Source organism: Archocentrus centrarchus, chromosome 17, assembly GCF_007364275.1.
Source record: "Archocentrus centrarchus isolate MPI-CPG fArcCen1 chromosome 17, fArcCen1, whole genome shotgun sequence".
Taxonomy (NCBI): Eukaryota; Metazoa; Chordata; class Actinopteri; order Cichliformes; family Cichlidae; genus Archocentrus; species Archocentrus centrarchus.
Window position 1 is genome coordinate 7,099,131 of NC_044362.1, and position 144,179 is coordinate 7,243,309.

The 144,179-nt window shown below is 41.1% G+C and overlaps 3 protein-coding genes across 7 annotated transcripts in view; all 3 read left to right on the forward strand.

Annotated features, from left to right (window-relative positions):
* Window positions 1–17,543: 17,543 nt before the first annotated feature.
* Window positions 17,544–20,150, forward strand: klf17 (Kruppel like factor 17). The gene is made up of 3 exons (XM_030752188.1): window positions 17,544–17,693; window positions 17,837–18,941; window positions 19,060–20,150. The coding sequence occupies exons 1-3, from the start codon at window positions 17,628–17,630 to the stop codon at window positions 19,233–19,235; spliced, it is 1,347 nt and encodes a 448-aa protein (XP_030608048.1). The 5' UTR covers window positions 17,544–17,627; the 3' UTR covers window positions 19,236–20,150.
* Window positions 20,151–35,459: 15,309 nt separating this feature from the next.
* Window positions 35,460–115,894, forward strand: slc6a9 (solute carrier family 6 member 9). Of its 3 annotated transcripts, XM_030752570.1 has the most exons (14): window positions 35,460–35,534; window positions 52,317–52,620; window positions 96,087–96,243; window positions 99,332–99,463; window positions 99,695–99,971; window positions 101,827–101,959; window positions 102,107–102,241; window positions 102,360–102,463; window positions 104,095–104,332; window positions 105,380–105,514; window positions 105,606–105,705; window positions 107,279–107,379; window positions 108,002–108,172; window positions 110,606–115,894. In XM_030752570.1, exons 2-14 carry the CDS (start codon window positions 52,591–52,593, stop codon window positions 110,858–110,860), a joined length of 1,968 nt encoding a protein of 655 aa, XP_030608430.1. In that variant the 5' UTR covers window positions 35,460–35,534; window positions 52,317–52,590; the 3' UTR covers window positions 110,861–115,894. The 3 variants fall into 3 exon arrangements, with proteins under 3 accessions (XP_030608430.1, XP_030608429.1, XP_030608431.1); XM_030752569.1 differs by lacking the exons at window positions 35,460–35,534; window positions 52,317–52,620 and adding an exon at window positions 69,833–69,986; XM_030752571.1 differs by lacking the exons at window positions 35,460–35,534; window positions 52,317–52,620 and adding an exon at window positions 83,994–84,113.
* Window positions 115,895–131,990: 16,096 nt separating this feature from the next.
* The window catches only part of lrrc24 (leucine rich repeat containing 24), a 20,205-nt gene continuing 8,016 nt past the window's right edge, over window positions 131,991–144,179 (forward strand). The window contains exons 1-2 of one of the 3 annotated variants that reach the window (XM_030752057.1): window positions 131,991–132,143; window positions 132,243–132,302. The gene's annotated coding sequence lies outside the window, so the exon portion shown is untranslated. Of the gene's footprint in view, window positions 132,372–132,469; window positions 132,549–144,179 lie in introns of all 3 variants that reach the window. The other 2 variants (XM_030752055.1, XM_030752056.1) reach the window with 2 other exon arrangements.

Here is a 144,179-nt window from a genome sequence, read left to right on the forward strand (position 1 = left end):
TAAACCAAGCCAGAACAGATAGACCTCGATTTGAATAAAAGAATTAAGCGGCCCGTATGCCTCAGCAGGAAGCTCTGTAACACATTTTTCCCTCAGGTCTCTGCAAAGTCAGTAAAGAAACTGACTTTGCAGTCAGTTTCACATTCAGAATGAGGCTGCCAGTTACTGAGGGCATGCTGTTTCTCTTGCCATTGCACTGCCTCCCTGTAGGGCAAAGGCATACCTGAAAAACATCACTGCTGCTTTATGACAAGTCAAAGTCATGGCATCATCCAACGTAGCCAGTGTTTCACTAGCTGCTCCAACTCAGCAGTTGATGTAAAAAAAAAAAAAACTGAAAATTTTGGTAATTTAAAAAGTTTAAACAGGCACCTGTAAACAGTGGTGGAAAATTATTATTATTATTTTTTTTTTTTTGCATCAGGCAACAGTTAATGAGAGTGCAATTAGTGTTTTTTTTTTAATGCACAGATACATTTTAAAGCTTTTAGATCAGACACATGATGCAAAACTCCAGCTTTAGTGTCACTCTTGATCGCAGGTGTTTCTACAGTGCATGATGTGGTTGATTAAAAACCAGACAAAATCTTAAAGTCATCAAGGCACAATTCCAAAACCCAGACTCTCACCAAATGTCCAAAGATTTTCACCATAGCCTAAAGATTGGTTATATAACATTGCTTCATTACATCCATCACTGAGCAGGGACACCGATGAACACAGATAGGCAGCATAATTACACTGAGACACGCTGAACATTAAGAATTATATTGAATTTTGATAAATAGCCTACATGAGTAGCCAAAACAATTAGACTTGCCCAAGCAGATACTGTATTACATAATTATTCCACAGGTTCCATCAAAGTGACAGATACACATACAATAGAACTTCAGTGTGTTTAATTGGGTTTAGCAACTTGGCAAAGTAAGAAAGTAGACAAGAGGAAGTAACTAACAAAGCGCACAAAGCACAATAACCACCGTTCTAGCTACTCTGAAGTATCAGCACAGCACTTGCAATGACAACAGTGTTTGCATACATGCAGTTATGTTAACCACATTATTGAAAAGATAAGCAAAAAAACCACACCTGGGATTACAAAAGCAAAAACCATAATCACAGGTCAAACAGTTGCTCATAGGAGGAAGACAAGTCAGACAATACAGTATGATAATATTTCCAGAAAATTCAGTGAAAAAAAGCTTTCACAGAGTTCCTTCATATGACAGGAAGCACCGGGTGAAGCAAAACACTGAGCCGTGGAAGGCTAAAGAAAAACAGAATAGAACTGAAACAAACAGCACATAAAAAAAAAAAACCAAACAAACTAGAATCTCAACATCCAAAAGGGCAACTGAATACAGGCGAACGTGTGCAAAGTGGAGTACAGTCCTTTGAAAGTTATCTCCACTAATCTGTGGTGGACAGAATAGAGGGCTAGGTGAGATAGTGCCTTCTCTCTAACGGACACACAAGAGGTCAGAGTGTGATAAGAGCTGTGAGGAACTGTCCAGCCCTCTACGTGCCCCTGATGGATGGGCAACAGCACACCAACACATGTGATTCTTAGAAAACATGACATGTGCTGACAAGCAGATACTTTCTAACTTACAGGATCCCCAGAAAAAATTGTTTCCAGTCATACTGTGAATAACAGTTTCCTACTGAAATATGATGCTGATCAGCTGCATTCAGGCCCTGCTACAGGAGGAAGAAAAATCTGTAATTTCACAGTGCTGGCTGAAAGAGGTGTGGTTATGGGAAAATTGGACCAGGAATAAAACAACAATAACAATAATAATAAAGCAAATTAAAAAAGAGAAAAAAGGACATTTTAATCTCAGGCAAACTTTGTGTAGTGTCTTAATAATAATAATTAAACAGAATAAACTCGTAAAAATAAATGGAATAAAAATATACCACACAACTACACTAAAAGTAAGATAAGGAAGATAAAAATAGATCATTTTTAGAGGGAAAATTATGCAATTATACAAAAATCAAATGTACCACACATACTCTAAATAACTAAACAGAAGTAAGATGGTTAATGTCTCAATTCCATACTTAAGCTGACCTGCAATAATCATTTCCAGAGTCAGAGCCATCATTTGATTTATTAAGTGAACATTCCAGTTACAAAAGACAATAAATTGTCTTGGTTAATACATACATTTATAGAACAGGTGAATATGCCTTTCATCAACAGATTAAAAACATCATATGGAAAACATCAGAGAAAAATGAAGGCGAGCTCAGACCCAGAAGGATTTCTACAGCCATATTCATTTCCCACATTGAAAGATCAGTGTAAAATGTGCTATAATAGAAAAGATGTGGAAATATCACCAATAATTAATCATGTATATGTGTTTGTTTCTGGGAAGTATTGTGCAGGCATGTAATCGTGCTGTGGAGGTAACCCCTTTGTTCAAATTTGTTTTGAGTGCTCTGCTTGTTAAAACAGAGGAATGAGACAGACCTTGTCAAACAACAGTTATCTCAAGTGGACCCCATTAGCCCTCTACATGTGACAGGAGAGCAGGGGTGAGTGATTTAGCAAAGTCAATGGGTGCATATGATGATAAATTGGAGGGGGAGAAAAGTTGTCAGCCTCATTTGAAAAGCCAAAAGATGGATGAATGGCAACTAAGCCTGGTGGAAAACATCCAAAGACCACCTGAGGGTTCTCAGGGAAGTTCACAGAGGCAGAGAGGATTTACCCTGTCTGCAGAAAATTACACCATTAACCATATATAATGACAAATTAAGACTAAACAGCTGGCTTTTCTGAGAAAAACAAACAGATAAATTAGCTCAGATGCCTGAAGATGATTCCACAGAGCAGATCTCTTTTTTCACAGAGCACAGCTACATGGTTTCTCTCGATGACAGTGCAGATAAAAGTCTTAATTTTCAATTTCCTTCTGGCAAACACAAAGACGAGAGGTATACTGCTTTCCTTAAAAGAGAAAAATAGCTTTCAATACAATCAAAAAGCTATCCCCAAATTCATTATTCTCCCTAAAAACAGTCTAGACTTGGAGGGAACAAACACTGTTTCTATAAAGGCCTAAGTATGCTTCACGTGAGTTTGTTCATTGTATGATGTGAAATACAGGGGTGGCCCCGGAGGGTCAAACACACCGCAAACTCCAGCAAACAGAAAAGTGCTGCAGAAGTGTTTTGTGAATTTTCTTTTTTCTTCTTTTATGAGCTTTTGTGTTTTGTTTTTTCTATTGTGTTTTATTGAGCTTTATTGTGTTTTTTTGTGCTTTTGCAGTGTTTTTATATTTGCTGGTGCTTTCTTAAGTTGCAGTGCATTTGACCTCTCTGGGACACCGTAGAAACGTCCTTTCTAATGATAGAAGTGGTTGGTTGACATTGCATCCAATAATTTTTTACCTGTTTTTCTCCAGTACTGTCTGTATTTATTATTCATACAAATACCTCCACAGATTTTTGTGTATGCTCTTGAGTGCAACATATTGAATGTCTGAGAAGGCATTTTTGAGGGGACAGTAAAAAAAAAAAAACAGTGTGCATCTCCAAAAAATGCTCAAGAGATGGCTCAGTGATAAACACTGAGGCTTTGAGCCAGCAGCTGGTCCTGTTCTTCTGCTCACGGCCTCCTCCTCCCCACATACAATATAGAGATACAAGTGCAGGCAGGTTACAAATGAGAGGAAAAACCTGAATAAAGGTTAATAAAGGCCAACTGTCACCAAAACACCAAACGGTGAGGGTTTTGCGGTGGACCAAAACCTGTGCCAGGTTCTTTATAATGGCTCTTTATTTATTTATTTTTTAAGTATGCATAATATTGTGTATAAATACAGCATATTATAAAATCCACATTGCTTGAGCCATGACACATACAGGACTTTCCCCCAGGACACTGGGGTTCTTGTACCATGTAGCACTTGGAATTTTTTAAAATTATTTTTAGTTTTTGATTATTGGATTGAGACTTACCTCAATTTTTCTTGAGATTTTACAAGAATTGGGCAAGACTTGTCAACACACACAGAGATGTATACCTTTGTGCCTTACTCTGAATTTAGGTATCTAGATTTGCGTGTGTGACAGGGTGTGTGTCTTGCAGGATCCTTGCTTGTGAGAAGGTAGAACCACTTTGCTTAGAAGGCGGCCCTGCAGCTGCTCGGTTCTTTAATCTTATAATGGCTTCAATAACTGCAACCATATCTTCGTGACAGTGACTTCAAAGGCCCTGTAGGTTTAGTGCACTGTACATAACAATGTACACTGACTGCACGACAGACACAAGAGAACAGATAACGAAACACTTATTAAAGAAAAAAAAGTGATCATAAACTGATTGGGAGTTTCCCATAAAAGGTGTTTTCATGAAGGCAGGTTTGGGAGAGTGATAAAGGTAATAAGATAATATTAATGTTTTAGATATGCGAGCACCTACATTTTGCCATATAAACAATACTAGCAGTAGTACCACTTTACCATAGTGTGTTACTGAAACAGTGATTTTGTAACTGATACACTGGATATACTTTAATGCTTTATGTGTTTATGTGAAACCTTTTGACTATTTTTATTTTTGCTGTGTGAAAACAAACAAACTATAGTTGTTGTAGTGCTGTTTCTCTCAGTAGATTATGCAATGACAACAAAGTTCCTTAAGTTCATCCTTAAGGTGATGTTTCAGACACAGCCTTAAAAGCTTTTGACAGGGAACAAGAAGATACTGAAATGAAAGTGATATGTGTTGGTGGCCATTTTTAGGTGGATATATAGTAAATCCCTCTTGCCACAGGGAATTATACCCTGTATACTGGCATCAATACACTACTATGCCTCAGGAGTGCACTCTTCAACCCCTGGTTGACTAATGTGGATTCCTGTCTTGCGATCTCAGGAGAAATGAAATGAAATAATTTGGGAGTAATTGCATAAATTGCTGCTTAACACAGTGTTCCCTGCCACTTGTAATTTGGCTCAGTCACTGTTTGATTAAATTGTTTGTTTGTTTTTTATTTGATCTCTAATTTGACAGTTTATTGGCACGTTTGCACAAATAAATGCTGCGCTCATCGACTGATGCTGCCGAAGTCTTTCACAATGTTTTTGTTGCATAGAAACCATAACAATGTTGGCACTGACTAGAGGACAGTTTGTATCAGCTTTCAAGGATCACAAAAGGAGAGACCGACATCAGATAAAAGACTAAAAAAAAAAAAAATGACTGCACCAATTTTTCTTTCAAAATGTATATTTTTATTTGTGTACAAGGAAAAATGTGTGTGTGTGCATGCGCGTGTGCACTGTGCGTGTGTGTGCGTGTGCATGTGTGCATGCGTATGTGTGCGCGTGTGTGCATGTGTGTGTATTGTCCATATAAATGCTTGCGTGAGATTAAAAGAATTAGATGTATTGCCAGTTTCAGGGTTAGGTCCTAGAGTATTCACATGCTTTCACAATCTCAATAACGCACGCCACTGAGGAGGGATCTGGATTCTCTGCCCGAATTTGGTATGAAATCGCATGTGATCTGAAGCCAGCTGACACCTGCAACAATGCCAGGCCTTTGCGTAAACCCTTTCAGTGTGACTGCTTGAGGCCGTGCCTGAACATGTTCACACACCTGAAGGCACAGAGGAATGTCATTGAGAGCTCGGGTGCTTTGTTATTGATAATTATATGAAAAAAAATGATTAGGCAAGTCAATTTTTTTTAAGGTCTTTAAACTTTCAGCCCTTTCCTCCCTCTCTGTACTCACAAAGGTACCCACCTGACCCCTCCTCCACTAATGAAGAGGCTCCTGGCCTGGTTCTGGTCACTCATCCTCGGCTCCCCTCTGTCTCTGTTGGGGAGGGGGATGTAATTGGCGGAGCCTGCTCAGGTGAAAGCAGACCTCTTGTCTGGGGACACAAAACCGTCTCTCTGTGTGTGTCTGCAGTGCTGCAAGGTCAAAAGGACATGCCGTGTTCGGACACACACACACACAGATCTCTTCACTCATCCACTAGCCCCTAACAATCAGTGAGCTACCTGGGAAAGGTAATTATTTGCTCTTGTGTCTGTCTTCTGGTTTTCAGAGCACTCAGCTGCCAGCTCTGAGAGGCAACAGAGACAGTGGAAAGTTTGTCCCTCGCTCTCACTTCCATGCTGGATTCATTTTTACCTTTTTTCAAAAAAAAAAAAAAAAAGGTTGTGCTCAGCTTTCACTTCATTTTTTTTTATATATATATTTGCCATTTTTACAAGGTTTCACAGTAATATTACATCATCACAAAATATGAGGCTTCCCGATTCCACTCCCTCTGGGAATAACATATTTTTGAACATTCCAGCTGATTGATATAGATCAGGTTTGGTAAATGGAGTTGGCTCCGGTCACAGAAAACATTTTTTTTTTCAAAATTAAAACCTAACCTACAATCAAAGCACAAGCGATACTCACTAGTTGTCACTCACTAGCCTTTCTGCTAAGTTATGCAAATCCCCTTTGTCTAATTCCACTCAAGTCATCTCAATCATGATCACAGAAGGCATCTGGAAAGATAAAGATATGAGCAAACAGCTGTTGCTCTTTTGAGACCTCACATCTCCATTCAGGTGAAGAATCTCTGTTTCTCAATCCAGCAGCATCTGTTCTTTTTCCCCTTGTAGCTGCCAAATCAAAACCACTGTCACCTCAAGACATTAAAGACTCAGTGCACTTTACATTGTAGACTCCACAATATTAGAGAGAAACCCCAACAATCAGACAACTCACTATGAGCAAGGACGTTGGCAACAGTAGGAAGGAAAAAAATCCTTTTTAACAGGAAGAAACCTCCAGTAGCACAGGCTCAGGAGGGGCAGCCATCTGCCATGACTGGTTGGGGATGAGGGGAAAAGACAAGACAATAAAGGGAGACAGGACAAAAGACACCCATGGGAGAGAGCCAGAGCTTAAAATTAATAACTAATGATTAAATGCAACAGTGATGTGTAAACACATAGAGAGTGAAAAAGAGGTGAGTGAAGAAGAAAGACTCAGAGCATTGTGGGAACCCTCCAGCAGCCTAGGCCCATTGCACGACAAGTAAGCCTGCAGTCTGAGAGTGAAGTGCTCTACTGGGGCAATATGAGAACTTTAAGATATGATGGAGCCTGATTATTCAAGAACTTGTAAGTTAGAAGAAAGATTTTAAATTAAATTCTGAATATAACAGGTAGTCAGTAAAGAGAAGCTAATACGGAAGAAATAAGGTCTCTCTTTCTAGTCCCTGCCGGTACCCTGGCTGCTGCATTCTGGATCAACTGAAGGCTTTTAAGGAACTTTTAGAACAACCGGATAACAATGAATTACAGCAGTCCAAACTGGAAATAAAATGCATGAACTAGTTTTTCAGCATGATTCAGACATAAAATGGTCTATGAAGCAGATCATATACTAGCAGATCATTAGCACTGGTGCTTGGCTGTGTTTATAGCTTTATAAACATATGTCAATCACTATTTAGCAGTTAGAAGGTTCTGTGTTCATCCTCATAATTTAAAGTGCATCCTAACATGGCCCACGCCTGTTTAGAACTCATTGCAATCAATGTGAAGACATTTTAGCTAAAATATCAATTATCATTCTTGCTAGGATAAAAAAAAAAAAAAAAAACTCAATAATGTCACTTGGATTCATTCTCAGGGTATCTTGAATGTTGGTCCAAAAGTCAATGCCTATCTGTATGGACAGTTTTGAAATCCTGGTTGTGCTACATGTAGTCAGGGGAGCACCAAAGTCATTAGCTCTCTCTTCTCCCTCCCCTCCCCTCACATCGTGTGATTGTTGGGATTTCTTTCTAATATTGTTGGGTCTTTGTCTTACAATATAAAGTGCCTGAGATGACTTGAGATGAATTGTGCTATATAAGTAAAATTGAATTGAATTTTAGAGAGAACATGCTTGCCTTATCAGCCTTATAATGCCACAAGAAGAATAGTTTGAAGAACTCCATAATTAAATTTTATCCACTTAAGACTGTGAATATCTGAAATAATCATAAACCAAACAGAACTGACATACACGATATGGACAAAAGTATTGGGCCACCTACACATTGTAACTACAGGAGCTGTTCAGCCAAGCCACGAAGCTCCTAGCGCACCGTTTTTGTGCTGAAGTTAATCCCAGAGGAAGTTTTGAACTGTGCAGTTACTGAGTCAGCAGAGCATTGGCAACTTTTACACACTGTGTGCTTCAGCACTTGGCAACTCCACTAACATTACAGTATGTGGTCTTCATGGCTGAGTTTCTATGGTTCCTTAATTTTGCAATAATACAATTTAGAGTTGATCTTGGAATATCTAGGAGGGAGAAATTTCACAAACTGACTTCCTGCAGTGCCATCCTATTACAGTACCACACTTGAACCTATCTTTCACAAATGTTCATAAAGGCAGATTGCATGGCTAGGTGCTTGATGTTATACACCTGTGGCAAGTGTAAACACCTGAATTCCAAGATTAAGATACTTTTGTCAATAGAGTGCATTTTAGTATGAACTGTAGAGGTGGACTAATAGACCTATTTTTCTAAGAGCATAGCTATACTGCTAGTATATCTAATAACATGCACAGCATTGTTTATTTTTTGTCACAATTCTACAACAGCAACCAGCGGCAACCCGCCAACCTTGCAGTGACAAAATTCTTTCCTCATAGATTTATGGTCTGCATGGGTGGCGCCACTAGGGAAAAAAATCAGCATGGTACCATACCATCGCTGAATACACAGCGTTACACACAATGTATCACCCTTTGGCCTCTCACTCACCCTTGTTGAGTACTAGCTTTATTTAGCTTCTACATGGCCCATGACAAAAGGCAAAGACCTTAGTTTTTCACTATTCACTACATCATTTGGCATCCATCACACTGGCTGCGACTTGTATGAAGTTGAACAGGTTGAATAAATCATTTCTAGTGAAATCACAGGTACACAAATTTGGTGTCTAAGCACAACACAAACTGGTCTAAGGGTGAAGTTATTACACAAATGATAGATCAGCATCTTGTAATCTGATACTTTCACACACAGAAATCAACACCATGATGTGTCAAATAATAACCAGGAAAAATCAAGCATCATATGTTTTCCTTTTGCCTCTTTCAAGAGCACAACAATGGGTGTAATTTTTGTCCCTTTGTCGTGTCTCTGGATAGAGTATCATTGCTGGACAGGAAAGTTAGCTGTGGAAAGTGGAGCCAAGTGGGACAAGCAAAATGGATAAACTATCACTTATTGCCCAAGAGCACAATGATTGTGCTTAAACATATCACATATGCAGCAGCAGCAACACTATACCAACTTCTCGTTTTGCACATCATTTTTTTCATATTACTATCTTTAATGGCACACTAATTGTCAGCCACTTTTACCTACAGCAATAATGTGGCTGCTATTATTTTCACCTTGTGAGTGTGTATGTCATGTTGGTAGAAAGTGAACCTGGAGGATTCAGCTGACACGTGTTTATACACCTGTGTGAACTGATTTTGTTAACACTGTAGTGTTAAAATATGCAGAAATAATACAGGTGTGCTGTAGAGGCCAAAATAATCATTCCTTTTTCCAACATTTCCTGAAATCTTTCACACAAAACCGAGTTTTCAAACTGCATTCAGCTATTTTGCATATGCTTAAAACCATATTGTGTTTTCAGATCGTGCAGTGAAAATAATAACACTAATGAGCACTGCTGCGGTTCTTTTAAATTGCAGGAATGATTTAAAGACATAAAGGCCTGGATGACCTCTAATTTCCTGCTTCTAAATTCAGATAAAACTGAGGTTATTGAGTTTATGTGCCTTACAAATCTTAGAAACATGGTGTTTAGCCAGATACTTACTCTGGATGGCATTGCCTTGGCCTAAAGTAACACCGTGAGTGAGTCATTTTTGACCAGGATATGTCCTTCAATGCATGTATTAAACAAATATGTAGGACTGCTTTCTTGGATTAGAAACATCCTAAGTGATGTTGAAAAACCAGTTTAGGAATTTATTAGTTCTAGACTGGACTACTGTAATTTATTACTCTCAGGTTGTCCTAAAAGCTCCCTGAAAAGCCTTCAGCTGATCCAAAATGCTGCAGCTATAGTCCTGACAGGGACTAGAAAGAGAGAGCAGAGTTCTCCCATATTGGCTTCTCTTCATTGGCTCCCTGTTAAATTCAGAATTAAATTTAAAATCCTTCTCCTCACATATAAGGTGAGGAGCAGGCCCCATCTTGTCTTAAAGACTTCATAATACTGTATCACCCCAATAGAGCACTTCACTCTCAGACTGCTGGCTTACTTGTGGTTCCTGGGATACTTAAGAGTAGAATGGGAGGCAGAGCCTTCAGCTTTCAGGCCCCTCTTCTGTGGAACCAGCTCCCAGCTTGGATTCAGGAGACAGACACCCTCTCTGTTTTTAAGATTAGGCTTAAAACTTTCCCTTTTGATCAAGCTTATAGTTTGGGCTGGATCAGGTGACCCTGAACCCTCCCTTAGTTGTGCTGCAATAGGCCTAGGCTGCTGGGGATTCCTATGATAGTATTTTCACTCTTTATGTGTTTATGCATCAATCTGCATTTAATCATTAGTTATTTTTAATCTCTGGCTCTCTTCCACAGCATGTCTTTTGTCCTGTATCTCTCCCCTCACCCTCAAACAGTTGCTACAGATGGCTGCCCCTCCCTGAGCCTGGTTTTGCTGGAGGTTTCATCCTGTTTAAAGGGAGTTTTTCCTTCCCACTGTCTCCAAGTTCTTGCTTATAAGCAGTCATTTTGATTGTTGGGATTTTATTTTTGTATGTTTTTTATCTTAAAATATAAAGCACCTTGAGGCAACAGTTTATTGTGATTTGGCACTATATAAATTAAATTTTATTGAATTTTAGCTAGCATAACAAAGGTTTAAATATTATTAACTTGGAATAATAACTAGAATTAAAAAATTAAAACAAAAAACCTCATAATACTGAAGTAATTATGGAAATGAAATCAAAATCAATCAGACATAAATCATAAAACTAAGGAAACCCCAGAAGCCAGTACTGAGAAATCTAAGCTAAACTGGCTCAAAACAAAACCCACAGATCGTGCTACTCACCTTTGTTGAGTGAGTACTCTGAACTGGCTCATATCAGTTTCAATATCAGTTTCATTACATCATTAGCAACAAGCGTGAACAGTTTTGAGATGCTCCGTTTATGGGATGGGCTCCAGCCTGCCTGTGACACTGTTAAATTAAATAAGCAGTTAAGAAAATGGATGGATGAACCCGTGGAGTTTAGGAAATGACATCTGTGATCTGGTTGCATTTACCTTACTGTGGAACCTGTATTTTAATGACTGAGAATATGTTAAGTGAGATCTACAAACTGTGTCTAACTAGGTGGAAACTGCCAAAATAGTGATTGATAGACTAAAGTGGTTAGAATTTGGGTCAGAGGATGGAAGTTCTACCTACTTATTTACCCATTTACTCGAGAGTCATGAAACAAAAGTGTTGAAGAGTGCAGGAAATGGTGTGATCCTACTGCAGGGTGGCCTCTGGTTTTTAAAAGCAATCCAATTGCAGCCATACTGTATGAGCTGTTTATTTTTGGCAAGAAAGGACAAGCTTTTTTCTAAAAGCTCTATAAAAAGCTAATGTGCAAAACAAACAAGTTATCATTTTAAATGAAGTTATGAACCACGTGACCTTACAGAGACCAAACTTAGAATATCATAGGACTAGTTTTATATTCAAATCTAAGCACAAAAGGAAATAAACCTGAAATGGTCACAAAATCTATAAAAAAAATCAATATGAACATAAATTGAGCCCAAGAAAGGCTGTTCATAACAGCTTTGTAAATATAAACATATTGATTACCACATTCATTTTCAGTTTAAAACTCATCATTTTCACTACAAGGCAAGTCAAGACATGTAGCAAGAAAGTAAATCTCGCAGTTTGCAGAACGTTGATGTTATAACAGGGTTTAATGGGCATATAAATAACAAGTTTCTGATTTGGTTTTTGATATGTTGTATCAAAGCCGGCAGACAATCTGTTTGGAGGCCTGGCTCGTTTCTTATCTTACATACTAGGAAGATGCTTGAGGCAGATACACATATCAGGAGCAAAAACATTGAAGAAAAACTATTCAAAGTCTGGAAAATGTGTGTTTTTTTAGCTTTTTGTCATTGACTTTTACAACATAATTCCCTATTTACACATTTGCTGAGTTTCTTCAATGTGTTGGGTTGTGTTTTAGTAAAGTTAGTTTGCCAAATGTTTTGACGGCGGTTTTCATAATTTTGTCTCTGTATGCCACCATGGTAGATTTGAAATGAAACAATTAAATAACATAGTCATCTTATTCAGATCTTATTAAATACCACAAACTCAGTTTTTTTAACAAATCATAAAGTCTGTTGATTCTGATTGGCATGAGTACACTGCCCTGGCAGTACGCACACAAAAGAAAAGTGTTTGTGTATGTGTTAGTGTCTTTTATAAAGTAGATAAAACCTTCTTTGGCACTATTAAACCTTTTCTGAATTTTATCCTTTTATTGTGTCCAAGACATTTAAACAGCACATCAACAAGTGTCGTTAATCTACAAGTGCTCCATAGAAATGAAAAGCTTTCAAATACTACCAAGTAAAATCAGTTTATCAAGGGACTGATCACCAAATTTTACTATGATTAATGCAAATAAAACATTAACAGTAACATTACGGATCAGTGGATCATCATTACTATTTAAGTTCCTCATTACATGTGACTCTGGACACACACAAAAGATATGTAATCAGTCAATAATCTACTTTAGAACAGCCACACGTGGAGCACCCTGATCTCATTAGGCTTTCACCTTGATGCAAATGGTCTCATTAGTCCTGAATGCTACTAAGCCATTTAGCCAAAAAGAGTGTGAGTAAACCTTTTAGCACCGTTGGTAGCTAAATACAGTATATAGCTGTGACACAATCTTTTGTTTGATTTAAATGGGTGCCTTAATTAGCATGTGAACAAGAAATGTAGGTTTTCAGTTAAAGTTTGTATCTTCTTAGAATTGCTGTGTTTCTGGATGTGTAAGGCTTCAGTGCTGCGGTACTTTCTAAAGTCCCAGTCTAGCCAGGTCAGAGGTAAAGAGTTTTCTACCCTTGCAATCAGACTGTTTAAGCCAACAGGCGTCAGTGTCTGGCCTCAGGAAGAGCAGAATTAAAGATTAGAGGGTCTCGGGGTAATGTTATTGCCATACCTCTTTCCCATGATTCTCCTTGTTGGTTTGCGTTTGTTCTAATTTCCTCTCCTCCCCAACTCCTTTAGATATCTTTCTAGAATGTAACTAGCCGGTCTCCGTGCTGTCGTTATACTTTCTTTTTCTCTCTAACCACTTTGTTGCTTATTCATGCCATGCATGGCAGCGTATTTATCCAAGATAACAGCTGGGTTTCCCCTCACTTTGTGGGTGATGGAGGATAATTGCTGTTAGTGTGTGTGTGTGTGTGTGTGTGTGTGTGTGTGTGTGTGTGTGTGTGTGTGTGTGTGTGTGTGTGTGTGTGCGCCCATAGACTGCAAAGTAAATTGTTCCTGGCTGCTCTCAACGCAGCTACTGTTTGGACAGGAACAGAAAAACAGTGTGTTTGTATGGACTTGTGTGGCTCTAAGTGAAAGAGTGACAGTAATTGTGAAACACATTTTGTCCCAAGCATGACAGCACACATTTGCATAAAAGAAATGTTTTCAATGGATCAGACTTTGATATGCTCTTGAAAGATTCCTTTAAAAAAAAAAAAAAAAAAATGCAATATGCCTGGCATATCCTCCACAGGCTGCCAGTCAAAGAGTATTCTGTGTTCTTTCTTCGACACATCTTTCTCCAAACAATATGTTCTTTTGAACTGATTTTAAACTGGATTTTATTTGACAGGGTTTTTTTTTTTTGTGACGACACATGTATACATGTACATTCAGCAAAGTATTGATCCAATATATTTAGTTGTTCCAATGACTTAGCTTTTAACCACATTTATAAATGATTTAGCTAGCTGTTCGCAAAGACTTTTGGGAAGATGTTTACTACTTCATCTACTTTAACCATTTGGCCTTTACTTTATAACTTACTGTTGAACATTTTTCCTCTTCAACTATTAACTATCAACTAAAACAATATTATTATTGTTATATCCTTTGCTGGTAGCATTAAATGACTGTCATTTGTAGCTAATCACAGACTCTATTACAGACTCTGAACAACGGAGACAACTACTTCATTAACCATGAAGCTACTTTTAGTGAGTTACTTACTGTCAATTTAGCTAAACTACTTTCAGCAAGAACTGCTGTTTCTTCACTCTTAGCGAACTATGTTAACAATTTGTGATTTTCTTTAAAGCTAATTGTGTCAACATCATAACTGTTAGCCAAAACAGACCTTGTGTCCATGGCTTTTGCATACTAAGTGCAGTTAAGCTAACAGCTGCTATTTTACTCTGTTGTAGTCCCTTGTTTGTTAACTAATTTTAAAATACTCTTATTATTTTTAGTATTTGGTAGTCTCCCAGCCAACTGTTATTAGTAGCAGGAACTGTCACTACTTTAAAAATTAAGCTAAAAACTTTCTTTTATAAAAGTGTTTCTACTCAGGGCTGGATCAGGTTGACCCTGAACCAGCTGCAATAGGCTTAGGCTATTTGGGGAGTGTACTGAGCACTTTTCCTTCATTTACCGCTTTTCATTCCACATGTGCTTATACACCACCACTGCATTAATCATAGTAAGTATGTAACTGTGGCTCGCTCTCCTACAATGTGTTTTTTGTCCCATCTCCCTTTGCCCCCCCAAGCTGGCAACGGCAGATGACTGCCCCCCGAGCCTGGTTCCACCAAAGGTTTCTTCCTGTTAAAAGGGAGTTTTTCCTCCCCATTGTCACCTAGTGCTTGCTCATAGGAAATTATGTGGTTGGGGGGGGGGGTGTCTGTCTAGCATTGCATGATCTTTATTTTACAATGCAAAGCATCTTGAGATGGCTGTTGTGGTGAATTGGTGCTATGCAGACAAAACTGAACTGAATTAAAGTATTAAGTGAACATCTGCTGTGTGTATTTGAATGCAACACACCTACAGCACCCCGCCACAACACAATAAAACTCTTTAAAACACGAAATTTACAAAATATACCTTTGGACTTAATTAGACCCTCAAACAACTGAAGATGAAACAGCTTTTTTGTGTTTACAGTGTTAACATTTTTTGTGCATCCAGGGTAAGATCTTGGTTTTCTGTCTGTCTGTTGAACTGTAATCTTAAGTAACTGTGTTTAGAAAACACTCAAAGCAAAAGACTTCCTCCCTTTTAAAAACAGGGACAAAAGAGAAACCTGAGCCCAGGGCAATTCTTTATCTGTATCTGTCTCTCTAGTCTCTGCTACTTGTTTTTTACATGATCTGACAGTGACAAGGTAAATCAGTGATTTTTGGACAGTGAAGCAGGCGGTATGGTTTTATTTTTATTTCTCCTAAATACAATTTAGTGTGTTAGTTTTATGGACAGATTCTGTCTTATAAGACAGCTATAAACTTGCCATATTACACAAAACACAAATGCAAGCAGATGTTTTGAGCTTTTCTAACATGGGAACATAGTAATTGGTTTCAAATGCAACAGGCCTAGAACAACTCAACATGTCTGTATGCCTTCGAGCCTCTGAAGGTGACTGAGAGTGAAAGTCAGGGAAGCAAGTGTGAAGTTTTTCCTCAGGAAACAGAGTCCATTTCCACTTGGCTCGCAGACAGAACCGGAATTTGTTTTGCGTAAGCTCAGCAGGTTAAAAATAACAGAGTATAAAAGCAGAGTGCTGCAGGACGCTGCCTGTGACAACACCTGCAGGAGCAGGCAGAGATGGAGCCAAAGTAAAGCTAGTTTGTCTGACTTTGTTGTAGTTTGGGAATTTACTGTAGAAAACATAAAATGACTGTAACTGAAGAAGAAACAGCCTTTATTGAAGAGGAAACAGCCAGAAGAAGAAACTGATGCACAAAGCTGCTTCTTTCTCTTTTCTTTTTTTGATGCTAACTGCATTTCATTGACTTTGTGCCTGTTCTCTGCACAGTGATGATAACGTTGAATCAAATCTAAAAAAAATAAAATAAATAATAATAAAAAATAAATATATTTTTTTTATAATCTAATATATCAGAGCAGAGCAACAAAAGAAAAAAAATGTTATGCATCTGAATTTAGCCCAAATTCCAGAGAAAAATAAATAAAATGTGTGTGTGCTGTGGTAATCTGTGTCTCTAAATTGTTTTTTAGAAAGTATAAAACTAGTAGCTTGCCTTGGAATATTATTCTAAGGTGGTGATAATATACGTGCAAAGGACAGGACAGTGTGTGTGTGTGTGTGTGTGTGTGTGTGTTGGGGGCTGTTGGAGAATTAGGGCATTATTCAGCATTATTCATGAATCTGTTTTTCTTCCTTTACTTCCAGTCTTCAGTTTTTCTCCCTCCTTTCGCCACGAAACCCGCGAACATTACCATACGAATGACTGCAGGGTGCGTTATGAGGGCCTTTGAAAGGGAAGATCATTGCGAAACACGTAGCCCTTTGTTGACTATCAGATTAACCGGTTGTTCGGATGGGCCTCGGGAATGAGCAGCTTCACACCAAGGTGACTGCTGAAAGCGCAGGGATCAATTTAGGCTAAACAAGAGTGTCAGAGATTGTAAAGAAACTATTAAGTTGCAAATCTTGGTCTGAGTTTCAAAGCACTCAATTTTCTTTTTTCCTGCATTTGTATTTTCAGAGTATTTTTTTTTTAAAGTTCCTATTTATCATAAGACATAAACATATCACTTTGATCATATTATTGCACTTCAAGGGCACTTCATAAAAGCATAAATATATCTTGGTATATTTGGTACAGAGTCAGAATTTCATTTAAAAACTTAATGACGTTTGCCAGGTTTTATGTCGCCTTCTGTACCTCCCCAAGTGAAATGTTTGTTTTCCCATGGGAGGGAAACTGGAATTGCTGCTGTAGAGATGAAATCAGTGCTTTTCCACACGTTTATGTCTTGTTCGGGGATGAAAGTCATCGCAGAAAGCTGTAGAGTTTATAAGTAACCTTCAGGCACAGTGTAAACAATTAGAATAAGAAAGGTTTGATTGATGTGTTCTCAAGATGTATTTTTATTTACCAGCAGATCAGAAGTGAAAAGTGGAAACAAATCTTCATACTCATCAAAAATATTTGATTGATTTTTAATGCAGTTATAGCAGTGGTTACCTGATATGAACCGTGTGTGGTGTAACCTGTGTTTGTACTATTTGCTGTGAGTAAGCTGTGTGAATGTGCCGCGCACGTGTGTATGGGTGCAAGTGGTGGAGGTGGTGGTGGTGGTGGTGTGCGTTTGTGTGTGTGTGTGTGTGTGTGTGTGTGCGTGTACCGGGGGAGGGGTTGAAAGCCACACCTCCCAGTATGCTTAGAGAACCTATAAAAGCACCATCAGTACTGCTGTTACTCATATCCTGAATCCTGGTTACGCCTAGAGAACACAGGGACACCGAGGACAGCGTCTGCGGGAGTTTGGTGGTTTCAGTTCTTTTTTAAAACGGTCAGCATGGCTGTGGCTGAAGCAGTGATGCCTGCATTAATCTCTTTCCCGAGCGTCAAAGGAATGGAGAATGTAAGTATATTTCAATACAGTGGAAACTGTAGCCTAAAATATTTGTAGATTTATTTCGGTTTATTGACACTGCAGCTTGGCTTTGTTCTAACTTCAATTATTTATTTATTTTTTTAATTTGCGCTCCTTTACATCTGTGCAAGGTGGATGATGGTGTGCAGAACAGCGCAACAGGTGATGCAAACAACCCACACTGGGAAGTGGAGTACAGCATGGTGCGATCTCCTGCTTTACCTTCCAAGGATGACGACGAGCTGGGAAATTTTTTGGACCTCGATTTTATTTTGTCCAACACCATCATCCGCGATGCTGTAAGCAACAACGACGGCAATGGAAACATTCCACCTTCGCAGCAGAACTGCATGTATTCCCTCCCGGACTCGCCGGAAAGCTGCAGTGGTGGTTCTGCGCCAGAGTGCAGCGATCATCCTCCCTCTCACCTGGGCTGCCATGGGACTGTAAACATCACAAAGTCAAGCCCGGCGCACAGTCTTATGGTGGAGCTTCTCAGGCCTGAGGTGGGTTATCCGGCTACAGGTTCACCGGATTGCACAGCAAAGGGGCGAGACGATCGGGAATTCACCGAATTGCGAGTTTTGAATCCAGTTTCAATTCCATCAGCTCCCGCTCACCGTCCAGCTGCCACTGCACCTATCCCGCTTGGATATAAACTCAAAACCGAGTCTGGGGGTCCATCTTGCATGATGGCTGCTAACGGTGGGAACTTTATGGAACATATGCACGGTAAAAACCACATGCAACCAGCAGCCTTTACGCACCATCAGGCGGCATTTCCTGGTGGGTTGCAGAATCATGGTGCGCATCCCATGCAGCACGCTGCATCCCACGGACATACAGCACACTACCACATGGCGCAAATGAGCTCTCACCATCCCAATAATGAAAGCCTTCTGCAAGCCCAATACATGAACGCGCCATATCACTCAATTTACGCACACCAGGTTGCGCCACCGTTTCAGGGGCACTACAACACACAGAGAGAACCGGCCCACGTTCACCAGCAGCAGCATCCACTAGCAGTGCAAGGGATGGTGCTCACTCCCCCCTCGTCTCCTCCGGTTCTGCTCGAGTTTTACTCGCAGGATGAGGTCGGGTGCATCAAACAGAAACGAGCCCGCAGGTCGTGGGCTAGAAAACGCGCTGCCACGCACAACTGTGAGTTCCCCGGCTGTGGAAAAACCTACACGAAGAGCTCCCATCTAAAAGCGCACATGAGGACACACACAGGTGAGATACGCAACTTTGCCAGTTTGGATTTTGCTGTTTTTTGTGTGTGTGTTTTGTGTGTGTGTTTTGTGAGTGTGCTGTAAATGAAGTAAAACGCGTTTCCGTTTTTATCTTTCAGGTGAAAAGCCCTATCACTGTAACTGGGAAGGCTGCGGCTGGAAGTTTGCCAGGTCAGACGAACTGACCCGCCACTTCAGAAAGCACACCGGACACAGACCGTTCCAGTGTCACCTCTGCGAACGTGCGTTCTCCCGCTCTGACCACCTGGCTCTCCACATGAAGAGGCACATTTAGGCCACAGTTTTCTCACGGACTCTTGCATCCATAAGAAACCACCTCCACCACCACCCCACGAGAGGAACGACTTGGTCACTTCCTGTTGGAATGTCCAAAGATCAATGTAGCACGAACTGTTTCGAATCTGAAACTGACATTTTTGTTTCAACTGCTGACTTAAGTGCCTCTGTTGGTTATTGTACATACAGAATCTGTTCATACAACTATAACACTGCCTAAATTATAGTTCAGTAGTATTTAAGACATTTCCTCACACTGTCTCTAAAGTAAGTTATTGAATTGAAGTGAGTGCCTTACTTATTTGCCGCCACTTATTTGCTCATCGTGAGCAGTTTTTGTATTTTTGTAACGTTTACATCTTACATATTTAATACAATAATCAGGTCAGGGTGTTTTTTTTTTTTGTTTGTTTTGTTTTTGTTTTTAATTCTGTTTTCTTATCATAGATATCATAGATATGTTAAAAAAACGCTAAGAGTTGTAGACTGCTGCGGATCTTATCTTTTTTTCTCTATTTTATTTCAGCAAAGACTTTGTTCTGCAATGTCAACACATTCAGGTACTAAAAGTCATTTTCGGGATCCCAAGCAGCAGCTGCAGTGTGACATGTATTATTTTTTTATGAGAGTTTTTGTCAAACTGACTTCCTACTTTTCTTTTTTTTTACTGGTTGCTTTGAGGAAAGAAATCCAATGCAACTGATGGTCTGTTCGCTGTACTTGAAATGAAATTGCAACGTTAACCGTGTCATTCTCAAATGCAGTTGTTTTAAATTGCGCTCAAGGGCTAAAAAATAAACTTTTTTTGTTTACAAATGCAGCACGTCTGTCATATATTTCCCATTCACACGTGACACTGGTCTTTGAAACTACTATGACTTTGTGCAGGTTTTATTTGGTGATGGTGTTTTCTCTCTGCGTACTGTGTGATCAAATCCCATAATCCCAACACTAAGAAGGAAAAAAAGAAAAGGTTTAGTGTGTACATGTACCTGTACGTGTTCGTGGTTTCGCATGCCCAATTCCAGAAATCAAAACGTTTATGCTTGGCATCCCATCAATCATTAAAAAAAGAATTAAATTTATCCTTGAAATTGTTCCTTCATGTTATCTCATATAACTCATTTAACTTGAGCTTCACTCCCTGTTATTTCCGGGTTTCGTGCTCCTGCAGCAGGCCTGCTCCACAGTTTGAGAACCACTGCACTAGTTTATCCTTTAGTTCATGTAATTAAACAACATCCACGCTTTCTGGTGAGAGAGTTTTAATACCAAGTGAATGCTTTAATTTACAGGAAAATATCGCTTTGTGAAAAACTGCAGTGTGCTGCCATCTGAAAGCAAAAAATCTGTAATTACAATAAAGTCACTTTTCTTGGAGGTCGGTATGACTCTATTAGGTTTATGAGTCGATCACTTCTTATGCAAGACTGCCCTCTAATGTCCTTTCATATAATAGCATTACCTTTAGCTTCTTGCATGTAGTGCTTCATTTTCTAATATTGATTCAGTAACACCAGGAATACGCTAAAGGCATCACATTAACACTGCTTTGTGATACGTGCATCTTTTTTTTTTCTGTATGATCACTGTTATGGCTTAGATGCAGTTCAAAAGATGTGAAGAATAAACCAAAGTAAAAGGAGAGAGAAATTCAACGATGGCAATCACAGCACTGCCGCGTACACAGAAGCATGCAGTGCTCATTTAAAGTGAGTGCGATTTAGCTCGGGAGCAAAACTGTAACAAAAGGTAAGAGAGGGCTGATTTTCAGCTGTGTTGTTCCTCAGTTTCTTATTAGGGTTTCTACTTCTGTCTCAAACATATAGAGAAACCTGTCCTGTACTGTACCGGTATGCAAATGTTAATTTTCCTCACAAGCGCTCGTGCTTTACAGCTTTAATGCGAGTTAGGAAGGATGATTATCATAACAGTACCCCTGAATTGGGGGTCCATTGACAAGTAATTCCTTGACTATAAACTTGCATTCCCGTCCCACTGTCTGACACCACTCCTGGCAACGCTGCCCTCTAATTTTAATGATTATAATAGAATTAATTTGAGATAAAAGGCTGTTCACTTGCCCCTCGACAGACTGGCGACCTGTCCAGGGTGTACCCTCCCTCTCACCCACCCTGTGGCAGCTGGGACGGGCTCCAGCCCCCCTCATCATGTGTGTAGTGCTTCACTGTTTAACACTTTATTCATTTAGGATTGCGTAAATGAGGAATAAATTCACGGAAGTTACAGTAAACTGAGTGGTTTCTCACTCATTAGATTGTATTGTATGGCAGATGGACTTTAATTCAGTCAAGTAGAAACTGAATGTAGCGTGTGGTGTGCCACTAATATTTTGCCGTGCACGGCCAAAGGTTAAATACAAGTCATTATAGCTGTTAGTCCTCCCCTCTTTTGACACATTTTTAGTAAAGATGTTATTATCAAGATTACTTATTTGCTCATTGTGGGCAGTATTTGCATTCGTGTAATGTTTAAATCTTGTATCTTAGATACTACTCAGATCAGGACAGGGTGGTAATGAAATTTTTTACTCTGTTCTCTTATCATACACTGTGTAAATTTGCTAAGCCTTATATACTGGGCCTGTGGATCTACGTGGGCTGTTTCTGGTTTGGCAAAAGTTTTCTTGCGCAATGCAAATAGATTCTGGTGCTAAAAATAATTTTCAGGATCTCAAGCAAGAGGTGCAGAGTGAAACAGAAACTGTCTTTCTTCTAACTTCTTAAAAATGTTTTTTAAGAAGGAAGAAATCCAGTGTCACTGGTCTATTTGCTGTGCTTGAAACTGAAATGTGTCAGCTGGTTAAATTGAGCTCAGTGTATCTGCAGGACAAAGGGAAAACTGAGTGGTATTTGTTGTGCACTTTTAAGCCAACAAAGTGATGAATTCAGCACCCACCCCAGAGGAAAAAAGCATAATATGTACACTAGTACTCTATATTTCTGAATCCTTTTAGAAAATACATAACTAGCAATTTGCTTGGCTAGATGGTGATACTAGATAGGCAGAAGGACAGAGCCAAAGGGGCCTGGGGCAGACATTAGGTAATCTGTTTTTGTTTTTTTCTTTACTTGCAGTCTTCAGTTTCTCTCCCTCATTTTGGGCATGAGGCTTATCCACCTGAGCACTACTATAAGAATGACTGCGTGGTGCATTTGGGGGCCGTTAAAGGGGAAGATCATTTCCAAACATGAAATGCTTTATTCACTATCACATTAATCAGTTGTTCCAGTGAACAGCTCCACTTTGCTTTGTTTGTGCTGGGGTTGCCAAACAGGTTATATTTATTGGATTTACAGGTACCCAGTTGGATTTTTGTTTGCATTTACAGTTGCAGAACATTTAAAAAATATTTATGTATAAAATGCATACACATTAGGGTCACTTTAATAATTTTATTGCAGTGAAGGCCACCCATCCATAATTGTTTTCCCCACAAAAGCATATATATCTTAGAATATTTGGTTGGCCCTGCAGTTCAAGGCTTTTCCCAGGTTTTATGTTGCTCCCTGTGCCTTCCTCAAGCGAAATGTTTCCCATGAGAAAGAAACCAGAATTGCTGCTTTGGAGGTGATGTCAATATGGTGACAGGTTTATTTCTTATTTGGGAATGAAAGTCATTGCAGAAAGCTGGACATTTTATAAATAACCTCCACGCACAGTTTGAAAAGTTTGATGTGTTGTGAAGATGTGGTTTTTACAAGCAGCCTGGTTGTGCAAATGTTCGTACTCGTTGATTCAGAACACCACAGAGTGATTGATTGATTGGCATTTAATATACCTACAGCAATGGTTACCTGATACTAACCCCTGCATGTTTTATCTTGTGTTTGCACAATTTGTGAGTACGCTTTGTGTATATGCGTGGGCTGGTGGTAGAAGAGGTGGAGGAGCTACGCCTCCCGTTATGTTTAAAGGAAAGCTCCATCAGTACTGCTGTTACTCATATCCTGAACCCATGTTACACCTAGAAAACACACAGGACAGCATCTATTTTGTTGCTTTAAATTCTTTTAAAAACAGCCAGCATAGCTGTGGCTGAAGCAGTGATGCCTGCCTCTGTGCTGTTTCCGAGTGTCAAAGGCATGGAGACTGTAAGAAGAGATCATTTAACTATATTATGGAAGTGCGATGTGGAAATTGCAGGCTGTTATCCTAATATATTTATAGATTTATTTCTGAATCTTGATTAACACTGCAGCTTGGCTTTCTTTTAAATTCAAGTTTTCAATTTGCGCTCCTTGACAGTTGTGAAAGAAGACCAGGGTGTGCAGAGCAGTGCAACACACGGGACAAACAACCCAGCTTTGGAAGTGCAGTTTAGCTTGGTGCTGTCTCGCTTTCCAAAGACAACGAGGTGGAAGACCTTCTGGATCTTGTCCAGCAGTGGTGATGAACACACACACCAGCAGCTTTTACACACCACCAGCATGCAGACCTATGGTTCACATCCCACGCAGTACACTGCACCTCAGGAACATGTAGAAAACTACCATTTGGCTCAAATGATCTCTCACCATCCCACTAATTAAAACCATCTCCAAGGCCAGTACATGAATCTGCTATCCAACCTGATTCACCCACTCTAGGGTGTGCCACAAGTTCACGGACGTTGCAACACACATATAGCCAGTCTATGTCAACAACAGTAGCATCCACTATCAATGCAGGTAATGCAGGTTGTGGGCTAGAAAACCTGCTGCTATGCACAACTGAGTTCCCCAGCTGTGGAAAATCCTACACCTAGAGCTCCCATCTTAAGGCACACATGAGGACATACTACTTATGTAAGACTGCCCACTAATGTCCTTTTACACAGTAGCATTATCTTTATGTAATAGGGTGTTCAGTGTTCTGATTAGTGATTGTTATCCTCTTGTATGTAGTGTTTCATTGTCTAATATTTATTCAAGCATGGTAAAACCAGGAATATGCTCAAGATAATACAGTAAGCAGTGTGTTCCTATACTGATAACATTGCACTGCTTTGCGATAACTTCTCTCTCCTATATGATCATTTTTATTATTTAGAGTCAGATCAGAAAACGAGCCCACACAAATGCAGAACACAAGGCGCAAATGCTGCACAAAACAGATCGTTTGCCCACAGATGAGAGAAAGCAGTACGGTATGAAGTAACTAAAGTCAAACAAGAGTTACAAGTGTGACCGTGACAATCACTGTCCATTTCGTGAACTGTCACAAGACTTTGCTGCAGCATGTATTCAAAGTGATCACCATTTAGCATGAGAGGAACAGTTGTTAAAGGCTTTAAAAAGAACAAAAGGTAACTTTTTTTTTTTGCTCTGTTAACAAGAGACCTTGGGAAAACATCTTAGAATTCAGGTCCTACTTCCATCTTAAGCCCTGAAACATGTAGAGAAACCTGTACTGCACTGTATAGGTATGCATGTGCTAATTCTCTCCATAAGCCCCCATGCTTTACAGCTTTAAGGAGAATGAGGAAGTATGTATATGTATGCATCAGTTAAGGATTGCCTGAACTGAGGGTCTGTTGTTGCTGTCTATCACTGCTGCATCAGTCTGGCTTTGCTGGCTTTGTTTGGAGGATTTACTGTCACGTCTAATCTAGTGAGATACAGGCCTAAGAAAATGTTGTTACACAAAGTTGTAGGCTTCATTTACACATGAACGAGGCAGGCTGCATCAATTGAAGCATCAAGTGAGGTCAAGGACCATTTGCCTGAAAATTTATCACTATACAGTACATAACTCAGTTCACTGGTCGAGGGAAACCACTCACCAAGTGCTCAGGTAAAACCAGTATATCATCAGTATAAATGGTAAATGGTAAATTGACCAGTTTTTATATAGTGCTTTTCTACTCCACTTGAGCATTCATAGCACTTTATACAACATGCCTCATTCAGTCATTCACACAAGCGCCTTTTTCTATGCCTAAGTGCTTTCTGTCTAACATTCACGCTCCAATGAACACATTGGAGAGCAGCTTGGAGTCAGTATCTTTCCCAAGGACACTTTGGCATGTAATCTGGAGCAGCCAGGGATCAAACCACCAACTTTCCGATTAGCAGATGACCTGCTCTTCCTCCTGAGCTACAGCCACCCCTCAAGTCATATAGATCACAGTCACTCTTTGTGAGAGTCGTCCATAATTGCTTTGGGATTACTGATTGATCGGCTGCACTGTCTAGCAAGAGCAGAGGCAGTTGCCTTGGGATCATTTGTAATGCATTCATGCTAACTGCATACTTTCAGTTCATGAAACAATCATTCCACTACTCCTAATAAAGCTCCCGCTCTAGGTCTCAGGGGCAGAACGAGTTTGTTCTAGATTTCTAAAAAGCTCCATTTCAGCTGCCAGATAAATTGACTCCAGGGTTGTAGGTTGCAGCATGAAGGCTAATATGAAAATCCCCCGAAGAAGAGTATATAGCAATTGGTAAACACAGATTGACCAATCAATCACAGCCCAGACACCTCAGACAATCAATCAATCAGTCAGTCAGTCAGTAAATCAATCAATCAATCACTCAGTCAGTAAATCAATCAATCAGTTACACAAAAAAATTACTGCACAGTCAGAGGTGCAGTAACAAAAATCAAAGCGAACAGGCAGGATGGTTCAAATCTGTAGGTGGTTGCAACCATTTTTTAAGGGACGAGGAGGTCCCCACAATTAGGTACGAGCTGCTACACGTAGCCGCTCAGGCAGATCAATAATGTTAAAATTCACAGTTTCAAAATAAAAACGGATTTAAAATAAAATTATAAAATGTCTAAACTAGCCCGGCCGTTGATGTTCCCTCTCACAGTGGTAAAGTTTTTCTCACTTTCTTGGTATGCTGAAAAAAGGAGTAGGATAGTGAAAATGTATTTAGTTGTCATCATGGGGATAGTTTTAATACTTTTAAAAAAGGTGGTACACCAGGTAGCAGCATGGCTCTAGTGTCTTAGTGTCTTACCTAAGACACTAGTCTTTATAAAAATAAAGCTAAACAGCTCTAATTCCAGGAGTATCAGTACTAATCAAACAAAATATACACAAAAATCTGGGTTAGAAATCATTGATTTTGCAATTTCACGTATAAGGTCAGGGAGGAAATCGCCATACATGGAACTGATTACATGAGTCTTAGAGTATCCCACCTTAGTGAAAGTGATCTCTGCTGATAGCAGCTGATAACAGCAGTGCTTCTTACTGTACTCATTGTCAAATGTGAAAAAGAGAGTTCCCATCCACCTTTTTTAAAACAGCCACAGAGCTTTAGTAAAGAAACAGAAGTTCTGCCAACTGCTAGCTTAGTTTGAAATGATCTTTAAATTTGGCAGACAGTAGTTATCTTCTCCCTGTCATATTGATACCTGCATAATGCAGAGGGGTGTCTAAAGGTAAGTATGGGTGGTACACTGGAAGCAATCAAAATGTTCAGGAAATTAACCCATAAAACCCTAAAAGCTTACCTTTGAATCATATCATTTCTGACACATAGAGAAGTCCTGGTTTGATTACTTCCACTGTGCACTTTGCAAATTTTATCACTGACCACGAACTTGCACAGAGAGCAAACATCAGCTTCTGTTTCAAACTGACCTGATTTCATGTGAACGACTCCGGTCATCACTGCTGACCAGAGCTTTGCCTCCACTTTTGACAGCTAATCAGTGGAATTCAGTCCACTTCAGTTCTGTTTATATAATGCCAGTTAACAATAATTGTCTTTTCGAGATATTTTACATCGCAATTTAAAGGCACGCAGCGTGGTCTAAAAATTGGAGCCATGTTCAGCATGATATTATTGTAAATTTTATCCATAAATATAAGTCATCAGCCAATGTAGAGTTATGGTCAAAAGTTTATGTATGCTCATTATGGGCATGAATATCATGGTAACTTTGGGATTTCTTTGAACTGTTCTTTTTCCAGGGCGGAATGACGGAATGACTGTACAGCATAAATCTTTATTGACTTTAAAAAACATTTAATTTCAGCCTCTAATCCACACAGGGTCAAAACTATACATCCGCTCACTTAAATCTTTTAATATGTGGTGCTAAAGATCTACAGTGTCTTTTAACTCGATGAGTTAAAAGACACTGTAACATCAACTTTCTGTTGATCCCAGAAAGTTGATGTTAATTATCTGGATGCAGCGTTTTCAGTGGCAGAAAAGTTTCCTCACTCTTCCTCAGTCTCAGCTGGCTGCAGGTTTCCCCAACCTTATAAATAGCACATTTGCATAATACCCTAAACTAGCACCACTGCCTAACAATAAGCCACTAGGTCAGTTTCATGATCATTAATATGCAAATTGTCGTGACTACTGATCAGTGGCCATGAGAACCACTCACAGACAGTGGGGGAGTGGCTGCAATTACAGCCTTGTAAAATGGTGAAAGATGTACCCTTAGGCCCCCTCCTCAGTTCAGAGATGGTCGTTCAGTTTTTCTTTAAATTGCCCTCTTTGACTTCCTGCTCAAACCCATCACTGAAAGACAGGCCACTGGAGTTGAACTTTGCAGTTTATTTACACCTACAGTCACACACCACATCGTTCATCATCTTACTTATTAATTACATATTATTCACCATATTACTCATTTACTGGACTGCTTTTAGATGGATGTGTCAGGACATGTCTGTGAAGTCACTCTAAAGAGAAGGTTTGTCCTTCTGCAAGACAAAGACCATCAGCCCGCGAGGTGTTCTACCAAAGAACGGTTCAATGTAAAAGGTCAACTTTTCTCACAACGGTGTGTTCAGATCATGATTCTGCAAAAGCTGCCAGACAGGACAGGTTAGTCCTGACCTTAATCCAACTGAATGTCACATATGACCTGAAGTGAATAGTTCATGTGACAAACCCCACCAGCATCCCAGAGTTAAAGCTCTTCTGTACAGAGGACTGGGCTCAAATTCCTCCAAACTGATGTGAAGCACTGATGGACAGTTACTGTGAATGTTTAACTGAATTTATCACTGCCGGTTACACAAGATACTCAAAGCAAAGGTTCACATGCTGCAACCTCTCACAGATGTGCAATATTGGATCATTTTCCTCAATTCATAAATGACTGAATCTAAATTTTTGTGTTGTTTGTTGAATTGAACTTCTGTTGAAATTTGCCCTCTAATATTACTTTATTTAATGTTAAGTCTAATGTAAATGAAGCCTGTCCTCTAATGTTGATTTTTATATACCAACAGAAGCTTCTGATTGCTTCTTTTTTTTCTCAACAGGCATCACCTGGAGTCCACCTAGATATTACCGAGGTAATGACAGCAGGGTGCATAATGGGACCGTTGAAGAAGATGACTTCCAGTCCTGTTTTTATGGGCATTTCTATTTGTGCTAAATATGCAGCAATCAGTTGGGGAGTAATTAATGATGTGTGACCGGGCGTGCAAACATGGATGTTTCATAAATAACTTACATGGAGCGGGGAAAGAAGAAAAGTTATTTTTGTGTGTTTCAAAGATGTTTCCTTGATTTCCATCAGCTGACATATTCATGAAAGTAATCATCAGAAATCCATGTCACTAATACTTTAAAATAAAAAACAAAAGAAACAAATGAAAGTGATCTCGATCCAGACTATATTTCAGTTTCAAGGTTTATCTCTGCATATCTCACTGCGCAGACCAGGCAGTGTCTTTGTATGCAGGGAGCAGAGGTCTGGTTTCTTGTGGGGGAAAAAATGACCATAGATGTCTTTACCCGACTGACGATGTGGGAGAATACTGAAAGTTACCCCAGTGTAAAGGTCTGGGCATGGTACTCGTGTTGTTGCAGTCTACTGCCAGTTGGGGGCAGTGTCAAACAACCATAATATGAGCTACTCCTCTTCATGTTTTTAGTGTTGATGGTTCTTCAGCTTTTCCCATGCTACCAAGAAGACAAATGTTCTGGCTATGCAGAGAGAAGAAATATGGAAATTCAACTAATGCAGAAGGCTGGGAAGATGCACTTATGTGCAATCACCCAAAAAGCCATAACATGCAGCTCATCAACTGCACGCCAGCCTGGCGTCGCCAGTTTTATGTTCATATGGAAGGCTGAAACACTCATTTTGACTGCAGTCTTACACCCTGCATTCATCTTCTTTAGGTAATGAAGTGCCATCATATCAGGCTTATGTAGAAAATCCAGAGCTTCTGTTGTATTGTGAAGCTCTTTGTAATTCCTGAGGTTCCCCACCAGGTGTCCTTCTTGGTTGTAGATTACAGGTAGCCTACCACTACAAGCTTCAGTATTTAAAAATGAGGTTTGCTGGTTGTATAAACCTGCTTAAATTCATAATGCACCTTATTTGTGTTCATGCATTTTAAATCCTACAGTTCTCTTATTGATTTTGTTTTGTTTTTTTTATAAAAACATACACAGAGTTGAAAATAATAAAGAATTTTGTCATTGCTTTAGGAGTCCACTGTATTAGCTGAAATCACTAAAGACTCCATGTGATGCTTTGCTTGAATGTATTTCAAATTAAAGCATTAATGCATTCAATTTATTTGATATTGTTTGTTTGTTTGTTTTGTTCATTTAAAAGGGACAGTGCAACATTAATGAACATCAAAATGTAAATATGCCAGAATTAGCCAAAAAGGCTACTTTTAATCTGTAGTCCCGGCCAGGTCAGACAAAAAATATCAGACAATAGACAACAAATCTAAATCTAGATAACAGAAGCATTAAATTGCACATATAAAAAAACACATAAAGACACCCAATACAAAACACAAAAACAGATATAAAACATACACCATTAATTACAGCACATTAAAAACAAATTAATGATCACAGATCTGATTCCTCTTTAGCCGTTGTTTAAGATAAGTTTGAAATCTGTCAAAGGTGGTGCATTATTATTATTATTACAGTCGGAATATCATTCCAAATCTCCCCTCCCCTGACTGATAACAGCTGTTTGCTAAATGTAGTCTTTTAAGATAAAGTGATATATCTGTAGCATGGCAAAAGAAAAGTGAAGTCCTAATATTTCATCCACACATTTATTTGTATATGTTCTTGGCTCTGCAATAAAGTCAGTACACCCTTAAATATATATAAAAAAATAAATTCTTAAAACAGATTAGTTGCCTTAGCCCCCTGAAGACAACACAGTTGAAAGACATTAAATAGAATTTTAGCAGCAACAAGGTGATTCTCAAAGAGCTATTAGCTGAAAATGTGGCATACAGTGTACAGTGTTACCTTAAAAACTGAGGAAACTAGACAAGTGGGAAAAAAGATTTTGATCCGTCACGCATTTGATTGAAAACGGCAGCATTTTTCAGGGTGACAATGCTCCTCAGCACATCATCATTCATGGATTGGCCTCCCCAGAGCCCGGATTGCTCAACATCACTGAAGCTGTGTGGGATCATCTTGATAGAGAACAGAACAAACAGCAGCCAACATCCAAAGAGAGTTGTCAAAGGCATTTATGGTCCCATTTCAATAAATTGCTGCACCTATTTCACATTTTTCTAGCAAAATAAGGGTTTGGGTAACACAAGTGAGGAGTGAAGATACACTGGAGCAAGACAGGAAGAAGTGCGGTGTCATAGTCAGTTGAGGTTGAGATTATCTGTGTGTCTAGTTGTATCATTTATTGAAAGAAGTTGGATATTGCAAAATGTGTGAAGCAAGTTATGGAGGTAGCTGGAAACCAACTTCAAAAGGGTGCTGAACTAACCTTAAAGGCAGCACAACCACTTACTGGATTGAGGGAATGTATTAGATAAGGGGATGCAGCAAAGTTATATGCTAGTAGAGTGTTAGGTTCAGACCACCGTTAAATAAAAGAAGACACAGAAACCCGTAGTGATCTTTTTACCTGCAGGGAGAGTCTCCGTCAGCCAGCACACGTGTGTGTCTGAGACAGAGTCTGACTTCCTTCTTCCTTTTGGTGTGTGTGACGTCAGGAAACAGGCGTTACCTGCTTTCCTCACCTGGAGGGATTGGGTATGTACAAGTATGTTTTGTCCTTACAATCTGATTGTCATGTGCATGTTTATGATGAACACTTCCAACACATTGTGATATACAGAAAAACAGTTAAAAGTTTATCTATTCTTACATGGAGTTTATTGGAAAGCTCAAAAAACCTCACACAGTAATGGTAACAAAATGCAGCTGTCATACTGGGTTCAGATGTAACAAATAGGATATAAAACATCCCTTTGTCTTACAGTCTAAACATGAGAGAACTCAAGACATGTCAAATGACATGGAATCTATTTTGCACAAATATGAATACAACTGAATCTTAAAACTTCAGTATCTGCTTTGGTGAGCCTTGGGTAACCAAATTTTGATCTACAGAAGGTTCAAAGTTACTTTAACTTTGGGTCATGAGCTTTGAGCAGTGACCAAAACAATGAGTTTGCAGTGCACCCCATACAGAGACAAAAGGAGCTCCGAGTAGCTGAGTGTGGGAATCTGTCTCAAATCCCTGATGGAAAACTTCCATTGGTGCTTTTTAGGCATGTCGAACTCGTTGGCGACTGATTGGTAAACCTGTTGGGAATCCACAGAAAAAGCTGAAAATATTCCTTGTGTGTTTGTTATTTAGCCTGCTGCCACCATGAACCAACACTGGATAAGGGGAAGAAAATTATAATCACCTACAGCAAAAAGGACTTGACCATTTTTTTTAATTGATATTCATCTTGCAAGTTTGCTCAGTGTGTTTGGACTGTAAAAATGTAGTAAAGAAAAATATTCTCAAAGGGGAGCATTCGCAGTGTTGAAAGACCTCCTGTTTTGGGACAAATAATCATGCATTTAAAGTCAATCTCACAAAATGTAAAGAACAATTGTGATGAGCATTTTTTAAAAAAATGTTACTTTTAGGATCATGAGGCAGTAATATTATGTACTGAGCCACTCTGTAACATGAACCTCTTGCTAGTTCACTTCTGTGGAATATTAGCATTCTGTGTGAGTGTTGTCAAGGAGGTGAAGCTATGTAAGCCTCTGTGGCTTTGTTTACCTAACCCGAGGGATTCTGGGTCCTGTCAACTGTCACTAGGTCAGAAGTCACTGCCCATGTGCAGTGTTCCTAGGCAGGAAATGGCTGATAATGATAATGAATTTTAATTTTTGACTACTTACTCTTTAAACTTTAGTTACTGTAACTTTGACTATAATTATGTAAACAGTGAAAACGTTATGGGTCACATATTATAGTCTTCTGGAAACAGCCTTTTTGACAGGGTTTCCTTTCAGACATGCCACTCCTTAAACACTCAGATGCTATCCTTTTGGGTCAAAGAAAAAGCAGAAGAAGACTCCGCCTTCTGCACCATTCACTTAGAATAACTTTCAGCTGCCTCAGTCACAACTACTTGAAAATCAGCCTAGTTTTACCATTACCTTTTCACACTGACACTTAGTAGAACATAACAGTCATCTTCCAAAAATACAAAAAAACCCAAAAAAACAATACCAGCTTTTCAAGAATACCTCTGAAAATTGTCTTCTTGACATTCTTAGACTATGACATATGTCTGACTTTCAGTTATGTAACAATCATCTATGAATAAACCATATTTCTTTACAGCACAGTAATAACCTTATCATGCACATGAAACTAAAGGAAACTGAGCAACCAGACAGACAGCAAAGGGAACAGAAACATCTTGTAAAGTTGTAAGGAAGTTCATCTACAGTAACTACGCCCACTTGCTATTGTAGGAAAGTACAATAATGCCGTTAAAGAAAGGCACAAAAGCATTCTCTCTCTCTTCTGGTGTGAGTGATGTCATCCATGCCTTTACCTCTACAGGCTCCTGCATTTTAGATTCATGTTTTTGTGGACTTTTTAAGTCGACAGACAAAATGAAGTTTCTAATGCATGATTAAAATACGTCATGAGAAGCTTTGCTGTGTGTTCTAGGCACAAAGTCCAAAGTCATTTTCATGGTATAGATTTTAAAATATTTAAACCTCGAGGCTAAAGGCATAGAAAAGGCTAATTGAAGTGAGGTGTTAGCAAGCCTTAAGTCTGTTCAATAAAGCAAGATTATGTTTGGAAAAGAATACTATGCTTAAATGCATAGTGTGTGATTCACAAGAGACACCTGCAGGTTGAACCTGCCTAGAATTGGTAATACAGACTCAAATCATCATACTGAGTGTTCAGTGAAGGCCGGCAGAACAGCTCCCAAAGAAACTTTAAAGGGATCTTTGGAGCCGGTTCAAAAACCAGCTCCAAAAGTTTCCAGGTTTCCAGGACATGGATTAAGCCCAAGAAAAATTCAATGAAGACCTCCACTGGAAAAGGGTTATGGTTTATTTATGCCTGGAAAACTGAACAATAAGAGGATAGGAGCCCAGACCAAATCTGTAAATGTATCAGATCACATTTTATGAATTGAGAAAATCAATAATTTCATAAACATTACTGTGCAAAATACCTATCATTATTTATACTTTGCTAGGAAAGTGGGAGATAAGTGCAGCAATTTATTGCAATTAAAAAACACACACACACAGTAATACAGTATGTAAGGTAAAAACAGTTTGTACAGTTTAACCAGCTTGAAAGTTAATATTTGGTATGACCACCTTTATTCCTCGACACAGCCTGAACTCTCTCAGGAAGCTTTCTCGTCATTTCTTTAAGTAGCCTTCAGAAATACTCCCTGTGAATGATTCACAGGCTAGCGTTGTGTAGCTTCCTCTAAAAAAAATGGTCAGGTACAAGGACTGGCCTGGAAATGAGCGAGAAAGCAGCCAGCATCCAAAGAAAAACTTTGAAAGATGTTCAGAAAGCTGGAGAACTAAGACTAACTTTAAAAAATGACAACCGTCTGACTCCTTAGAAGCAAAATATAAAGACTGTGGCCCAAGAATTCTGCACAGTACTTGACTTTTTCTTGATATTGTAAGACTTTGCCTTCTGTAAAAAAAAAAAGAAAAAGAAAGAAATTGTTACATAAAGAGCAATTTTTTATTAAGATTCATCAGTACAAAGGTTGACACATACTAACAGTCATTGTTGATGTGCAATATAGGTATATTTTCATAACTGTTACGTGATGTGCAATATTATATATTTAGTATATTTAGTATTTCTAGTATTTATGTGGGTTGTCTTTTTAATGGGTTTAAGTCCAATGTAAAGATCCAAATTTGTGGATTCAATAGTTTTCATACTTTTATTGGTTTAGGCATTATAGATTATTATTAGCCGTTGAAAAATGAATAGCTTCACCAAAATGCTGTCTACCACCCCAACTGCAGAAAAGCCTCACCTCCCTCCTCTCACTCCACCTCTGACCAGCACCGCGCCGGCATGCCTGTTTTCTCCTCCGCGTTAACCCAACCAACCTTCCAATCTGATCGCTCCAGAAGCAAGGTAGAAGGTAAAGCCCACATCTGCATGCGATAAAAAAAAAAAACAAAAACAAACAAACAAACAAAAAAAACCCACTCCGGAGTGTTATCATCCATTCCTCGGCTGCATCTTATCATCCTCCACACACCCATCGTGTTTTCTGTGGACGCCCAGAAGCCTCCTTCTGTGAGTAGGGGCTTACTGCACTCGCAGCCTGGGCTACCACACCTGTCTGGGGCATCGCATTGACTCATTACCTCTGCTTGTATTGGGCTGAATTCGCGTTCACATCAAAATCACAACCTGCTTACGAAATGCCAGAAAACACTCACGGTGAGCGAAAACCACAAGGCTCTGCGAGAGCCTTAACAAAAGAAGCAGCATTCATCCCTCCGCTGAACACGTGTAGCTTCACTAATTACACATTATGTGTGTGTGTGTGTGTGTGGGGGGGGGGGGTTACAGGCATCGCGGTGCCGGCGAGACACCTGCATCATATCACAGCAGCATAAATACTCCCATAGTAAGCCACAATGTTTCCATGACACCCAAGTATGGTTTTATGTATGTATATATCGATCATGGATAGCACATTCTTTAAAGAATGTGCTATCCATGATCGACACCTAAATACTTAAACGTGTAATTGGGGAGTATCTGAAGCTGGCCACGCACTACAGTGACAAATAGAGAGCAGGTAGGAACAGGTAGGACCGTCGGGCTGGCTGGCTGTGTGAGTGTCCTCACATGTAGCTGCTCTCCTCGCCTATTTCGGAGTAAAGAAAAAAAAGGAGGAGCTGTCGGCCGGCAAATGACGAGGGGGGCCGGCAAAGTAAGGTGATGCAACTTCCAAAAACCTCAAATTGGCGGAAAAAGAACTTGTACACAAAGAGAGAGCAACTCATCCACACGGCAGGACAGAGTCTTCTATTAAGAGCCAAAGAAAGTATGTTGTGTTTCAATTCTATGTGTGTGGTTTTCACCTCTGTAGTCTCAGCTTTGTGTTTTATCTTGTTACATGTTGAGAGTCGGGGTTAATGAGTGAGTGGCAAAGCGCACAGCAGGTCATGTCTTTTAAAGGTGAGCTCAGTATTTTTCAAAGTGATGGGAAATGTTAAGGAGCAGAAAGAAACACGTGGCGCCTCCTCGCTATTAGGAGGAGGAAAAAGAGCTTTTTGGTGGTCTGAAGGGAAGGTGGTGACTTAGGAAGGGATGGGGGGGTGTTTCCGTAGTGTAATGTTCTGGTTACTTCTTCTCCTGTCGACCACCTTCTTTCATAGTGGAAAGGCTTCATATCACTAACAGTATCTATATTCATATTTTTTTTAAAACGAATAATGTAAAAAACAACAAAAAAAACAAACAAACAGAAAGAAAAGAAAAGAAAGCAAAGGAACTGTTGCTGCTTCTTTCTTTCTTTTTAATCACAGATGTGTCTTCTTGATTTTGTCTACCGTCACATATGAAACTTGCTTGTGATCATAGTGAACTGCTTGAAAACAGAGCTTTTAGGTTCATAATGTGTTTACAAATCTTAAATGTATTTAATTAAAGTAATAGTTTTCTTAAAATAATCACTATTTGGATCAGTGATAATTATTCAGGGATCCTTTAATTTTCCATTGTAGTCTAAAACCCCCAATCAGTAAAGAATGAACATGTGCTGTGTGCTTCAGATGTAACTTGTAACTTATTCAAATTATTTTTGGGGGGGCTGAATAGTAAATGTATAGTATGTCAACAGAGACTGTGCTTTGGTCAGTGGCAGTAATTCATACTGTTCATACAGCCCAGCATACTGTAAATGGACACACACCACCCTTTCCCACCGTATCCCTTTATTCCTTTACTATGATCACACCTTTGAGTGTTTCAAAAGCAGAAAATGAAGATTTACATCCAAGTTATATCTCCTATTCAGCCTCGTGCCTAAATAACAGAACAAGTTCATATCCAGTGACTCCTGAAAATTTTTTTTATGAACTTTGGAAAACATCGACAATTAGGCCTGTTATTGTCTATCTATAGTTGCCCTTTCTCTTATGGTTTGTATTGCACGTGGCAGGAGAGTCTGTGACTCACTGTCAGGAAGTGCTCCCCAAACGCACTGCCTGACGTCGAGTGTCAAACTGTGCAGGTCGAGAACAAAGCCTGCGTGCAACTGATGAAACCGGGCCACGGAGAGCTCTGAAACAATCAGGTGGAAGAAAATCTGCAGTAGCCAGACAGTCTGAAAAATCTAGTTTGATGACTTTATTAGAATATTTGAACTTTGAAATGAATAATTTGAGTAATAAGCTATGGTCCACCGGTTTATTACCTGATATCAAGTTTCTTGCCAGGCAGCGAAGGGGAAGTGATGATGTAAGAGGAAGCTCTAACATTTGGCAAGTGGTAAAGTTGCTTACAGTAGTTAATACGATCCGTCACCTTGGCTGCTTTACCAGATAGCCAATAATGTTTTGTTTATATGTGATAACCCGTTTTCCCCATTGCGAGTCCTGTAAAGTTAGACCCTCACTGCAAGTTGTCACATTGGTTCTTTATTTTCTTCACATATGATATTCTACCTGTTCTACCTGTTTTTAGGCTGTCTGAGGTTAAAGTGTCCATCAGTAACATCAACTGTTTTTTTTTACTGTTATATTGTTTTCCAGCATATAAAAAGCACCATAGGATCACATTAACAAAGGTGTGGTTCTCTAAGATCTGTGTCAGCTGCAAATAGAAATAGTTACAGTACCAGTCAAACGTTTGGAGCGTGTCCAAACTTTTCACACATATACCATAAAAAGCTTATGAGGAGATATTACGTTGGTGCTGTGTTAAAGACATTTTAGAGATTTCGAGTTTAAATAAATGGTAACCTCTGGGGTTAAAAATGTTGCTGAGGAAATGGATTGCAATAAGTAAAAAAAAGAAAAGCAGCCCCGAGGCTTCAAAAAACCGGTCAGCCCTCTTGTGGTGTTGGTGCATTTTAGCTGTGGTTCACGGACAAACTGTGTAACTGAGAAGTCAGTGATCAGGTTTTATTCATCCCTGTCGGCATTGCATTGTGTCTATACCTCCAATGTGTTTCACCTTAGATCTCAATCATGTGTCACAGAATAGTTTCGTGTGTTTCTATCTTCAGCATATTTGTCTATAGCTTTGAATGCCTGTAACTGTGGAATTTTCCCATGGCTTGCATCAGACAGTTTTCACAGAATGCTCTGAGATATTTCAGTGTTGTTTTTGTGAGGCATTGGTTCGGATATCTGGAATGACCAAACAAGTAGAGCAGAAGAGGGGGTTTACACACTGAAAGACATCAAGACAAACAAAAGAAAAATGAGGAAAAGATGTGCATAGTAGTAGCAACACAACAACAAGGCAACGCCACCAGGTTAGCAGCGGTGTCACAGTTCTCTGTGAGTAATAAGCACACAGATTTAAAGTGGAATAAAAGTGTATTAAAATGAAATAATTGATGGTGCTGTTAAGTTATGCATGAAATCTCTGTGTGTAATGGTTAAAAAGGCTGGACTGGATTCTATGCACAGTAAGTTACCACCACTAGGGGGCACCAAAGTACCTCTTTCCTCTCACTGTGTGATATTTATTCTGGGGTGAAATGCCTCAAAGAAGAAAAACATCAGGTGTGTGTTGTACCCAGCCTCAGTGGATTTGGAGCAAAACTAATCTGTGGGCCAATCAAGAGCAGCGCAAAGTGGGAAAATTACTAATTTCAGCAACCTCGCTTTTGTCCTGCATCTTTTTGCTGCACTGACATATTTTTTACAAAGGCACTTGTAAAATGAATTCCAGTCCAGCAAAAAGTGGCACATTTTATGCAGATTGTGGTATAATTGAATTGACTTTTAATTTGAAAGAAAACATTGCTTCTGAAATAACTGAAACTGGAAATATTCAAAGAGATGGACTCCTACGAGTCAAGTGAGAAACACTGGCAGATCATATTCAGTGTACATGGAGCTGCATCACAACACATTTAGCTTTGTCCAGCATTAAAACTAAAAACACAAAGAAAAATACTACAGTAGCATGCTGCTGGCCAAAGGAAAACATACCTGCAGTTCTCTATGTCATTTACTTGTTTAGACAGAGTAAATTGTGAGTTAATTGCTTAAACAGAAATATGAAAATAAGAGTTTATGAATGCAGCACAATTTAAATTGCTGGAGTTATTTTGTAGCAGAGGACTTGGTATATAACCTACGTGAGAATGATTTTAGTCTGAGATACATGAGAGAAAGTAAACAAATAGTATATTTCCCTAAATATTAGACTATTCACTCACATTTAAAGTCAAGTTAAATTTTAAGGGAGGAGTTGTTAGTCATAACTTAGTAAGCAGCATCAAGCCAATGAGTTTTTTTTTTTAATTTAACCATTCCCAAACTGTTCCCACAAAGTTAGGAGTATCAAACTGTAAATGGACTAGTTCTTATATAGCGCTTTTCTACTCTGAGCACTCATACAACACGTTTACATTCAGCCGTTCACACCAGCACTTCCATGTGTAACTGAGCTAAGCGCTCTTACACATTCATACTCAACACTTGCATCGGAGAGCATCTTGGGGTTCAGTATCTTGTCCAAGGATACTTTTACATGCAGCCCAGAATTGAACCACCAACCTTCCAATTAGTAGGTGACCTGCTCTACCTCCTTAGCTCTTGATATGCTGAAGCATTAACAGTTCCTTTCAGTGGGAGTAAGTGGCAGAGCCCAGCTCCTGAAAAACTGTTTATATATTTAATTCAATTCAATTTAACTCATCAATTTTATTTATATAGTGCCAAATCACAATAAACAGTCACCTTAAGGCGCTTTATATTGTAAGGTAAAGACCATACAATTAGAAACCCAACAGTCAAAACAAGCCTTGGCAACTGTGGGAAGGAAAAACTCCCTTTTAACAGGAAGAAACCTCCGACAGAACCAGGCTCAGGGAGGGGCAGCCATCTGCTGCAACCGGCTGGGGCTGAGGGGAGAAAGACAGGACAAAATACATGCTGTGGAAGAGAGCCAGAGATTAATAATTTTATATATATATATATATATATATATATATATATATATATATTAATTTATGTATGGGGATATAGCCCCGTGGGTGGTCTTTGTTTGTCCTCCAAGCTCAGGTCCTCTTCCACTGGCTTGAGGGACTATTCTGGACAGAGATCTCAGATGTCGTTCCTGGAATCTGCTGGAACCACTGCCCCAGTTTGGGGGTCACTGCCCTGAGTGTTCTGATTACCCCAGGGACCACTGTTACGTCCACCTTCCACACCCTCTCTAGCTCTTCTCTCCCCCCTTGGTATTTATCGAGCTTCTTGTGTTTCTTCTTCCTGATGTTGCCATCACTTGGTGTTGCTACATATATCACTACAGCCGTCTTCCTCTGCTTGTCCACAACTACTATGGTTAGCCATCATCAGTTTGTCTGACTGTATCTGGAAGTCCCACAGGACACACACACACACACACACACACACAGTGATGTGAAAAAATGATTTTGCCCTCTTTTTGATTTCCTATATTTTCACATATTTGTCACACTTACGTTTCAGATCATGAAACTGATTTTAATATTAGACTAAGATAACCTGAGTAAGTACAGAAAGCAGTTTTAAAATCATGATTTCATTTATTAAGGGAAAAAAAACACCCAACCCTACCTGGCCCTGTGTAACCTAATAACTGGTTGTTCCATCCTTGGCAGCAAGAACTGCAGTCTAGTGCTTGCAGTAACTGGCAGTGAGTTTTTCACCTCGCTGTGAAGGAATTTTGGCCCACTCAGAATTGTTTTAAATTAGGATGGTTTCCGACCATGAACAGGCTGTTTATGCCAAATCATATCAATTGGATTAAAGTCTGGACTTTGACAAACCCACTCCAAAAACCTTCATTTTGGTTTCCATCTGGCGCAGGGACCAATTGTTTAATCATCATTTGTGGGGACCACTCTTTCTAAGGGCTTTAAGGCATGAAAAAAAAAAATCAGGTACACTAAAGATGTTTATGTTAGCTTATACACACCTTCAAACACCTGAAATAATGAAGTCATGTCTTTACCACCCTTAATGGGGACTTTTGAAAAGTCAAGTGAACTTGGCTGATGGAGATCTCAGTTATTATAGTAATTGCATAATTCACACTGATTTCCTTTTGATTTGTGGGGACCTTGTAACAACAGTAAGTATTAGAAATTATATTAAAGTGTATTAGTTCAATCCTTGGATTACTTCATTAGTTTAAAAAAGTTTAATCTATAACTGAGTAGAATTAACACTTTAAAGTAGTCGTACACCAACAAGTGTTCAAATTATGAAACTTAGCTGTGCTTAGCTGTTCGTAGAAAATGAGGAAATGTGAAGTCTGGAAATGGTTCTAGTGATACAAAGTATCACTCTTGCCTAGAACATTTATGTGTGATTGATATTCCCAATTGTAAGTGGTTTAAGTGAATATTGATAGATGAAGGGGTGTACAGTTACTATAATTTACTTGTAAAGGAATGAAAAAGAAGTTAATAATTATCTAGATATTTCCCAGCCCATGTTAAACCTACAAGTCAGACCTTTAAGCCCCTCTGCTTTTCATTGTTAGGTTATTCTTCCTTTAATTCTCACCAGTTCGCATTTTTTCTATATTTTTAACAGTAAAGCATACAATAATTTCTACTACCTAACTACTACTAACTGTGAAAGTTTTCATTTTCTTTTTGACACTTAATATGACATAATATGGTATAAATGCCCCCTACTGTTTACTTTTTGTTCATTTCATCTGGTATGAAAATCTTATTTTCATTTGGGAACTTATGAAATGGTGGCACTCCCCAGTCGGACCAGGAGCGACATGTTAGGCTGCACGTTCTCCTTACATTGCTGGCTGTCTGAGTGGTGTCTGAAAAATGATGTGGGCTTTAGAGAAACTTTCTGGGGAAAGCCTGGTCTTTTAGTAGAGACGACATCCACTCCACACTGGATGGAGCAGTTCTCGTTTCTAGAAATCTGACCAAATTTATTAAATCCCCCAAAACGTGACCTCCCAGGGTTGCGACAGGAAGCAGAGTTTCAGTCTTACACGCCTCTGTGCAGCTTCTCTTCTCCTGCAGTCCTCCCAAAACCCCATCCCCACAGAGACGGTGCCTGCTCTCAGACCACCAAAAAACAAACCAAAAATCAGCAAAAAACTATTTAAGCATAAAAATTCACAAAGAAAGAACAACATAGCAACCAAAGAGTAAAACAGTTAAATGTGGATTATTAAACATTAGGTCTCGCTCTTCTAAAATCCCTGTTGGCATATTTAATCATTGATCAACATATTGATTTATTCTGCCTTGCAGAGACCTGGTTACAACAGGACGAATATGTTAGTTTAAATTGATCAACACCCCCGAGTCACACTACCTGTCAGAATGCACGAAGCACAGGTCGAGGAGGAGGAGTAGCAGCAATCTTCCACTTCAGCTTATTGATCAACCAGAGACCCAGACAGAGTTTTGATTCATTTGAAAGCCTGATTCTTATTCTTGTATACCTTAATTGGAAAACTCGACAACCATTTTTTTTTGTTGTTGTCTGCCTGGCTCTTACGCAGAGTTTCTGTCTGATTCCTCAGACCTTTTATCTGATTTAGTGCTCAGTTCAGATAAAATAATTTTAGTGGGTGATTTTAATATTCATGTATATGCAGAAAGTGACAGTCTCAACATTGCATTTAATCTATTATTAGACTCAGTTGGCTTCTTACAAAATCTAAATGAGCCCACCCACCACTTTATTTTTTTTTTTTAAAGATACAGTACCAGTCAAAAGTTTGGACACACTGACTGGTACTGTACATAACTTTGTTCTCAGTAAAATACAACCAGCAGCTAGAGTAATATAGAGTATTGTGGGTCTGCAGAAATAATTCTAAATATAGCTACGTAGTTTTAAAGCCCTGAATGGTGCAGTACTTAACTGGTCTGCTAACTCCTTATTCTGCTGCCAGGTTACTATATCAACAACTTCTTTCAGTTCTCCATTTTATCTACTGCTGCACTCAGGATGTGGTATAGTCTCCTTACCCACATTAAGGCCTGCCCTGCCACTGACAGTTTGAAATCAGTCCCATCTTTCTTTCTTGCTTTTAGTTCAGCGTATGATTACCCCTGTGGTCATGTACACTTCTAATTTTAATGGCTTCTTAATTTCTCTGTTGAGCTGGTATGATTAAAATTTTTCCTATCCCTTTTATATGATAAGTTTTAAATCATGTTTCCATGTGTAACATTTTTCTTATGCATTCGTGTGCATTTTTTATTCCATCATGAAATATTTCTGACTGACTAGTCAGAAATGTTTTTAGTTGGTGAAAGTTCTGGACTGCTGGCAGGCACCAGGACTCTTCTACTTGGTAGCCATACTGTTATAATAGGTGCAGTATGTGGTTTAGCGTTGTCTGGCTGAAATATTTAAGGCCTTCCCTGAAAAAAACTATGTCTGGATGGGAGCGTGTGTTGTTCTAAAACCTGTATATACCTTTCAGCACTGATGGTGCCTTTCCAGATGTGCAGCCTGCCAATTCCACAGGCACCAACGCACCACCATACCATCAGAGATGCAGACTTTTGAGCTGCGTGCTGATAACAAACCAGATGGCCCCTATCCTCTTTAGTCCACAGGATGTAGTTTCTGTTTTCCAAAAAGAATTTCAAATTTCAATTCTTCTGACCATAGAACAGTTTCTCACTTTGCCTCAGTCCATTTTAAAACAGCTTTGGCCCAGAGAAGACGGCAGTATTTCTTGATCATGCTCACATATGGCTTCTTCTTCTTTGCATGATAGAGCTTTACCCTGCATTTGTGGATGGCATGTTGAACCGTGTTCACAAGCGGAAGTGTTTCTGAGTTCACGCAGTGATTACCATGACAGAATCATGCCTTAAAATGAGCTAGTATTTTTCATAAAATAGTAAATTTCTGAGTTGAGACATATGATATGTTTTCTATGTTTTATTACGAATACAATATAGCTGTATGAGATTTGCATTCTGTTTTTTTATTGACATTTTATACAGTGTCCTAACTGTTTTTGGAATTGGGGTTGTAATAAAGAAGAGACCGGAGAAACATCCTTTAACAACGTTATAAGTATTGACGTTGCATGATTTTTTCCACCAGAGGGCACTCTGCAGCTTCCCTGTTGCCAACACAGTTTAGCGTGCCACAAACACGACAACCTGCTGATCCGAGCAGAGTCGGGCAGAGCATGACCAAGTAAATTGATAACTTCACATGACAAATGTGAGACAAATTTGTATATGGTCTCGTACAAAAAAAATATTGGCCAGTATATTGGAATATCAGATTTTTAAAACCACCAAATATCAGTCTTAAAAATCCTAGATTGGTCCTGTATTGGTCAGGCTTTATTGTATAAGGAGAAAGGGGCAAAAAAATGGCAATAAAAATGTCTCGGTAAAGACATACTTAAATTTTATACTTTATTACAGTACTTGAATAAATCTAATTAGTTACATTTGCCTGCTTTACCTTAACAATGCAAACACTTCAACACGCTGATCATCATGATTAGAGTGATGTTTAATTACCTGCTGATACAGTCTTTCTCATTTGAAACAAGATTGTGTGAGCCATGCTGTTTTATAATTTTGTATACAAAGTCATGCTGTTGTGATATACCTTTTGTAATCTGATGTGTGGTACACCTTTGTAATGTGTTGTGTATTTATGGTGCATTAGATTGGTAATGTCTCTGGACCAAAGTCTCAATTCCATGTAAATATAAGAGAGGCCAACCCCGTTTCAGGTATAATGTGCTTGTGCGTTTTTATTGTAGCAGCTGCTACAGACTGATTATTATAAGAAAAGGTTTTCTGTATTTCTGTATGCAGCACTAATTTTACCTGTTGTCTTGGCAGGGGTTTCGGAAAAGGCAGATTTACTGCTATAGATAGTATGTTTCTGTATTTTTGTAGCATTCTCCTTGCACTCGAACTAGTTTACAAAAGCAGACGCTATAATTTGAATGCCACAATACAAAAATAATAAATGATGATTTGTGTGCTTCACAAATCCCATATCTTCTCATTCCCAATGCCATTTCCTTATTGTAAGAATTCTTTTTTTTCCTGCAGTCCGCAAGTGACGCATAGTCTGCTGGCTCTATTTATTGGATGTTGAACAAAGGCCCAAGCACAGTTACCGCTGCTTTGAGTACATCACAATTTTCTTAGTCGTATTTAGACACATTTCTGTGCACAGTGTGAGGAATAGTCTGTTATGACAAAACAGAGCTTGTGGAGCCCCAATCGTACTGCTGCATATTGACTTCATTGAAAGTAGACACATCTGATTTGCAGAAAATATGGTGCATTGTAAACATGGCTAGAAATAATGGATGCTGTTTTGTTTTAAATCCACTGTGTTGTGCTTCATGTCTCTCAGTGCTACAGTGTAAATGCAGTGTGCAAATCAAGAACAGGTTGTATGATTATGTTAGTACAGGAGGCTGGTGTTGCATCTGTCTGGTACATAAAGTAATTAATGAATTGCATGTCTCCACCTTAGTTCTATAATTTGCTCCAACGATGGCTCAGCAAAAATATAACAAAGTGTCAGTTGTGTACCCCAGAAAATGGGGGCCCCCAACAAAAAAAACATATGTGTTGTGTTTAATGTATAACTATTCAAGGCACCCCTCCCCCAACAGCATAATTCTAATGTAGCATTTATAATAGGAGAGCTAACTTTAAAATACTTACACTACATTTTCTTTTGCTTTGTGAGTCTGCGATAGAATTAACTTCACTCTTTTTTTGTTAATGTCAGGCTTTGAGAAATGACCTTCATTTCAGCCAGCCATATAAAAAAACCCCAAAAATAACAAATAAAAACAAACCTTGAACCTTGACTTTTGAACCCTCTACATTTTTACTGACTTGTTTGCTCACCATAACCTCTGTCATAATTCATCCGTCACCTTTTTCAACTCATTTAACTTTTAGGACACGGAAAGCCAAGCGGTTATGAATCAAAGCAAGGAGATGCCATATGCAAAAAAGGATAAGTGTTGGGTTTTGTTCTGAGAACTAGTTCATCCTAAGCTGCCACTAAAAAAGTGAACTTTGCATGACACATTTTCAGTCAGCCTCCTCATCTGCACCTGGATATTCACATGAAATGCAAATTCTTTATCTTATACTGTGAATCGTGTAATTTCATGTACTAGCATACAAACATTTACAAATTTATGCAAAACGCAATGTAACGTAGCAAAAGTGATGCATGTACTTAGTTCCAAGTCTAAAAATCTGTGATTTTTCTCAAATGTTTGCAAGAAAACGGCTTATCTTCTGGCATCAATGTCTTCACATCACTTCATCTTATCAATGCTGAGATATTTTATTCTGGAGCAGAGGTGAACTGACTGCAGATCACTGGGGCCTTGTGGCTGCCATGGCTGGGAAAAAAGTAAATTTTCATCTTCTGCCTCCATTAACTGTTTATTAATTTCCTCATATTTTCACTGATTAAAGAACCAATCAGAAGAAGGCTGCTGTATGCATAGTTCCTTAATTATCCCCATTACAATGTACTCACACGAGAATATCCAAAGGGAGAAAAAAAAATAAATTACACTTGAAACTGAGCCTCGTAAAAATGTAATTAGACCTCCAATTTTGTAAGAAGTTTACTGAGACATATTCTACTTTGTGGAACAGGCACACCGTGCTGTTGTTAGACAGACAATGGACTAGATTTCAGCACATAGCTGTGAAATAAGTTTCCTAACCTTGTGTTTTGGTATTCATCAGGTTTGACCCAAGGATTATGTGGATTAAACGTTAAAAAAAAAAAAAAAGATAATGCCAAGGCCAATAATCAACTGAACACAGAGACCAACTGTACTGGAAAGCCCTACTCTTAGTGTGTCAACGTGATTGTGCTGATTAAACTGAAAAATATATTTGGAAATATAAAGTACAGTTAATATTTTAACAGTAACACAATTTTCATTATTTTGGCTCTTCACTTTAGTTTAAGGGGCTGAAACATTTAGAATTTTTACTTTTTATACACAGTCTACTATTTTCAGAAGCTCAAATGTAACTGGACAAATGAATATAACCATGAAGGCTGAAACTGCAAGTCCTCGAAGGTGAAGGCTGGTGTTAGCAGAGATAAGGGGACACCTTGGGACTGGGAGACTTGGCTGGAGGCTAGTAACAACGGACACGGTGGAACTCCTCTGGAGGCTTGGCAGGTGGCCAGTAGTGGAGACGGAGACCCACTGGAGGCTGAATTCATGGCCAGTAACAAAGATAGAGACCTTCAGGTGGCTGGCAACGGAGGAGACCTTCAAGTGGATGATGAGCGGCCACCAACAAAGGAGATGGAGTTCTCCTGAAGGCTGACCTAGTGGATTATGCTTAGGCAGCTCTGACTCAGGCAGTGTCAGACCCTTGGGCTCAGGTGGCGTGGGGGTCTCAGCCTCAGGTGACTGGTGCTATGTGGCAGGGCATGCAGTCTCCTTGGGCGGGGGCTACTCATAAAGGTACACAGGCTTGGGTTCAGGCTTGGTCTGTGCAGAACCCAGAGAAGACTCTGGTGATGAGGGCTGCACAGGGCATGCAGGCTCCTCTGGCTGGGGCCCTGCAGGGTACAGTCTCCTCTGGCTCAAGATCTGGCAGCGCCCACTCTGGCTTGGGATACACAGGAGGCAGGGGTCTCCAGCTGAGGCAGAGTCTCAGAAGCGGCCTACACAGGTTCACATAGTGCTAAGACAGTCTCTGGGGAGGCCCCGGGAGGAGCAGACTCATGGAAAACTAACTTAAGAAGCCCAGCCACAGGTGCTGCCTGCTCTAGCCCAGGGAACACAGAAAGTCTAGCTCCCTGTATAGACTCAGGAAATGGTACAGGTCCTGGGAACAAAGGCTCATGGATTGTCTGAGCAGCTATAAACCCCAATTCATCCGCCTGGACCCTTGTTTCTTAATGTGGACAGCAGGCAACAGTGATAATGAGGAGCTGGCCAGCTGCAGTGGGATCGAGGAACTGGCTGGCTGCAGTGGCAGCAAAGATTCAGGTGAAGGAGCGACAAGTGAGTAGGTGCCCAGCGTAAACCTGAGCCATCCTACCCTCATCACTTGAGTCGCTAGGAGGAGAGAAGTAGCTACAAGAAGTCATCTGGGTGAAGCAGCAGCTAAGTGCTAGCCAGCTACAGTGAGGATGTGGACACCACAAAGTCTTTAAAGAAGTCAGGCAGATTTTTCCCATAACTAGAGTAAGCAGAAACTGCCCAGTTAATCTGGATCTGAATGGCTTGTTTCTTCTGGGTGGTGAAAACAGCAAACCACTGTCCATGAAGCCCGACTACCTGGTTAAAAAAAACTCCTCAAAATCTAAACAGACTGTATCTGCTGGGTCCACATCTGAGCGTACTGTCACAATCTGTAGATTACACTGGTCAACAAAAAACCCCTTTTTGTCTGCTACCTGAGGAAAAACAACTGATTTTTACAAATTTGGGTATGCTGATTCCAAATATGCGAACAGAATTTCTCTAGCACATCAGGATCTTGAGTTACGTAACTATGCCAATAAAAAGCCAATTGCCAAACTCGACGTCAATGATTTTATTAGAAAAGTTCACCATGAACATACAAATGGTGAAAAAAAGACACAGATGGGGCACCAGGATAGCTCAGGGCATGAGCAGGCGACCATGTATGCCGCCTGGCTGTCCAGCCAGTGCAGGTTCAAGTCCTGGCCTGTCCCCATTTGCCGTGTGTCTTCCCCCAATTCTCCACTGGAAAACAGTTAAGTAAAGCTGAAAACGCCAAAAAAATATCTTTAAAACAAAGGACCAACAAAGGAGATGGAGTTCTCCTGAAGGCTGACCTAGTGGATCATGCTTAGGCAGCTCTGACTCAGGCAGTTAAAAAAAAAAGACACAGATACCAAAATCAGTCATATCAGGAATCTCAAACTAATACAGTCCACAATAAGTCTGCCTAAACAGTTCAAAACACTTGCTCTTGCTCTCGTGCTTCACAGAAGTTTCACGCTGTAGAAACCAGCCAGTAGTCACCTATCATGTTTGCGTTATAGCGCCCCTAGTACCTGGTCTCCATTTCAGAGATCTCTTGATGGAACCTTTTGCTCACTTCACCCAAATTGGGTGGAAAGAAGTCAAGATGAGAGTGAAGGAAGTGAATCTTAAGTGACATTCTGCAACCCATGCGTTTGAATGACATGAGCATGTCGTCAACTAGTTCCTCATAGGTTGTGGCTTTGTGGTTGTCCAAGAAAATCTGTACCACCTGAACAAATTATTCCCGTGCTCTTAGTTCAAGGGGTCTGAGCTTAGATGGAAAGTCTTTCTCTCTAATAAGCTCACGGACTTGGGGTCCATCAAAGATCCCAGCTTTAAGCTTGGCATCACTTGGGACTGCCCCAGAAACACTATTCTATCACTTGTTGTAGCATTAAAACTTTGTTTTTATCTATTGACAGATCAAAGCAGTCACTATAAGAAATTGCAAATTTTTGAGATTGTTGATCCTCAATATTGGCAGTTAAACTTTGGTTGATTGAATTTTAATGACCATATTTGGATTCAGCACCCCAAATCACCCAAATTATTGCTAAATTCTGTTCAATTTGAAAATTAGAAAATCTTAGCAAAATCTTAGCAAACCTGACGTGCTAGAGAAATTCTGATTATAAATTTGGAATCAGCATACCTGAAATGCCTTATATCAGGTATTTTTCTCCAGGTAGCAAACTCATTGTTGACCAGTGTTATGCAGACTGTATGGATTGGGAAGTTGACCCAAAATGCGACAGAGAATGGTTTCATAGCCATTTATTTAGGTTATTTGCCTTCCAAAAAGGCAAAACATAAAGCCAAACACAGAGTCCAAAGGGGACCTGAAAGCTTTAGCTATTAGAACGTGGAACTTGGAAAAACATTGGGGCCAGAAAAAGGGTGAAGGCAGCACTATATACAGTACCAGTCAAAAGTTTGGACACACCCATTCATAGGAATTGGTAAGTGTGTCCAAACTTTTGACTGATAATGTATACACACAGAAGAGCAATCAGAGGAAGTGAAGACAGCTGGGGAAAACAAGACACAGCTGAACTAATCACAGAGGAAAGACAAGAAAAGTAAAACTAAAAACAAGGCACGAAGACCCATAACTCAATACACTGAGACCCCGGACCAAGAAAATTTGACTCAATCTGAGCAACCAGAACATTCGTATAGATGTCATATATTCTGTTGCTTCTGTCTTCTGCCCCTTTTAAATAATCACCTGTCATACTGGTTCAGGATGATCTGTATGGGACAGTACTGAAACAGTTTTTACAGAATATTTTGTGCAGGAAATGCTCTGGCTTTTTAACACATTTTGTAAAGTTTGGTCTTTTTGTTCTTGAGGCTTGTGAATGGTTTCCTCTTTTCAGTAACTCCCTTTGTATTTCTTTATGTGAAGTCTTCTCATTATGGTAGCTTTGGAAGATGATACTGTATGTCTAACTCCTGGAGTATGTTCTTTAATTTGACTTGATGTTGTGAAGCATCCTGTGATCAACTCCTGACCTTTTAGCTGTTTAAGAAGAAATAATGAAGAAACCCTCACCTGCCCATGAAACAGCTTTTCAGTCAACTTTCCAATTTCTTTTGGAGTACATTAATTCACAAACCCTTCGTCTAATTTGGTTGTGAATAACCTTAAATTAAAAATAACAGTCTGCCCAATAAGTGCATATTCATCATCATAATTGAAAGTGCCTTAAATCAAATTTTCTAAGTGTCCAAGTAATTTTACATAGAGCTGAAGCACATTTTCAACTGACACTTTAAGGGGTGGAAGAAATGAGTGGTAACTAGGGGCTGAGGAGCTAAGTCTTACCAAAGATGATGAATGATTACTACAAGATAGGATGTTTATCATTAATACTGCATAAGCAGGCAGCTGTGATCCTACTTTACGTCATCCTTGGCTTTTTGCACTGGCGTCAGGGCAAGTATTAATGTTCAATCTGCAGTCTCTCTTTTTACTGAGGGAAATGTTTTGGTTTTTCTAAAGAGTCTACATCCTCTTTTTTTTGCAAGCAACTTAGTGGTAAATGGGTCTGGAAATAACATAATTCTCATTCTCAGTTAATCCATTAATCCTCTACTCTGTGGAAAGTAAAATAAAGTTCAAAACCGAACGTTTAATTTAAAATGATATGAAACAGAAAATCTCCTCAAGTTCTCGCATTCACAATGCTGGAACCAGCATTTTTGGATGATGAAATGACTAAAACCGTTAATTACTAACATGTGACCTAACATCACAACTCTCAACTCACCGTTATCTGAACTTTCATGTCACTGGTTGCTCCATGGGACATTAAACAGTCTGTGCTTGGAAGCTACTTACCTCACGCTTACAGACACGTCAGATATCAGGGTAAGTTGGATGCAACCTTTTGCTGCCTCTCCTCCCTGGATTGCCCAATAGGGTTGGCTTAACTCTTACCTTATGTATATACATTAGTCAGCCAATGAGATGGAGCCAGAGCGCGGTGATTTGATCAAAGACTTCAGCCTTTGTGCCAGTTAGTTTCTCACGGCCGAGCTGCTACCGCTTTTCCAATGTAGAAGTTGGTGTTGTGGTTGTGTGTGTGTGTGTGTGTGTGTTTTTTTTCTCCATTCAGACATCATATTGTGGATGGTAAGGTTCAGTTTTTAACCTAGTTTTGTTTCTTGCCATCTTTTTATCAGTGTGCAGCATGGTGTGTATGATGGATGACAGCTCGGGGCATTTTTGAGTCCCTGTAGGCTCCCGTATATGTAACAGGCAGAATGTGTACATGTGTGTTTTTATGTGTGTAACGCTGAATGGTAGCTATATTTGGCCACCTTTTCTCTCTTTTTTCACGAGTGCTTTTAGTACACTGTCTGAAGTTTTTTTTTCTTATTCACTGAGCCAAATGAAGGGAGACATGCTTCAGATTTGCTGCTTTTCTCTGTTTGTGTTTTGGACTTTTGGAGCAGCATCGGGCACTGGGAAGACAGACTTTTTCAGGTTTTGACAGATATTTTCTAGACTAAAGTGCTGCAGATTTATCTGTAACAGTAATATAGTAGACCGCTAATATCTATGAAAACCTATGATGCTGTTTACTCGTAACATGTGTGCACGGATGCTGCAAAAGGTGAGTGCCCAGATGAGCATTTTGAAAACTTTTCCCTCAACCCAAAGTATTTTCTGCCACTTTCTTCAAAATCCAGGCTGAGTGTTCTTTTCCCAGTTTGGCTTTCATACAGCAGCAGTCAGTGGGCAGTCTAAACGTTTCCCTAACAGTTAATCTCTTTACACAAAAGGGCACTTTGTTATGGCAGCTGCTTTGCTAAAAAATGCAAATCTGTCACTACATTTTCTAAATTGTTCCCCTGCATCTTCTCTAACTGATGTCTTACAAGTTGTGCTTCTACCTTTCATTTAACTCGGAGCATAAACAGTTGATTTATTTTCATTTTGACCTCGAACCAGGTCATGCACTGAGACTGAAGAGCTGTTTTGAACATGGCCAAGGGGACAAGAAACTAAAAAGTGTTGCCCCCCCCCACTACCCTACCCCTTTTTCCCCCAACTCCTGTCCTCCCTCCACCCCTCTCTGCCTGTCACGTGTTCTTTTCACAGCATAGAAAAGTTTCTGGATTAGGGCAGAATTAGCACAAAGCAGCGACGCCACTTCAGCTACACTTGCAAACAACACAGAAGAGGGGGGACAGAGACGCCGAGAGCGACGCGACGGGGGTGAAGACGTTCCAGCAAACCTCAGCCACCTCAGAAAACTCCAAACTTTGCTAAGCAAGAGGAAGACGAGTCCATCCCAGACACAGAGACAGAGAGAGAGAGAGAGCGAGAGAGGCAGCAGAGAGGCAGGGGATCTTTGCCGACAAGGTCCTGAAGGATGGAAGAGAAGCAGTTTGCTGGGATCCTGGTGAGTTTTACTCTTGTTCATTAAACATGTGTATACACACTCTTTTAAAAGCAGGAACATGTGGATACAGACACATCTCAGCTGTGTGGCGCTGGTGGGATGCAGCTGCTGGACCACAAGTTGAATCACCCTTTGCCTTCCCTTTTGAGGCCAGGTGGTTTGGTTTCATTGCGCCAGGGGATCATTCACAGGACTCTAACCTGTTTTTTTTTTTTATTCAAAAGTAGGGTGTTACACTCATAATTTTCTAATTTAGTCTCATTTTTATGTTGAAATTCTTAACCTGGAATGAAGATTTGCAGTTTTTAATGAATAAAAAGCTTGCAGTTTCCCACAGAGTAATTATCCTGCTGGTGTTTATGTGCAGGAGACAGAGCTGTCATCCCCTGCTGTTCACAATGGCACTGCTAAACTACACATTAGCAACTAAACACTGTCCCAAAAGCCCCCAAAGTTCATTTGCAGGCACAGAAGCTCTCCTCTCAGCACACTCTCACCACCTATCTGATCTTTGCAAGAGCTGAAAACAGTAAAAGTGTATTCAGTGTTTTTTGGGCTGCTGATAAGACATGAGGCCAAGAGGTAAATGTGTCAGTGTCAGGCCTACAATGTTGGTGAAGCTTTAAATAGAGGTTTGGCGTCATTGGCAGTCAGGTCACCTCTCCCTCCGTCTCTCTCTCTCTCCCTTTAGTCCGTCTTGAGACGGTGATAAACACAAACACTGAGCTCCAACTCTCATCTGACATTCTTGCTTGTTTGAAGCCTTGCTTTCCTCCCCGCTGACATTTTTTTTTCCTCTGCCGCATTCTTTAAAGATGTATATCCCTGTTAAAATGCAAACACGCCGTCTGAAGTTAAGAGGGTGCCGTTATCAGCGTCTTTCTCGCACAAACATTTGAAGGTGCTTGGAGGATGGAGATATAATTTTTGCTTTCAAAAAAATCCTGTTTGTTTGTGCTGGAGAGTTTTCAGCGCAGTGACAGATAGCCAGTTAGTCGTTTGATTACTTTGGCACGACTGGATATTTGAAAAAATAAAAATAAAAGTTGTGTGTTTGGCTGTAGCTCATCACAAGGTTTTAGATGATCGTGTCAAGAGGTAGATGTGAATAGTTTTGGCTGCATATGCCTGCATTTAACTAAGATGTAAGTGGTACTCTGTGGCCACTATGAAGTTGTAGGCCTCACACACTCAGTAGTGTTTCTAAGGAAAGTCTAGAGGAAAGGACCAAAGTATCAATAAAGTGTATCTCTAGTGGCTGGTATTACTCCTCACAGCCAACAGGGGTTTATAGGCTAATAATAATTGAGCATTGTGGTGTTTTAATATGTGCTTCAGCTTCATCATACCTAAGAAAAGTTGAAATTGTATCATTAGTCATCTTTAGAGTGAATGCTGTCAACTCAAAGGTGGGCAAGCAACATAAATGGGTGTAAAATGTAGCAATCTGTGTCACTAGAAGCAATTCTGCTGTGCACAGTAAGTACTTTACTTCAAATGCTGATTTCATTCATTTAAAAGGATAATCAAGGCACAGAGCGCCATCACGCCTCCTGCAGCGGTGATGGCAGACAGCTGCTTATACACACACTCATGCACTTCTCTCCTGATTGGTCATTTCTTGTGGCTGGGGCTGTTGTCTTCAGTGTTTGTGGACAGTGATGTCAATTGTGTCTTAGAGATGTCAACAACGGATAAAAGAAAGTGTGTGTGTGTGTGTGTGTGTGTGTGTGTGTGTGTGTGTGTGTGTGTGAGTGAGAGAATTACAGACAGACTCTCGCTCTCCCATCGCCAACTGTCACTTCGCTTTTTTCCCTCCTTTTCGCTCCTTGAACTCTTTAATCATCCATTTCTGTCTCTCCCTGTTCGCCCTTGTTCTCAGAGTGAAGATGAACATGAATTTATGAACAATATGTATGTATTTATCATTTGAAATTGAATCCATTCATCTTTACCTCTATTCAGAGGGTGGAAGTGGACTGTTTCCTATTGCTTGATTAAACGCAGCAATACTTTTTGAAAGTCCTTGCCCCGTTTTTGAATTGTCTGGTTACATTTATTTATGCTGGTCCAGATGGTTGGTGGATGGACCAGTCACTGTAAATCTCAGGACACACAAGGCGCTCGCTTCCTGCTACTGCTTGGCTCGGCTGGTAGCCTTCTGCCGGGACTCTTTCTGTCCAAACTTAACTCCCGTACTCATTCACAGCGGTCAAAAGGGAGCCCCATCCCCTCAATCTTCCTGCGTTGTCTTTGACTGCCCTGGAAGCCACCACTTCCACTTCCACTGAGCGGATGAGCAGATGGTGCCCTGGCACAAGCTTTTACCGGACGGATAGCTGTCTCTTTGTTGTTACTCCTTAGTTACCTCTTTTACGCTCGCAGTCCTTAAAACGTCTGCTGTTAAGATGTATGTATGTGGATGTGAGAGCAGGAGGAGGAGTTGGACTGAGGTTTTGCTTATATTTCTGCCGAGCACTGTATTCATATGTCTGGCTGTACAGGGCCACAGCTGGCCCTCCATCACCATCAACGCCAAATGGAGGAAAAGGTCAGTGACGACTGGCTTCTGATCAGAGGTTAATGTTGGCAAGCCTTTAAATGTTTGCTTGTTACTTTTCATCCATAATCTTTGAGACAGTTTGACTTGGGAAGGATTACCAGTAATTCCAATTAGAGTCCAGCAATGGAATTACAGTTTCTTGAACCCTAATATTCTTACACAAAATTGGGATTTTTGTGGCACGTGTGAGAAGATCATTTTAATTCCCTATTCTCAAATTGTTGGTTGCAGCACATTCTTGAAGCTACACTGTGTTGTCAATGCAATTTTCAGAAAATTGACGACCATTTTTCATCCATGTTTAGTTGTCGCTGCTGGCCCAGCTAAGTTCTGCTTCTGCTTCTATTCTAGTTCTGGTCAGTTTTTTTTTAATGAAGTAACCAAGAACTACAGAGACCTAAGGGTGCACATGCACAGGTACAAGCAAAGGGTTTTACATTCTACTTATAATGGATGTAACTGTGCACAGAGACACATGTTAAGAGAAAAGCTCCAATATGATGTGATTCTTTTCTATTATTGATAAAATCTACCTGTTATCTATTTGTGTGGTCTGTCAATTGTACCAAAATAGAGAAAAAGGGTAAGTTGCAGTTTAGCAAGACAAACGTGAGCAAGACAAGCCACAGTCTAAAAATGCTCTCTGTAACAAGTTATATTAGATGCACAGTACTGTGCAGAAATCTTAATCCACCCTCATTTCTTTAGATTTTGCGAGGAAAATTGGAAATAGGTGCAGCAAATTGTTGAAAAATGTGCAAACATGAATGGAAATACAGCATATAAGGCAAAAACAGGATTTGTACAGTTCTAGTGAGCTGAAAGTTAACAGTTGGTATGAGCACCTTTATTCTTCAACACAGTCTGAACTCTCTTAGGCAGCTTTCATGTAATTTGTTGAGGCAGTCTTCAAAAGTATTTCTCCAGGCTTCTTGATAAACACAAAGCTCTTCTTTGGATGCTGGCTGCTGTTTGTTCCATTCTCTGTCAAGATGATTCTGCACTGCTTCAGTAATATTAGGTCTGGGGTCTGAGGAGGCCAATCCACTGTGTGTTTGTCTACTTAGTTGCACATTTACTACATTGACAGAATGTTTGGGATGCTTGTCATGCTGAAAAAAATGAAATTATTGCCAATCAGATGCTTTGCAGATGGTGTTGCATGGTGGATCGAACTTTTCTGCATTCATAATTCCATCAGTTTTGGGAGGATCTCCAACACCACTGACTGAAATGCAGCCCCAAACCATGACAGAGCCTCCGCTGTGTTTTACAGATGACTGTAGACACTCACTGTTGTACCTCTCTCCTGACCTCCTCCATACATATTAATGACAGTTTGAATAAAAATGTTCACATTTGGATTCATCACTCCATAAAACCCACTGATATTCAGTCCAGTTCCTTTTTTAGATTCAACTAAAGAAATGGGAGCAAATTATGTGTTTTAGCAACAGGCTGCTGGTAACAAAGTGCCTAAAGATACAGTTTAAAAATGGTTCTTTGCTAAGTTGTCTGGTATGTATAGACACAACACTGGTTCCTCCCTTTTAATGCTTGAATGATTCACAGGTCAGTGTTAAGTTGCTTAACAAACAACAACAAAACAACATTTCTCTGAAAATGATCAGGTGCAAGGATTTGACTGAAAATGAGTGAAAAAGTAGACAATGTCTAAAGAAAAACTTTGAAACACCTTCACAAAGCCTGGAGAACTATTGCTTAAGATCATTTTTTAACATTACAAGAATGGCTGGTGGCTCAAGACTTTTGCACAGTACTGTAAAACAGAAAAGTAAGGCAAAGAAAAACTGCAGGCAATGATAAATGAGGCTACCCATAATAATACAAAAATATTTATTTGTGTATGGAATTCTTCCCATGTATTAGGTCAGTATTTTGCAGTTACTGTATTTGAATCCATTGCTACTACCAATTTGCAATATTATATAGACTGTAATTGTTATTAGTATGTAGACAGTAGCTAGTTCCTTAGTTAAAGTTCATGCTCGCTTGTGGCTGAATCATTCTAACAGTGCATAATCTTTAGGAATTTATGCTGCCAATATGTGTCCTATTGCAAATGTAAACAGCTGGCCTATCCAGTTATACACACACATATATACATTTGGCTCTTACAGTCAGTCATGCAATAAAAGTTATGTCACTTTATTATACAGGAATGTGTTTTTCTAAATTCTCCCCCTGAGTGGTAGTGTGTGTGTGTGTGTGTGTGTGCACGCGCGCGCATGCATGTGTGAGTAGATGTGTGAGAGAAAATGAGTCTGTTTCTCACTGTGTTTGTGCGCGCGCCATTTCCCAGGGGTTGTGGGGCTAATGTGTGCTGTAGGCTGTGAAGTGGAAACTAAATGGAAGGAAATAGTGGAACCCACAGCCACAACCTCCCTGAGGTCAGGATACACGCACTCACTCACACACACACACACACACACACACACACACACACACACACACACACACACACACAAATGCAAATGACGGGGTATTAACACAGTTTAGAATACTACAGATATATATTTCATATTTCAAGCACTCAGATATGTAACTCCCCCTCATCACCACCACCACCACCTGGATAAATACAGATGCACACCCACAGACAATCACGATATTTGACACAGGCAGAACAAAACTGGATCACACATCCGCTCTTTACGGCTCTCCTCTGTGTAAGGAATTAAGGCTGCGAGGCTGTGATGTTTGGTCTGAAAGTTGTAGCCCAGAGGATATATTTGGGACTTTGTAGGGATGTGCTGAGCCTTTTAAAGAAGTGATTCTTTTTTTTTCATGGCCCCTCCGTTTGTTAATAGTCCTGCTCCATGTTTGGGTCTGTGAAAGTTGATAAAGGTTTTTGTAGGGTATGTCCTGTGGAGCTGCTGTTGTCAGTCCAATGTTGGCCATGCGCACCACATTCTCCTCATACACTTATTACAGGTGAAACAGTTTCTCTCCCTCTCTTTCTCCACTTACGTAAGAAACATATTAAGTTGCCAGTCAGCCAGTTTAGTTAACAGCAGTGCTCAGCAACCGTGTTGACTGCCTTTGGGGCGAAGGGCCAACAAACAGATGTGAACTGAGAGAGAGACTGATCTCTGAAGGCAGGTGGGGGGAGAAGTCAGACATAATTCCTGTTTTTGATTTCACTCCACCCTCCGACTGATCAGCTGAATGAGGAGGGAAAAAAAGCGTACAGGCATATGCGCGGGACACAGGCAGCACCCAGAATCAGCCACTGTGGCGAACGTACAATTGAGCGACAAGGGCCACAAATGCCAAACACGTCCACTGCTGGGCACTCTTGAAAAGGTAACCCACCACCAACCAACCTCCCATGTATGTTCACACACACAGCAAAAAGGGACTCCATTGTGTTTCAGACCTTTTAGATTTCATTTGGAGAAACCACTCAGGCTGAAAATTTTCTGATTTTCTTCCTCTACACTTCTTTTTTCCTCGTTCAGTGGATCCCTCCAACTCCACAAAAAAGACAAGTTAGAAAGAGGGAACTTAACATTTTTCCATTTTCATCCTCTGTAGTCAGTGAAATTATGGACAGGACTCTGATATTGTGTCTACACAGCAGGACTCCTAAATCTCCTGTCGTTTCTTTTAGTATTGTTATCATTTTCAACAGTTTCCAATAAAACTTTTTGTCTAAGGCCTTTTCAGAGCCATATTTAGGTAATTGGTTGCGCTTGAACCAAACATGCCCTCTAGATGTGTGGATGTTGAAAGACATCTACACAGCCAGGGATTGGGGGTCTGCTTTTCTCAGACCTGGACAGCCCTCCAGTGCTTGGTTACACACCTCCAGAGTGTCATAGATAGATAGATAGATAGATAGATAGATAAAAGTATCACTTCCAATCACTTCCCTGGCCACAGGTGTATAAACCAAGCGCCTAGGCATGCAGACTGTTTCTATAGACCTCCAGACTTTATATGGCCTTCAGATGAGCTCAAGAACAGTGGACAGAGAGCTTCATGGAATGGGTTTCCATGGCCGAGCAGCTGCATCCAAGTCTTACATCACCAAGTGCAATGCAAAGCGTTGGATGCAGTGGTGTAAAGCACGCCACCACTGGATTCTAGAGCAGTGGAGACGTGTTGTCTGGAGTGACGAATCACACTCCATCTGGCAATCTGATGGAGGAGTCTGGGTTTGGTGGTTGCCAGGAGAACAGTACTTGTCTGACTGCATTGTACCAAGTGTAAAGTTTGGTGGGGGGATTATGGTGTGAGGTTCTCTTTCAGGAGTTGGGCTCGGCCCCTTAGATCCAGTGAAAGGAACTCTTAATGCTTCAGCATACCAAGACATTTGGGACAATTTCATGCTCCCAACTTTGTGGGAGACAGTTTGGGGATGGCCCCTTCCTGTTCCAACATGACTGCACACCAGTGCACAAAGCAGGTCCATAAAGACATGAATGAGCGAGTTTGGTGTGGAAGAACTTGACTGGCCTCATCCTGATGGAACACCTTTGGGATGAATTAGAGAGGAAACTGTGAGCCAGACCGTCTCATCCAACATCAGTGTCCTAAACTTCCTAAACCTAATTCCTAAACCTTGTGTAAAGCCTTCCCAGAAAAGTTGAAGCTGTTATAGCTGTAAAGGATGGGCCGACATCATGTTAAAGCCTATGGATTAAGAATGGGACGTCACTCAAGTTCATGTGCATGTGAAGGCAGACGAGCGAATACTTTTGGTTTTTCTTATTGGCTCTCTGTTAAATCAAGAATTAAATTTAAATTCATTTTCCTTGCATATGAAGTCCTGAATGAACAGCTCCCACTTTGGCTTTAGGAGGCAGACACCCTCTTTTCTTTTAAGATTAAGCTCAAACCTTCCTTTTTGGAGAAGCTTTTAGTTGACGTTCGATCACATGACCTTAAACCATCTCTAAATTCTGCTGCTGTAGGCTCTGTGGGAACAGCCTATGAAGCTGTTCTTCTCCACTCCCCTCTTTTCCCACCAAATACGTTTATGTCCCACTACTACGTGTCATTAACTCAGCATGTGCTTTCACCTGTTTGTTAGTTCTCTCTAGATCCCTTTTCTCTCTTTCCTTTCACCTAACCCCCAGAACAATCATGGCAGATGAACCCTGCCTGAACCTGGTTCTGCCGCCAGTCTCTTCCCATTAAAAGGAAATTTTTCATCTCTGCTGTTGTTCATAGGGGACTGTCAGACCAGTGTGTTTTTCTCTCTCTAATATTTCTTAACAGTCTTAACAGTCTGTTAGCAAACAAGAAATTATTAATTAGTGCTGAATACAGAAACAGAGCAAGTGAACAAAAAACAAATGACCAACTGCTAAAAGGCCATTAAAAAAAAAGAATTCAGCTTATTTTAAAGTATAATGAAATAAGAGGAGAGCTACTTTTATTCCTCAAACCACCGGTGCTCATGGAAGGGAGCAATAACCCAAAGGCTCAAATTAGCAAACTTTTTTCTTAAATGAATCTATCATAAATAATACAAGGAAGGCTATTTTAATTATTGAAATTGTTGTTCATCCATAATTGTCAGTTGATCAATTTTTTGACCAACCCTTTAAGTTGGGTAGCATGTAATATTTTTTATGGGCATTATATTTCTGTTACAACAACATGAACAGAGAGTAAAATAGTCTTTGCTTTCAAACAGCCTGCGCTCACCCTGAAGAGGGAAAAAAGTCACCTGTCATTCTCTGGTGTATGACTTGACTTTGAGAAAGATGTTTTGTGTACTAGACTTACAGTAAAGTGTGTGTAACTTAAGAAATAGGTAGGCCTGTTTGTTTCAGTGTCTGTCAGTGAAGCAGGAACACCTTAGAAGGGCTTTTGCCTTTTTAACAGGTGAAGATTTCACATCTCTTCCTGTCTGTCTCTCAGTCTTCCTCTCTTGCCACATTTTAAGCGCAACAGTGACTTTTGCCACGTGAGGCCAACTTCACTCACATGTTCCACACTTTCATCCCCAGCAATGGTCCCATATGTTTGTCAAAATGTGTATGTTGTGTGCTTTTTCCGGCCCGATTTGTTCCCATGCCTTCTCTCCGATGAGTCCCGCTCTCCCCCCGGGGTCCGAGCTGAAGCCTCACGCTATTTATACAGACCGAACAGCTGGGGCCCTCCCAGCCAAAGCAGTGAGGGATGAGGGGTCGGGGGATGGGTGGAGAATTTATCATGGAAACTTCAGGTTAAACCAAGCGTTGTAAATCTCTCTCTCTCTCTGTTCCCTCTTTTTTTTACTCTCTGTCTTCCTCTCCTTCATTTGTCTTTCTCCCCTGGGTTCTCAGATGCTGGCTGGGCCAGTTTGTGTTAAGTTCAGGTCAGCTGGACTGCTGGACAAACATCATTCACTAATTTAAATCTTCTTCATTCCATTTCCCATCTCCCTTTTGTGTCTTCTTTATCTCTCTGTTTCACTTTTTTCAGTTTTTTTTTTTTTTTGTCCACAGCTGATGTTTTTCACTCTTTTTTTTCCCCTCTTTGAAACACGCTTTCTTTCCCCCCCTCCAATTAAAGAGCTAGCTGTTTTGGACTGAATAAAGAAGGTTGATTTTCCCTCCGACTGCGCTTCAACACATTTTGTCCTTTTGTTGTGCCAGACAAAGCCAAAGTGCTGTTGCAAAACTGATCTTTTTGTGTTTTCCTTCTTTTTTTGTGTGTGTGCTCTGTGGCTCCTGTGGCGCTTGTCCTATTGTGAACCTCAACCCTGCGAAATTCTCTCATCACTGCTCTTCTGTGCACTTGCGTCATCCCGTCCTCTCTCACAACTGCACAGGCCTATACTCTGTCAACTTTTCAGCACACGAAGCGCTCAGGAGGGAAGAGAAAGTCAGGTTTATCGATGCTTCATTTCGAGGTCTCTTTTACATCCAGACGTCCCATCACAGGCATGCTGAGCTAATGAGAGGTGAAGAGATATTAACCTAATTGCTGTAAGGGACAGATATATAGATTGTGGAGGATGTAATAAGCCCTGACATGATGTTGGCTCCCTGTGAGATTAGTGGTTCAGTGTGAATCCATGTTGATCTATGAACGCTAAAGGAGAAGAAGATACGCTCTGAGGCAGTCAAGAAAAAGACATTTATGCACTTTGCTAAAGCCCAAATCACCTGCAACACACATTTACACTGCACAGTTACAAGTTTGATTTTTTAAAGCTTATTTAATGGCTTATAATGATGTCATGGATAGATTACTGGTAAATTAGGATTGCAAACATTACACAAAAATCACAGTTAATATGAAGCTTGGTTTTTAAAGTCATGGTTCACTACATTTCAGCACTCCAGAGGAAACAATAAATAAATGACCATAATTCTTAGCTCCTGAGTACACTGGGTGCAGGTCTGTGACCAAAAGTCTCTAATGTGGTTTTGTTTCCTTGTTCACATGGCTTTCAAAGCACAGGGAGCATTTTGGAGGTGGATCTTTTAGTATGCACAGGGCCCTTTTTTGAAAAATGATTGGCTGGTCTGCGCTGTTCCTTTGTGTAGCTTGCTGCCCCTTCGCATCTTCTCTGTGGAGCTTCAGACAATATGGACCAGAGAGCCCCGTCTGGGGTGCTCCCAAAGCGTGCTGTGGTGTATCTGGTAGACTCATAAATGCTGGCTTGAGCAGGCACAGTAAATGACCAGTGCAGTGCGAACAGAGAAGTCACAGTTTGTGGCTGCAGGAAGCCAGATTAAAACTTAAAGTCTAGCAGTGTGAGTTACCTGAATGCATGTTTAATAAAAATGGCACAGTGTCAGACCCTGCTAGCATGCTACAGCCAAGAGACGATGACTGTTTTCATTCCTGGAGCATTTCATTCCATCAGTTTTCTCCCAGTAATTGTGTAGCTCAAAGGGTGTAAACGAACTAAGAACCAAATGCTGTGCATCAAACTGTTACTCCCCTATTTTACACCTCTGAAAAATGTATTCTACTGATGCTTCTTAGTGCATTTTTGATGACAACAAATATTTGAAGTCCATTGTGGCTTTTCCACAACACCCCTCATGCATTATTTATGGATGTTCTATTTACTTTGCCTTCATCAGGATGCGATGCTCTTCCCCCTACAGTGTGTTCATTCTCAAACTTACTAGTTTAGTGTTAAGATGGCACCACTCTGTGAGTTTGACCATTGACCACCAACTGTGTTTGCTTGACCTCACATTTGGAGTTTGCTCTTTTTGCCTTGCTCTTTTCATTCTTTTCTTGTGTCCGACAGTTTTGGTTGGGTGTGTGTATTCAATTCAAAGTTGGTAAGTTGCGCAATCTTCATGTTCAACTGATTTAGGACATTTTCAGAAAAACACATGGCATTTCCCAAAGTTGGTGACTTGATTGCAGTATAAATATCACATGAAAGATGGATCTTTATCAAGGAAAAAACAGTCCTCACAGACTCTACACAGACAGACTGACAGTGCCAGTACACCTATGGGCACCACCTTTGGACTGTAGGAGGAAACTCATACTGACTCACTTGATTGAAAGAAGATTGTGTGTAATTGTACCACTTAGAAACTTTTAGCTGAATATTAATTGTGTTGATTGGCCTTTAGGATTACAAAGCTTTTTTTCAACCAACAAAAGAAAGGCACGGGGAGAGATGTATTTGTCATGATTATGCAGTGATATTTGAATTTATTTGCCAGTGCAGATAAGGGTGCTTTCAAAAAGGAGAGACAAACGTGGCAGCTGAGATGAAATGGGAAAAAAAATCAAATGGAAGGAGATCATTTCTTTCTTCACGAGTTTTCATGTCTAAGTGGTGCATCTTTTTGTAGACATTTTCTAGAGGGTTAACTGGCTTTTATTCCCTTATTCCCTCATGCTTAACTATTCACTTCTCTATAGAATCACCACTGATGAATTATAAAAACTTGACTGGTGGTCATAAATGTTACACTGATGTCTCTTTTTACTCACAGTACAGTATCTACTGACACTGACAGTGTTATTGGACTTGCTATAAATGAGCAGAATGCTAATAGCACCTTTGAATGTCTCCACCTTGATCACTGCTAATTCAATTCAATTCAGTTTTATTTATATAATGCCAAATCACAACAATCACCCTTATATTGTAAGGTAAAGATCTTAGAATAATACAAATAATGAGGACTGAAGGTTTGCTAGGGGCACCATACCTGCATGTGATAAACTGGCTATCTGAAACTAAGCCTGAGTGTAGGGTGTATGGCACCTGAGGCCTTGTACTAGCTAAGTATTTTTCTCCTGATATGGCGTGATAGTCTTTGATGATTAATTTTTTACCGGTGGCCAATACAAATCAAAATTCTCCTGCTGCTTTAGCTTATAAGCTTTCATCTCAGAAACCAGTTGGAGGCTGCAGCTGCAAGAAATAAAAAGTGTCAGTCAGGGAGCTGAACTTATTTGCTGCACGACTGTAGAATAAAAATCGGTCTGATTGCAGAGTAAATTATGCTATCACAATACATTGCCCACAGTATATCATGATATAAACTCTGCATGGAATCATCTGCAGTTCATCACAATACCCCCTCCCCCCATGATTTTCTTCTTCTTTTTTTTTTTTTTAACTACAGTTTATTTCATTTTTATTCACTTATTATCACATTTATTGATGCTACCACAAAAAGTCTCATAAAAATATATTCTATTAAGTCAAACTGGCAAAGGAAGAAATTTAGTGCCTTTATCTTTGAAAAGAATTAGTAACATATCGCAGCAGAAGCTGATACAATGTATCACCATCTTGATATTCTGTCCAAACCATAATATGGACACGTTCTGTTGTTTGGTCAGTGGACTTATGTTAAATGTTATCATGGGAAATAGCACGAGCAAACCACAGTGAGCTGGTAGATGAAGGGTTGCAGATTCCTGCTGCAGACTGTGCAAATCAGCAGACCTTGAACATTAAGGTAACATTTTTTACCGTATGATTATGACATGTGGACAGTTGTGAACAGTTGAATGCTTTCTATGGACATCAAGGCAAAACCATATTCAACAATTCCACCGTTGGTCTGCTTTTCATCTTATATAGCCTGCTCTCATAGTATAATCTGTAATGTTAATTCATTGCAATCTGCCAAACTGTTTGGAGCAGCATACAAACAGACAGCGGTAACAAGACACAGCGTGTTTCTTTTTAGTGCTGATAATAGCGTTACAGTTAGACATATGCCACCTTAAGCCCACATTATTCTCTCTGCTAACCTATAATGAATCAAATAGTGCATGAAAATTGATGAATAATTTCTAAAATCTTCCCCACTTCTCCCCATCTCTTTGTATGCCCCAACATCAACCTGCCTTCTAATTACAGCTGGATGTGCTTAAAATAAGGCTGAAAGCACATTTTATTACCTGCTTTGAAAGTCTGCTTAGTAAGCCTCCTAAAGAAATGTAAGACCCAGGGTACACTAATCTTCACATTACTGCATATTTGTTGAGTTGAGATTCAGTGAGAAGCTTGGTTTCCCAGAGTTGGAGCTTCAAGTGAAAATGAAAAAGGAAGACTTTTATTTCTCTATTTTTTTTTTTTTAAATCACTGTTAGAAGTTAATTTCTGTTGTTTGTGTTAACGGACTTACGATGGAGTCTAGGATCAGCGTCAGTGTTAAAGCATGAGCCGTACCTGTAATAGAAGTTGGCATGTGTTTGGAAGTTAAATAGACAGCCTTGAGGAAAAAGGAAATCCATTCTGACCTTATCAGCATTCTGCTGCCTGCCCTCTTCACTGTTCGTCTTTCTGCTCTTGTCCATTGATGTTTCCTTGTTTATATCTGGAAGCTACCAGAACCCATGCCAGAGGTTTCTAGCCAGACTTCTCTTAATTTTGAATCAGTTAATCTACTAGGTGGTAGACTGAGCAGCTATTTTAATATTTTTGGCAGCTGCTTCCATGTGAGGTTCAAATGCAGTGCTCTTGTTTCTCCTCCCTCTGCTGGTATCTCAGGGTTCATTCCCTTTGATATGCAGTAAAAACTGTCTCCTCTCTCTGGACTTTCACAACTGAAGCAAGCAAACATTAAATGTGGGGTTTAACAAGTCTGCTTTATTTTCAGATGCAGCATCTGTGCTTCCCCAATTAGAGTTAAATTACCTAACATAATGGGGCAATTAGTTAATGAAACAAGCACCCCCTCCCCTCCACACGCTGCAGCCACAACAAGCAATTGTTTTAAGATGCGTTTGACCCACCAGATTGATACTGAGTTTTCACTGATTGCCCTAATACTTACTGCTGGCATGATTTATGTTCAGTTGAGTCTAAGTATGTGTGTGGGTGGGGGCACTTGTGAAACTTTTCATTTTCTTTGACTTAATCTGGGGCCAACAGACCCTCTGGAGGCAAAGCTAGTAAGAAGTTGCTGGATCCCTGTGGAGGAACTAATGATCTACCATAGTTTTGGCCTCAAATGCATGTTTGCTTACACAATGCTCACACACACACACACACACACACACACACACGAATACATCCATAATGATATAATAATTTGTTATAACCTTAAAATAGCCCCATAAAAAAATACCAGGACTAGCTCCAGTAATCCGACATTGCAACATTGCAAAAATATTGCATTTAACAAAAATGGTCTCTGAAATGCACTGACAGAGCACTGGCTCCAACACCAAAAAAAGGAAATAAATAATTATAATAATAAAGAAATGCATTTAAACTTCCTCCTGGAAAAACAGAGCCACTGCCTGCTCCACTAGTACATACAGCCTGTTGTAGAAAAAAAAAAAAAAGCCTCTTTACATAAAAGCAGAAAGGCATTATGTATGCAAATGTGATTCTCACAACCAGCAGTGCACCCTACATGTTGTAGAAAGCCCAAATTAATACCACACTGTAGAGCAGACCCACTGTAGGTGCCTGAGATGTAGAGCTGTGATTATATATCAGATTTTACCCAGTGGTCGCACCACCCCAGCAGCAGAGGAGTGGGTCGCACTGACAGGCTGTATTGTGCTTTAATTATATACTCTCCAGCTTGTCTAGATAACTGCTGCAAAGAAATCCGGAGCCTTTATAATCATTAACAGCAGAAATAATTGTCTTACCATTTCTCTTTCCCCTTTCTGAGGATGTAGAGATTGCATTGAGCAGGCTTGCCAGACCACCGAGCTTTTCACCAACTAAGCTGGTGTTGTCTTCACCCTCACTGGCCTGTTCTTACAGAGAACACAAGGAGCCCAAGCTGAATAATCACAGCTCCTGTGATGTTATGTAATATTTCCAACCTGTAGTAAGACTTGACACATTTTATGAGTTTGTGTTTAGTGTTGGGGTAGCTACTGTGAATCCATGCTGATGCTACATGCGAATTATCCACGGAAGTAGTTACAAAAGTAGCAAGCCGCTCTACAAGGTGCTCAAAAACTGCTCTAAATAGCAACCTGTGAGCAACCTCTGGGCTGAGAAATTAAGCTTAAAACTCCAACTAGACACTTGAGGCTAATTCCAAACATTTTAGAGCATTTTTAGTGGAATTTATTGTTGTAGCCAAAACATGCTGTGTGTTAGAGCCCATCCAAGAAGTCTGTGACTGAAATTCTAGCATTTCTTCATCTTTTACTATGACATGTTGGCAGGTATCTGTCTCTGTACAGTGTATCTGTACAATTTATCGATGTAGCTTGCAGTACCAGTCGAAAGTTTGTGTCCAAGCTTTTGACTGGTACTGTATACAAAGTATATCAGTATTTTCTGGCCAGAGTGTCTGGTTGGTCTCCGGTGGCTCTTCAAGACAAGCAAATTGACATTCCTCTCTGTTCCATACCATCCAGACCCACTTCCTGGCTTTTCTCCTAAGCTTTGTTACTTTTGAGAAAGTAAAACTGTAAAATGTAGGGATCTTGTATTTGCTCACGATTTGTTTTAACACATCTTGGTGATTTAAAATAAATAATTTCAAAACATATATAGAATATAATGTTTAATTGTGTTGCATAAAGCATTTCTCGAGCAAAGCTGTGCTAGTTTTTGCAACTCGCCGGAAACCTAACATCAATTTTTTAAAACAGTTTCTACAACAGGAAGTCATTGTAATGTCAAGTATCCTGTCCACTTGCAGTTTGTCTATAGCAAATATTTGTTAGCGGCACTTGTTCCCATCGCCCTTAGCACTTCCTCTCAGCACACTGAAAAGGGCGGGTATATGCTAATGATTCTTTTATCGCTTTTATTCTTTTTATTCTAAGGGAGATTCTAATGCTGTGAACTGATCGATGAATGAATAGCATCCTGTCTGCTTGTCCAGTGTTAAACATAACTGGAGGGCTTCCACTCAAGCGGCAGTGGCCTTCCATTGTACTCGGCTATCAAACACCCATTAGGCCGGGGGCCAGTTGCCCGTCAACTTTTGACATTACTCCACATTTTGACACTAAACCACATCCGGACTTAGAATTGACACGGAGTGACTCGTTGAAAGACGTCGCCTCATTCTGCCACGTGAGTGATGTTTTCTTCGATCTCTCAATCACGCCCCCATTGTGGATGCACTTTTACCATTTCCCCCCCCCCGCCTGTATTTCTCCTTTTTCTTTTTGTTGTGGGTAGCCATTTGCCATATGGTGCAACAATGCGTGCATCAAAACAGAGGCTCAGGAGGGAAGCGCTTAAAACTGAAAGGGTGTTACTCTGTGAACATGTCGCGGGCGAAGCAGAGGAGGAGGGCTTTGGCTCAGCCGGCCTCTCGGTGTGACCTGGCGGGGGGTGGAGGGTGGGTGGGCATTGGCAGTGTCACGGTGTAGAGACGGACGAGGATTTGGAAGAGTCAAGTACTGCTGAAAGAGAAGTTGTTGGTGGTCTGCAGAGTTGCAGCAGCTGCCTCTGAAAACAAACGGAAGAAATAAGGGAGACAGAGAGGGTGGGGGTGGGGGGGGGGGGGGGGGGGGGTTGGGGAGCAGGGGAGTCCGGTGGAAGCCGTGTGGGCGCTTCACTTGTGGGCTCCTCACTTTTTTTTTTTTGTTTCCTTGCTTTAATCTGTTCGGAGAAAGAGTGAGGGAGAGAGGGAGAGTTTGGCCGAAGCCCATGGGTCCTCCAGACCTCCCCCCCACTTTACTCCGGCCAGCTAAACTAGAAGTTCAACACCCCCCTGTCCTTTCCACCACCACCACCATCACCATGGGTCCTCCTCTCTCCCACTTACTTGCTCTGTATTCAGTCTAGGTGCTGGAGTGACAACGAGCCATTCATTGTGGAGGTAGAGGGAAAAGACTGTGGATCTCTCCTGTCTTTTTTTTTTTTTTGGGGGGGGGGGTGATGGTGGGAGTTGGGGGATAAAGAGGAGGTAGGGAGGTGGATGGATGATGAAGGAGAAAGTGGGAGGGGGCATATTCCTGAAATGGTGAAATACGACAGAAAAAGGGAAGAGAGAAAGTAAAAGAGTGAGAGGAGAAAGAGAGGGAGGGGTGAATTAAAGTAAGAGCGCAAAAACGAAGGAGGGAGGGAGGGAGGGATGGATGGAGGGGATGCAGAGCTGGAATCACAGAAGGAAGGGAGGGGGGGAGAGAGAGAAGGGAGAGAGAGTGGGCTACCATGCCGAATGAGCAAGAGAGGCGGAGAGGAAGCGGAGCTCCATCAGATGAAATGAGGTGAAAGTAATTCAGGCATTAATCAAGCCAGGGCAAAAGGGAGGGTATACTGTGATTTCTCCCCCCCTTTCGCTGCGGAACTGAAAGCCAAGGTGTGAATGAAGGAGCCCACAGTGGCCAGCAGACAAGCACCACTGGGTCACAACATCAAATCATGTCCGAGTCAAACACCACTGCTGCTTCCACTGCGGACCAGGTCAGTTCAAGCTGTCATTGTTCTTTTTTTTTTTTTTTTTAAATCTTTCTTTTCTTTTCCTTTTTTTTTTTTTTTAATTTAACTTGAAACGGAAGCGAGCATGCTGATGTTTCCTCTGTGTCAGGTGCACCTGACACTGGCTTAAGCAGAAGGAGACCACTAGGGATGCAAAAGCGGAACAAAATCGCAAGTTCAGGTCAGATGTATATTATCTTTAGATCCTAATTCGGAAGTAGTTAGAGGGAGTTTCTAAGAGCAACTGAGCGAGTGTGTGTTTCTTGGACTATCAAAGCAACGATTGTTTTGCCCGGAGCTGCCTGGACAACGGTACAGGGTCCTGAAAGAATTGAATTCATCAAGACGAGCTATTGTCTGCGCCGCCTTATTTTTCGGTGATCATTCAGGGGGTCTGTGACGACTCAATACCCCCCGCACCACGTGAGGAGGGGGACGCAGCTCTTTAAAAACCCGACCACGTGTGGCGGCCCTGAAAAGTTTTATAAGTAATTGCAGTGGGAAGTCCGGGCAGCACTGTGAGAGATGGGGTTGGTAAGGAAGTGGGCTGGTCCGCCGTGTGTGTGAAAGAGAGTGACAGAGTAGAAAAGCAGTAGTGTCCAGAAAAGGCCGATATTTATGCCCCCCTTCCTCCTCCACAAGCGGCTTTAATTGCACACTTTGGCACATACATCCTTTGCTCCGCTTCCTTTTATTAACTCTCGGCTGACTTTGAAACACTTTGAAACAATTAAATCCTCTGATCTGCTTAAGATAAGATATACAGTTATTTCTATTACAGCAGGTAGAGACAAAAAAAGCGATGTGTGTGTCTGTGTGTGTTTTTGTCTGTCTGTGTGTGAGCGTTTGACCTTGCTGCTGGCTTGTGTTGTTAGCCAAGTCCTTGTCTCCTGTTTCCGATTGCTGCTGTCAAGGCTGACTCAGCCGGCTATAGCTGTGTATGCAAACGCACACGCTGAAAACACACACGCACACCTACAGGGATATGCACAAATGTTTCAAGTTTTATGTACTTTCATTCAAAGAACACAACCACACAACAGATGCTCCACAAAAATCCTGGAGTGTAAGGTTCTAGGTGGAGTCCTGAAGATGTGTGTGTGTGTGTGTGTGTGTGTGTGTGTGTGTGTGTGTGTGTGTGTGTGTGTGTGTGTGTGTGTGTGTGTGTGTGTGTGTGTGTGTGTGTGTGTGTGTGTGTGTGTGTGTGTGTCTGTGTGTGTGCGCAGGTGGAGGCTACATAGGTGAATGTGTGCGTTTGTGTGTGTAGACTGAGAACAATTCCCTAAAGCAGTATTCACAGCTGACAGCAGTCCACATGCTAATCCGCGGATTCTGGGCAGTTTAGATTTGTTAACACAAACGCCATATTTCTCCCAAAGCTTTGACTGACAGGACTTACTGGATTCTTCCGGGCTTACAAGTGCGGCTGCCTGTGCGCATAAACAAGTGTTTCGGTCCATATAATTACTCACTCGTCCTCCTGATCGCCTGTCAAATTAAATGTTTGCTTCAGTGCCGGTGGAGTGCCAACTGAAGTCTTAGTTTTCTAATTTGTGCGTTTGCAGTTGTACCTGCTCACATTAGACTGAAATTCTAGGTGTTCTTTCAGTTTTTAACGTGGCAGAATCGCTGTCCTTCATACGTTTTATTACAAGTATAGAGTTTGTAGATGCTCCAGTTAATTCTTTTTCTTTAATTCTGAAGTGACTTTGTAACTCGGTTTCAGCATTGCTTCTTCTTTCAGGCATGGCCTCAGAGAAGCCAAATAAATAAATCATACCTGTTCACCACACCTGTTTTTTCCATTCAGTGATTAACCGTACTAATGAAACAAGTGTTACTGAAATAAACAAACGATTCTCATTAGAAGCTTGATTTGTTTTTGTCTTGCATTTTTAGGTCCGCCTGAAGTCGAGGGTGCCCGTCAGTCTGATTTTTTTTGTATTATTTCTATTGATCAGTGTTAATTTTGACAGCAAATTTTGATTTAGTTTTAGTCATAGTCTTTTGATGAAAATGTAATTTAGTTTTAGTCATAATTTAGTCATCTGAATAGCTTTAGTTTTAGTCGACTAATTAGTGTAAGAATATAGAGTGTAAAATGTAAATGCTTTTTCTTCAGTTCCCTTGAATTAGTCATTATACACACTTACACGGAATTAAACATTTATTAAAAGTTATGGAATATTATTAATATTATTAACATTAGTGTTTCACCTGCTTCCCGCACACCTGATCAGTAACACCACCTTACTGAGATAATACGAGCGTTTTACAGCAGGACACGCTCTGAAAGGTACAGGGCAGTGTTCAGGACTAAGATTAGGAAAGGCTAATCCACCACAGTATGGAGATTTTCTCTAAACACAAACACTAAACTGGGAAAAACACTTTACCCTGCATGACATTAAAATGCTGACCTTTGTATGGAGATCTGGGTGACTGGTTTGCAGATGTCATTTAAGATTTGTCTGTTTTTACCCGAAATAGTCGCCCCACATGGTTTACCCATCAATTTGTTTGTCACAACGTCAAAGGACAAATGTGTCCATACATCGGCTCTTCTCTTTCTCCCTGCTGACACTGTTTACATAACTTAGTTCTATCGGAAGTAACGAACATTCACAGACTAGTGTGGCCTTCCTGGGTTTAGATCAAATTTGTGCAACTGTGCGTTTGATTGGATGTTTTCCTAACTTGTCCCGCCCTGTCACAAAATTAAATCAGTTCTGATTGGATGTCATCCCCGCCAAGCATTTTCGTCTCGTTTTCATTCGTTTACGAAAGTGTCAGTTAATCTCTTCATTGTTTTTATCCTTTTAGGTAGTTTTTATTTAGTTATCGTCTCGTTTTCATCATGAAAAAAAGGGTCGTTGACGAAAACTATGACGAAAATAGTTTGTCAATGAAATTAATACTGGGATTGATAACCTTTGAATTGGACAGTTAAATTTAACCATACACCACAGACATGAACAAAAGCCTGTTTGCAGTGGCTTATTAACAGTGTTCAGGTGAATAGTTCAGCTGCATTCATAGTTGTGTAGCATAGTGTGTTTCAAGCAGTTCAGTGACTTTTTTTCCCTTTTTTTTATTATTAGTTTAAGTTATAAGTTATTTTATTAACTTATTTTCAGTCATAAAAGTTTAGGAATATTTTTTTATTAATATTATTTTTTATTTAACCATTGCTTATCTATCATAATTGAACTGTCTTTGACAAGCCCCCCACCCCCCTTTTTTATTCCTAACCACTGTGAAGGTGTGCAAAGGCCCCCTCCACCACCAAACATCTGTATAGCTCTCTGCATGTGCAGAAAGGCAGCTGTCGTTCAGTGCTTACACAGTGACAATGTCATCATGGACAGATCTCCCAAACATATTTAACACATGTTCAGGGAAACTGCTGTTTTACACATCGACTGAGCGAGTACCCTCACCTGGACCTTCTGTTTGTGAAGGCAACTTTACCATGTGTGGTGGGGTATTTGTGGAGCCTGTGAACATGTGGGCTATTTTTGTAATTAAAACTTAAAAGTGTGATTTCTTTGTCTTGTCTGTAACTTCCATTTTCTTCCGCTTATCCAATTCGTGGTGGTGGTGGTGGGGGGGGGGGGGGGGGGGGGGGGGGGGTGGAGCCTATCCCAGCTGTCATAGGACGACAGGCAGGGCACTCCCTGGACTGGTCGCCAGTCTGTCGCAGGGCTAGTATGTAACTTTTTTTAAATCATTATTATTATTATATCCTGTTTTAACATTTTATGGCGTAATCTGCTATGCCCTCCTTAATGTTGTTCAGTAAAATATAGCCTCCATGAATTATGCACAAGCCATTAATTTCTGTAAAATGTTCATCACAACCTGAGGTTGTGTTATCAGCCTCTAAACGCTCGTGTTTACTGAGCAGGAGCCTCTTTTTTCTGCTAAAACACAAATTGCTTTGAGAAATTGGTTGTGTGAGTCCTTCTCTAATTTAACTAAAATCTTTTCACGGATGCACCTCAGGACTTGTAAGCCTCTGTATTACAGAAAATTGAGCTGATATAAGTTACATAATAATAATAATAAAAACAGTAATAATAATTTCAGCCAAGAAAGTGTGGGTAATATTATTTGCCACTGAAATAACCTTAAAAGTTAGAGTACCGGGTCAGATAAATTTGTCATGTTTTGCCAGCCCTTGCGCTACTTCATGTCTGTCAAAAGTGTATTGGCTTTAAGCGGTGCTACACTGTGCCATAACTGTCGATCATATACTGCTCAAAAAATTAAGGAAACCTTTGAATATTTTTTGGGAAGCTTTGAGCAATTTGCAACTTAGATTTTTTTTACACAGGCTCATTTTGTTCTCAGTGATTACACAATGTATGTCAGTCAAGATTTTCAGCCTGAATATTTCACTCACCGAGATCTCGTTGCATGATTTAAGTGTTCTCTTAATTTTTTTTAGGCAGTATATAAAATCTGACCCTGTACATTATGTGCCAGTTTTCCACTAGTCATTGCTTTTTTTTCTTCTAGAGGTGAATAATTTAATCAGGAGGTTCTGGGAAATCTCTCTGTGTGTCGGTACACACACACACACACACACACACACACTAAAACCAGTTAAACAAACCCAGTTCACAACAGGGGACTAAACGTGACCCCTCCCGAAATGAGCCAATCCTACCTGTCTGGGTAGCTTCAGCATGCTGTCGTATGTCTTAAAACAAACTGAAAACTGTCATTAAATCAAATCCTACATAGGACCGGGGAACAAAAAGCATCTGAGCAGGTTGTTCAACAGCTCAACAACAGTTGCCAAGATTAATTTAGGCTAAATTGAAGTGAAGTGACTTAAGTTTGCACGCCAACCAAGTAATGCTGTACCACCACATCTACTCTCTTTGAACCTCAAGAGGTGCTGGTCAGTCACAATATAACCCAATGTTCCTCTCACCTCCGTCCAATCTGAGAGGAAGAAGAAGTATTATTATTATTAAATCATAAATACAAAGAGTGCTGAAGCATTTGGTCAATGAAGCAACTTTAATAACACCAGTGAGATCACGTAGAGCATTAAATGATTTAACCTTCTGTAATCTCTTAATCAGTGGACTTTAAGAGCAGAAATATGAGAAGATGTGAGCTGTTCTTCCATGTGTACAAACAGGAAAGTGGAACAGCAGGCTGATAAAATAGTAAAAAACAAACAAAAACAGGTTACAAACCTGTGCCAGTGAATTTTCTGCTTTCCAGACAGTCTTTGTGGGGGTGAACAAATTGAACTGACAAAGTTCTGTGTGTCGCACAGCCCGAGCCATTTTCCTTATCGCTATCGCTGTCGTCAAATACTTCTCCATTTTCGAAAATCACCCATCCAATATCCTGTCTCAAAAGTAGCTTGGCTGCCCAGCGCCGCTCAAAACCTGGTTCCTTCATTTCCTCTGTCATTACATGGGTCACGTCCTTCCTCACAGCGGTAGACTATACTTGCCGTGTTGGGACAATAGTCTGAGGTCTTGTGTGATTTCAAGGCATGCTTGACTAATAATTGGAATAATAAGAAGTTCAGATGGATCTGGTAATTGCTAAGTGAGTGCTGGTGATTGGTCTTGACATCCTTTTAGTGAAAGAAAAGATCAGATAGATCTGAAACTATTTCCAGCTCTGAGTGCCGGAGCTTTGAGTTCATATTGTTTCAAAAAATTATTCAGCATGTCATTACTTTATTGCTCCTTTCCTTTAGTATTGCTTCTTGTGTTCACACTACCTGCATATTTATGTACATATACACAATGGAAATTACACTATTAGGCTTTTGAATCTCTTTTAATTTTATAGTTTGAGATGGTCATTGTATATGAGGAGTTTTTCTAGATCACACAGTGCTTTGACAAGAAGGTAATGAGGCCTGCTGTGTAGAAAAGTACAAATTCTTCCACTGTAGAGGCATCCATCCATCCATCCAGTGCTGCCGCACTCCAACACCTACCTTTTCTGTTTATGTCTGTCTGTACGGGCGTAGGTAGACATATTTAGCCCGTCTGCCCTGCAGGCGGTCACGGTTTTAGTGCCAGTTGATGTTCTAAAACAACCCTTTTAAGTTAAACATCACAAACAGAGCATGTTTTGGCAGGAATATTGGAAAAGCAAACATTATCAGGAAAGTGTTAAGAAGCATATTGAAATGGAATCAACTGTGAAACATCTTTGGATGACATATATAATGTTTTGGTTGCAGATATTATACAGTTCAGTACATTACATCTAGTGTAGGAAGCCAGCAGGGGCCCACACACGAACACACACACACACACACACACACACACAGAGAGAGAGAGAGAAAGAGAAAGAAACTCTGCCCATCTGGGGGCAGGTGTTGCAGTTTATGGAGCGTAAGTGCAAAGTAGCCGCGTTTAGTCACTGCACCAAGGCTTAGCAAGCAAAGGCACAGACACACGGAAAAGAGAAACGCGAGAGGCTGAAACAAATACAGGGGGAAAAAAGTGTGTGTGTCTGTATGTGTGTGCTTGCGCCCCTTGTCCATCTCCCTGTGGTGGCTCTAACCTTCGGTCTCCCTCTGACTTCACTAAGTTAGGCTTCCGGGCTCACAGCTGCTTTGCAGAAGCACAGCCTCATGCTACATACTAACACACAGCAAACTGATGATACGTGCATGGTTGGGCAGATGAATAGAAGAATTAATGATGGATAGTAAATGACTGGAGAGTTGAATGAAAAGCTGACTGGCTGATTGGCTTTCTGAAAGGAGAGGCGTGTGGCTGATGGGAGGGATGGAGGACTGGGGGGAAATGCTATCGCCCAGCTGTGTGAATGTGCAAGCCCAGTGTTTTCATACTGAGATATATCAGTACACATAATACTGTTTGTTGTTGTTTTTGTTGCGTTTGGGGGGGGGGGTCTTTAATTTACTACAAGTTTGTGCTTTGATTTCATTTTGACTCATGAATGTAAGACTAAGTGTTACTGCGTCTCCTCAGTGCCACAATTTCAAACTTTGTGACCAAATTTTTTTTAAAATCATACTCGACTCCTCTTATTAAAGTATTTGATATTATAATTTCAGCTAAAGTCAAACCCTTCCTTTCCTTTAACAGTCTTGAGAAGGTGATCCATGCTTTTATCATCCATACTGGATTACTCCAAACCGGCGTGGGTAAGCCACTATTATCTTAATTGCTGTTAGTCCAAACTGCTGCTGCTGGGCTCTGATGGGTAAACAAAAATCTAAACATATTTCACTGATTCTGGCATTGTCACAGTGGCTACCTGTGCAGTTTAGGATTCATTTTAAAATCCTTTTGTTCACTTTTAATGTTTACATTGATTTGCCCCTAAGTATCTGTCAGAGATGTTACTGGCGTCAGTCCTCTGCAGTCACAGCTCCGAAACTCTGGATTACCTTTCCCCTCCGGATCAGGTTGTCTGCTTCACTAAAAGATTTCAAACCTAAACTAAAAATTCATTCTAAACCTTTCATTTTTTTCAGTGTAGTTTTAATCGTTAAAGGTGTCATTCTGTGAACATTATTGGTTATGATCTTTAATTTGTATCCGTAATTTCGTTTTTCCTAATTGTTTTATTGATTTTTGTACAGCACTTTGGTCAGCGTTTGTTGTGCTTAAATGTGCTATAAAAATCAACCTGACTGTTATTTCTCACCGGAAGCACATCACTTTGAAGCTGATGGGCAGTTGCTTCAACGTTTCAGTTGCCTAAGTAACCCTCTAATATATTTATTACCAGGTAATATGTCAGTCAACAGTATTCTTCACTCTCATTGGTTGTTGCTTCAGTTGCTCACCTGGAAGGTGCACCATGTTACTGTGAATCACTTCCAGTGTAGATGTAGGTGAAAGCTCACTAATTACCCACAGTGCTCTTTTTTTTTTTTTTTTTTGGGTGTTTGCTTTTTTAATTTATTTATTTATTTATTTTTACTTTTGAATCTACTGTAAGTATTATAACATGCTCCCTTATTCCCTGTGGGGTTGCCACCTCAGACAGCTTCATACATTTGATTGGGCACAGATTTGGCACCGGATGCTCTTCCTGACACCAGTAGGGACACCCGTCACTAGGGGTACACAAGCTTGTGCCCCATTGAGTTTACAGTAAAATACTTTACCCCCAAATGCAACTCCCGTGGTGCAAATTATATGGCAATTTGGGAATTCTTTCAGAAAATATGATGAATAGAGGAAAAAAGTATGTTGGACATACATCAGCATGTCTCAGTATATCAGATTTGTTCTCCTTCTTATGCACCTTACTAAATATTTATAAAGCTTGAGCATTACAAGATGTATTTGCAATGATTATATTTTATAAAACCAAAAGGATTTGCTCAAAGTAATAACTACACTGAAACAGGAAACTGTGGGATCATTTTTTAGGATGTGTTTCACATGCTGGAGGTGCTAAAAATGACTGGGAGGGGCAGACTTTGACCTAGAGTTATCTTATCATCTCTCTCAAAGCAGTCAGTCCCCCCCCCCCCCCATTTTGTGAAAACTTTTCATTCCTGTCTCACATGATGGTATAAAACAGAAGTGATATGAGGATTGACACAAAACAGTAATAAAGCAATATTTATACAGGAGCCTAGTCATACGTCGCTCGAATGCCATGTCCCATTACTTACTCTCAGTTCCACCTACTCTTTTATTATCACCCTTAAGCTCTTATAAATGTTGAAAATGTTGTATTTGATGAAGTGTCATGGATGCATGAAAGAGGCCACCATTCACCATTTTTAGTCTGTAATAAAGGATAGGGAGTGAAATACATGTGTAGGTAGGTCACACTCAAGTTAGTAACCCTGCTAGAGTTACTGTCTTCTTCCAAAAACACCCTATTCAGGAATGTTGGGGTCATGGTAAGGGTGAAAAGTCTGAAGCTTTTAGTGTCACTGGGCAGCACTTTCCAGCCTGCGCTATTTGGCCATTGGTATTAACACGAAGCAACTTTTTTCCAATATGAGTACCTATAAATAGGCTTCAGTTTCAGAACAAAAAAATAAAAGCAAACTCAGACAGGTAGTCCGAAACTAAAAGATTTTTGGGTTTGGATCCACTGGATTTTGGTCCACATGCCCACATTTTCAGGAAGATAATCCCAGTGATGAGTTGCCTTGAATTTGGACTGTACCACACTGCTATGGCCACCCATTTATTCAGGTTCATTGATCTCTTCAATGCAAACTAGAATTAACTGAACCATTGTGGCAAAACCTGCCTTTTCTGTGAATGTCAGATTCAGGCTAGTGAGGTACTATAGTTCAAATTGGCATATTAATTTTACTTTAGGAAATTATCATGGAAGCTCATTTTCACCTCACCTATCTTGATATTAACTCTTTTCACTGAAATTATTTAATAGTGATGGATGCTTTTAAATTTTCTCAGACTTATAGTGAGACTTATTCAGTATAGTTATCACTTTTACTGCTACACAAGCAGCCGAGTAAAAAATGCTGTGTAAAATACTGCATAGACAGCATGGTAGAGGCAGAAGTTTATATTTATTTAGCATTTACTGCCAGTATTTCTCTCCAAGAAAAGCTTTGTTACTGTAAGTAACTGGATGTCCAATTTAATATAGTGGGAGAAATAATTATTTGCTCCACTACTGAATTTGTAAGATTGCTCTCTTACAAAGAAATGAAGAGTTTCAGATTTTTTATGGTAGTTTCATTTTAATGGAGAGAGACAGAACCAAAAATCTGGAGTAAAACGTTTCTTGCAGAAACAACTGCAGCTTCATTGCAGAAACTCTCTAAATCCTTTAGGTTTCTTGGCTGTTGCTTGGAAAGCCAAAGCTTCAGGTCCCTCCACAGGATTGAGGTCTGGAGACTGGCTAGGCCACTCCATGACCTTTAATGTGCTTCTTCTTTAGCCACTCCCTTGTTTCGTTGGTGGTATGTTTTGGGTCATTGTCATGCTGGAAGACCCATTCACGACTCATCTTCAGTGTTCTGGCTCAGGGAAGGAGGTTCCCCTCCAAGATTCTCCTGCACATGGCCCCATCCACTAACTCCTCAATGCGGTGAAGTCACCCTGTACCCTTAGCAGAAAAATAGCCCCCAACCATTTCCACCTCCGTGGTTGATGCTCCTTGGGTCATACTCAGCATTTCTCTTCCTCCAAAACACAGCGGGTCGAGTTGGTTTCATCTGACTGCAGCAATTTCTCCCAAGCCTTCACTGAGTCATTTATATGTTCACTGGCAAACTTTAGACGGGCCTGTACATCTGCCTTCTTGAGTAGGGGGACCTTGCGAGTGCTGCAAGATTTCAATTGGTTACAGCATAATGTGCTACCAATGGTGTTTTTGGTGAATGTGGTCCCAACTGCTTTCAGATCATTAACCAGCTCCTCCTGTGTCATTCTGGGCTGAGCCACCAAATTTCTCATGATCATCTCCACTCCATGAAGCAAGATCTTGCATGGAGCTCCAGACTGAGAGCAAATGATAGTCATTTTGTATGTCTTCAATTTCCAAATAATAGCAACAACAGTTACCTTCTCATGAAGCTTCTTGCTGATGGTCTTGTAGCCCATTCCAGCCCTGAGCTGGTCTACAGTCTTGCCCCTGACATCCTTTGACAGGTCTTTGGTGTTGTCCATGATGGTGGAGAGGTTGGAATGGAAGTAACTGATTCTGTGGACAGGTGTGCTTTATACACATAACAAGTTGAGATCATGAGTATCAGCAATTTACTGATTGATTGTAAATCTGTCTGCAACATGGACACACATCCAATCTATGGGAGCCAGAATTCTGGCTGGGTTGTAGGAGATCAAATACTTATTTCACTCAATGACATGCAAATCAGTTTCTAACTTTTATGTAATCTGTTTTTTTGTTCATATTCTCGCTCCATTAAAATGAAACTACCATAAAAACTAGAGCCCGTTTATTTCTTTGTAAGTGAGCAAACTTAGAAATTCAGCAGGGGATCAAATAACTATCATTCGGTCATGATAAGTTTATCGTTATTCATAAATTCATCCAAGTAACCACTTTATTTCTATTCTATTTCTAAAGTAATAATCTAAAGTACTTTGCACCAATCTAAGCAACAAAAAAGCACCGTAAACAACTCAAAGCAATTGTGAATTGTTCATTACTGACACTCCAACATGAGTTCCTCTTTTTTGTGTTGCATCATTTTGTGTTGTCTAGAGATTCATTGTTCTTTTTTTTTTTCAAGATTTTCAGCAAGTAATTTAATCATATTCAGACCACATGCTACTCCCTCCTTTGCTGTGGTGACTCATGTCTCCGTAGATTGAAAAAAATCATTTGGATTGTTAAAGCTAAAATTCAAAAAAATTTATAGGAACAATCACCAGTATATAAGTATATAAGTATTTATCTAAGTCACCTCATTTCTTTAATGTTGTAATGTTGCTATAGGCATTTTGCAAATGTGTAAATGCTCAGTATACTGGCTTATTAATTCTTAATATTGCCAAATCTAACTTTATAAAAAAGGCATGAATGTGGAAATGATCTGGCTTGAGTATGATGATAAAAATATTTGTTGAGGATCCTCAACAGAGTATATTGTTTTTGTGTGCCTGATTGTACCAGGGACATTTTATAATACTAATGTCCTGCATATAAAACTACACGTGCAATGCTGTGAAATTAATGAATAATTATTTGATCAGATAAGTTTTAAATGTGCTTTGCATGCTGTAGCGGACCTAAATTATTTCTAAGTATTTTCTGCAAAAGCCCCCATTCTTCAGCAGTTAAAAGTGCAGCGCTGTAACCTACATGCTTCACATTTACATTGTGTTGCACTGCAACTTTTCCAAAGAAGAACAAGTTTTAAGCAAAACTCTGAAATGGGGTGAGGAGAAAAGGCTGATGAGGCTTATTCATCAGCTTTGTCATGGATTTGTAGGAAGCAAAAACCAGGGGAGAAAAGAGCTGATGATGGGGCTCGTTGAGGCAGCATGTTCACCGTGTTAGCAAGGAAACACAGGAGGGTTTGGGGCTGATAATGCTTGTTGAGGCTGCATGAGTGTGTGCGTGCGTGATTTTTGTCCATGCGCACTCTTGTTGAAGCAGCATACTTGCTGTGCAGTGCGAGGATTGAGGGCGACTCCGTTGAGATGATGCCCGTTAATGCTGCCTCAAGTGAGGAGGGCTAAAACAATGATGGAAAACAAGAGAGATGGAAAAAGATTGGCTCAGGCATTTTTGATGTGTGTTTGCTTTTGAAAAGGAGGAAGAAAAGCAGATAATTGTCAACAGTGCGTCCATCACAGTGATGGCTGCAATACTATAAATGATGAGTACCATATCAAAATGAGAAGTCCCCAAAAATCAACTAGGCATGAAGCTGTCTGTCATTTTCTTCACTAATTAATTAATTGTTTGGTCTTAAATATGTCAGAAATACACTTTGAGTAGGATAATGGAAAATTAAACTGGCATAAAATCTTGACTAGCAATAACTGACAGCTTTTTTCCATTAGCCTTCATAATTTTATTATTTATCTCTTCAGTTTATTAGAATTTTAGGTGAAACCTGAGATTTCTTACATGCAGTCTACAGTATAACAGATCATCTCACAATAAAGCTCTTACTGAATGTGTGGCATCAAATTGGTAAGAACTCAACTTTGTTATAAAGCCCCAAACCAAACCATGAGAACTTCCAGCTGACTGAATGTGTCTTTTACTGGACTCCGTAAAGAAGAATGCCTGTCACAACCTGTCAAAACCCACAGATAATCAAACCCTGTAGCAACATTGTAGCTGGAACCAATGGGCCATGCATGAGTCTTCTGTATATGAATCCATCAGATGATCAGTTAATCATTTTAGTTCTACAATCAGCAGTGCAAGAGAAAAACACAATTTCAATCACTGCTCCGCAACTGATGGAAAAAAATGCTGCATCTCGAACTCTGTGCTCACACACCATTTACTCGCACTACTGGCATCACTGGATGCCATATCTATGCTCTTGCATAAGGGTATGTGCACTTGAATGTCCCTACATGTGTGTGGGTGAGTGCGGGGGTGTGCGGGGGTGAGATGGATGCAGGTGAACAGCTTGCGAGGGCCAACAGTTCCGCAGGCCAGTCTCGCGCATCACTTGACAGCCATGCCCGATGAAGTCCTACGCACAAATGAACTTGTTAAGCAAATGAGTGAACAAGCAAGGGAGGGTGGAGGGGTATGGGTGAAGGGTAGTGGTAGGAGTGGGTAGGTGCACAAGGCTGCAGCAGCTCCTGCTAGACCTGCCTTGCCTGTCTGCGCACATCAGCCATCACCGCCCCTCGGCCCTCTGTCTTCAACTCTTTTCCTTCTCCCTTTCTGTCATCCTATCCTCTCAGAGAGCTCTCACAATGCGACTCTATTTCAGTCTGCCTCTTCCCATCGCTCTCCTTCACTCATGCTCATGTAATACTATTGTTTTATTAGAGAACAGCCTATTTCTGATTTGGATTGGAAGATTATCCTCACAATGCCTTGACAAGGTACTGTCATGCCATGTTCACAAATAATGGACTGTAAAAGAGACTGTTGCAACAGATTGGTTGAGATGGTGATGGTTACCAAAAATATGATGACATTTTCATGGTATTTACATGCATCTTGCATATGGCTGAGATACCCAAACGGGATTGAAAATGTGGCGACAACTGGAGAGTTGTTGATTATTTCCTCCCTCCTTCCTGAAATAAAACTCTCAGATCACACCACCTTAAAATAAATGAAATATAAATGAAAACATAAGCATGCCGACGCTTATATGCATGTGTAGAAACTGCAATGTAAATGTAACATTTGATTTATCACCTATAATGCCGGTCCCCTAACGTTTGTCCTGACCACACCCGCCTTCCTTAACCCTTCTTAGCCCCAGCCCCCACCTTACTTTTAAAGATGTATACACAGCCATCTAGCCTTCCCCTCCTCCCTTTCCCCAGGGAAGGCATTTGAGGATTCCAGTCTGGTAAGTTTAGTGCTATAAGTATCACAGAGATAGAGAAGCTGGTCATTCACAAGACTGTTAGGAGTATCTGAGGGGCTCATGCTGCTTTTCCAAGTTCCCCCATCATGAAAAAATATCTCAAGGTAAGGAGGTGAATGACATAGTCGGGACTTTTAAATGTGGAAGTAATTTTCAGATTTCATTACACATGAGCAGTTGTTTAATACAACCGCTGGCACCTTATGCAAAGCCTGGTGTTTCAATTCCATCCATAAGAAAAGATGATCTTCTAATCAGTATGTGGTTTTGCTCGGGTAAACAGCTGAAAGGTTTTAGGTAGGTTCCAAAAAAGATTCTCTTTAGTATGATGTATTTTCCATCAGGATTTCACTTTGATGGACTAAACATTGTTAACGTTTGTGATTTTTTATAACCTGCTTTGTGGTTGTCCATCTGAATTAGTTGCTGGTCTGTTTTTACAGCCACATGGTTCTACTTTGTGGTTCTACTCACTCATTTGACTAGATATCATTTTACCAATCCCCAAGTGGCTGACTAGCTGGTTGCATGCTTCAGCAAGCAAACCATTTCACAAACGCCTTTCAGAGTAACCTGTAGACTTTATGTCTCTTTTCTTTGACGGATAGCGGACTGCATTTCGTGTCCGCTATCAGAATTGATCACCAAATACCATTACCTGTGGTTAAACAGAGAGAAACTGATGGTTTTTGCATAGTAACTAAAACTACCAAATAAATAAAGAAATTTTAAAAAGGGCACTGCAGCTCTAAACAGATGCACGTGAGAATACGAATGTTTGATACAGCTAAATGGCATTAGGTGGTCTTTAAACTGCCACCTCCTTAGTAAAACAGTTACTGTCATATTATATCGTGCCAGTGTGCAACTAGTGCATCTTATATTCTAGTGCATTGACTGCTAGTGAGTAGATGCCAAGTGTACTGCCTCCTATAAAGGCAGCTTCCTTACTGAAACAACACAGAGCACATGAGCAGACTGTTTCTGTGCTCTACACATGAGAGTGGAATGCTGCAGACAATCTCCCAGCCTGATTCTCCAGAATTTGTGTTGTCAGTGCATCCTGGGGATGTATGTACATTTGCTGTTCACTTGTCCCGTGCTCACCAAGAATATACAAGGCAGCACTTACAAAGGTACCTTTGTCACATATATTTGACATAAGGGCACAGATTTGTACAAAAACCTGTCCCAAATGGCTACATTCTTTGGGTAGAAAGACCTAGTGGGAGATCATGGCACATACTTTTGGGCAGTATAACAACAGATTTATGGTGTTAGACGTGTTTGTACATGCAAAAATGACAAAACTAGATGTGTGACAAATGTTGCAGGGCTTTAAAAGTCCCCGTGGACTCTTCCTTCCTCATTTTTTTTGTTGGAAACTTGAAAAGGTAAACGAGTGAGAGGCTTATTTTGCCTCAGTTGTGATGCTAAAAAGTTTGACGCATGCTGATGCCTTAACTGTACTCAGCTGTGTTTGGGAGAATTGTGAAGCCCTTTAGTTGTGGGCTTCAGTGCTGTGGAAATGCATTTACTACCAAATTACCCCACAAGTCAAGTTTATGCCTAACCATCTTAAGCACTGAGATCCCATCCTTAATGTATTTTGTGTAGAATAAAAAGTATTTTGATCTTCCCACTTATAGGAGGCCTGTGAAGCACTTGCTTTGTATGTCATGACAGAAGGTTTATTTTATTTTTCTCTATACAACAACATGGGCATCATAGAAGTACGGGCAACTTGCACACAGACTCTAGCGGGTTACTCGCCACATATTTCATTGTTGTTCACGCTCTTTGCCGAACCTGTCATCATATCATGATATACTCCTCTTAATCGATACTGTGGTTAATTTTCATTCACTTGCGAATTTGTCAGTAATGTAACCTTTAAGTGACCCTAGCTTCTGGGCAGCTATCTATCTACCACTCATCTGACAGGGCTCGACTTTCTCTCATCTTCCTCTCTCCTCCTCCCAACACCCCATCTATTGGTTTCAATTAATCAGCCATGGAAGGGGATTTATTCAGTCCCTGCCCAATGGGATTCTTTGGTATGTGGCCCCAGTGGTAGCAGGTTGAGAAGCCACAGTCTACACTGTCTTTAGGCCTATTACTCTCACCTCACAGCCCACTCATAAAGAGAGCTTTGAGCGGGCTGTTTTTGGGGGGGATCCGGTGGGCTTTTTTGTCCCATAATAGCCAAGTGGATTGAGTCACTGCAGACAGACATGTTTACTAAACTCTGTATAGAGCGAGGGAGATTATGTGTGCCACTTTGAAAGATTACGTTTTTTTGTTTTTTTTTGTCTGACCACCTTGGACAGGTGTTGTTATTTTATTTTACATAGCAGTATCAGGAGTGTCTCATGTAAAATAGTGAGCAACATGCATCACTGTTATTGGGTTGCAAAGCGGTTGGCAGTGAGGCAGCAACTGTATGCTTACTGAAGCAGCTGAAACAGTATGCATGATACAAGATTTACCAAGAAGATGTGCAGAAGGGAATCAGCTGAGCCATCACTGATTGGCTGTGGTGGCTGTGTTATTAAATTCTTCATGAAGAGTTATTCTCTTAACCTCTCTAAACCTTTAAATACTCTTTGATCTCTCATAGAATGTGTGAACATGAAAATACTGAATACTTTCTTTAGGTTTCTCTTTGAATGGCTGACATGACATGAGTTATTGTGGTGCCAGAGAAGTACAGACATCAAACAACTCTTTTTGGCTTTCTCAGAGCTCCAGATAGTGCCTAAAATACAAAAGTAGTCTCGTGTTACATTTGTAGCTGTTTGTGAGAATGCATACGCACATCCTGTCCCCTACTGCTTACCTCTTCTGAGTTGAGATGAGTGCAAATTATAGAGTACAGCAAACTATCTAAAGCCTCTTCTAACATGCAAGCCAAATGTGTTGCTTACTTGCTGTTAGACAGCCTTTGCTGATAAGAAACTGAAGCTGCTTGTCAAAGTAACCAGACTCCATTGACAAAAACAGTGATTTAAGGATAAGTTTTACTAAAATGCAATCCACGGACCACCACAGATGGTGTAAATGGACTGGTTCTCAGATAGCTCTACTCAATCAAGCACTTTACACAGCATGCCTCATTCACCCATTAATACAAGCACTTTTTTCTGCACCTAAACACTTTCTGTCTAACATTCACACTCTGATGAACGCATTAGAGAATGCACTTGAGGTTCAGTATCTTGCCCAAGGATACTTTGACATGTAGACTGGAGCAGCCAGGGAAAGGTCTACCAACCTTCTGATTAGTAGGTGAGTTGCTTTACCTCCTGACTACTGATTAGTTTACTTATGTTGTCCTACAAACTTAGTGTTCAGACATTTGTAATGTAATACACCCTACATATAAACATATTCATAGTCTACATAGCTTTGCAATCTGCATACTTATGGTATATTCATATTGAATTTCTCTCTTTAAATTTAGACCCATCCCTCCTTCTTCTCAGTGCTGGCCTTGAATGCGGCACCTATAACTGAGATTCTTAATTTAACAGTTGCTATTGGCAAAATTCCAGAAGTCTGGAAGGCTGCACAGGTGCTCCCACTCCATAAAGGTGGTGACCTAGTGGCCTAAATAATTATGACCCTATCTCAAAACTATGTTGCCTAGCAAAAGTCTTAGTCCTTAATAAATGTTCAACTGAAAGTGCATCTGGAATCAAATAGTAAGTATTTAAGTAAGTACTATTTATTTAGCACTTTTTACAGACATAAAAGTTACAAAGCACTGTACAGCAATTAAAACACAATATCAGTATACCAATATAACTGTTTTACCATGTAAAAACAGAATAAAAATAGATAAAAACATAAATAACCAAAGAAGGCCTGATTAAACAGAAAGTTTTTTTTACTGCTGGAATGGTAAACTGTTCCAGAGTCTTGGTGCCACAGACTGAAAGGCTCTGTCCCCCCAATAATATTTTACAATCAGAGCAGTCAGGTTTTAGATCATGTCATAGCACAATAACAGCTGTAGTATGTGTATATAGTATTATTGAAGTCCTCAGTGTTGCTCTGCACTGTTCGTAGAGCTATCAAAAGCATTTGATTCAGAAGATCACTGCATTTTTCTCAGTTGGCTTGTCCCTTAAATGGTTTCATGATTATCTTTCAGATATCTCCAAGTCAGTTATCTCCAAAGGTTTCAGGTCAAGTCCACTTACCATTTGTACAGATGGTCCACAGGGATCATTCTTGGACCTCTTTTATCTACCTTGTATACAACCAATGTTATCTCTGCCCCCCATAAACTGTAATGTACACATTTATGCAGATGACACTATTTTATATGCCACACAGCTCTTCCCTTGATCTGGCCATTGCAAATCTACAGTCCCATTTCAGAAATCTGTTATCACACATAGGCTCGTTTTAAACTATGATAAAACTAAGTGCAAAATATTTATACGGTCATCTAAATGTATCCAACCTACAGTCCATATTCAAACCTTTCATGGTCATACAATGGTCTGCAAAGACTACCTGCTTACCTCTGCTCCTTGATTATTTAAACACAGGACTCACAATGTCAGGTCACAGTACATGTTAACATTAGCTGTACTTCTTATTCCCACTAAATTTGGAAAAAACTAGTTTTAAATACTTTGCTGCCTATAAATGGACTGAGCTAACATTACATTCTCTGAGTTCGTTGGAACATTTTAAAGGGTTATATTTGTGTATCTGCAACTATTCTTACATATGTTTTTTTTTTTTTCCTTAAAAAAACACTGATTTGGACAGACATATCTCCAGTCTCCATCTCCATTCTGTGTTGCATCTTTTAATCCCTATCTGCTTCCCATTCGGGCCAGCTCCATCGCATTTCACAATAGCTGAATTTCTGCCTTGTGAAGCCACGCAAAAAACAATTTCTGTTTTAACAATAACACCTGAATATCACAAGGTAGCATCCTACATAATACAGTTTGTTTGAGTGTACACGTGCTAATTATGCTTTGGATCCAATGTGGGCTTGCTCTCACATATCTGACAGAATATGATGCACTGGTATAATTTAAATGGCCAAAAGTAAATAATGGGAGTAAAATAACCACAATCCCAATCGACTACAGCAGATCAATGCAATGTGCACATGCAGAACATGTTTATTTCATTGGCTGCTAAAGTAAAGCTGCATCTTTACTCCTGCTTCAGTTTTGTTTTGAGATTTGAACTGATGAAAATAACTGCTGTTATGCCAGTTGTTTGCAATTTAAAAGTCTTATAATATAACCCTGGCTGGGTCTTCATTTCAACTACGGTTTTATGTGTAACCCCAACTGATGGCGTACATTCTGCCAGGCTTTATCACTGAAGCACGGTGTTTTTCTCTGTGCAGTGTTTTCAAACATAATAAGTTGAGCTTGAGGATGCAAAACAGTCTGTTTGGAGGATCTGCAGGGCACAGCTGTGCAACCAGGAAGGGTAACATCTGGATTTGTATGAAGCAACAAAGGAAATATGTAGAGGAAAAGAGAGATTCTGGTAAAACACAAAAAACAAAAAAAAAACATCTAAGATCACACACAGGAGCATTTTATCAGACATTTATAGCATGAATTCATTTCTTTTATTTGTGGCTGTTTTTTATTCCTGTTTTTTTATTTTCATCCCATCTGTACCTGTAAATGTTACCTGTAAATCAGGTAACAGTACAAATACTGTAGTCTCATCCCCACATGCAAAAAGACAGCCAAACCAGTGCTCCTAGTCAGTATGTGAAATTAACAGCTGTTACTCACCTACATTAGTGGCATCTGTAGAGCTTTGTATTCACTATGGAAACCTGTTTTTGGTACAATCTCCCCACAGTGCTGTTACATGTCACATATTAGCAAGATAATTAACTGTGAAAATGTCTAAGGCATACAAAAATCACTATGAAATCATTTTTATTGTTTTTCTCAGTAAACCACTTCTGTCCCTAAACATGCATAATACAGTATCACACAGCAGGTGGATGTCTAGAAAATGGACACGTAAGTCTGTAACGATTTCCTTAAAGAAGCAACTTCAATTTTCATTGGATGAAACTTGCAAATGTGCATTGAGAACCAGCTTCCCAGGTGAGAGGGAGAGACCAGTGAGCTGTCAGTAAAATGCCATTGCTCCACAGGAGGTGTCTCAAAAATACATTTCTTTCAGTCAGGAAATGACACGCACAGTAAGCAGTTGCACGATATTAACAAATCACATTCTGTTAGGAGAGATTATCAGGTCTTTGCAGAGCCTGGCACTCCGCTCGCTGCTCTCTTGTTGGGATTGTGTGAGGAGTTGTGACTAATGAAGTGTGTGAGAGAGATGGAAATAATACAGGGAATTTTCAAAATAAGAGAAGCGCTAGTAAGTTGTACTAGTGTACTAGTATCATTTTTTTTGCTGTCCACTTTGTGCTTGCAGAAGCAAAAGTAAATTCTGTGTGCATGCGTGCGTGCATGTGTGTGTGTGTGTGTGTGTGTGTGTGTGTGTGTGTGTGTGTGTGTGTGTGTGTGTGTGTGTGTGTGTGTGTTTCCATAAGATGAAAGGAATTTTGTTGTTCTTGCTACACTCCAGTGGACAGTATCTCTTACAAACATGGCTGCAGCTGTCAGGAGATGTCGGTTTGAAAGGTTTGTGCTGCTGTCTGTCAAATTGACCCAGTGTGTATATTTAAATGCATGTGTGTGATATTGTGTGTGGTCTACAAAGCTGAAGTGCACTCTGTGGGCTGTGAGAGGAGGGAGGATGAGCAGCAGCGACTTCAAGAGGAAACACAGGAGGGGAAAAATCAGCGGGGGATAAAACTGAATTACTTTTGCTGTGAGAACGCAAACCAATAAATTCTGTTACATTTATTTAATATTTATAGCATTTATTTAAAGTTTACAAAATGATCAGGCTGTGATACTTGACACTGATGTTGACTGTGATACAGCCTAACAACAACACAGTGTACAGTGTCACTCTACAGTCAATACTTGTGATTCATTTGCACATTTGTGTGATGTGTGACATGGTGTGAAAAACATGCTCGGTGTCAGTTTTTGATGGGTTATACATCCATCCTACAGGAGAGCATGTATTCTCTTCACATAACACCTGCAAGCCTTTGTAGAGTGGCACATCTTTGTGTAAATCACACTGATCCCACCTTATGTCGCTTCCATTCTAAGCCTGCACAGTGCACATCAGCAGTTCTCGTTGCATTTACATTTCAGGGACTGAGCTGACAGCCTTTTCAAGTTAAGCTTCTGAAAGAGAAGAGTTAGGTGCTCTTATTTTGTCAGCTGCTGTTTGACAAATTGTTAGAGTCAAACTTGTGAGATTACCCTTGCAGAATAGGTAATTAATAGCCCTGCCAGTATCGATGTATTGTTACTGCTGAGTACCCATTAGCGGCAGGCTCTGAATGTAATTAGACGCTGGCTAATCAGAAATGAATCAGACCCAAGGTGAAATCAATACTTGATTTCAGTACGTGAAAGTGTGCCCAAGTAAATGCAAACCTACCTAAATCCCATCTGTTCTGTTTACTTGGTGCTGATGCAGAGCAGTCAGCCAATCACACTTCCTCATAATCAGGCTGAATAATAATAATTTGTTATTTTTGTAATACCTGTTAGGTTTTTTGCTTGTTGGTTTTTGTTCTTTCTTTTATTTTTTTCTTTGATACATTATATTTGATAGGAATGGCCAAGTTTCCTTAAGCTCACACACTGTTAAAGTGAAGCTTTTTTGTGGGAGGGGTCTTAAACCTGCATTCCTCCTTATCGCCTGGAGGGGGCGACTCCTCTGGTTTAAAACAAAATCAGGTTGTATAGAGGTCTGTGGGAAATGACGCTGCAGTTCCCTTAATCTGTGGCCTCAGTAAATACTTTCCTTATGAATTTCGGGTCTTAATCACTAGTTTCTTGTCTTAATGAATACGACACAATGCTGATATTGTAAATTATGGTCCCTATTAGAGTCAGATAGGAGGATAAAACAGGTATGTTTTTCCTTGTCATTGACAAGCAGCTAGCCAATGAGCATTCATTATCCCTTGGTTTCTTACCCAGAACCACCTCTTGTCACAGCTGCTTGCCTATAGTGATGGCAAGAACACTTAGCTTGAAGATTTACTAACCATAGGTGACGTCATGTGTGTATTCCCAGACCAGTTGCCAAGTGGTTGCTGGCAGTCTCTAGCATGAAAGTAGTCACAAAGAGGATGCAGGTCGCTGACCGGTGTCTCGACCTGTGTGATTGAGGCCTAAGGAAGCAGCAACATTTCCTCTTGCTCATCTTGACATATTGACCAAACAAATGACTCACAGCACTTGCAGTGTCACTTATAAGAATGCACAATTATATGAAGTATGATGTGACACATTTAAGAACTACATGTAAGCTGTACTCATAAAAATCTATCAACAAAATCAGTGGGCCTCACTCTAAGTCTGTCTTTTTGACTCCTTTTGAGTACCCAAGCAGCAACAGTCTCGGTGAAGGCACTGTCACTCGAAAGAGACCCTGGAAAGAGAGAAAAATTGTAAACTAAACAGAAGGAGAGCCACGGGGAGGGGGCATGCGTGGGTCTTATATAAAGCCCAGATGGTCTCAGGGAAGCGCGTGATGGAGACATGGAAGGATGGAGGGAAATGGAGAGAGGAGTCTGTCCGTCTGACTGAGTGACCAGGGGGCTCTGGGAGCCAACACCACAGGCTACAACACCTGGATGGGTAGATACAGATACTGTGGTCAGTCAAGGGAGCAAAGGGTGTCATGAAACATACAAAGTTTTGCTTTTGCCCAGCACCAATAGAGAGTGTGTGTAAGGCAGACAGAGCTTTCATTTTTCCTGGGAATGAGCCAGCTATCACTTTGATTTCAGAAGACTCGGGATTGATCCCCAAACACTCATCATTTTCCTATATTTTCTGATAAGCTACTTTTAAAGCGAACACCACAACCTCTGAACTCTGGTGGTGTTGATGGAAAAACTAGCAAGATATTGCTAGTATACCTGGCAATGACTCTGGGATGGTTTGTTAGCTCAACAACTTGTTGGACATGGAAATAGAGTCTTCCACACTGGTGCTTTGTCTACAGTACTTAACACTGACCAGTTGTTGTCGGTGTATGTGTACAACTCCCAGTTCAAAAAAAAAAAAATCACTCCAATAGCCTATATTCTCAGAGCCACTGCAATATTGAGTCCCAAAAAAGTGGTTGCAGTTTGACTTTGGGAACTAGCAAGTTGAAGCAGATGGCTAAAGGGGACATGTTTTCAACCTCCATCCTGTTAGACATGCTTTGGTTAGCTCGGTCAGATAAACTGTGTTAGCTGAGAGTTTAAGATCATGACATCCCACTTTTTTGTGCTACTCTTCCTACCAATGTGCTAATTTCTTTATTTTAATACTAATTGAGAAAAGGATACTATATAAAAGTTCAAGTAGCACATCAAACCTGACATTGATGAAGGACTTTGATGGGCAGTTAAAACTGTAAATGTTGCCACAACTTTCATTTTTCAATAACCCACAAAGAATATTTAAACGTGGTGGTTCTTTAGATAGATGGATGGAGACAGAGATAAGACCAGAAAAGCTTTTCATAATGCTAAAGAAAGGTGGTGTCTCATAATTATACTGTTCTCTGATCCAAGAGGACTATTCTCTGTGATTAAATAGTTGTGTCTCCTTTTTTCTTTAAAGTGATTTTAGGTGTGACCTTTAATCTGGTCTTGGTGATACTGTTATGTTACTAAGCAACTGGTCGAGACTGGTTCCATGTTTCAAATAGCTGAAAATACTCTGAAATGTAATCCTCCCCAACACCCCAGCATGTTGTCTTTGTACTTCTGCCTCTCCTGTTTACAGCAAGTTAGCTAAACTAACCTTCTGCTGGCTATAGGTTTCAGAGCAGTATTAGGTTTCTCATCTAACCCTGACCAAATAAGTGCCCCCCCCCCTAAAAAAAAAGAATAAGCTCTGACCATGTCCACTACTCGTCAGCTCGCTCGCTGTGCCAGTGAAATGAAACTCATCTACCCAGCGTGTGCGAGCCTGTCTTAAAACATCAGGTTGAAGTTTGGAGAGCTGACGCCTAAGATTCAGGGGTCAATGCTATTCCCAGTGTTTTGTCTCTTGCTCGTGTTTGTCTGGTCATAGACAAACAGCCTGTCAACCTGTGTGCGTATATGCTTGTGTGTATCTTCTAAAGGCCCACACCTGGTTTCTGATAGGGAAGTCAGATGTACAAGAGGCACAACAAGCACACACAGCTGTCTCACATGCCGCTTTTCCTTCCAAAGTCAACTCCAGACGGAGATGTCGTAATGCGCGACACGCTGCGCTGGCAGGCCCACCGCTGAGGGTTTCTACTCACACACCGCTGTGGCCGTGGTTTTCACTCCTCGCCAACAAAGCTCGTGTTTGCTGATCTTCCTGTCTGTCCCACCTGCAGCCTTCAGCCTAGCGCAAAGAAAGGTCAAGGCTGCTAAAAAAAAAAAGAGATCTTTGTTTTTGCCCTTCTAACATGCAAGCACAGCTAGGCTCAAAGAGAAACTACAGGGCTTTGGGGAAAATAGGACAGCTGTTTGTTTGTTTTGTGTGGTTGTTGCTGTTTTGCTGTTTGATTTTTTTTTTTTAACTGTATTTTATTTGTACATTTTTGCCTACGAAGAAGATGTCTCACTCAGTCCTGGGAGCAGCGTGCTCGCCCAGCTCACGTTTCTGTGTCTGTGCAGCATTTTCTCTCCTGAACATCATGTCCTGCAGTAATTTTTTTTTTTAAATTAAAACCAAACATAAAAAAAATTATAAATAATAAATTCCAAAATGGGCAGCTGAAAAGCAGTGCTTTTACTTTTATGGCACAGCGTCAGAATTACCAGTTTGCTGCTGCACTGAGGGAGCGTGTTTTTATGACCAGTGTTCCTCATTTTTGTCAGATTCAAAGCCAATCGCATTGAAAATATGAGGGTATTCATGTGATGAGTCTCAGAAAGCGACCTCTGCTACACACAGATAACACAGGGAGAATAGATGAAGGAGTGGTGTCATCAATACAGCAGCCTGTATGAGCTTATAACACATATATTTATATAGACCAGAACCAGACTGCTGTATATGAGCATTTTAAAACAGCAAATTCATAAATCACTGGCAAAAGAAAATTGTTAAAATAGTGGAAAACTCAAAGTAAATGCTAATTTAATAGTACATCCTGCCTCCTTGCTTTTATCACAAAGTTAACAAACATGTGTGTGTATCAAATGTATCAAAATAAAATAATTATTCCAAAGTTTGATCTGTTTATTAGAGCATTTCTAGGCTTTGTCAAGCCATTCACCCCAAAACTTGATCGTAGAGACGCAGGTGAAGGTGCTTAAATTTCGCTAAAAGAATGTACAAATAGCCTAAATTAGCAGCATTTATTCTCTGAAAGAGCACAAACATCTTCCTGTGCACCCACAGACAGACAGACAGACAGGCAGGCACAGCTGAGGTTATAGAAGAGGTCAGGAGAAAGCGACCATCTGATGCCAGCAGATGGAGGGATGCAGGGAGGGAGTAGAGGAGAGGAGAAGCTGCAAATCAGGTCGACGTGACCAAATGCTTATCGGCTGTTCTGAAGGCGCTGATTTCACTTTACATCCTGTGTGCTCCAGCGCACCCACCTTATGTTTATGCTAAACTTTGGAGTAGCGGAGATAGTATTTTGCAGAATATATTCAATAAGTGGGAGTGCGAGCAGTGAATAATTGAACTCCACACGCACCCAAAAGTATTTGGTCATAATACTTTTTACCCATTTGAATCTGATGGCCACATAAGGTGAAAAAAAAAAACCCCAAAAACAACAGCCTCTTGGGATTCTTCTCTCTGTCATAGCATCCATTTCCCATTTATGCTTGTAAATTAGGTTTCCTTTTTTTTTCTTTTTTCTTTTTCATTTGCCTAGTGCATTCATTTGCCTGGACCTGCTGCAGCAGCACTATCTCAGGAACACACTCGCTTCCGTGTCACCTGAAGTCACCTCTGTCTCTCTGTGTGCCTTTGTTGTAGAACGGAGCAGTTCCAGGAGAGCCAGTGAAGAAGGATGAAAACTCCCGGAGAGGGAACTGGGGAAACCAGATTGAGTTTGTCCTTACCAGTGTGGGCTATGCTGTGGGCCTGGGCAATGTCTGGAGGTTTCCATACCTCTGCTACAGAAATGGAGGAGGTAAGCACTGCCAAGCTGGTTTTCTTTATATCCCTAAATCCAGCGACATAACTAAAGAACTGTATAGCTGTATTCCAAATATGATAAGGGTACTGATTCAATGAGGACAAAGAAAATGTATCAAAGTGATTTTTATCAAATATCTATAGTCACATTTATCATAAATGTCTTTCAAATAATGAGGTACACATATGTAAACCACCATTATTTCACGTAGTAAACTGGTAGTGTGTGATATTTGACAAGCTGACCAGAGCAGCCAGGGATTGAACCACCAACCTTCTGATTAGCAGGTGACCTGCTATACCTCCTGAGCTATCAGTGCAGCGCTGTTTGTAAATATATATAAACACTTTCCCATCTAATTTGAGTGAGTTTGATTATATTACAAAAGAGATCATTTTGGAGTAAGGCCATTCAAAGCTGTGTTTTATGTAAAACACCACAGACAAGCTATGTTCAGAAACAGAAATAATCATTTCTTGGTGCCATTCTGTTACTTGAAGGTCCCAAATTTTGACAAATGAATTTATCTTGATCCACTCAGTATGAATAGTACACTTTGCATGATTGCTATAACAATTACAGGGTCGGGACTGACTGAACTATTTGTGGTCCACTGTATGTTTCCTGCAACCGTAATTCCACTGATTTTTGGTCGCTGATCTCACTCCATCTTTATGAAGACTCTGAATTCGATTTTTCAGTTCTTCTATCACGCGGAGCCATAATACAGGCATGCAGATAGACACAGACTATAGGTGTAGAACCGAGAAGGTTCTGGTGTTCTCGGGTGCTTTTTGTTGTATTGAGATTGTACTTTGCATTTATATTCTCTACAGTGTGTATATATAAGAGCAGATACTTGGCAACCTAGAAATAATGCAGTTGCTGATAGGGGATACAAGGAGGTGTGCACACTTTTGTTGGATACTGTACTGTAGGTGTGCTCTCATTGTGGCAACTGCTGCGTGTTTTCAGACAAGTATCTTACTATACTGGGTTGTAACCCAAGTGTAGTAAGATACTAGGAATTTCTCAGTAACTGAAACCTTCATTCATGTCTGAACCATTTGCCAGGAATCCTCTGTCTGAAACAAGACAGCTCTTTAAACCTACTTTCTTCTGATTGGCTGCCCCTCTGTCTGAAACCAAGAAGACATTATTAACAAAACATTTTATCGTGTATTTCTGGATATAAAATCTGATCACTGTACAGGTTAGATGTTTCAAACATATTTCATAAACCTGTACTCAGTGCAGCTGTCCCACAATGGCTCACATATTATGTGCTCAGCTTCCATCCAAAGCATCTTTTTGGGCATCAAGGTTTGCAGTTATTGTTTATTGTGAGTGCTGTCAACATGTCTGAGCACATAGGACGGATCCAGGTGCTGCTGCTGTTATGCTGCTTTCACAATACAGCCATCGTATTCAGTGGGCAAGAACATCACGACAATAAATAAGCTCTTTTGTTGTCAGTGTTTTTTCTCCCTAGTCTGATGCTTCCTAAAAGCTGTGGATTAAACAGACGAAATTGTGTTTTAAATACTTTGCATCTTGCTTTGAAAAAAATGTGCTGGAATCGTACCAAAGTATAATGACAAGCAGCAAGTTTGGTCATGTTCTCCTCTCTCAGTGCTTCAGATCATTTCCTTGGCATAACTCCTACTGCAGATCATATGTATACATTGCAAAATATTTGGATTTGCGTCATGCAGGCAGGAGTTTGTATATGTAGGCCGTGCATTAGCTAAACACACTGCAGCGGCGACAGGAGGGCTGCGCTTTACCGGCAGTGAAAGGGTTTTGGTATCATACAGTATCAGCTGGTTGCACCAAATTAGTTCACATATGGACTATCTTATGAAAGCAGACTAACACAAACATTCACACACACACACACACACAGATTCTCCTTATAGATGACCGTCTGGTTTTTGGTTGAGTCTGAACCACCAGAGAGTTGCTGCACTACTGAACAGACTCTTCTGGACATTTAGTGACCTCTCTGCTCACTCTGGGGAGGTTATATAACAGATTAAATTCATGAGCTTTTTTCTCTTTTTTTTTTAAACTTTTGTTTTGTTTTAATTGCAGGATCAGTTATAACTCTATATATTATATTACTGGCATGGGTCCAATTCATGTAGTAACAGTCAGAGTTTGGTATTGCCAAGTGTTATATTGCACATCATCACTACATGTTTGCATTTTTCAACTTCATAATAACACAGCATGTTTTTAATGACAACATGTGGTCCATTGCATGTAGCGTGCTTACAGAGTGCATCTGCCAGCTTATATAATGTGTCTGATTTCTTTTGTCTGCTGGTGTCTGTGGACTTGGCGTCTCTGCAATAATTATGCTCATCTAGCTGTATAGTAGTTATTATCTTTGTCAGGTAACAGAATAGGAGGCAGCTGACTTTTGTTTGCCTTGTAGGTTCCGATATTTTTGTCACGACTAACACAAAAGTGTTCTCACAGCAACAAAGTGTTTTGTACAGACTGTGATTCAAGTTATTTAAGAGTTCACTGGTAACAAAACAAATTTATTTTTATATTAGAGGGGACGAGTTATTACTTTACTTTATTTTTTCTCATATATATATAATGTTACAGTTGGGAGCTCATATTAAAAAAGGCCAGATTTTAAAATAATGAGGTCAGCGTATGTACAGCTAATCCTTAAGAACCAAAAGCTCAGACTTCCAACTGCTCTGAACACTCAGACTTTTTTTTCTACTTTTGGCTCTGTGTGATGTCACATAGAGGGTTGATCCCTAATATTGCCATCTCAGGCACGCAGCTCTGACTGTGCACATGCAAGCCTCATCCATCCACTGTACAAACCTTCTGTTTATGAGAGGCATCCAATCAGAAGATAGTTGGCTTCAAGAGAGTTGTAACAGCTTGTTCCACACAGCGGATGAACTGTGGGCTGCACCAAGCCCCAGCGGATTATTTTAAATTGTGAATTATATTAAGCTACTCTAGTAAAGTCCAAGAATAAAAATATGCAGATAGAAATCAGCATAATATGTTCCTTTAATTGAGTGCCTTCCTTGTTAATGCTCTCCTCCAGGTGCCTTCATGCTTCCATACTTCATCATGCTTGTGTTCTGCGGCATTCCACTCTTCTTCCTCGAGCTCTCCTTTGGTCAGTTTGCCAGCCTGGGCTGTTTGGGGGTTTGGAAGATCAGCCCTATGTTCAAAGGTCAGTATATGTGCGTGTGTCTGTTTGTATGGCTATTAATTTAGACAGTTAATTTAGACAATAAATTTTTTTTTGTTTTTTTTTAGTCAACAAGGGACAGTAGTTAATACTTCCATTGCCAGGTTGCAGACTCTTGCATATCTGCACCCTATCATATGCACAGTCTGATATTTCAGTTCCTAATGTTCTCCATCTGGTTTTCTTTTTCTCTCTACCCTGTCCTACCTTCAGGCGTGGGCTACGGCATGATGGTTGTGTCCACCTACATTGGGATATATTACAACGTGGTCATTTGCATTGCCTTCTACTACTTTTTTCTCTCCATGACAAACCTACTGCCATGGACCTACTGCAACAACCCGTGGAACACACCAGACTGCAGCGGTGTCGTTGGCAGCGGCCACCAGCTCAACAGTAGCCTGGCAAATGCTACCACTAGCCTGGTAGCAGGGATGTCTGAGGTAGTTAACCGCACCAAGAGGACCAGCCCCAGCGAGGAGTACTGGAAGTAAGAACAGGAAGTATATAATGCTCTTGGGGATGGCACTCTTGTTTTAGATGTCGCTCTGTTTCAAGTTAACAAAAACCTGCAGTTAAAAGCAAAAATTGATCTTAAGTTGACACTTTTTATCTCTCTGTGAGAACTGTTTCACATAGAATAATCACCTAAGTTTTCTAATGAAAGGATTGATTTTATAATGTCACTGGGCTCACATTTGCAGGCCTGTCGTACTTGACATGGAGGTCAAAATTGACTCGGACCTGTTAGATAAGATTGCCTCAGAGAGGCATCATGTTTGCAGAAAGCAGTCAAATATTTGGACTAGATCTGAGTGGATTGGCAGCAGTTTCTGTACAGTGTTGGGACTGCATCATCTCAGCTGACATGCAGGATGTTTCCCTTATTCCTGGGCACTCAAATTAGTATAAAGTACAAGATCATTAAGTCAATGTCCACGTACAGCTACTGTTTAAATTCACATGACAGGCCTCACTATAGTATGCAAAATACAAAGGGAGAATAGGGTATATGCATCAATTATTAAGGATGTCACAGTACTAGAAATTTGATGATCTGTACTATAGAGTGTGCATAAAGCATGAGGTCAATAACTGGTTTCTGGACGCTACATTTGGAAGCCTCAACTTTAGCATTTAGACTGTTCCTATGTTGGAACCAGACGTAGACATGAGGGTGGAGTGCAATTATCCACCAGCAGCAGTAAGCATCATTAGCAAGCTGCATTCATTAAATGTATGGTTGCAATGTACAGACACACATAACCTGCTAAATAGGCTTAGCAGACTTATAGAATTTCACTCAGCGAAACTGAAGCAGGAGCCTCTTTGACTGGCCGTACCTCACAGCAGGTCATAACATTTTTTTTCGAGAGATTTCTCTTAATTTGTTGGTTCATTGGTTGATTTGTTGTTAATTTGTTCTCAAATGAACCAACAAAACACACATGTTTAAGAAGTCCAGTTCAGTGATTAGCAAAGGTGAGACCTAGCAGGCTGCTATTGGCAGTTGCTGCTTCTGTCAGAACATCTATCAAATAAAAGTGGCGACACCCCAGACTTGAAGCCTTCATTATACAATAAAAAAATCAAAGATCATACAGGTGTTATAAGGGGGAAACTATCCATAGGCTGTACCAGGCTGTAAACATGATTTTAATGATGTTTTTAATGAGTCTATGGTGATTGATTTGCCACTCCAGGAACTGCAGTTTTTGATATTTCCACATTGGCTTCATTTTTCACCCTCTGAGTTTGCTTCATGGCCAGCAAAGCTATAACTGAAGTTTCATGATTCTCATTACTAAAGCTGGAGCAGACCTGTTCTGCACCTACCGGTGCCATTCCACATGTTATTGTTATTATTGTCCAGTATCTCCAGTGCTTGCAGCAACTACAATACCTTTGTTACCATCAAAATAGCACTGTCAACTTTTTTAGAATTTTGTCATCGTTTTGGCACCAGTGCAGCAGTTTCTGCGGCAACCACATCACTTAACATTCGGTAATACATCCCATGAAAATGGAAGTTAGAATGTCATCGCTATCATCTTATTCAAATGTGCTGCAGAAGCAGCAGCCCTGCACTCCCTGATGCCTTTTTTTTGTATATATAATCATGTAATGTGGGACTGCTCAGCTACCTGTTAAAGTTACTAATTACAGCATCACAAATAACACTGTTTTAAAGACCAGCCCTGAATGGATGTGTTTGATCAGTCTTATTGATTGCCTTGAGAATAGATGAGCATCAATCAAAGGTCTGACATCAGTGCATTTTCTTCTCTTGCAAAACAAGCATACCTGTAAATGTGACTTATTTAAACACCTTCTTTGTCTGTCAGACACTATGTGCTGAACATCTCTGATGATATCGGGAACTTTGGAGAGGTCCGCCTCCCTATCCTGGGATGCCTGGCTGTATCCTGGTCTGTTGTCTTCCTCTGTCTCATCAGGGGTGTTAAATCCTCTGGAAAGGTCAGCCTGTTGCTTGCACACACACACACACACACACACACACACACACACACACACCCTACTCATACACCCTGGCTTGACAGCATTTTAACACTCTTGTGTATAGCAGACTTTTATCAGCTTGTGTGATTATCTGTGCATGTTCAGGTGGTGTACTTCACAGCTACATTCCCATATGTCGTTCTGACTATCCTCTTCATCCGTGGCATCACCCTGGATGGAGCCATCAATGGCATCAAGTACTACCTGACTCCACAGTGGCAGAAGGTTCTTGATGCAAAGGTATGCACTTACATTAGCGGGTAGATAGATGCGCTGGATATAGAAACATTTTTGAAATGTTTTTTTCTTTCCTTCTTTGTACTACTTCTGACTGCATGTGGGTTTGCTGTTTGTGTAGGTGTGGGGAGATGCTGCCTCACAGATCTTCTACTCTCTGGGTTGTGCCTGGGGTGGTCTCATTACCATGGCTTCATACAACAAGTTCCACAACAACTGTTTCAGGTTGGTACAGAGTATGAGTAAATGCAGAATAAATTATACGCACACAGGGCCATGCGACCGTGAGCATCTAAAACGGGGTAAAAACTGCTTTGTTTAAAGGCAGTAAAATCCAGCTACCAGCATCTCAAAAGCACACTATTAATCACATAAGCAGAGTATCAATATTAATGCACTATACTGTATAATATAAAACAGTGAGACAACAACCATGCTGTGGATTGAGGAAGTGCTTGATTGCAACGTAAGGACTCCAGGAAGTGATTCTTCCCAGCAGAGAAAATACTCAAATTAAAGATATATGTTATTACTTAATTAGGAGGTGGTTCTCTCTGCTTCTAATATTTGTGATTGTTCTCCCTGCCGTGTCATGGATTTCTAACTCTAGGTTAGAACATTCATGAACTCAGACTTTCACAAGAAGGGAAAACTCAAATACGCCTCAGATATTCTTTGTGATTTCAAGCAGGTTTGTTGCCTAATTGTGGGTAAAGCCTTTCAGTGTGTGACTCGTGCAATTCATGCAGTCGGATCACCTAATGAGTCAGAGCGAGAGTTGTGGAAAAAGTGTGAGCAGCTGGGTAAAATGCTCAGGAGCCAACTTCTGTGTATAGTCATAAAAAGAGAATGTGAGATAAGGTCGGACAGAAGTGGGGACAGAGATAATGCTCTTTTGGACTTGTGTTAAGAGCCTGGTTGCCATGTGCTTGAGCACCAAGGGAGCATTCAAGGAGCCAAAGAGAAGGTTACGATGGAGGGAAAAGGGCAGAAGGGGAGATAAGGAGGGAGAAAGATGTCATTTACTCTCCTGGGCTTGTCCGCATATGCTGATGGAGTGAGGCTGAAGATATAATGTGTCCCTCTGCCAGAAGCTTGAAGTTGTGCTATCTGTGCGCACAGCTGCACGGCAGCTTAATCAGCCCCATCCCTGTGGAGATGCTTTTTGCACTCCTGTAACACCACCAGTTGGTGTACATGTAGAAGTGCAGAGTGTGGGACAGAACAGAATCCGCATGTGGGGGGAAAATGGTCTGGCATCAAAGTGATCAAAGGATCCTCTGTAGTAACCCTAATAGGAAATCTGAGAAAAGAAAAGCAGTGTGGAGACACAATATTCCCTCATTAGGTCTGAAGTCCGAGTCTGTGTCAGATGCAGCGAAGATGAAACAGTGTTTTCGGGTCAACACTCAGCTGTCAAAAAAAGACAAGAAAAACAGGACTAGTGTATTAGTATAAGCAGATTAAATGGCCCTTTCAAAACCAACTATCTTGACTCATACTGCCTACTAAGAGTAATAAACCCACTTTCTACATTAATTTACTATGTTGACGTTTCACCAGGCTGTGCACTCTGAGGGTTTCAGCTAAGTAGCACTGAGATCAGCTGATCTGCCAGGACTGGCTGAGCTTGACTGTATTTCTCGTGTAAACTAACACTATGCACAGTTTCATTGATTTTTCTGTTTTGTTTTCTATTTACCATTTAAAATTTGTGCTGTCATTACTCATGGATGTATTTAAGTCATTATGGCAAAGACAAGTTCACAGTGTAACTGCCAACAATGCAGCACTGATTTGATATTGCATTTAACAAATGTGTACCCTGTTTTGTTCTTCATTTTTTAAACATACAGAGACAGCATCATCATCAGTATAACAAACTGTGCCACCAGTGTTTACGCTGGCTTTGTCATTTTCTCCATCCTGGGCTTCATGGCACACCACCTCAACGTCCCTGTGTCAGAGGTGGCTGACCACGGCCCGGGACTGGCCTTTGTGGCCTACCCAGAAGCCCTCACTCTGCTTCCAATCTCACCACTATGGTCGCTGCTTTTCTTCTTCATGCTCATCCTTCTGGGACTGGGGACTCAGGTGAGAATAAGAACCTACAGCGTTAAAGAGAAACATTGGTTTCATTATGAATTGCTTGAAATCATATAATTAATTTCTGAAGTAATCTTGAATCAAGTGTGGTCAGATGATGTAAAATTTTTGGCAACGTGAGTCGTGTTTGATTGCGTTATTGTCTATAATTGCCATCAGCCTGCCAGAGAAAATTGATGGAGGATGGACATAAGTGGTAATTAACTAGCACTGAGGTTAATTAATGTGCATTGCCCCTTTTGGTGACAGATGTATAAATCTACTATCAGCTGCAGCAGTCTCTCAGACTGCGCTTTACCTTCAAACAAGGAAACAATGTACAAATGCTATCTTTAATCCTTCTTTGTGGCATGCTGACCAGACCTCCATGTTGATGCTATAAACACACCAAATGAACTCATTGGAATGAGAATTGACTGGAATTTTTTTGCCTCAGAAACTCAGGATTAAATCTGATCTGGATCTGCTGATCTGTAATATGAAAAGGCTTACAAGTCATTTGCGGTCAACAGTAAGTCAGTCTGTAAGCCGCATGTTTTTTATCCCAGGCTCAGGGAGACTGTAGATAATATTTGTAGGTCTAGCATTGATGTAATTTTTGAAGTGGTATGCTATATTTTAGCACTAATGGTGGACCCCTAGCCACAAAATAATATTTATGCTAAAATAAGATAGTGAACATTATGTCCATTAAATAACAGCAGTGTGTTTAAATTTAATTTCAATTAAATTCAGTTTTATTTATATAGCACGAAATCACAACAGCAGTCACCTCAAGGTGCTTTATATACTGTAGCAAGATAAAGACCCTACAATAATACAGAGAAAACCCCAACAATCAGACAACCCCCTATGAGTGAGCACTTGGTGGCAGTGGGAATAAAAAAAAACTCCCTTTTAACAGGAAGAACTGGTTCTGCCCCTCCCTGAGCAGAACGAGGCTCAGGGAGGGGTAGTCATCCTCTGTGACCAGCTGTGGGTGAGGGGAGGGACACAGCACAGTGTAATATAAATCTTTCTTTCCTGTTCCTGTAGTTCTGTCTGCTGGAGACCTTAGTGACGGCCATCGTTGATGAAATCGGTACAGACTGGATCATCAAGAACAAGACTGTAGTCACGCTGTCAGTGGCCATAGCTGGTTTCCTACTGGGAGTCCCGCTAACAACACAGGTAAACCACAAACAAGATCACGTCTTTAAACGCAACCTCCCACCTGTGGGGTTGAAGTTTTTGACTCATTTCCTTTTTTGTGTGTGTGCAGGCAGGAATCTATTGGCTTTTACTGATGGACAACTATGCTGCTAGTTTCTCTTTGGTCATCATCTCGTGCATCATGTGCATCTGCATCATGTATATTTATGGTAAGGAGGGAAAAGGATTGAACGTGGTGCACTTTCTGTCACACTTTAATTTTACAAATATGTATTTGTGTTAAGTGAGCAAACTAAAACAGAGAAGCATAGCCTCAGATAAAACAGCACTGCCTTCTTAGACCATGTCCATTAAATTAAAATGAAGTAGGGTGCATTTAATGAATGCATATTAAAAGGCAGTATTAAGTGTCAGTGTTTTTATGCCTCCAAGCCAGCGACAACTGTGGCCAGGACCCAGTCAGCAAAAATACAGTCAAAAGAAGGTGCTCTGCTAGTTGTCTCGTAGAACGAGTGGCTGAGTCTAAACCATTTCCTGAGGACAAAACAAGGCCAAGCACACAGGCTGGGCTAAGACATACCAGCAATGGACAGTGGATGATGAAAAAAGTCTTATTTACTCATGGATCCGAGTTACAGATGAGCAGCAGGAACATAGGGGTGTCCTTCAGGAGATGAACAGGAGAGAGAATGGTACCACAGTGGATCAAACCCACAGTGAAACACAGTGGCAGGAAAGTCTTGCAGTGTTTTGCCTACTCAGGTGTTGGACACCTGCACTGATTCGAGTCCACACTGGTCACTCCATCCTTTAGAGATGCCTTTGGACTCCATCTCTGTGTAGAATGATTCATACTGCAACATGGATTATGAGCCCAAAAACACCAAAAGGCTTTGAAAAAATACTCCTTGAAGAGCTACTTCCACAGTTACCTGGCCTCTACCTCAATGGGACACCATGAAGACACCACAGACAGTATAAAAGATGGACATGGCCACTGTGATGTCACCCAGTGGTTTTGGACTCCATGGTGTGAAGCTTCAGGATTTGCATTTTGGCCACCGCCATGTTTTTTTGGAGGCAGAAGTTACCTTGTTTAGATGCTAGCTGGTATGGCTAGCAAGCTGCATTCGTTAATTACACGTGTGCATTACACAGACACATCAGTATCAGCTAAATTGTGCTAAGGTAACAGACTAATAAATACTAGAATTTCAGTCACCAAAAGTGAAGCAGAAACTTCTTGGATAGTCTGTACCACACAGAAAGTCATAATATTAGTCAGAAAATCCAATAAAAATGTTCTAAAGTCACCAACAGCACACACACAGTGAACAGGTCCAGTTTATTGTTGCAAAGTAGCAGAGGTGAGGTCTAGCAGACACTGATCAGCTCCAGCTGCGTGTGTCTGGGCACCTCTCAATCAACATGAATAGATCACTCAGTGGATAAATTTGAACATTCAACCAACTGAGAGTTGCTATGAAGACAGAAACTACCCTTACAGGCCAAAACTGAATGTTGCTCCAGGCTCCAAATATGCTTTTTAAAGTATTATGGGGTTTGACTCACTTTTCATCCTCAAGTTTTTGCCACTTCCACGTTGGCTTCATTTTTCAGCTCCAAAGGTTGCGTAGGCAGATTCAGCTTCTCTCTCCGTTTGTTAATGAACTATTACTTATAATAAGAAAGATTGCATTCAATTTTGAATGCAAATTATGAAATAGAATTATCATCACTATGTCGTGGATTTTGGGGCTGTAAGGCTTTGTTCCTTTGCAGGTCACAGGAACTACTTCAAAGATGTAGAGATGATGCTGGGCTTCCCTCCTCCTCTCTTCTTCAAAGTCTGCTGGAGATTCATCTCGCCCGTCATTATCTCTGTAAGTGAAAGCACTCAAGCACACTGATCTGAGACCAGTCATGGTGAGAGAATGTCACGTCAAAATTCTGCATAGTCTGCAGTATGTTGAGTGGAAGGTTCTCAACTTTCCTGTGTTGCTGACGCATTGTTATGGACCCGACCTACATTTGAGCTGCCATCAGTGCTAATCTTTTTGGCTTTGGTTCCAGTTTAAACCTCCAAAAGCAAAGCTTTATGACTGGGAAATGGACACATGCAGCTGATATCAATGCTATTTCCCAAGCAGGCGTATTAGTCCACTAAGCTGCTGGGCCAACCAAGAAATTCATTGTTGTGGATTACTGGTCAGATTTCAGGCATTTTTGTCTCTCTTTCATTTCTTTACACAGAGTGCTGCCCTGCCCTCCAGGGCGACTGTTACCACTGTGGCTAAACTCACTACCCTCGGCTGCAGTCAGGCTTTAATTATCTGCAACTTTTAAATGATGCAGTCAACAGCAATTTTACCTGCAATGGCTCAATTTCCTCTTTATATTGTCATGTATTTTACCCACTTATGAGAAGTTTATCTTTTTTTATTGTTTTTATCCATGCATTTTGCACACACCCAGGCTCTTTCTATTCTCCCTCTGTCCGTGCAGTTCATCCTGATCTTCACGGTGATCCAGTACAAGCCCATTACTTACAATGACTACGTGTATCCCGGTTGGTCCTTGGCTATTGGTTTTGCCATGGCCTTGTCCTCAGTGGTCTGCATACCCATCTACGCCCTCTACAAGATCTCAAAGTCTCCGGGAGCCACCTTTAGAGAGGTACAACACCCCCTAAAGTTCTCTTTCTGGAGCCTCTATAGCATTTCTGTTCAGCTGATACAAACAATCAATCAGTCAATTTTATTAACTCTAAAACAACCCTTTTCAGAGTATGAGAGTACAATTACAATTTTTTTTAATTTAACACTGCTAGGTAACACTGAAACATTAACATAATAGAATGTATACAAAAAAGACATTAAAAAAAAGATCTGTAAGAACTCAACTAAAGATTTTAATATAGAATAGGAAATTACACATTTAGTACAGGAAATTTACAGAGAATTATCTGAAATAATATAAAATTGTTTTAATAAATGTAATCAAATCAGACAATATTTTTTCATTCTTGGTTAACTTAAATACATAAATATTTAAGTAATCAAAACGTAGAGTTGGAAAACTTTTTTCATTACTATTAATAAGATTAATAAGAAATGTATCATTCTTTTGTGTACTAATGCTTCAATACTGAATTGACCCAGTTCCCCAAAGACCATACAATTTCCTGTCCTTCTATTAAAGTAAATTTTTCCAGAATTTCTTTTGAAACATAATAATTTGATCTGATTTACTAAAACCTCGTACTTCAGATCCATGCAACAAGATGGGTACAATCATTCTGTTAAAAAGTTCACACTGGATCTCAATAGGAAGATTTAACTTAAGTGCCTTGATTTTTAGACTAAACAGTGCACGTGTGACTTGATTAATTTGTTTGTCAGTTGCTTTAGTAAAGTTACCATTACAATTGAAGGCGGTCCCTAAGCATATGGGATCGCTACAAGCTGCAATCTTATCAGGGCCGAATTGAAAGAGGGAAGAATTTTACCCCTCGAAAATGCAATAATTTTGGTTTTAGATGTAGACTAAAGACTAAAAAGACTAAACTTCCCTCTGAGGACCATTTAAACAAATTTTCAGAAAGGTCGGCATGTTAAAACATTTTTGCATGCAAGAGCTGAGCTTGAAGTTAAAGCACTTAAAGTTTTAACATCATCTGCGTAGCTGGAAAGCTCTCAAGTGCATATCAGCTGAAGCATGTTTGCCGAAGGCTTTTAAAAACATCTTTCATGTTGAAGCTCTTTCCATAATTCAACTGCTAGTTTGCATTACGTGAGCTCTAAAAGCAGTTGAACCGTCAGTTTAAACCATAAACAATGTCTAAATATCAGTTCAAGTGCTTCAGCATTTCTGCAAATTAGTTTGAAGTGTAAAAATTTGTTGCTGGTGTCAGCTGATGCTAAGGGCACTTGAACTGCCAGTTGAAATGTTTATGGTCCTTATCACCGACAGCTACACTGGAAGTGAAATGCTGGTCATCATAGAGAGAGGGAAAATGGTGGAGGATGCCATATCTGTGATGATTTTGTTTGGGGTATTACAGGGCCTAAATGCAGACAAAGCAGCAGGCAGGCAGGCAAAAATGAACTAAACAGTAGTTTAATAAACCTGTGAGAGGTGAAGGTAACAAATAAAAGGCTGCTGCTGGTCCTGGAATAAAACAGATGAGACAAACAGACCAAAACCACAGGAAATAAGGCTGAGACACAAGACGATACAGTATGACAGGAGAAGGGTAAACAGACAGCAAGATTATGGATGCAAATGTGAATCTAGTGGAAACACTCAGGGAATCAGAACCGGAACAAGACAACAACAGGAAGTAAAACCAACTAAGCAACTCTCATTATGCTGACCTCTTCTCGCTACACTTTCCCCTCACCTCACAATCAATTGCAATCGATGGCTAGCTTCTCTCGCTGTGAGACGGGTTCACTTCCTGTTAAAACGAAGTTCTTCCACCCCACTTTAATCAAGTGTTTTCTCACAGGGGAATTGTTGGTCTATTGGTGTTTTCGCTCTCTCTAATATCATAGGACCTTTACCTTGTAAAGTGCCTTGAAATGGCAATTGTTTTGACCTTGTGCTAAATAAATAAAATTGAATTATGAAACACAAGAGGAGTGATTTAAAAAAAAAAAAATACAATAACAACAAAAACCCAAACCCATGACAATACAGCCAGGGTATAACAATGCACATTTTCATGCATTTAAACCACTTTGATTCCACAGAGCACAAGTGCTGCAGATTTGTTGATAACAAATGAGAAAAAGCTAGAAAGTACAAAGTGTGTCAGCACAAAGCTGGCCTGCTGTTGGAATGTCTGCAATTTCTGACAATTAGACAGGCCATAAATCTTGTTTAAGAGATGAGAATAGGCAACGGCAGCTGCTAAATTATCAGATTAACTAAAAAGCATGGAGAGAAAATGAAATTCAAATGGACGTAAAGTTCAAAGCTCGCAGTTATGTGTGGGAGCCGCTGAAGAAAAGAAAGCAGCTAAAATGTCACTTAATGAATACATAAGTTGATTTCATAAGTCTTAATGTTTCTGCTCTAAAAGACGTGTCTCTCTTTCTGTGTCAGAGGTTGAAGGCAGCATGCCGAGCACATCCAAAGTGGGGCCCTGCCCTGCAGGAGCACCGGACAGGCCGCTACGCCCCTATGGCCTCCGAAGACACTGTGGAGGCTCGTCCCTTAAAGGAGAAGGAGGAGCTGAAGGAAGAACAAAAGGAGAAAGAGGAGGAGAAGGAGAAAGAGAAGAAGGATGAGATTAGCCTCACCATCCAGGGAAGCAACGGCTCCACCAACACACACAACAACCCCAACCCCAGCGCATAGACGACACGCTCTGTCACCATCAGCGGGCGACAAGCCTCGCACCCTTCCCTTATCCTTTCTTCTCCTCCATCCTCACCCCACTTTCCCACAGTCCTCTGTGGGGGAGATCCCATTCACTGGAGACCTTTACATATTGTAAGGGCTTATTATATCAATCCTAACCTCTTCTATCTGTGTGTTGTCTCTAGATAAATGAAGAAAAACAAAATGAAAGGAAGAAAAAAAAATTGGCTCATCATCCAAAAGATTTGTGTGTATGTCAGCGTGTGCATGTGTGAGTGAGTTGTTAATTTGTTCCACATAATTTAATAATGTTTGGGGTTTTTTTTCCTTTCATTTTTTTGTAAAACTTGTATATGTCATCTTCATATGCCATTAGAGGTACAGTAGATTGTGAAGCTGCATGTGTTTGTTTTTGTGCGTGCAGCAGCATAGAGACACACACTGTTCTGTTTGGGATGGGTGACTTTGTGGCGGCAGCTGGAGACTGGAGAGGAGAAGGGTCAAATGTGCCTGCACGGGCCATTTACAGTCTGATAAAGATGGTAAAAGGCTCTGATGTTTAGCCAGAAAAAGAGGCGAATACACTCATTCACACTCATACACTCTGTATATTTTACAGCACACAGTGACCTCAACTTTAGTTGATCTCAGCTTAAGACTAAGCCTGTTGTTTTTTTATGCTGCTTCTTCTTATAAAGAAAAAAAATCTAAAGAGCACAAATATTTAACAAACACCCAAGATTACGACTGACACTTAGGGCTTATTTTCTTTGGAAATTTCCTCCACTGGTAACTTTTTTCCTCCTACTAAAGCTGCTTAAACTTTAAGCAGAGAATCATCAGTGAACTGAACTGTAACTCTGAATTCACACACACACACACACACAAATAAAAAAAAAATCATATTTTGTTTTTGACAGAAGAGGTCCCAGTGCCCATTTCTCAGGGTCCAAGTGAAGATGAACGTTGTGGTCCCTCGCCTGTAGAAACCTTGTCTCTACTGAGTTGGCCTGTTTAGATTTTAGGGACTGAAACCGCCGAACTTTCCTCGCTGTCCAAAAACACCTACATGTACACGCAAACCAGGTGGATGCAACTCCGTATTTATAGAAGTGCCATCTCTTATTAAGTCTTCCAGGCATTCTGTTTGAGCGAACCTCATCATGAGATGTGATCTATGAAGGAGAATCCATGTTAGAAAGTATTAAAAGTGTGCCGTAGTCAGTGTCTCCTATGGGTCGTAGCAATCTGCCCCATTCAGGCATGTTACCAAAAACATTCCCTAAGTTACCTGAATCCTGCACATGTTTTTGGTAACATATGTTTCTCAGAGACTGATACGCTGTCAGTCACTTACAGTCAGTGGAACCTTTAATGAATTTACAGACATTTGTTTTAAAGCTCTGAGCCAAGCTGTGCTGTAACTGGTGGAGCGACAGAAAGCAGAGAGATGCTGCTTCTTTCCAGAAGAAAAACTTCATTGATGTAGTTGTACATCTCCTTTTTATCGCATTCTTGTAAACTTAGTAAATTGTAATGACAGCGTATGTTTTATGTTGTACAAAAAAAACTGACACTAACTATATCATATACTATACTCATACTTAACCATGTTTACCATTCCTCATCTGTGACTTGACTCGTCGTATAAGCGCTTTGAGTGCTCAGTTAAGAGTAGAAAAGCGCTGTATAAGAACTAGTCCATCTACCATTTGTTATGTTGGAGGGTGACCTACAGTAGGCAGTGGTCTCTTTAGCATGCAGGGCTGGGCTTCCTCAGAGACTGGAAAGCCTCCAGCAGAATGTTATAGAAGCGTGGTGTCAGAGATTTATGGTGGTGCAAAGGAAGAATAGGGGCAGGGGTTTAATTTTCACTATCTACTCATCTTCGATTGCTGTCTGCTCAGATGTTGTGAGGTGCTTTTAGCTTAAAAGGCAGAGAACTTTTAGGTATTGCATCAGTTTGTCAAATTATCGGTTGGATAAATGGAGCGTTATGATCTGTATGCAGTGAACATATTAACATAATATGCAAAAATGTATATGTCCCATATTTATTTGGAGAAACCATATTTTCTTTATTGCTGAGAGTTAGGTGAGAATATTGGTGTCAAGCTCACAGCCACAGCTGGCTTACTTTAGCACAGCAACTGGAAACAGGACTACAGCTGGCCTGGCCCTATGTCTCGACTTGTGTCTGAATATAACAGCCATTAACTAACAAATTATTTCAGTTTTTATTTAAAAAAAAAAAAAAAAAAAGCATAAAAAATTGGAACACGTTACATATAATTTGTAATCAGTGAGCATTTGAAGGGCAGGGATGTGAATTTGTGGACACAGTCACAGTTACCTAAACTAACACTGGAAGCTTAGCTAACGAGGGCTCTGGCTGTGATGTCATATTTAGCAGACAGATATGAGAGCAGTATTTTAATTCTTATCTAACTTTCAGTAAGAACTTCAAATAAGCACACACTCAAAAATGGTAAACGATTCGGTGCGTGTCTTTTTCCAGGTGGATTTAAGCACAAAGTCAGATTAAACTCGCACATGTTCATTGTCTTCTTCATTTGGACTTGTGAGACTAGGAAAAGCACAGGTGTAGACATGATGGCTGCATTCTTACTTAGCAGACGGCCTTCTTTTGGCCACGCCGGATCGCTGTCACGTCTTACTTGGACACTAAATGGAACTGAGACATCATGAATTCCATCTGTGGCCATAAAAAATGTTTGTCAAGAAAAAGGTCAGGTGCTCACAGTTGTATCTTTGGAGTGAGGTAGTGGTTTTTAATATGACAGTGCAGTTGCTCCAGTAATCCACAAGATGGAGCAGTGCTGACACTCGGGGCAGAAACACAAGGCTGAGATGGCTGAAAATGTTAAATATCTTTAACACTGACACTGAGGCTATAACACCATACAACACTATAACACTGAGAGAGCCCAATAAGCACAGTGAGCAGTCTCAGACAAGCACATGTTTGTACTGATGCTTTTAAGGGGCTTTTGCACAAGAAAAGGAAAGGTGACAGAAATGTGTTGCAGCTGTTCTCGTAGAACTGTAGCTTTAGTTGGTAGTTAGCCGACTGTTTGGACCCTCTGGTTCTGATGTTCTTTTTTTTGTAATAGTGTTTATTTTTAATTAAATTACTCCAAAACCAGGTGCTCTATGAAACAGTACATTATCACCATCTGCTAACCTAACCTAACCTGCTTCTTCTGATACGTTAGGAAGTCTGCATTATAAATAAGGCTGAAAAAGGTGATAATGAACTTATTATTATCGGTGTATGTTGGGACAGCTTGTAGCTCAGACCGTGTCCTGTGTGTGATTGCCTGCCTCGTGTGTTCATGTTGTTATAAGTGAATCTTAGCCAGCCTGCTACAGTGCTATCTCTCTCTATATATCCCAACCCTGACCATCTCTGCTAGCCCCGCATCTCCTGCTCACATTGTACAGTAATGTAAAGAAAAACTTACATATTTGGACTGTGCGTGTTTTTTTTGTTTTGCTTTGGGTTTTTTTTTTTTTTTTTGTTTTGTTTTTTTGGGGGGGAGGGGTGGGTATTGACAGCTTTTGTTTGTTTGTTTTCTATGGGGTTTTTTTGTTTACCTTGATTTGTAATTTTTCTTGTAGCGTAATGTAGAAGATGTCGAGTGTACTGTGTATCTGTGTGTAGTGGATTAGCTCTTACTGCTGAGCCTGCATGTAGAGCAGGCGTAGTGTCAGTATTGATGTCCATGTACCTCTAATCTCGTCCTGTTCTGCTAATCATACAGTCTATCTTTTGTACTAAAAGAAGGAAACGTACATATTTTATCCTCAGATTTTAACCATTGCTCATCCATGTTCAGTGACACAACTGTTTGTTTTTGACACTGTATCCACAGAGAATTGAGATTGAACCAGCTGATATTAAAAGCATTGCCAAACAAAAAGCTTTGGATTGAAACTTGAACTAAAACAGATTGGTCAGTTTTTACTGAGAGCTCTGGTATAAGACAGTGGCGGCCACTACGTGACAATGCTTTGTGTGCATGTGTGTGCGTGCGTGTTTAACAGTATTACATCTACCTTAATCTATTTCACACAGTGCAGTGCCAACGGTCATACATCACTGTTTGCTTTTAATATCCTGTGGCCCTCAACTTGAATAGTTTGCCTTTTTTTTTCTGTGTAGTCCTTGAAAAGAAAAGGGGGGAAAAAAGGAGCGAAATCAAAACACCAAAATTACTCAGCAGCCAGGATGGAATCAGCATCAGGAATTCACATTTTCATTCTTGTGCATAATGTTGTTTTATGTGGAAATTTGGGCAAACTGTGTGGCGTGTGTCTCAGAAATGGGTCCAGCTGTTATTTGATTTTGATTGTTTCTCCATAAAATGCAACTATGATTACTTTAGAATTGCATGAACAGAAAGATGAAATACTGATTGCTTACCATCACTTTTCACTGTGGTGGCTGTGCAGAAAGTCACTGATGTAGAAGAACAAAAAGCTAGGTGAAGGTTTGAACTCATGTTCACAGGTCAGCCGCTCAACTGTAGTGAAAACACTTGATTTTTACGTTTCTTTCTCTATAAATGACAAAACGTTACCTCTTCTATTTCTTACTACTGGTCATGAAAACATAATGTCACAGCACTTTAAAGAAATCATTAGTGTTTTTATAAGCAACATGATGTATAAATATATAATTACAATAATAATTCAAACTTCCATTAAAAAAACAAGTAAAATAAATGTCTTTTCAGTGGAAAGGACATTGCTCTGTTGATGCCAATGTGAATTGCTTCCTGGGTGGAGTGGAGGGGAAAAGCACAAGTAAAAAAAAAAAAAAAAAAAGTAAGAGAGCACAGTTCTTCTGGTACCTTCTATCATATCTGTCTTTGTATCTAACCACGTCTGTTCTTCGTGTTCTTCAACCTTTAGGGCCAAAATTCATTGAAATGTCTTAGTCCTGTCAGCTGTATATCGTAAGCTGTTGAATTACAAGATGATAAATAAAATCTATTTTAAAGATCACTGTTCTGTGTTCTGTTTTCAAGTCTTAACATGTTGCTTCCACTGCACATGCAGAAATAATGGTTTTTATATGTGTGTGCCTTTTTGATGCTGTCTGGATCCTCAAAACATTCATATCTTTATGACCTTTGAATCCAAACTCAAGCAAGAAAAAAAAAATTGTCTTCTAATATTTAATATAATTGCTCTATGCATTAAACCAAGTTAAAAATTGAAAGCCTGCAAAAGGAAAGCACAGCTTTACTCAGTTTAATGCAGTATCTCTGCTTCCAGTTGCTTATTATGACTAATGTCAGCTTTACATGTTCCTGTACAACTAATAGTTAGTTTGCAGACTGTTTCTGCTCCTGCTGCTGCATCACATTTTGAAGATGTACAGATGGGAGACCAAGTTTTAAAAAAACAAAACGAGTCTGCAAAACTTATGTCCCTTCTATACATCTTTGGAATCTTACAGGTGGGAAATAACACAATTCTTCCAATTCAGTCCAAAATCTGTCCAGCTGCTCTGCACCACCAGAGTTAAGATATGACTGAAGTGTAGACTTTTAGCTTTAATTCAGTGGCATTTGCAAAAGCTTTGCATTAACATTTAGAGATTACAAACTTTTTTGATACATAGTATTTTCAGAGGCTCAAAGGTAATTGAACAAATTCTTCTTCTTCTGTCACACTAACCCTCAGATATTACACCCATGAACCTGCTCTATGGGCTTCCTCTTTTCCTCCTCCCTGGCAGCTCCATATTCAGCATCCTATGTCCAATATATCCATTATCCCTCCTTGTCCAAACCATCTCAGCCTTGCCTCTATAACTTTGTTTCCAAACTGTTCAACCTGTCCCGTTCCTCTGATGTACTCATTTCTAATCGCGTCCATTCTGGTCACTCCCAATAAAGATCTTAACATCTTCAACTCTGTCACCTCCAGCTCAGCCTCTTGTCAGTGCCACCGTCTCCAAACCACACATCACAGCAGGTCTCACTGCCATTTTGTAAACCTTCCCTTTAACTCTTGCTGCCATCCTTCTGTCACAAATCACCCCTGACCGTCATCTCTGCTCACTCCATCCTGCCTGCAATTCACTCGTGCACTGTCCATTGCTTTGGATGGTTGACCCCATCTGCATTCACTATCTTGCTACTTGAAAGTTCAATTCAATTCAATTCAATTTTATTTATATAGCGCCAAATCACAGCAAACAGTCACCTCAAGGCGCTTTGTATTGTACTGTACAATAATACAGAGAAAACCCAACAGTCAAAACAACCCGCTATGAGCAGCATTTGGCGACAGTGGGAAGGAAAAACTCCCTTTTAACAGGAAGAAACCTCCAGCAGAACCAGGCTCAGGGAGGGACAGTCATCTGCCGGGACTGGTTGGGCTGAGGGGAGAGAGACAGGACAAAAGACATGCTGTGGAAGAGAGACAGAGATTAATAACAATTAATGATTAAATGCAGAGTGGAGTATAAACAAAGTAAATAAGGTGAATGAAAAGAAACAGTGCATTATGGGAACCCCCCCCCCCCCCCCCCCCCCCCCCCAGCAGCTTAGGCCTATAGCAGCATAACTAAGGGATGGTTCAGGGTCACCTGATCCAGCCCTAACTATAAGCTTTATCATAAAGGAAAGTTTTAAGCCTAATCTTAAAAATAGAGAGGGTGTCTGTCTCCCGAATCCAAACTGGAAGCTGGTTCCACAGAAGAGGGGCCTGAAAGCTGAAGGCTCTGCCTCCCATTCTACTCTTAAGTATCCTAGGAACCACAAGTAAGCCAGCAGTCTGAGAGCGAAGTGCTCTAATTGGGTGATATGGTACTATGAGGTCTTTGAGATAAGATGGGGCCTGATTATTCCAGAACTTGTAGATGAGGAGAAGGATTTTAAATTCTATTCTAGATTTAACAGGGAGCCAGTGAAGAGAAGCCAATATGGGAGAAATCTGCTCTCTCTTTCTAGTCCCTGTTAGTACTCTCACAGCATTTTGGATCAGCTGAAGGCTTTTCAGGAAGCTTTTAGGACAGCCTGATAATAATGAATTACAATAGTCCAGCCTAGAAGTAATAAATGCATGAATTAGCTTTTGAGCATCACTCTGAGAAAGGATGTTTCTAATTTTAGAAATATTGCGCAAATGCAAAAAAGCGGTCCTACATATTTGTTTAATATGTGCATTGAAGGACATATCCTGGTCAAAAATGACTCCAAGATTTCTCACAGTGTTACTGGAGGCCAAAGTAATGCCATCGAGAGTAAGTATCTGGTTAGACACCATGTTTCTAAGATTTTTGTGGCCAAGTACAAGAATTTCAGTTTTATCTGAATTTAGAAGCAGGAAATTAGAGGTCATCCAGGCCTTAATGTCTTTAAGACATTCCTGCAGTTTAACTAATTGATGTGTGTCATCTGGCTTCATAGATAGGTAAAGCTGAGTATCATCTGCATAACAATGAAAGTTCACCTCTCCACCTGTCTCCCTCTTATTCACACACATGTATTCTGTCTTGCTTCTGTTGACTTTCATTCCTATTCTCTCTAGAGCATACCTCCACCTCTCCAGGCTCTCTTCCACCTGCTCCCTACTCTCACTACAGATCACAGTGTCATCTGCAGGCATCATAGTCTACAGAGACTCCTGCCGGACTTCATTAGTCACCCTGTTGATCACCATTGCAAACAAGAAGAATCTCAGAGCCGATCCCTATGTTGAACCCATCAGTCACTCCTACTGCACACCTCACCACTGTCTCACTGTCCTCATACATGTCATACACCACCCTCGCACACTTCTCTACCACTCATGACTTCCTCATGCAGTTCCACAGTTACTCTCTTGGCTCTCTATTATATGCATTCTCTAGATCCACAAAGACACAGTGCAGCACCTTCTGACCTTCTCTATACTCTCTACACTATCAACACTCTCAAGCAAACATCACATCACTTGCTTCCTCTTCTTGCCCCCTGAAAGTCTGCACTACAATCCCACATTGTTTGATATAAATCCACTGTGGTGGTGTAATGTTTGTGTCTCTGACCAGCAAATGACGGTTCTAACTGTATGTCACAATCATACTCATTAAACGATTCAGGAAGCCCTCATGCTAGAAGAACGCACTCCTATCAGGAGTCAAATGTTTCATCGTAGGATAAAAGTGATCTCTCAGAACAGCTCTGGAATTATTTGCGTAACCCTCGTCAAGCAGAAGCAAATCAATTTGCCCCTCACTGTAGGGGTCAAAGGTTCAGGGTTTTCAGCACGTGGGAGGCTTAGTGGTGAAGCCGGTGACCACATACATATGCCGCGTTGCGGTGTGGGCGGCGTGGGTTCGCGTCCTGGCCCATCGCCAATTTGACCGCGTGTCTTCCCCTGTATCTTTCCCCCATTTCCTGTCTCTCTCTACTGTCAATAAAAGCTGCTGTGGCCAAAAAAAAAAAAAGGTTCAGGGTTTTCCTTTCCTTTGTCACCTATGCAATGCCCATAATTAAAACCAGTAACTTAAAAATAGTCTTGGGAAATTAAAGGGAAACTGTGGTGTTAAACTGTAATTGCCACTGACCACTAGTTAATCCTTTAACAAGGCTAAGCTTAGAACCATTTTTTTTTTCACACTTAAAACTACAGTACAGTGATTCAACAAATATGTGCCCATGTAACACACACAGGACATCTCTGACTCCTTTTTGTCCTGGATCACAGTACCCATGTGGAGTCAGAAGATGGCAGCATGGCTGTAAATATAAAAATATCATCAACTTGTAGGCACAGCTTCACCCTTCAAGTCAACGCTGATGTGAAGAGTGGCTACAAGCTAAAAACATATTTTGATTCATGTGTGTGTGTGTGTGTGTGTGTGAGGGGGGGGGGGGGGTTACAGAAAGCTTGTATTTCACTTTTGTTAAATTTTTTTGAATGCTTTTAGTGTATATGCATATTGTAATATCCTAGTTGGATTTAGACTAAGATTAAGCCATGCATAGAGGTGCAATGATCATTAACACCTATAATAACAACAGAGATGCTATCTTTAGAGACTTCTGTCTCTAGTGAATCTGATTTATCCAAATTACGGACACAATAGCTGCAAAAACCATTCTTGATATATAACCTGTATCACTAAAACCTTATTCACACATTTGTTTCACTGGCACAAAAATATCTCATCATTGATCTGAGAAACTCATAATTGCTAGATAGTGCATAATTGATTAACATTGGGGCCGTAACATTGCAGAATGAGCCTGAGGATACAAAGATTTTCCAGTATTAAAGGAATTACACGATAGTTGTCAGCGCATTTTACATAAACTCTGTTAATAGCTGTAGTACTTCTAGAATCTACATCTTCCTTTTCATAAAGGTTTTTCATCCAAGTGTCTAATACTTTTGATATTTATGCTTATATTCATTGCATTATATCAGATATTGCCATCGCCTCTGTCCTCTTTAGTTTAGCGATGATTGATAATAACCTTAACCTTTCCAAGATCTTTGTAAGACATCCTGATATCATACATACATATATTACAATTTTTTGTAACTTTCAGATGAGCTTATGAGTCTGCACAACTGTTCTCAGTAAACTTCTACAGCATATTTTCTTCATTTTTGAGACATCATGTCACAAACCAAAAGCATTAACCTGACTGCGCTAAGAGACTAAAATCTGAAGGAATCATCGATTGAGACTGCTGGACCTCGCAGCAATTTGGCCTAAAGTGGCTGAAATGTCATGTAGGATAGATGAATGGACACATCAGATTCATCATCCTTAAAATGTTCAGTGAGGTCCTTCATCAAGTGTAATCAGAAAAGGGCCAGTGAGGCTGTGACTGTAAGAACCAACAGACTCTTTTACAGGCACAGCAACTGCAGCCAAGCTATTTTATCACCAGGTCATAACATCCATCATGGGTACCACCAGGCTACAGGATTAAGCTACATAATGAACACAGCTAGATGTCAGTGGCTTGTTAGCCACTAACACACACACACTCACACACACACACACACAGAAGGCTTCTTATTCTCTGTGCTGGTGAACTGCTATTTGAGTTACATGAGTCTGCGATCAGGTCTGCTTATTACTCACAGAATCCCATCAGTTACAGGAGTGTTGTTAGGAACTACATGATGCAAAGGACTGTCTCTTAGCAGCTGAATTATAAGTACCTTTCTGGACAGTAACAGACAGAGGACAAGTGTGGAGGCGTAACTGCTGATTGTTATCCACGAATGCTTAACATACTGTACAGAAAGGAGCGGTGCAGTAGAGTGTTGCAGGCTTTGTGTTGAGGGGTGGCTGAAGGACATTTCCCAGACTGAGGTTTTCATTTTTGACAGAAAGTAATTTTGCTGCTTGTGGGTCCATTGTTGCATTTTGTTTGAAAGGTGACTCTAGTTCTGGGAATCTATCTTAGGAGAAAAGAAAAACAGCCTTCACTCAGGGTCACAGCAAGCAAATTACTGGTCCTTCACCTTTGTCAGCTGTAATATATGGCGTATGCATCACTGTGACACCTTTATAAGACTGGGGAGCACACGAGTAGGTTCAACCTTAAGTCTTAACCTACAGTATATTTTGAATAATGGATCCACACTCAATCATTTGTCAAATAAAAGCGTGAAACTTTTTTTCTCCATTTTTTAAAAATCCTTTGAGGGAGGGGTTTTATTTGACAAACCTTGGCTATACTTGGCTAATTGGCATATGTTCGTTATTGTGTTAAATATCAGAAGTTACTGACCTCAAATAGGTCCAAACATAAGACTTATGGGGGGAACTTATATTAAGGTTAGTTATATCAGTTGATCTGCTTTACATGTTTTACAGCTGGGTGTATGAACGTTGTCATTGTCATTTGTCATTGCTAGTGCTGTATGCTAGCATGTTGACGTTAGCATGAAACTCAAACCACATTTCTGCCCAAATTTGTATTTTTGGTCTGATTCTAGCTGAAGTCAGGGATCTAGAATCTGCTATTCCGGAGCGCCACATGGCTCTTGTGTCCATTCCAATGGCTCTGACAAAAAGCTATGTGGATATGAATATGGAAATGCCAGTCATCTTTTTTCTTAACTCACTGCCCATTTCAGGGTTTGGGGGCTTAAGCCTGTCCCAGCTTTCATGGGGTTAGAGGCAGAATGCCCCCTGGACAGATGGCCACTCTATCAGAGGGCACAGAGACGGACAACAATTCACACTCACATTCAGCACATTTAGAATCACCAATTAAACCAACTTGTATGTCTCTGGGCTGTGTGAGGAAGCCAGAGTACCTGGAGATAACCCGTGCAGACACAGGGGGAACATCTCCGCACAGCTAGGCCGTGGATTTGAACCCAGGAGCCTCTTGCTGTGAGGGAGCAGTGTAAACCGCTACATTACTGTGGTACCCAACATGGAAATGTGCAATGTTTGCTCATTTACTCACTTCTTTATTTAATGGGGGAGACAAATTTGTTGCAGCTCTGTGATGTTTGACAACACATTACCAGAGCTCAGAGTACACCTGGAAGATCACAAAGGCCTGCCCACTGTGGAGAAACGGTGGAGGCGTTACTGACGGAGCGAGAGGAAACAAAATTGAAGAAGAGCAGACAATGAAGAAGCACCAGGCTTCCAGGAAGAAAAAAAAAACAATATGGAAATGTCTATTGTTCTTAACATCTTAATTTTTTGATATATCATTTCTGTAAGGGGTTCTTTATATTCCTGAGCCCCCCCAGCTATGGATTCCAAAACCCCCAAAATAAAAGTTGGGAATGAAAATACAGAATTTAATCATGCATTGATAAATTTCTTCACTTTCTCCACCAAAGCTGCTGACTCACTGGTATGGTTGACCTCCTGCTTTAGTCAAAATTAAACTGATCTTTTCCTGTTTTTAAAAGCTTTTAGGCTGCTATATGTTTGGTTTGTTATCAACATTTTAATCTGAGCTTTTTGCACAGATAGGATTCACAGTTTCCGGCATATCTTTTTGTATGTCAATAGATGATTTTTCTTCTAAATCACAGTTGTTCCATAAAAGACTAAAGTGTTCTCTTTTTTTCCTTTTATAATTTCACAACTGCAACAAAAAATACGCTATTATTGTAATGAAAATGTGACACTAAAGTGTCAAATAATCATTCACGTTCACTGCAGAGTATCAACAGGAGGTAAAAGATTTTACACCTATTATATCGACTACTAATGTTGACAGGCCCATTTATATATGCCGTGCCACTTTCATTATAAACTTCAAATATGATTGTGGTGCCATACATATTTCTGGGGGGCAAAAATTGCTGAAAAAGGGCTCTTTTGATAGTAAGAAGCTGTCAGTCCTTGGACTATGAGATAGCAGCTTGTGGGCTAAATCTATATCTTTCATAAAAACTGATGGCTCTAGTTTTTTCTTCCATATGCTTAAGTTATAATGTTCTAATGTAAATTCATTGCAGGTGGAAATGTAATGATGAGATGTGTAAATATCGCTGAATGAGCTTCTTTTTGGACCAAAAAGGAGTCCAGTAGCCTTGAAACCAGTGCCTGACACTACAAATTCTTTGGGAATATATTTAATGAAGCCGTGCATTAAGAGAGAAGTTTTCTCATAGACTTCAATCCAATCTGAGGTCATTTTAACAACCAGAGGAGTCCCCCCCCCTTTATGGTTATGAGAAAGAATACATGTTTAATTTGCTTTGTCATTGGCTTTACTTTTAAGACATGCAGGATATGTCTAACTTTTATATTCAGTGGATAGTAAAACTTTGCTGCTTCCCCACTGAGCTAATTAATCAGTAAACAAATTAGCTATGAGGTGTTTATTATCTAAGTTTTTCCCCAAGTACTGACTTATTTTTCACAGATGCCTATACATCAGTTTTCTCCAGCTTGGTAGTTGTGGCTAGTAAACATGTCAAATTGATGCTCACACTTGATCATTACGTTTGCCTCTTTTTAATTAGATCGTTTGTATTTATAATGGTAAAAACTATGAACTAAATTGATAGAACACTTACTGTATCTGATTCATTCAGTGATGTAATGCAGCAATCGATACCATTCATCAGCAAAGCCTTCATCATTCTATGTCGCTGACAGATTTGAATACTGAGCATTTTACAGAATTTGCTTTGTTGGCTGAGCTGAATGTTCGGCTGCAAACCTGTCAGTCACCCAATAATTGCTTTGCTGCTCCGCGTTTCTCTTCGGATTACCAAAAGATAGTAGAACATGTCAGCTGTTAAATTGAAGGGAAACAGTCTCTGTAGTGGGCTAACAACACAGACTTTATTGAATTAACATAGTGCTGTCTTTGCCAAGGTTTTCACAATATGTCCATCTCAGGAAAAGTTAATTCCTGATTCCTGAAGGGTGACTCAGCATATCTCCTATGAATTAAAGAACAGCGAGCGCTTTTGTCAGTGCTGATGCAAATATTTACAGAGCATGTGGGAAAATGTGTTTTCTTGGCACTGCATTAGCTTTTAAATCCCACTGGTGCCAAATCAGTTGTTATATCAAATATCTGATGCTACCATAGAGTGAAAAGGATTCTTCCTACATTTTATTTTTCTTACCAATAGGACACATTGTTTTATATTAACAGAACCTTTGAACCACTTAATATCTTGATATCTTCAGATTGATCTTGGTTGTGGTTTTAGGTATGTTGTACAAAAACACTGCACTGCAGTTTTGTGGTGGATTTGCTGCTCATTTGCTGCACATGCACCCCCGCTTTTTTGGGGAAAACATTCACTATTAAAGTAATTAGCTTAATTTGCCAGGCCCTTGGTTTAAACACAATTTAAGAAGGCAAGCAGAGACTTGACTGACAAAAATTCATTATCTGACCTCGGTTTGAGAAAGGAATGACAGCGCTTAAGCTGACTGCAGTAAGGTTAAGGTCGGCATCCCTTACAAAGGAGAAGTCCACGTGTGGAAGCCGAGAACTTGCCCAGACTTCCCAGGTCAGTCACAATCTTTCCCTTTCACATTGCCGGGGTGTTCGGCTGTCATGCCCACATTGACTGATTCGGATCAGTGGGTCCTGAGAATTATTCTGGACTGCAGAAGGTTGGGGAAACGGACCGTTCATCACCTTAATGGAAGAGTATTGATTGTGGTGCAGAAGCACGACCCGTCTGCAATAGTAATGGACTTCCTGAAATCACAAATGAAAAGGCATCAGGGGATATCGAGGGAGATGGGAGACACCGCTCCCGTGATTGTTAGCACCTTGTTATCTGTTTGGATGTGTACGTGCTAGGCAACACCTTTACTGCTAAAAATGTGCCCACATAGATAAACCTATTAAAGAACCAGTTCATCATAACATGAAAAACCACAGCTCTTCTGCTGATATCTGATCTTAGCTCTGTGGGATTTCTGTTGTTAAACAAATTGAATGGAAGCATGTTTATAGTTCTCACCTTATAAACTCAATACGGCCAACATGTTGGCAAAGACTGGCCTTCTTACACATACAGCAGACACAGAGCAACATTAGCATTCATTTGGAGTCGACCACTTGTTAGTACAATAGTTATTTGACTAGTTTGTTTTTTTGTTTTTTGTTTGTCACCAGTTTGTGAAGAAGTATTTTGCATATTAGGTGCTCATTTCTAGCTGGCCCGTACCCTTTGAGCTGAATGATGCTCTTTAAAGCTCCTTGGACCTGCAAAGCAAAGCTGATAATTGAGAACTGGACAAACTTAATCCAAGACCATTGCTTTCTGATGTATGCTCTGTAATAAGTGTATTGATATAACCAAATGGTGTGAAAGCTGCGTTGAGGATCAAAAACCCTTTTGATTGCTCAAAACATTGATCTTTACTGAACCTTAGCCAAGTTTGTTTTAGTTGCTTAAGCTTAACAATGCCCTGGATTTTAGATGGATTAGCTCTTAAGGCAAGAATTACACTCACCAGTGGACACCAAAGATGAGAGGTATTGTACTACTTTTCAAGCTGCTTGAAGGATACATATGCAAAAGGAGGGCAAGGGTACATCCACACAAAGTCTTGCTTACACCCTTTGATGATGAAATTTGTTTGAAGCATCATGATGTAAAGCACAGTCTAGTTTTTGTTCATCACAGTGTTTTTTTCTAGGATCAACTTTGAGCATCTGTATCATAGTTTCAGCAGTAAAACTGCACTAATTCATTGTCTGTGAGACAGAGTAACAAGTACTGGTACCTTGGATGTTTTATCTTTTTTGTACTAATTCACTGGAAAAATTGCATTTTGGGCAAACTTTCAAGGCTCTTATCACCATATGGGATAGGTGGCTGGTCAAAACAAGTTATAGTATATGAAAGTTCTTTTTTATCTGCCTGTGATTGACTGGTGATCTGGGGATAACGTGCCTTTCGCCCTTGATAGCTGAGATAGCCTCACCACAACCCTGGATGGCATACATATCAGGATGGATGGATGGATGGATGGATAAAATGTTGCTGTTATGTTCAAAACTTGAGTCTGTTGCCCTAACACTGGCACTGCATATGAAAATGTTTTTTTGTCATTTCAATAGGCCTAAACCTTTAATCTACATGCTTGTACAATCCACTGCTGTTTACTTGATGCATAGCCCATGCCCTCTGACGTATCTGCCTGAAGCACTCCTTTTCTCCATAGATCAGTGTAACCCCTTTATTCTGTGACCTCACGTGTCAAAATCACTGACAGCTGTCAAGGTGCGAGAGCCAAGGCGAGGGATGATGGACAACAAACTCATCCAGAGTGTGCGTGTATGTTTGTGTTGTGGTGTCACGATAGCAGGGCCTAATATCATAAGACTCTCTTGGCCTCCATTCAGCTGTATTTGACAATCCCCTAAGTGATTAGTGGAACAAATGTCTGCCTGTCGCATTACAGCTGTTGTTTTGCCGGCCATTTGTAAAGCTCTCATGTCTTGCATGTTTTTCATTGGGAGATCATCTCATTACACAGCAGTGTGTGTGTGTGTGTGTGTGTGTGTGTGTGTGTGTGTGTGTGTGTGTGTGTGTGTGTGTGTGTGTGTGTGTGTGTGTGTGTGTGTGCAGGTTTGCTTTAAATCACTGTTATCCCAGCATCTGTTTTGTGCATGTTACTGATTCTAACCTTTGTAGACCGCATCACAAACAAAAAGGTGATTTCCTCACCTGGAGATTTTCTTGCCCACATTTATATGGAAATTGTGTTCATTTATAGTGCTCCGTAAAATATGTAAATGGAAATTATACTGCCCTACTGGTAATTTGGTTTCGTCTGAATCGCTCCATCTCCATCTGTCTGTCGGACTGTGAATCGATTCGTCAGACTTTATCTTTGCCAGGCATTTTTGAAAATTGCTCAAACCTGTCAATTTTAGCAACAAAAAGATGAATGATTCAGTCACAATTATCTTTCTCGCTGTGACAAAGAGCTTGTGTCTATTTCTGTGCCAGTTTGTGTGTCTTAATTTAAGCCTCCTCCGCATGCTGTGAGGAAAAGAAAAACAATTTTTCATTTTCCTACCTGAAATTTCTGGACTACAGAGACAGCAAAAAGCAACAAAGACAAGTCATTTCAAGATCAGAGGTGGGAAAGCCTCTGTAGCAGGGATGTATCCAGTGTGCTACTTTGATATGGAGGTGTTTTCATTTACAAGGCAGGTTGAGAAAAGAGAACATTCCTAATTACAGTCAATCCCTGTGGGAGTAGCTGCAAAGGGATGAAGGGTTTTTATTGAAGCACACACACAGGCATGCCCACATGCCTGGAGACAGTCCAGAGAACCTCAGTCTTCTGAGGCTGGCCTGAGAGCAGCACTAATGGAACTGTGACTAGTTCAAGTGCACTTAGACAGTTGAGCAGTGTAGTGAGTGGGTGTAGTGGAGTGATTTCAGATCTGGGGTTTCATGCTGGCAACTATGACATAAGCCAGATTGTCTCACATTAAGCTGTTTAATAAGGCGCTTTTGGTTTTTATGGCTTGAAAACACAACTTGTTGGGAAAGTTTATGGAGCAATTAATGTGCAAATAAAATGTGTATGGGACTTTGCATGCATACAAATAGCCAGCGGGTTGTAATTTAGCATTTGTTGCTTCTCTTGTGAGTTAAAAAAAAGATGAGTTAAGAGCAGCAAGGATGTGAAGAAAGATGGTGAAAGGATGCCTCTGCTCTTAAGACATTTGAGTGTGATGTTAATTATCCAGATGTGGGTCGGAATTGGCTCATGCTGGCCCACAGGGGGGTAGGAGGAGATCATTAAAATCCAAGCTCAAACATACACTGTGGCTCGCTCAGCATCACAAAGACGCAATTAGACACAAGCTAATATACCTGCACAGGAATGGGAACCTTTTCACACGTGGCTACACATCAGCGCACATTGAAGCACGTGTGTGTGTGTGCTCAAACACACATACACAAGCTGTTGATCAAGCGAAACTAAGTATGGGTCAGCACAGTTTTAACTACTGTGTGATTAGTGTGTGATCAAGTCAACATCAAAGAACATGTGTGTGCGCGCACACACACACACACACACACACACACACACACACACACACAGACACACACACAAGTGTATGCATGTATCTTCTGCGATTCAGGGCCAGGTTTGGAAACTGAGGGTTACAGCAGGTGGACTTGAGTGATTGCAGGGGGGAATATGGTAAAATTACAATAGAGCAGCTTACTCGTAACTACTTAAAAAACAAAAAATACATGAATCACACTGACTGTGCTCTAACACCTAAAGGCATGCCACCTGCTGCAACTGAGTGTGTGAAAACTAGCTAGCAAGTAAAGAGAAAGATGCACACTGTTAGCTAAAATTGATATGTAAATGGTTTACATAAAAAATAAAGAAACAAATGGCATTACAAAAGCTAGAGTGGCTGAGATAGTTTACCTAAAAGCAATGACAAAAATATCTAAAACAGTTAGCGTGGTTGAAACTGTTAGCTTAAAATAGTAGGTAACACGTTGAGCTAAGCAGCTAAAAGCATGCGTATGTACCTTTTAACCTTAAACAGCGTAGAGAATAATCTGGAATCATCATGTCACTGCTGAGTGCCTCTGCCAGCCAGAAGTCTGTCCAGAATCACAACGTGCAGTAATGTAGTGAAGACTTGGAACGAACTGGATGAAATATTTTCTTTGTATTCCTCCTTGTCCAATAAAGCTGATTCTGATAGAAACATCAATCTGTAGCCACTGCAGTAGACGGTGCTTTAAATATGAATGTCACTGCAAAGATGCTACAAATTCCAACTAGTGGATGCTTCACACATATCTTCTGCCTGGCAGATTCAACCTACAGGGAGGATGCCCTGTTTTAGTGACATCGATTCAGCGTCTTACCAAATGTGAAAAATTGTTACTACAACCCCCCCCTATTTCTGAGTTATGCTTCTGAATAATGACACGATGGCATTACAGTGAAGTGAACCATTGACCTATTGGAAAGAAAATTTGATCACTTAATTAATTTGATCCTGTTTGACATTTTTGCGTAATTAGCATGCAGAGCTAGTTATGGCCAAAAATGAACAGAAAACCTGAAAGCCTCCTGCTTTTGCAGGTGCAGGGGCATAAAAACAAATACCAGACACATGAAGTAACAGAACACTGCTCAACTATATTTCAGTTATCTTACCTGTTCAGGCTGACGCTGTGTAGCTTAATGCATGAAATAGCAGGTTAGCCAGAAGAAGTGGGTACAGTACAGTTGAAATAAAAGTGTATTTGTGTAACTCCTGACACATGTAAAATATGTCTTTCGCATTCTTTGTAATTATTTCAGTCATATTGCTCAAATGGGGCACAGTATGCACCTGTAAACTAAGGTGTGAGTCAAGTTTTAATGTCCACCTTTTGTCACTCTGAGGGGTACGATGCAAATCAATATTAAAATTTGTTCTGTACACTGTATTCATGCAGGCTATTTAAACACATTTAATATGTGCTGAATGGTATGAATTGAGTACTGCTGATATTAAGCTGCAAAGTCTGGGCATGAAAACGAAGCCAAGTTCCTCTAATGCCCACTTGAGGCTGGCTCCAAAAGGAAGTCCCCATAGACTCTCATGTTAAAATGGCCAAATAAATGGCATTAAAAAGCATGTTTGCAGCCTGGTTAAACAAATTGTTTTGGCTTCTCTGGATAGTATATGCATAACTACTGTGCAGAGGGTGACTTTTTTTTATTGACAGAGAGCTGTAGCTGATTTCTGTCTGCTAGGCCTCACCTCTGCGATTTCAGCTCACCAAACTGGACATCTCCAAATCCAAAAATCCAGCAAAAACCTGACACGGGATCTGAGAGATGCATCTGGTCCTTCAGTTGATCCATCTACTGTTCTCTGAAGCCACATCAGAAATGGTCTTGGTGGAAGGGTGGCTGTCAAGAAGTCATTCTTAAGGAAGGTAAATGGAGAGAAAATTTAAGGTACACCAAATTGCACATTAGAAGATATTAGAACTGGACTGAAAATCAGTTGCCACTGATTTTCTCCTGAGCTCCTCCATACAGAGTGAGTCACCTGTAAAACATGGTGGAGGCTCTGTTATGGTTTGGTGTGTGAAACTTGTGTATTATATTCATTCGTATGCCCTCCTGACCTTAACCCCACAGAAAATCTATGGGCTATTGTGAAGAGGAAGATGCAATAAGTCAGACCCAACAATTCAGAAGAACTGAAGGCCACTATCAGAGCAACCTGGGCTCTCATAACACCTGAGCAGTGCCACAGACTGATCGACTCTATGCCACGCTGCATTTCTGCAGTAATCCAGGCAAAAGGAGCCCCAACCAAGTATTGAGTGCTGTACATGTTCATACTTTTCATGTTCATACTTTTCAGTTGGCCAACATTTCTAAAAATCCTTTTTTTGTATTGTCTTAAGTAATATTCTCATTTTCTGAGATACTGAATTTGTTATAATCATTAAAATTAAAAGAAATAAACATTTGAAATATATCAGTCTGTGTGTAATGACTGAATATAATATACAAGTTTCACTTTTTGAATGGGCTTACTGAAATAAATCAACTTTTTAATGATATTCTAATTTTATGACCAGCACCTGTAATAACTGCTCATGAAAATTGCCATTAATAGCAATGCAGCTGGGACATTGCCCTGCTGTGAGAGGGTGCTGCGATTATGTGGAGCTTACCTGTCCAAGTAGCAGAACAAGATGACTGCTATTATTTACCTGTCAGTAGTTTTAAAGTTGTGGTGTTTAGTACCACAGTGCAAGACAACATGCTGCAAATGCTGCAAAACAGAATGTAATCTCAGCTCAGATTCCTCCTCTGCCACACAGCCAGTAATGAACTGTGGCCGGACTATGACTGAGCAATATGGTTTTGCAGGATATTGAGAGGCTGGTGGTTCAGCTTGAATTCTCTTGCCCTTGGCCAGAGAAATAGTACTTTTTCAACTCAGAATCTTATTCCTGTCGTCGTCACAGTCGGAAATATATGATGAGCGTCTCTTTTTCAGCAACAGACCATGGACGATCACATTTTACACGCCTGTAACCTTTCACAATAAGAGAAGAGGCCGCTGTCCATGGTGCTGAAATCACTCTGCCCCCCCCCCCCCCCCCCCCCCCCCCCCCCCCCCCCCCCCCCCCCCCCCCCCGCAAATGTGTTGTTTCACAGTAACGTGGCGCTTTTTAGCCTCCTTCCTTCAGCTGTGGAAATAGCACTGAAAGTTAACTGTAACAAAAGGTTGCAGCGAGTAATAAGACCACCCAGTGTGTTGGGAAAGTGAATAAATGAGAGTAAAAAGAATGCGGGATGTCTGTTGCTCTGTGTGTGTGTGTGTGTGTGTGTGTGTGTGTGAGAGAGAGAGAGAGAGAGAGAGAGAGAGAGAGAGAGAGAGAGAGAGAGAGAGAGAGAGAGAGTGAGAGAAGGGGAGAGAGAGAGCGAGAGAGAGAGAAGGGGGAGGGAGTCCATTCAAGCAGAGATAATTACAAGAGTGGGTCACTATTGGAAGAAAGCAACCGATGAAGGCAGGAAAAAAGGGAATACGAATCAAAGCCGCATAATAATATCAGAGGACGAGAAACAAGAGTCTTAAGCGACCATCATCCGCGCTGAAGTCCAGCCCTGGCAGATGCGAGCAGTTTCCTCCGGCTCGCAGCGTCCAATTACAACGCTGGAGCTCAGCCTGTGTGGACTCTTAAGCGCTGCCCAGTCAGGAGCGAGGGAGAAGAGCGAGCGGGGCAGAGGGAGGGAGACAATGTTACGGCGCTTTCCCCTGCTGTGATTTGAAGTGGAATTTATATATTTTTATTTTTTTATTTATTTATATATTTATTTATTGAAAAACAAATTAAATTCTTATTATAATTTTCTTTCAAGTCGCCCAAGCAAGTGGGGAAGACTGCTGCCGAGATCAAGTCCGTGCAGGGAGGGAAACGGGTAGGTTGTAAATGCGCTTTTGGGGGGGAGGAAACGGGGACAGTGTGCGCCTGGGATAGTAACACTGAGGTATGTCATACTGTTGTTTGTTAGAGACCCTGTTTGATGTTTGATTTAAATCCCCCAAAATGAAAACAGACTGTTTTTTCCTTTGACGTGTGTTGAAGTAATAGAAAACTGCGGAGTGTGTAGCCCACTTACGGAGATCACAGGAAGAGAGTGGAACAAAAGAGGCTGCTTGTTTTTGTAAGTGGAATTATCTCATACTTGAAGTTGCAAGGAAACGCTATTATTGTTGTTGTTGTTATTATTATTACTGCACTGCATGTGTGTAAATTAACTTACCGGTGGCATATGATAGTTTTTAGAATATATTAATTGGAATATTTAAGTAGAAAGAAACAGACCTGTGCACTCCTGTGCAGTATTACTACAGTGTTTAAGCTGTCCTTTTGGGTAGACAAAATAATAGAAACACCACCCCACAGACTTCACATTCAGAAGCCTGCTGCACAAACTGCATTTGTTTCATCTTAACATTTAAAGTCTGCATATGGAAAGTCTGTCTAACTGTGTGTATGCTAAGTCACCTGTTATTGTTGTGTATGCTAGTGTAGCTCAATTCAGTCTACTACAGCTGCTCAGTTCTGCTTGCATGATGCCAGGAATGTTTTGTTTGTTTTGTTATACAGTGTTTGTAGATTGAAAAGGACAAAAAAATAGAAATACCTCCCAGTATATAATATATATTATATATTATACAGTTCAAACACTATTATGTATTTCCACCAGTGCTACTAAAAACAGAGCATTGTATTTATATATAGCTGCTATGAAAGCTGTTGCATTGCACAACACTATGCTGTGCAGGTGTACCTAATAAATGGGCCACTGAGTACATATAAATAAATAATGATCTATACGGCTCAACAGCAGCACAAAAGGCAGCCGCCATGAACTAGAATCAAACTCAGAATCACCTGTCAAAAAAAAAAGAAAACTTCACAAATGATCACCATCACATATTCTGGGTCCATTGCAGAGCTGCTGTATTAGACTGCACTGGGTTTGCCTGATAAACTGGGTCATCACTGTTTCACCAGCTGTCAAAGGTTCTTGCTGTTTGTCTTAACATAGAACTTCAGGGATGATTAATTAGTAATCAGATCACAGCAGTGATTTGGAACTTTGTGCTATCATATGGCAGCACTACAGTATTTAAACAGCTATCCTGATCTTCGAATAGATTTCAGACAGCTTATACAAATGTCACTTCAGAGCCACTGTATATCCATATTATCTGACTGTATTTTAAAGTGATACAGCTATAATGCTGCAATAGGAGATATTTTACAGTGAGGTGCCGAGAGTAACGTGTGATTACCATGCAATAGCGTGCCCCTACACGAAGACCACCCTGTTTTCTTATTTGGAATTTTAGGTGTCTCTCTTCCCTAATGTCAGAGTTGTAATGCACTTGCCTCTGCTTAATTGCTATTCTGCACGTGAAGCAGTGAGGAGCCAAACAGCGGCCCCCCCTAGATAGGACCTCGTTTGTTTAACTCTGAGGTGGGGATCTGTCTTCTGTGGCTATATCCGTGCGGACAAGTTGACTTCTTACGGCTGCAGAGATGTTTAATTTTTCATTGGCTACTGTCTGCCAGACAATGATGACTGAAATCTCTCATAGCTGTAATTGTATAGTACCCTCAATTCTGGCCTGACTTGATATGGACAGATGGCAAAGATCAGGTGAAATAAGAAATTCATGAGAAAAAAAAACAGATTATGTTACAGTTTCATTAATTCCTGTCTGTATGCCAGACTGTACCGATAACCTCAATATAGGCTACATGTCAGAGTGTAATTTGGCACACGCCTGACATCCATTACTTGGAGTCAGCAGATGCTGTCACTTCCATGGCAACAAAGAAACATAATTTATGAGGATTCAGTGGCTCCGACTGCAGACACCACTGCACACCCAAGTATTACAGAAATGCAATATAGATGGAAGATAAGCAATCATTATCAGAGCATTTCATTTCATTTTTGGACACGTGCACACATACTTTCTCAAATACTTTTATTGCTGCCTGAGTAATACCTGCACTTTCAACCCGACTGCCATAAACAATATTTACAATTCAGATTCGCCCATCCAGAACATCGGGAGGAAAAGACAGTAATACGGCTGCTTAAAAGAAAACAGTCACATAAAAAAAATCTTTTCCACTTAATTCTTCTATCAAAATCGAGGGAAATATAAAAATGGAAGGGATTGTTCTGCTCTACATCCACTCCCTGCATCCATCTTCAAACTTGTCTGATATCATCAGTCCTTTTGCATGTGAAGTAAACCTTAAACTGTCAAATGTGAGCGGTGTTTGTCAGTGGCATGAAGTAATGGGCAAAGAAGAAAAAGAAGAGGCGACTGAAAAATGGACTAATGTGTATATATATATATATATATATATATATATATATATATATATATATATATATATATATATATATATATATATATACCAATATTGTTAAAAAAAAAGAAAGTTATGTTTGGGGATGGGGGGTGGAAGGTATGTCTTTCTTGCCAAGATTTAGGCAAGAAGATTGACAGATTGACACCATACTCACACCTGCACTGTAAATATGAAGCTAGAGCCAAAGTTAGCATAAAGACTGGATACAGGAAACAGCTTGCTCAAAGTACCCACCAGCTCAGTGCATTCAGGCATATAAACATGGTCAAGAGGGCCTGCTGAAGTTCAAAGTGAGCATCAGAATGGGGAAGAAAGGTGATTTATGTGACTTTGAACGTGGCATGGTTGTTGGTGTAGAGAGGCTGATCTGAGTATTTCAGAAACTGCTGAGATTCTCCCACACAATCATCTCCAGGGTTCACAGAGAATGCTCCGAGAAAGTAAATATCCGGTGAGCAGCGGTTCTCTTGGCCAAAATGCCGTGTTGATGCCACAGGTCACAGGAGAAAGTCCAGCCTGCTTTAAGCTGATAGAAAGGCAACAATAACAAGGTAGCAGAAGAGCATCTCTGAACTCACAAGACCCTGAAACTTAAAGCAGATGGACTACAGCAGTAGAGGATCACACTGGGTTCTTGAATATAACAGTGAGTTCACTGTACATAAAATGGTCCCTACAATCACCAGATTTGTATCGTGGATGTGCAGCTGACAGATCTGCAGCGACTGTGTGATGCTATCATGTCAATATGGACCAAAATGTTGACTCTATGCCATAAAGGATGAAGGCAGTTCTGAAGGAAAAAGGGGGTCCTTTAGCATTCCTGTGACACGCTTACTGCACTTGCGTAATCATTGTATTATAAACCAAAGCAGGTGCTTAAATCTAACTTAGAAGCTGGCAAATGTAAATACAAAGTGAAAACAAAACTCAACAGAGAGTGAAAAAGAACACAAAACACAGCGTTCAGGTTAACAGTGTTGTGATTTATGTCACTGTCACTCCAGCTTGTTCTTTGAACCAAGTCTTAAGGGCATCCAGACAATGTTCATTTCTTTACAAACACATTATAAGGTTGGTTATTACAAAGTGCTGCAATCATGTAGCTTGTCAGAAAATCTGTAAGACAATGTTTTCTGTGCAGTAACAACAAACAGATATCTGCATATAAATCTGAAGAAACTGAAGGCAATGGGCAAAATCTTTGCTAGAAGCTGTGTGGATTCCATTTGTAGTCTTTCTATTATTGACCAATCATGTTTGAGCAGGTGTATGTGAGGGCAAAGAGGGACTGCATTTGACAAAATGCAATCTTGTAATCAATATAAATTGGTGACGACAAATTTAGCTTTTTATAAATGTTTTATTCGGATTCGTAAACAATAACAGACCCTTTGAAAAGTGAGACTTGACCTGGATATCCTGATGTTGTACAGGAATCCTGTAGGAATTTAGTAAGTGGGCAGCAGTTTCCTACCCTGTATTATTTTATAAAGTTGAGCTGGAACGTGTCCCAGCTGTCATGGGGCAAGAAGCAGGGCACATCCTGGACAGGTCGCCAGTCTATTACAGGGCTAACACAGAGAGACAGACAACAGTTGACACCTATGGCCAATCTGGAATCCTCAGTTAAGCTAGCATGCATGTCTTTGGACTGTGGGAGGAAGCCAAAGCACCCAGAGACATTGAAAATTCATAATGCACATGCATTGCACTTTTTTTTTTTTTATTTGTTTGAAAGTAGGGGTGTAATATTCATGTTACTGTGGCAATTATTATTATTTTTTTCAACTGCTGTAACAAAAGAGGTTCCCAAATATGAGATAAATGAAGTATTTGTCATGGCCGGGGAGGAAATGGACGAGGAATGGCTGACACGAAGGACTCCAGAAGTCAGCGTAACATAAAAGGGATTTATTTCAACGGGGAAAAAACAAATGCAAAAACCGTGGAAGGGAGACGACGGGCAGACACAGGGAACACAGGAACACAAGAACACCGGAATACAGGAACACACGGACACACAACGTCAACGACGCAACAGAGAACAAAACAAAACTGAGGGCTTAAGTACACACTGGGTAATCAGGGCAAGAGGAAACAGCAGGGAACAACAGGTGAGGCAAATGAAACTAATTACACAGGGGAAGCAAAGCTGAACACAAAGCACAGGAAAACCAGACTGTCAAAATAAACAGGAAGTGACAAACCAAGAAACATACTGACTAAACACGGGGAACAGGCACAGACTCAGGACAGAGACGCAGACATATCACAACACTAGGAAATAAACTAACACAAAACGCTGGGCCAACGGCCCAGGACATGACAGTACCCCCCCCTCAAAGGCCGGCTCCCGACGGCCAAAACCAGAAAACAAAACCAGACAAGGGCGGGAGGCGGGGGACCAGGAGGGAGGGCCCGAAACAAAAACAAAGACAGGGAGCAAAACAGAAATCACAGGGCGTGAACAAAACAAATCAAACCCGTACAGGAAGAAAACAAAAAACACAGGACCAGAACAAAAGGCGACGGCACAAGGCCGGAGACAGTCCAAAACAGGGGGTCGAAACAAGGAACAGTCCAGGAGCTATGACAAAACAAAAAACAGCAGGGGAAAAAACAGTCCACAGTTCAGGGGAGTCAGTGGATAAATCCAAAAACAAAAAACAGCAGGGGAAAAAACAGTCCACAGTTCAGGGGAGTCAGTGGATAAATCCAAAAACAAAAAACACACAGTTCAGGAGGCCGCAGAGGCCAAGGGGCCACAAAGCAAAATCCCAACGAGGGAGGCCGACCGCGCTCCCAGCGGCGGCGGCGACGAGGACGAGAAGGAATCACTAGAGGCCGACCGCGCTCCCAGCGGCGGCGGCGACGAGGACGAGAAGGAGTCACTGGAGGCCGACCGCGCTCCCAGCGGCGGCGGCGACGACGAGGAGGAGCCACTGGAGGCCGACCGCGCTCCCAGCGGCGGCGACGGCGACGAGGAGGAGTCACTGGAGGCCGACCGCGCTCCCAGCGGCGGCGGCGACGAGGAGGAGTCACTGGAGGCCGACCGCGCTCCCAGCGGCGGCGGCGACGAGGAGGGGTCACTGGAGGCCGACCGCGGGGCATGCGGCGGCGGCGACGGGGAGCAGACACTGGAGGCCGACCGCGGGGCATGCGGCGGTGGAGACGGGCGACCCCGGGCTCTGGTGGGGAACCCTCGGGCGACGTGGAGCGCTCGGACTGAGCTGAGACCCCCACCGGCTCGGACTGAGCGGGGCCCTCTGGCGCGGGGCGCTCGGACTGAGCGGGACCCCCTGGCTCGGACTGAGCGGAGACCCCCATCGGCTCGGACTGAGCGGGACCCTCTGGCGCGGGGCGCTCGGACTGAGCGGGACCCCCTGGCGCGGAGCGCTCGGACTGAGCGGAGACCCCCATCGGCTCGGACTGAGCGGGACCCTCGTGCGCGGAGCGCTCGGACTGAGCGGGACCCTCTGGCGCGGAGCGCTCGGACAGAGCGGGACCCCCTGGCGCGGAGCGCTCGGACTGAGCGGAGCCCCCCATCGGCTCGGACTGAGCGGGACCCTCTGGCGCGGAGCGCTCGGACTGAGTGGGACCCCCTGGCGCGGAGCGCTCGGACTGAGTGGGACCCCCTGGCGCGGAGCGCTCGGACTGAGCGGAGACCCCCATCGGCTCGGACTGAGCGGGACCCTCGTGCGCGGAGCGCTCGGACTGAGCGGGACCCTCGTGCGCGGAGCGCTCGGACTGAGCGGGACCCTCGTGCACGGAGCGCTCGGACTGAGCGGAGACCCCCACCGGCTCGGACTGAGCGGAGACCCCCATCGGCTCGGACTGAGCGGAACACTCCGAAGACTCCGGAGGCTCGGACTGAGCGGGACCCCCTGGCGGCTCGGACTGAGCAGGACTCTCCGGATGCTCGAACACTGGATGCGCAGGCTGGGGCTGCTTTGCAAGGCATAGTGCGGGTGAGTCTAATGGTGAGGATGATGGCGACATGGGAGTTAACTGGGACTCTGACTCAGAGACCAGAGACTCAACAGCAGTCGACGGGAGAGACCGGGGCTGAGACAAAGAAGCTGAGTGCGTGGGAGCTGACCCTGGGGAAGCTGAGTGCGTGGGAGCTGACCCTGGGGAAGCTGAGTGCGTGGGAGCTGACCCTGGGGAAGCTGAGTGCGTGGGAGCTGACCCTGGGGAAGCTGAGTGCGTGGGAGCTGACCCTGGGGAAGCTGAGTGCGTGGGAGCTGACCCTGGGGAAGCTGAGTGCGTGGGAGCTGACCCTGGGGAAGCTGAGTGCGTGGAAGCAGGCCGGGAGACGACTGGCTGCGTGGAAGCAGGCCGGGAGACGACTGGCTGCGTGGAAGCAGGCCGGGAGACGACTGGCTGCGTGGAAGCAGGCCGGGAGACGACTGGCTGCGTGGAAGCAGGCCGGGAGACGACTGGCTGCGTGGAAGCAGGCCGGGAGACGACTGGCTGCGTGGAAGCAGGCCGGGAGACGACTGGCTGCGTGGAAGCAGGCCGGGAGACGACTGGCTGCGTGGAAGCAGGCCGGGAGACGACTGGCTGCGTGGAAGCAGGCCGGGAGACGACTGGCTGCGTGGAAGCAGGCCGGGAGACGACTGGCTGCGTGGAAGCAGGCCGGAGAACGACTGCTGCGTGGAAGCAGGCCGGGAGACGACTGGCTGCGTGGAAGCAGGCCGGGAGACGACTGGCTGCGTGGAAGCAGGCCGGGAGACGACTGGCTGCGTGGAAGCAGGCCGGGAGACGACTGGCTGCGTGGAAGCAGGCCGGGAGACGACTGGCTGCGTGGAAGCAGGCCGGAGACGACTGGCTGCGTGGAAGCAGGCCGGGAGACGACTGGCTGCGTGGAAGCAGGCCGGGAGACGACTGGCTGCGTGGAAGCAGGCCGGGAGACGACTGGCTGCGTGGAAGCAGGCCGGGAACTAGCTGACACTGGGGACCGAGGAAGAGCTACTGGAACTGACTGAGAGTGGAGTGGACAGGGAGCGACAGGGGCTGGGGCTGACTGAGTGCTAGGGGGAGCGACAGGAGCTGGGGCTGACTGAGTGCTAGGGAGAGCGACAGGGGCTGGAGCAGACTGAGTGCGAGGGAGAGCTACAGGGGCTGGAGCAGACTGAGTGCGAGGGAGAGCTACAGGGGCTGGAGCAGACTGAGTGCGAGACAGCGCTGCTGGCTGCGTGGGAGCAGCCTGAGGGCTAGGGAGATCTGGCTGCGTGGAAACAGAGAGGTGAGAGCTAGCTGACACTGGGGCCTGAGAGGGAGCTGACTGAGAGGGCACTAAAACAGCTGACACGGGGAACCGAGGGAGAGCGACTGGAGCTAGAGCTGACTGAAGGCGAGAGAGAGCGACTGGAGCTAGAGCTGCCTGAAGGCGAGAGAGAGCGACTGGAGCTAGAGCTGACTGAAGGCGAGAGAGAGCGACTGGAGCTAGAGCTGACTGAAGGCGAGAGAGAGCGACTGGAGCTAGAGCTGACTGAGACCCTGCTGCTGCAGCTAACACAGAAGACCGATGCGAAGGCTTGGACCTGGCTGCCCCCACCCGCGGAACAGGTACGGGTGCAGAGGTCAGCCCGTCCGTGGCTGCCCCCACCCGCGGAACAGGTACGGGTGCAGGGGAAGCTGGAGCTAAGGGAGCTGGAGCAGGGTGAGCAGAGGGAGCTGGAGCTAACTGAGGGGTCTGGGACTGCAACTGAGGGGGAGCTGGAGCTACAGCTGACTGGGAACACTGCGACTGAGGGGGAGCTGGAGCTACAGCTGACTGGGAACACTGCGACTGAGGGGGTGCTGGAGCTACAGCTGACTGGGAACACTGCGACTGAGGGGGAGCTGGAGCTACAGCTGACTGGGAACACTGCAACTGAGGGGGTGCTGGAGCTACAGCTGACTGGGAACACTGCGACTGAGGGGGTGCTGGAGCTACAGCTGACTGGGAACACTGCGACTGAGGGGGAGCTGGAGCTACAGCTGACTGGGAACACTGCGACTGAGGGGGAGCTGGAGCTACAGCTGACTGGGAACACTGGGAAGAAGCTAAGGGAACTGACAGGAGTGGCTGAGAGGCTGCAGCAGTGGTCTGTGGTGCTGGCTGTAGGTGAAGGGTGGTGATTACAAAGTCTTTCACTAACCCGTGCAAGGAGTCCAACAGCCAAGGGAAACTGGCAATCAGGTCTTGAAGCCTGGTGGTGATGGCTTCCTGTTCCTCCTTACACGGGTCAGATAACAAGTCCAAGCATAATCGGTCCACTCGTCGGATCAGAATTTTCCTGCGCTCCTCTGAGAGGGAGGAAGCAGCAAAGTACATGACGGGCTGAAGTTGCTCTTTCTGCTCCCGCGGCGATTCTCTCTGATGCTGCCGGGAGCTTGGTCTTCCTCCGTCAGCAGCAGGCAGTGGTGACGCGGAAGTGGTGGGAGGCCAAGGACCCCTGTGACCCAGGAATCGGAAAAATGACTCCTCTGGAGTCATTCCGGGCGCCGGCTCCAGGAAAACGTCTCTCCGCTTCCTCCGGTATCTCGTCCTCCGTGGCTGCGGCGACTGCTGAGAAAAGGAGGGACCAGCAAGCGGAGTGACAGGTGAGGGAGCGGCCGGCGCCAAAAACAGTCCGCCCACGCGGCAGACCTGCGGTTTAGGCGGGGGCGGTGAGCGGCGTCGCCGGGGACCGTTCAAAAAAGCTGGTCCCCCCAGCGCCAGGCGAGTGCCGTTGTAGCAGCCGGAGCTTGCAGGGTCTTTAGTTTGGTTGCGTCGTTCTGTCATGGCCGGGGAGGAAATGGACGAGGAATGGCTGACACGAAGGACTCCAGAAGTCAGCGTAACATAAAAGGGATTTATTTCAACGGGGAAAAAACAAATGCAAAAACCGTGGAAGGGAGACGACGGGCAGACACAGGGAACACAGGAACACAAGAACACCGGAATACAGGAACACACGGACACACAACGTCAACGACGCAACAGAGAACAAAACAAAACTGAGGGCTTAAGTACACACTGGGTAATCAGGGCAAGAGGAAACAGCAGGGAACAACAGGTGAGGCAAATGAAACTAATTACACAGGGGAAGCAAAGCTGAACACAAAGCACAGGAAAACCAGACTGTCAAAATAAACAGGAAGTGACAAACCAAGAAACATACTGACTAAACACGGGGAACAGGCACAGACTCAGGACAGAGACGCAGACATATCACAACACTAGGAAATAAACTAACACAAAACGCTGGGCCAACGGCCCAGGACATGACAGTATTTCTCATTGAATCATGTCATATATCTTGTTGTGTCATAAATAATCCACTGTCAAGACAGGAGAGAGGACAGAGAGTTGGAAAGGGAAAATGATGGTGGCTTTTCAAGGAAACTGTTTGGGACCTTAATGCTGATGGCAAACACAAGGCCTCATTTATTACTTTATCTGTTTTCCTTTGCACCATTCATTGAGTGTGCTTTTTCTTTTTGTATGCTTTTATACAGCTCCACCACTCTACACCCATCACCTTAGTGTAACTTAATTGTCAAAAAGAGGAACACAAAACAAAACACAGAAAAGGTTAAAAATGCATTTCCGAAAAAAATAGACATATATATATATATTACATTTTTAGCCACAATTAATGGGCTATTATTCACATATAGTGAAATATATACGTGATACAGTGGTAGCCCTATTTTTAAGCCAGATATTTTCTGACACACTACTTTTGCGATGTTGCTTGTGTTTCATCATGCAACTAGGTTTAGAAAGAAAAAAAAAAAAAAAAGAACCCCAGAATAACAGAATGAGAGTCACAAGGCTTAAACGGGCTGAAAATCTTCTCTTGAGCTTAGAGCAATCATGATGTGATGTTTCAGCCACCCTTCCTGGACCACGAGGGCATAAAAATAAATCTTATGTGGAAAATGGAATATTGATTATGCAGCGCCGCAGTTGCCACTGTGCTTTTAGTTCTCAATTATCAGCTGCAAATCAAACTGACTTGCAAGGATTCCAACACACAGACTTGTTGAGCCTTGCTGTATGCTAATATTTCTAAATTGCGCCACTCGTGGTTGGACTTGCAACACTGATTGCTGCTAACAGAGCTGCATCCTGTAAAGCATCATACCAGCCACAAATAAGATCAGAGTTTGTGGGTTTATTTCAGGCACGGTGCAGTTTATATCAATACTTTCAGTCTTTCTGCTTGCCAGCTTACATTACTAACAACAGTCTCTACATCGCAGACAGACATGTCACAGCAGTTTATCATGTGAACTCTTAAAAAGCAAAGATTTATCGAGTTTGTCTTAGGACGCCGAGAGGGAGTGAAGGTTTTAGACTAAATGCTCCGCTGGGAGCGGTGGCGGAGTGCTGCTGCTGCTCAGAGGGTGATTTGGCTCGAGGCAACCTGACAGTGAGCTAGACACACACACACACACACACACACACACACACACACAGCTAACCTAACAATATGCAACATGCAGTCATTTACTCTGTTTCTCCTCAACACAGACATTCACAAATGCCAGCTTCCCTCCCAACTGCTTTCACAGTGAAAATCAATGATTGCAGAGCCCAACTGGACAGAGTAATAGTGGAAAAATAAAGAAATCAATGCAGCCTTATTAACTGAGCAGAGCTTCCTTTACCGCTGACACAAAAATATGCGAGTGTTTGACTTGTCTGTGTCTGTGAATGATGATAGCTGCTGCTGGTTGTAGACAGGATGTGCAAGCGCATAAGCTTATGAGCATCTTCCTCTGTGCATGTGCATGTGGGTGTGTGTGTTTGTGTCTGCCAGTCAAGAGTGTGTGTCCCTGAATGTTGGTGACTGGTGCTTGTGTACGAGTGTTATACTGTAGGCGTGCTTTGCATGTTTATGAGCGCTCCTATGTGTGCATTTTTGTGTGCACAGACAAGACTATCTCTCAAAGTCAGTGTGTTACTCTTGGGTTAGTGCCACAGTGCTCTCCCAGTGCCTTGGCCCTCAGTTTATTTGTGGACAAAAGGATGCTCCGAGACAAATGATTTAGCACCTGTCAGTCAGAGCTGAAGGACAGGCAATGAGAAAAGAGAGAGGTCAGAGACTTGGAAAGGGAAAATGATGGTGGCTTTTCAAGGAAACTGTGAAGGGAGTGAGGAGAGGAAGTGGAAAAAGTTGAAGCTGGAAAAAGAGAAAGAGATTTGGACTAAAGAGAATTTACGATTTAGCTCTGGGTCATCACATAGCTCAAGTGCCTGTAAGCAATTTTCCCCTGGAAATGACAGCTTCTATTTCTGCAGAGTTGTTTGCCTAACAGCAGCTCACAGGAACTGTGGCTGGCCTTCAGGCCCTGCGAGCAGACCTTCCCTCATCATGTGAGTTACCATAACAACAGATGAGGCCGACCTGCA

Excerpts from the sequence above, each read along its gene's own strand:
- klf17 (XM_030752188.1), top strand. The coding sequence starts at position 17,628 with ATGGCTGTGGCTGAAGCAGTGATGCCTGCATTAATCTCTTTCCCGAGC. Across the intron at positions 17,694-17,836 it reads GCGTCAAAGGAATGGAGAAT|GTGGATGATGGTGTGCAGAA; the intron begins GTAAGTATATTT and ends CATCTGTGCAAG. Across the intron at positions 18,942-19,059 it reads GCACATGAGGACACACACAG|GTGAAAAGCCCTATCACTGT; the intron begins GTGAGATACGCA and ends TTTATCTTTCAG.
- slc6a9 (XM_030752569.1), top strand. The coding sequence starts at position 69,945 with ATGTCCGAGTCAAACACCACTGCTGCTTCCACTGCGGACCAG. Across the intron at positions 69,987-96,086 it reads CTGCTTCCACTGCGGACCAG|AACGGAGCAGTTCCAGGAGA; the intron begins GTCAGTTCAAGC and ends CCTTTGTTGTAG. Across the intron at positions 96,244-99,331 it reads CTGCTACAGAAATGGAGGAG|GTGCCTTCATGCTTCCATAC; the intron begins GTAAGCACTGCC and ends GCTCTCCTCCAG.